Source organism: Gallinula chloropus (genome assembly GCF_964237585.1).
Source record: "Gallinula chloropus genome assembly, chromosome: 14".
NCBI lineage: Eukaryota > Metazoa > Chordata > Aves > Gruiformes > Rallidae > Gallinula > Gallinula chloropus.
In genome coordinates this window covers 13166589-13310767 of record NC_140099.1, presented here as the reverse complement: position 1 = coordinate 13310767, position 144179 = coordinate 13166589, and the positions used below count along the sequence as shown (strand labels likewise).

The following is a 144179-nucleotide window of genomic DNA, read 5'->3' as shown; positions in this document are numbered from 1 at the left end:
GCATCTTTTCTGGATCATCTGAATACACACTACAGCACAGAGACTTCACTTTTTAGGCTGATGAACTATCGTTTACCAAGCTCAAGATTTACATTTTTAATTCAGGTTCCATTAAAAAAATATTTTTCACAAATTATTCACGTATAAAAGATCATGAGTCGGGTTTTCTATGTGGATCATTATTGGCTCTGCTTTCAAATTTGGAATGGATTCCTTAGATATCTAAGCATAATGCTTCTTCAAAAGATTACTCTGCATGTGACAGAGTCCATGGTCACATTTTTTAGAGATACTGCCTGACTGCATCTCCCGTTGCTGCTTTATTTTGGTCTTCAATTCAAACAGTCCCTCTAACATAGACCAAGTAGGAATCAAAGAGTAAAATATCACTTAAGAAAGACTTGAAAGTGGTCAAAAGAAAGCCAGCATGAATGAACTCCAAATCATTTCTAAATAGAAAAAAGTAAATTACAGCACATACAAAAGCCCAACAGGGACAAAGCAAAAATAGACTGAGAAAGACACATAAAATACATTAAAATAAATAATATATCTTTCCTCAGACAAATGTGAATGCATGCACAGCTTGCCAGAGAATATGTACGATGAGTCAGGCTATAGAAGAGATACTCAAAGACAGTGAGAAGATCAGTGATTTTTTTTTTTGCATCTTCGTTGACAGTGGGGAAAAAAAGAGAAAATATCCAGAAAATGGAACAAGATAATTAGTTTTACAGACTCAGTTGCTGATGAAATAATAAGTTGCGCTTTTTTTTCTTTTTTTTTTTTTTTTGAAAGATCGTGTAGACTAGAGTGGGGTATTTGACAGAGGTCTACAAAATGATTAGGATGATGGAGAGGTTTGCTAGAAATCAATTATTCACAGTCTCAGTCAATAAAGCAGATAAAAAAAATAAAAATCTCAGAAGAGGTCAGTAAGAGCCCTGCTCAGAACAAACATGAGAATATAGTTCTTCATGGATTAGCAACCAACCTGTGCAACTTCTTGCCAATGCACCCTCTGAATGATAAAAGGTTTACAATGGTTCAAGAGAACATTCAACTACTACAGGGAAAAGAAAACCTTTATGGGTTACTGAAATTACATACTAAGCATAGTCAACTCAGGAAATCCCTTAATGGAAAACAGAAAAGTACTAGAGGTAAGTATTGCATACATTTTCTCTGTTCTGTATTTTTCCTTAGGCATCCACTCATGACCACTGTGGAATACCTGTAGTCTGCTCCAGTATTTCCCATTGTTAAATTACATTTGGGAAGATAAGAGAGAGAACACAGAAAAATTCTGCTCCGTGTAACACCATGAATTCAAGTGATCTGAATTGATGGACTGCGATTTGAACAAAGTTTTTGGCATGATTTATCATCAGTTACTTTAAAAGCATCTCCAACCCTAAAACTGTTGAGTAACTCACTGTTGTGGGAATGACAATAGAAAGCAAGCAACTTCAACTCAAGTAAACTCTTTGTTCTGGGACTTCTGGGAGCTTGTTATTTTTGGGTTAAAAAAAAGGGAAAAAACCCAATCACCACTTTGTATACGAGAAACACTCAGGATCTTCAAGTACGATTTGTTCCATTGTATCAACTTCTCTCTTCCACATGCTGACCCTTTCATTTTATACTGGGTTTAGTCTCTAGTCTCATTGTCTCTATTGGGAGTACTCTTCCCATCAACTGGAATATTTCCCATTCCCTCCAGCACCAGGCTTCTCATTTAAATACAGATTTTCACACGCACATTAAAACCTAATACTGATCACTAATATTACAAGCTTGAATTCTACCTGTAATAAAGGTGCATCAAGCCACTCTGCGAACAGCAATGAAATTATATCCGTTTAATAACTTCCAGCTATAGCACAGACCTGTTACTCCAATGAACTTCCATAGTCACTCATCTTTTTTCACTTTAAATTTGCTGTCATTATACAGAGCAAGTTTGTGCTTCTGTCAGCCAGCAAAATGAGAAACAGACATACTCCCTAGCTAAAGCACCAACATCCATAACAATATGTATTTTTAAAAATGCAGAGTAACAATCCTTCTAAAAAAATGAGTCTCCATGTATCTTTTACAAAATGTTAACTTACATAAAAAAAGATGAAAGGAAACATGGCTTGTTGGAGTGACGGGGTAGCGTGGGATTAGAAGCAGAGATCATGCCATTCATAGGCTACTAAATACATCTAGCTTTGGGTAAGAATTCATTACTGTTCATTATGTTTTAGTGGTTATGACCATGTTTATATTCTTACATAAGTACCATAGAGTTTCCTATAATACTGCTTTTACTAAAATTCTGTGTGGTGATAACGTCAACTTTCAAATTACACCTACTGCTATAGAAAAAAAGTTAAGCTGCAGTAAAAGTCTTTCAAACATTAAAACACAGTTATCACAGCCACTTAATATAATCATACCCAAATAACATCACAGCTAAGTTCTTCAGCTTGAATTACAACAACTATCTAATCAATAAAAAACACAGATTCCATTTAGAAAGTATTTTTAATTTCTTTTTTTCAAATATATGTTGCACTTTCAATTTACTCCACATGAGAGGGAGATTCTGATCCAAATTTTGGCAGCAGACATGCAGTTTCTTATTATTTTTTCTAAAACTGGAGTAATTTCAGAAAACAGACTGATACTACTATGAGTCCACAGAAACCCATAATTTTTTGCTAACTCTTTTCTACCAACAGCATTGTCAAAAATACCCTCAGCTCCTTGTAGTGGTTCAGCCCCAAGCAGCAGCTGAGCACCACACACTTGCTCACTCCCAAAAGAGAAACAGAGGGAGCCTCCATGGGTTGGGATAGGGACAGTTTACTGACAGAAGCACAGTCAAAGGTGAACAATAACAGCCAATGGCAAATTACACTCACACTCAGTGGTAACACAAAGTACCTTACTTAACACAGAGTACTGCACAATGTGAGGACTGACCCAATACCACACTCAGACTGCCCTGGAGATACTCAGGAGCAACCCTCCCCAACCAGCCCCTTTTATGTGGTGTGGGAAACAGCCCAGGCTAACTCAGTTCCCCTGTGCCGACTGCTTGGAGAGGTTAACTGGCCTGTCCAGAACCAGGACACTCCTGTAAACTTCAGAGCAGCCTGCCAGAGGATTTCACCCATTCATTCTCTGAATAACCCAAAGTCTGCTCCCCTCAAGTCTAGCATCCCTATTGTGCTTCTCACTTTCCTCACTCCCTTGGCCTTAACCCACTGTCTCAGCATCACTGCAGCCAAGGCCACCATCATCCTTCACGTGTGCAACCACTTCCTCATTGTTCCTGAGTAATGGGTCCAGTAGTGCACTACCCCAAATACATTCATCTAGAACATCAAAAACTTGTCCTTAATATTCCAGACTCATGATGAACTGGACAAAGGAATGTTTAATACTAACTCTTTCAGAAAAGTTTGGTTTTAAGCTGGCTCAGTTCCCTGATCTAAGTCACTGTAGCAATACAAATCCCTCAATCAGGGGACAGGGTAGAATTGCTTTGGAGGCAGCAGTGCTAGTTTAAAGTACACAAAGTAAAGCATAGCTCGCACTTGCTTAGCTGAACATTACTACTTTTGGTAAGTTGTTTTTATCCTCTCCAGCACAGCTAAAAATCCTTGCTTTAATCAATGCACTCTAATGTTTTGTTTTGTCACAGGGATAGAAGTTATGCCAAAATACTGTTACGTCAATTACTTGGAACCATCTTAACAACAAGAAAAACTTCTGGAATCTGCAAAACAATTTTAGTTTAAAGATACACTAAAAACATATGGGCTTAGTCCTCTGTTAAATCATAAATCACATCATAATCAGGTCTCTTTTTAATTTATTTTATTTTTAAATGCCTCACCCACACATTGATTTTTGTTAATAGGTCTAAGCACTGCCTAGCCAGTAGAGAGTCACGTACGCACAGAGCTGAGCTAGTAGAACTTCAAAGCATGATGTTATTTAATAGTGGCAATCATGGGTGGATGGATGATGGATGACTTCCACACATTGCTCAGGTGGAAAGAGCAAATCTGTCTTATTTGTTAGCTCATACATTATTTCATCATACTGATGCCAAAGAAGTCATGCCAAGTGCATCCATGCCAACCCTAAAGAGACAACTCCATTACCTCTGCTGTTATGTTACCATGTCACACAGCTTCAATATGAATGAAAAACATACTATAGCTGACTTAAAGATATTGATTAGACAGGGGATGAGTATTCCTCCCTGTATCTGGCTTCAGAGAAGGCCTGGAAATGCCTCTAATCATTACAATCAATTAATTCTATAGCTTGGATGCAGAGAACCAAAACATGTAATACACACCTCTTAACCTCAAGGCTATGTTTCTCTTAATAAGGCTGGTCCAGGCATCCAGGGTCAGATTTTTAGCAATGAAAAGTCACAGAATGCATTTGAACTCACTGATAGTCATGTACAGCAGTTTGAATACAAAGTTGCTATCTATGGCAGCGGCAAAGCCTACAACAGCAATTTTTATGTAGGCGACAGGACAAAGATTTTAGGCTGCTAAAGGTCTGAGCATGAAGAGAAGGAAGAGTATAGACAGCCACCAGAACTGTGATTTTCATATCTCATTTAGTTTACTTCAGGAAACTTTCAACATCATGTTTAATTTCGGAAAGAAAAAAAAAAAGATAAATCTCTCTCACAGTCACAATCGCTGTCACACAACTGGGAAGACATAGGGCTGTCCTTGCAGAAACAAATTACAATGGAAAACTGATTAAAAAAGGAACAAGAAGTCCTATAATTCCATTGCCTCTTCATAGGATATTTGCACCTCTTAACATCCTTTTCACATTTCTAAATGGCTTTTGTTGGATATACCTCAACATAACTTCATAAGGAATCTCTGAATGTTAGCTAAATTCTAATCTTTGCTACCTTTCCCACAGAAAACACAGCAGAAAGGAAAATCCTGATTACATGCCATACCATGCAGGCTTTTTTGTTGAATTCTTACCACTGGATTAAGACACACTACCACCCCCCCACCACCACCCCCAAATTACATTCAACTCGTATACACATAGTTGTAGTCTGGCACTCCCTGCATACAAGAAGGAATGATACAAAGCTTTCTGTGTGGTTTGCTACAGAAATGATCACACACTTTTGCTGATACAGAACTTCCTCTCCCAAGAGGAGTAGGCTTTTACCACATTATTAAATATTTAAAACCATACAAGACCCTATAGCGCAGGGGAAGAAAAACCAAGGTAGAGCTACACTTTTTAATTCACTTATTGGTCATTATGTTGTCAATTCTGACAAAAGGACAACCTGTCCCTGGAAGCTTGTTGAGCTGAAGCACATGGTGATGGGCACAGCAAAAGAAGAGAGTCAGGTCTCAAGTAAAATTTGAAGTGTTGAGAGCTGCAGTACTGAAGTGTAAAAAGTGGTTTTCATTTGCCTCAGTACAGTAGCTTTGCTTCAGCCTGGTAGCTAGTAAAATGCATTCAATGCTAACAATTGTTCAGGAAAAACTTTACAGCTGAGAAGTCAAAAAAGGATGTACAAGGCTTACATCTTACATTTAAGAAAAAAAAAAAGAAAAAGGTATCTACTGACAGACCAATAATCATAATTCCAAAAAAGTAGCTTAATCAACTAACTAGAGATCACTTTTCTACGTGTATGAAATAAAATTGCATGCATATTTATATTATTTATCTATTATGTGCTGTTTAAATATACACTATTACATATGTTATGAGAATATAGAGTTAGGTAATTATATCAATGAAGAGTCATGTCTTTAACCATAACTACTTAAATAAAATAGCAATAAATTTGGAAATGTAGCTACATATGAATACAAATTAATTTCCTAATGCTTATTGAACGGGATAAGGTATTTGTAAAAGTGAATTACTAAAATAAGGGGGGTTATGTTTAATAATAATTAAAAATGCTGCTATCAATAATCATCTTTGAAGGATGTGAGAGAGAAAAGAGTGGTGTGGGGAAGACAACAGACCACAGGAATTATTGGCATATGGAGGAAAAAAATGGAACTAATACCTGTAATAAGATGGAAGTGTTTATAGATATGCTGTTCTTGAGGTTCCTCTTTGGGGGGTGTTTTATATGGTTCTGAAGCCAGAATGGAGATGACAAAACTGGCATTTGTGAAACCTTTTAAGCTACAGGCAAACTAATGTTTTTGCCCATTATACACTGTCTGACTGTGATGCACAACAATTGCTCAAGTTTCACTTTATTGTGAACTTTAGACAAGCGCTTGGAAAAAACTTATCTCTTGCTCAAGGATAGTATAGTTATATCTGGTGCCATTTTCATGACAAGAAACTGGCTTCTGATGAGGCATGACAGGGGCTGTTCGAAAGCCAGAAGCTGCAGTTCTGGAAAACTTTCCTTCACAGGAGTTTGCTTCAGGCACAGGCATAAAAATTCTCTGTGTGAGCCCAGGATATAACGATGACTGAAAACGAGATGCTCCAGTCAGTGGCAGCGGCCTGTTTGGCATCTCCTTGCCAGTGGCTCCCCGGGCCAGGGCACCGAGGCTGGCTGACAGTGGCAGGCAGCCCGGGCCGGGTCAGCACCCTGGCCAGCTCAGCGGCGCGGCACCGGGGAAAGCCAGGCCATCCCCTCAGGGGGGCAACGGGGGACCCGTCACTGAGAACCGTCAGGGACAGGTGTCATCAGGTCTTAGTCAGATGCTAGGAAGGTGGGTTGAGAAGAATGCCTATGAATGACCTGTGCTTTAACACGGGTTTTCAAGACGGTGTCTGATGTACCACTGCAGAGTCGAACAGGTTCCTGATACACCAGACGCTTCAGAAGACAGTTAACGTCACCGGTTGGAAAGGGTACAGCAAATTACTTCGGTAACTATGGGCCACCAGCTTGACATCAATTCCAGGCACAGTAGAGGACTTGACTATTAAAGAGTTAAAGGAAGCTGCATGGTGGTGGTTCCATTGTCTAAGTCCCCCTTCTTGTGACACTAACTTTTTACGATGACATTACAAGTTTGACCTATAAAGATAACAGTTCTAGAAAATACTTACACTTCTGTAAGACATCTGCATTTGTACCACACAACACAAACTGGTTTTTAAGAAACTAAACCAACAGAAAATCAATAGACCACACATTCAATAATTGGTCCTAAAGTATAAGTGTCAGTTAAATGAACTAGTATTTCTCTAGTTGGCCCCATAAGAATCAATTGCTGACTTGATACTGAAACATTTTTTACTAGGGAAAAGGGGAAAAAAAGGCCCATAAAGCTTGTTGCTGATACAGAGATCTGGAAGTGGTAGAGAACAAGCTACATCAATTGTTCAATGGACTGCGATCAAACTACACATGATACAACTCAGACAAAAGACATTTATGCATCAAGCAGCAAAGAATAAATGGAAACATCACCTAACATGATACAGATAATCAGTCACTTTTGATAAATGCATCTGCTGCAGTGTTAAGGCCACAGATGAGTAAGCAAATAAATACTAAGGGAGATCATAATACCTCTCTATCTGCACATTATAGGATTGCTGCCTGAGTATTACATCCTGTTCTGGTGTTCACATTTCAAGAACGTTTATTATTAAAAAAACCCCACACCCAGAAATATGCAGAAAGTCATGTCCAAATTATAAATTTCAACTCCTTCATATTCCCTAATAAAAAGTGCTTTTGTCTAAGAAAATACAAGAGATCTTCATTCTGACATGCTCAAATGAGTAAAAGGTTGAACCATCAAATTATTTACAGGCATAAACAGATCTCCAAGGCCTTTAATGTTAGTCAATATAGATATTCTACACTAGAATATTTCATTAATTGTTTCGGTGGATTCCTCATTACTGATGATTCTTAAAAGATAACAGAATTTATTTTCTAAATTATAAGCTCTTATTCAATTACTGTTGGCACAAATAATTCAGAGAAGTCCTAAGGAAGCTAGTGTTATGCACAAAGTGAGCCTCAATAACCACAGCAGTTCCCAGTCCAGCTGAGATAAGCAAGGAGATTTTCATCTTTGCAAATTAACTGTACAAGTTTATTTCATTATGAAAATATAATTATCCTGGGCAAATTTAGTATGCTGAAACTGTCCTAAGTCCACAAAAGTACTTCTCAACAGTCCAGAGAGCAGTTGAAAAAATAAAACATGGCATAATAATGAGGCATTAGAAATCAGCAAGTTCACATATTATAAACATGGGGATCAAGAGACACTCAAAAGTTACATGAATTTCTTACACATCAGAAGAGCTGATAGTTAAAATCCGAGCTTGCACTATCTACCAAACACAAAACTATTCCCAAGAACATAACAGCAAAGTTTCCCAAAAAACATTACAGCCTTTAATTTCACCCTTACTTAAGCAATAAGAAAGTATTACATATTAGTATCAAATGTTTTAAGAAATACTGACTGCGTGTAAAGAAAAATATTCAATACCAAAACTCTCACAATTAATGCTTTGGTTTTAAAAATAATCTTGGTTGTACTGTTGACCTATAACCTCCCCTATTTGTATATTTTGAATCTTTAAACACTTGATCTATACAAATAAAATGTCTAAAACTAGAAGTTCTCTTTCAGATTGAGTGTAGATTTAATTCTGTAGATGTGGAAAGAGTAACACATGACACCATAATGACAAAAGTGTAATAACCCTAAAATAATAACAGTATTCTATAGTTTCTTGCATTTGCTTAGAAGAAATTGAATTGTATCAACACTAGTTATAAGAGTTTTTTTGGGAGGTAGGAGCTTGGTTTTGTTTTTTTAATAACAGTCATTAAACTTGTTTTAAGAATACTCAATTCTATAGCATGGTGAGATAATAATTTGAAAATAAAGTAGTATTCCAGCAAAAATTAATTTATACTCTCCAAGAGAGCCTGGCAGATATACAATCGTATGGCAAGCAAGGTTATGAGATGTCTATGGAGAAACAGTAAACATGCAATGATATGGGTGAAATCTGTGTACATTCAGACATTTTTAATACTAGGAACCAGAATAGTAGTAATAAAGGTAATAAATAAGAACATAGTTATTACTGCTTTTAAAGCCAGTATTACAGCTTTTACCTCTTTCAGAGCAAGGAATATAAGAGCACATTATAATATGTCGACACCAAATATGAACAATACCTACTGCTGGGCTATTCGTACCGTAGGCTCTAGTCCCAATTCGGACAATAAACAATTCTGTCCAAACCTTTAGTCCAGGAAAAAAAAAATTCAAAAATCAGGGAGCCATTACATGTCAATGCAGGTACTCACAGTAGAACTGATATATTACCTACCAATTCCAACAAGCCAGCTAGAGTACAGTTGCTCCCTGACTGTATAAGGTGGTCAAGGGAAAATTGACTCATGAAGAAAAGGTTAGCCCAATCTTTCGAGACACATAGAGAAGCAAGGCCACGTGACTGAGGTATCCCATCCTCAAAACTAATGAGATGCATAACAACAATATTCACACCAGGCAGAAACATCCAGCCTGAATTTAGCACCTAGATTAAATTTCCTTCTAATCAGAAAGAAGGGAGTGCAAGGCAGCCTTTCAGATAAAATGTTCCTCTTCTGCTTGCTTTCTCCCTGAGCTGACAACAAGCAGAAAGACTTACCAGCCAAGCACCCAGGCTACAGAAAGGACCTGGTTATGACTACTGTATCAGCTAGACATTCAGGGTGAAGCTTTGCCAAGTTAGCAAGTTGAATCAGCGCAGCTCAGAGATCAATGTCCGCTAAAAAGGCACAGGACATAATCTTCCCTTACAAACAGCAGCCAGCTGTTTAGACTGGTTCAACAATAATGTGCAATTTCATCCACAGGAGATATAATCATATTTTTCATGTGTTATCTACAAACAAATGACAACCACCACCAGTGAGTCAATAATGAAGCTTCTTTTCCTGCATGCACTTGCTTTACTGTGGGAGGCTCATGGCTTGCTCCGCAGCTTCAGACTCGATTTCTTAGCTCTTGCTTAGTCAAGGCAAGAACTGTCTGGGTTAGCCAGCACACTTCTCCCACTCCACCAATACTTCCTTCACACTCACCTATCCTGTGATGCTTTCATTACTTTTCTCTATCCAGAAGGATTGTTCAGCAGGTTCCCCAACTGGAAATACCACCTTGCTCAAAACGGTAAAATTATAATTTCACCCAAATCATCATGATTATCACAATAATCACTTAATCTTGACAAAACAGCAGATAAATTTTTTTGCAGCAGAAGAATTGTGATACAATATCAATTCCCTTTTTCAGCCTGCAGAGTCTGCACACCAATTTTTTGTAGCCAGACTCAACCTGGGGAACTCTACTTTGATTTTATAGACTACTGGAAATGGGAAATCAAAGTGTCACATACAAAGGTGGGGCATTCAATGAAACTCAAGGAGTAGCACAGTCATGCTTCATCTAATGCAATTTGAACCAGTTGATAATGCCCATTCTGGATCTGTTTAACTCAGAATGCTGACATTGGCAAAGACAGGATGTTGCAGTTTATACACAGGCAGCAACTAAGCACCATGCGTTCACTCACTCACTCCTTCCTGCCCCGGTGGGATGGGGATGAGAATCAGAAGGAAAAGGTAACACTCGCTGGCAGGAGAGCAAAGAAAAGAACACCAGTACTTATAAAAGAATATATGAAACAGGTGATCCACAAAACCCCAGGGGCTAGCCTCAAATCTCCCCTGATGTTTTCTGCCAGAGACTCCAAGTAGGGCCATTCTCCCTGGCTGTGGTGTAGAGTACATTTCTAACATCTGGTCCTGCCCAGACTGGCCCAAAGGCCACTGTATGAGCAATTTCTTACTTAATTTGTTCTAAGACTTGTCCCATTCGAAATCCTTCTTCCAGGTCACCTGATAGAGAGGGCTTGCAATCAGACTATCTGGAATACGCATCCACCAAAAACCCACAACACCTAAGAATGCTTGTGTTTCCTTTTTGCTACTTGATGAAGACACAGCTGCTATTTCTGTCTTCCCCATAGACTGGGCATGATTATTAATATATGCTGAGAGATGTTGTCTGAGGCACAGCCATCACAGCAATGACATAAAAATACCAGTTCAACCTCGCGACCAGTGAAGTAATAATATCATAAGCTGATATTACACAGTGCAGCAGAATGAGAACCCTGATCCCTCTCCCAGAGGTGATAGAGTGTGCTGCAGGGAATACCTACAGCCACACATACAGCAAGTAAGAATCTACACAACACAACCACGTGACCAAAGAACACCACCACTGTGACCAGCAATTATTTAACTAATATAATAAATGCATATGATAAGTTTGTTTTAACACCCTGTGGTTGGAGCTGTCATTATCTCAACCCTTTGAGCTCCAGGTTGGGCACCAAAAAGAACTGTCCTGGTTTAGTCCCAGGCAGCAGCCAAGCATCACGCAGATATTTGCTCACCTCTCTTCCCTGCTGGGACAGAGAAGAGAATCTGAAGAAAAAGGTTAAACTCATGGGTTGGGATAAGGACTGCTAACTGGGATAGCAAAAGGAGAGGAAAATAATAACACTTACAAAAGTTCCAAATTTCTGTGAAAATTAACTATTCCAGCTGAAAATCAAGACATGGGGAAATAATTATGTCAGTAAATGACTGTATTTAAAACAAAATACCAATTAAAATATGGTGTAAAAAGTCACCAGTTTGATGCTGAAAAGAAGCTTGCTCTATTTATAGATCACGCTTTTTTTTAAATACATCAACACTGTGAAACTAAATAGACACACTTTGTTTGCTCAGAAGCCATGCTGCCCACGAAGAGTGGTGTTTGAAGTGTTACTATTGCAATAAATAGCTGCAAAAAAGACACATTCTGCTAATACACCACACAACAAAGCAATCTCACTCTTATTGCATTGCTGAAGAAGATTGTATCAACTAAGCATTGCTAAAACCCTCAGAAGAATGTAATACCCTGAGAGACTGCATGACTGAAGCAACAAGCTTTACCTGAGAATTATCTGGGAAGCAACAGCAAAATGAACCCCCTCTTTCAGAAGCAAGAAGCTGACTGGAGACCATTCCCAACTACTGAAAAGACAAACTCTCAAAGGCAAAATCTGTCCTAACTGTGAATGAGTCCAGTGGAAAAACCCAGGAACAGAGGATGCAATTTTTGTGTACCTTTCCATTTCAATAGACCAGGAGAACACCAACCTTGACCTATTCATTTTTTCCCCATGGTAGTTCCAGATAGCAACTTGTCCCTGCAACAAGTAACAAATCCCATTGTAATGTCCAGATCAAAAAAATGGGCTTGTATTAAAACCTTCACAACTTTTACAAGCTATCAAAGCAAGTTCAGCATATTTTACCTTTTTTCAAAAAACCCAAAAAACAACAAATCAAACCAAGAAACATGTCAGATAGCTTTGTGTTGGAAAAGATTATTTTCCTCACCAATACCACCAGTAAGGTAGTTAACTTCATCCATGAAAATCCAGCCAGGCTTCAACTCTTCCAACTACTCAGAAACTACTCCTAGACTCGGATGTCAGGCTAAGCAACATACACACACTCCTCTGAAAGGAAGAATTAACGGATGGAGTTCCTCATCAGTGCAAGTAACCTAATTCTCAGTAACTGATTAATCTCTTCAGAGATAGAGCAAAAGCATGAAATAGCATTTGAGCAAAGTTTTTCACCACAGAACCGCTCTCGACCACATAGTACAAGAATCACAGAAAAACACGTCTGAACTTAACAATGTACACATTTTAGAATTCTTAACACAACACAGTTTTAAAAATACCAGACTTCGGTTTCCCAGCTGGCCTTCTTTTCCCTCCCTCCTCTCAGTTTCAAGCTTTCTCTTCTCCTTTCTAAAAAAATCAAACCAAAACAAAGGTTTTAAAAAATGTAACTCCATTAATTAGAAAACAAGTTTGAATAAGTTCTTGAAAGATATCACTCATACAATGTCTCAAAAATGGCAGAAAGATACTCAACTGGCCCAAGAGGTGATGCATCAAAAGGTCAGATTTTATTAGTTGAATTTTCCACTACTTAGGTTTCAAGATTGGTGACCTATAGCCTAATAGAGGAAAAAGTAGACTATAAATTTAAACTGCCAAGAACAGCACCCTCAATTTTAGAAGCAGCTTTAAAAAAAAAAAATTAAAAAAACAATAAATCTGAGTTACCAGAGTCCCTCAAAAGCACACTACTGCACATCTAGCACTGGGGGGGTGGGGGAGAGTGACACACACACACAAAACCCCCAATTCTAGAAGTTTAATAAATATAATAATGTTGTAAGGTATAAGAAAAACTTAAGGAGTAATTTGAAAGAACATGCAAGATACAGTTACAAAAAGACCTGCTACATAGTAGTCATTGTTTCCAACAGGGAGAGGATTTAACTTTTCTCCTACCCCTGTGTGACACAGAGCACAGTACAACCCACAACAAGCTCTATCAGTGCATGGAAAGCAGAAGAATGAAACTGTTCCCTTTAGTTGTACTCCGTCACCCAACCCAGTATCTTAGGAGCAGACATAAAAAGTAACACATTTAGTTTCAATTTAAGTAGCCTAGATACTGAGCTGTTAAACAGAAGGAAAACACATAAAAGATTTGAACAAGTTTGTTTCACCCCAACGAGGAACAAGAAGTCACAGTCAATACTAAGTAATTTTTGAACACAACATGACCCACGGCTCTGGGATTCCTCAACAGGCATCTTGCAGTCAGGCAAATCAACGTGTTTTAATTCGTGCCCATCACGCTGCTCTGCCAGCTCCACAGCACACTGCCCTGCCCTGTGAGGCTGATCAAACAAAGCTCGGGTCTCTCTGCGGCAGGGAGAGTGCTTTAACGGAACCAGGGAGGAAGGACAGTGGCTGGTCCACGTACGACGACGCATCCCTGTGAGACCACTACAGATCCTTGTGCCTTGTACTGAAAAGGCAGCTGTTTTCTCCTCCCTGCTAGCCACACACAAAGGCTTTGTGCAGTGCTTTCCCAGAGCAGGAGAAAGAGACAAGGCAACATGCAGGAATACACAGAAACCGTCAGTCTCCTGTTGTAGAGCACCAATTCATTCCCCTAGATAAACAAGCTTTAGCTAACCCAGAAAACACAGTAGTATATTAATACACCCTATAGTGCAACTTCACACGCCAGGCAAATGTTTAACCTCCTGTACATGTGTATCTGGAACTGGTAGAAGCTGATCAGTTCAAAATCAGTTTAGAAATTGTTTAGGAATCAGTTGGAGAACACCACTCACCTCTCTCCCATCATTTTCAAAAGCCTTTCTTGATTTCATCAGTGGCACTGGAAAAGCCTCTCCAGAATTTGTGCTGTTGGAGGTAACAGCCTGCAGCAGCAGCAGCAGCACAGCGACTGCACTAGATCTAGCCAGCAGCATGATATTCCAGTCACTCAGTTGGCTTGCCTCATTCCAACCCCATCATTTCCAAAACAGGAAGTCAAAAAAGATGCTGAACTTCAAGAGCATAATGGTACATCAGATATAGATCAGAGTAGTTGTCAGAGATAATTGATTCCAACTTCACGTTTTTAAACTATGATATCTCAATGTGCTATTTTCATAATAACTTCTGACCGAAGAATATACACACTATCATAGTCAAACTTTTCTATACATAATTTTTGACAAGCTAAAATTTAAAAAATGCTAATAAGCATACTTCTGGTTTAACAGTTAAGAGAGTTTTAATACCTTGTTAAATGTAACTCACACTGTAAAACAAAGGAATCATCATCAACAAAGTATTCTGTGCCATTTAACACAAAATAAAAATATTGGGTATCTCTGTACCACGAGTACACATTACTGAGACCACAACAAAAACCTCCAAAACAAGAGCAGCAAAATAAGGCCTAATATTTTGGTTTTCTTCTACAAGCATAGTGTGCGCTCAACAGAAGCATGGCATTAACTTTGCAGAATATGTAAAAATCCTACTTGTTTTTTCCAGAACCACAACATAGAAACTAATTGTTCACTTTAAGATTAACATGATTTTAAAATAAATTGAGTATGTTCTATTTTAGGGCTCTCGACCTTCCTGCCAATATAGTGTACTAATTCTGAGCATTTAAGCTGAAATTCAACTGATTCTACACATGCCATCTAACTATGAAAGCCATCAAAACCTATTTTATAACTTATTTTCTATAGGCCTTTCCAGCTTGAGCATAAACACAGCAGACGGTTCTCAAAAGGCTGTGTTATAGGGGTCTATCCTTTGTGTCCACCTCCACCCCTTAGCCCCCCTCCCAGGATACTACCATTATTATTGTTGATATATTACTATATTATCGATACTTCAAAATCCACCCCCCGTTCACCCAGCAGTTCTTCCCAACCGCTCTGGCTCACAAGAGGTTAGAAACCTCGTACTGATCTTTGTCCTCTCACTGCTTTTGCTCTACAGTGACAACAGAAGTACAGGGACGCAGCTGCAGTTCCAGAGATCAGCTGTAGGCTTAGGGATAGGGTATTTCCCCACTCCCTTTTCTTTCTATTTAAAGCTAAAAGAATGCCTAAGAACGGGTTTGGCTTTTTGTTTTTAGATTTCCTCCATATGCAGTTCTTCTGTTTACTATTATCCCTGTGGCGAGCACAGCTGCGGCCTAGCCAGGCATATCTGTATTCATATATTGATGCAACTGCTGCTAATGGCTCCAGCACTTTAAGCGCTAGACGACAGGCAGCCCGATTCCCCATCCAGCCTTGCCCACACACGCATCCGTTACACACACACCCCCCACAATTCAGGAATGGAAATACAGGCGCAGCTATTTTAAAACGAGGGATGTTTCACCACCGGGGCACGTAAATATCTGCGCCGTTTGCCTTCTTGCAGCAAGTGGGAGGGACAACAACGGCAACAACAACAAAAAAACCTCCTCGTACCTATAAATCTGAAGGCTCCGTAGAGGCCGGGGCGGCGGTGACTGCTGCCGGCCCCGCTGACCTTAGCGCCAGGGGAAAGGATGGCCCCGTGCTGCCTGCACACCCCGCGCTGCAGTGAGCCCCTCTCGGGGCGGGACGCGGACCCCGCGGAGCTCCCGCACCGGGCAAACTCCCTCTCTCCCGCGGGAGAGAAACCGCGACGCGGCTCCCACGCAGCAACCGCTGCGGACGGGCCGGCGGCGGGGGCTCGGCCGCCCAAAGCTCGGCGGGCCGCGCCCCGCTGAGGCGGCCGGAGCGCCTCCCCAGGGACACCCTCGCCCGCCCGCCGGAGCCCGCGCCGCCGGGGCCGCAGGGGTAACGGCGACCGCCTCCGCGCAGCGCCGCGTCTCCTCACCTGGAACGGAGCCGAGGCGACGGCGGCAACTCCTCGGGGCGGCGCGCAGCACGGCGAGTCCCTGCAGAGCCCGGCACCCCCAGTCGCCGCGGGAGATGGTCTGGGCGGCGCGGGGCGGGAGCTAGAGCGGCGGCCCCCGACCCAACCTCCGGCCCAGCCTCCGCCCCATGGCGTGCGGCGCGGTCTCTATGGCGACTGCACTGCCGGGACGGCAGCGGCCCGCCCGCGGGGAGGGATAACGGCTGCGCGGAGCACGGGCGGATACTCAGGGGGTTACGGGGAGGCTCGCGGCCCTCCCAAAGGGCTTAAACCCGTCGCGGCCGCCGCCATCCCTGCGGCAGGTCCGGACCGGTGACCGACCGCGCTCACCCGCACCGCCTCCCCCGTTCTCGCCCTTCCTCAGGCGCGGCGCCACCAAGTCCGCTGTCCTCTGGAGCACCGCCCGCATCCCTTTTTCCGGAGCGATGATTGGTTCGCGGCGGAGATTCCTCTCGGGCGATTGGTTATCAGCGCCATCAATTAGGATGCCGGAGGCGGGCACACCTGGACACGGCGCTGGTGCGGGGTTGGTTGAGAGGCGGTGAGCCCCGCTCCAGCCAAAGCCGCCCCCGCGCAGCCGAGGTGCGTGCTGGGCTCTGTAGTCTCCCGTCAGGGCCGGCGCGAGCTGTTTCTCGGCGAGGCTCTGAGCGGGCAGCAGGCAGCGCCCGTGACGGGGATCGGGGTTGGGCTGCCGCGCTCTCCGCCGCAGGGCCGCTCTGCACTGCAGCGCCCGCTCTGCTCCGGGGAGCACACACACCCCTCCCCTCCCCGGAGCGGGAAGCTGCGTCCTCTCTGCGGTACCGGCCTCCGCTTCAGCAGCCCGGGCGCGGCCATTCTCAAGCCTCATCGGCGAAGCTGCCGGGATCTAGGAACCTCCTGCCTGGGTCCAGGCCGCTGCCCTGCCTCCGCCGTGCTGCGAGGGGGCGAGAGGGCTGAGGAGAGAGGGGCTTGCAGGGGGAGAAGGGCGACCCCTCGCGTCTCCTCAGGGACTTCTGTCCTCTGGGGGCCAGTGCTGCCCTGACACAGCCCGGCTGTCATTCGCGGTCTATCCCGCACATAGGCCAGTGCGCCCTTCTGAGGGAAGGCTTCGGCTCTCATAAGTGACTCTCTGTTGCGGGCAAGACTCCAGCCTCGTGAGGCGAGGGGTTGGGTGCTCCTGGGTGGGTGCTGGGTGCCATCGCACAACAGCTGACAGCACCCATTTGTAGGTCGCGGTGTCAGCCCAGAGGCTGGATCCATCTGGCAGACTGGCAGCCAGGAGAGACCTGTTCAGTGGGACGGGGAAAGGAGAGATTCGCTGCGCCCAAAGCAGCTTATATGAAGTGAGTAAATAAACTGCAGGCTTCCCTTTGGGTGAAGTTTCCTTTAGAAAAAAAAAAACAAACCCACAAACCAAAAAACTTCACTTCTGTCTGTCCAGTTAGATAATGTCAGTAATTTACACTCTTCATTTGTCACACAGCAATCACAGTCAGAGTGAGGTTAGACAAGAATATCTCCTACTGCTGCTTTATGAGTAGGAAGATTTTAGTTCTTGTCGTTTACAAATGAGTTACCAAGCAGTGGGATAAATTTGAACCCAACCTCTCAGTGAGCCCAAACAGTTGTGACTTGCTCAGGCTCAGTTTGAGCCAGATACAGCTTCGTTCACAAAGTGAACTACCTGCAGCAGCAGCCCACCAGTTGTGGCGGTGTGGATATGCACTGGTGCTAAGCATACATTCCTCTGTATGGAGAGAACATGAAGATAATGTGTCCTCACTGACAACTGAAGCAGTTAAAAATAAAGCTGATTATTATGAATGGACATGAACCAACTTCAAATATGCAGGGAGAGTTGGGGACCTTTTTGGGCTTCGTCTATGAGTTTTTCTCACCTTTGATAAACATTTACAATACCTCACATGGAAAATATTCTACTGGAGCTACATATTCTTCTAAACCTGCCTTAAAGTTATTGCAAAGGTGATAGTTAATAGACTCCTAACCCTATACCTGCTCTTCTTATGTGCTAAACAAATAGCTTTTCCATTTCCTGTAAAGGAGACGGTACTTTTCCTCCCAAATTATAATTGAGGGTAGATGAATGTCCTAACCACCTCTTATTTTAAGTAGTGCCAACAAAACTTGTCATGTGCTAGGTGTAATATGAATATGAATCCACCTGTGAAGATTACTTTATTGTTCCCCAAGTAATTGTTGTATTGCCTGAGGTGTACAGTTCTTAAGGAAAATATTCTGATTTGATTAAAAAGAATGGGAAGGCCTTAGCAAACTTGTTTATCTGGTTTATCTGTTTACCTGTTTATCATTGCTAAACCAGGGGGCATGGTTTCTCTCATCACTTTGAAATTTTCCAAGTTAATTCATTATCTAATACAACCACATTGTCATGCACAATACCATGGAAATCACAATGTGAGTACATGTCATCTCTAGCATGATGCAAGTCAGCAAACTTTGAAAGACCAAACAGCCTTTCCCTTTGTCATCAATTAAGTTTAAAGTTATAGCAATTGTTTAGTTTTCAACCTACAGTGGACTCCTTGTAAGTAGAAAAAACCTGAATGGTTCAAATGAAAGTGAAGCAGAGGGAAAAACACCCCCCAAAAGACAACTAAAACTGAGTCTTCTTAAAAGGGGAAAAAAAAGTAAGTTAAAACTTAGTCTTCTCAAAAGAAAAATCTGTTTCCACTTAAGTGCAGGAGGTCTTTACAGAAAAGATCTAATCTTTTTTAATTCACTGCTCCAGAAATATACCAAGAGGTTCTTCAAGGCTTTCCATCCTACTATTTTTGGTTCAAAGATGATGATAAATGAAACAGATACCAGCGTTTCCTCTGTCAGTGCAAGCTTGCAGAATGTCTTCAACACAAAAAAAAACCCAAACCCAAAACCAACAAACAAAAAACCCAGAGCCAAAACACATTAATATCTTTTAAAAAAATCAACATGTCTATGTAAATATGGACTCAAGCTACTCTAGCCTTTTCGCTGTAGTACAGGTAGTTAAGCTTAGATGGATAGTGTTGATTGGGCCTGGAAAAATTACCCTTGAGACAAAAACAGTCCTATGCTCTTTATTTAGGCTTTAAACTGTTACATCTAATTGGCTATCTCAATGTAAAAATGTGCCCCTACGTGCAGTGTAACTATAATCTTGTTCTTACCTTTAACCAATTGTGCTTTGTTGCTGTATCCGGCTTTGTGTGGTAATTACCTGAAATTCCATAGCATCTCATTAACAACAGTCCTGCGTGCAGGGGCAGAGAAAGGGGAATTATCAGTTAAAAGGGCCTCTAAATAGTATCTGCTCTTGCTACTGTTAGAGACAGACTAGAGGGACAGGTGGATAACTGCTCTGACCCTGCAGGGTATTTCATAAGTTCTGATGGAACTATTTTTGGTAAGGGAGTTTATCATGCATCTTTAGAATCAATATCTCAAACATACGTGAGTGAAACGTCACCTGTGAATCCACATGGAATCATAATGAGCATCCTAGGTCCTTCTGTAAAGAAAGAAACCTCTTGCAAGCATATTCGAGTGTGGTAGCCCAGCACAATTAACTCTAAGCTGGCTGTGAACTGATCTAGTCATTTTAGTTTACAAGTAGAAAGAAAGGGGACAAGAAGAGGAGCTTCTAATTCCCACCCTGTTGCATGTCTCCCACCCTGTTGCATGTCTCTCAGGCTGTTCCTACTACCAGTAGTCTTTGGAAGGGGAATTCTTGCATGTACATTTTACTTATCTGTGCACATGAACAGTATACCTATTTCTTCTTCTAACTATTACATCACATTCATTATTCCTGAAGAAATACTTATACTGAAATTAAGCTAACATTTTAATCATAAACTCTACCAAAATATTACTTTTATAAATAAATTATTAGACTGACAAGAAGGGAAAAATCATTATTTGCATCAACAAAGGTTCAGATCTTGCCAAGAGATTAATTTCACCTTTGGATGGAGAAGAACAAGTACTGGAAGCAACTGCCTGCTGGTTTAACTTTTCTGAAGTTAGAATGATTAGATCAGCAGAAACTTTAGCTTGGTATTTCCAAAATAGAGGGAAAATGAAGTTACTCTAGCAAAGCTGGTCAACAGCTGTAAACGAATGCCTCTGTCTTTGTTCTAAAGAACTTTTATATCTCAGGTGGTGCAAAGTAAAGCAGTAAAGCAGGCTGTCTTGACTTAAATGTATGACTTCTCTGTACTCCACAAGGAGACAAAAGTATTGTAGAGCAGAACTCTGAAGTTGGAGAGCAGGAGTATTACTGTCAGAAATGACTCCAAATTCCAAAAGCTTACCTGACCAAACTTTATTGTGACCAAGTAGTTCCTATGGAAAGCTTTGAGAGAAAAATGAGAGAGAGAGAGAAAAATTCAGTTGGGCTGGTATGTGCATGGCATATGCATGGCAACACAATTTGTATGAAAAATAACTCACAGTCCTGTAAATATGTTCTTACGTGTCTAATATGGCTTCAGTATTCAATAAGAAGAATTAAATCACCTACTGAGGCAACAGAAGTGGTCTGAATTTAAAAAAATGGAGAAACAAGGTTGTAAAGACTAAGGAACAGCAAACTATTTTTGGACACAAGTGGGCACAGCTCTTGCATTTATGATCTTATTATTTAAAAAAGAATGGAGTATGAGAATATACCCAGGTGTAAACTCCCAGTATCTTTCATGCATGAAGAACTAGAACATAACTTCCAGTATTGTCTATAGGTGGAACACCAACTTCTGTCTTCTCGGGCTTCATCATGTATAATCATGGAAAATTAAGCTTGCTTACCTGGAAATCTTTTTCCTTGTGGGATAAGGGAGATCACAGAATCACAGGGCTTGGAAGGAACCTTCAGAGATCATGGGGTCCAACCTCCCTGCCAAAGCAGTGTCCCTAGGACAGGTCGCACAGGGAGGTGTCCAGACAGGTCTTGAATCTCTCCAGAGATGGAGACTCCACAACCCCCCTGGGCAGCCTGTCCCAGGGCTCCCTCACCCTCACTGGGTAAAAGTGTTTCTGTTCTTCTGCATATTGGTGCGGAACTTCCTGTGCTCCAACTTACAGCCATTCCCCTTGTCCTGTCCCCACAGACCACTGAAAAGGGGCTGGCCATTTCCTCCTTGTCCTGATTTCATCCCTTCCCTTCTCATTAATAGAGAAATATGAAGAGCTGAAAAAGTCCTTGACTGCTTGACCACAACTAAAACCATCAGGGTGTTATCAGCACTGCTCCCATTTTAACTCTCAAACACAACATTCCAGCCACTGCTACAAAAGAAGTTAACTCCATCCTGACCGAAACCAGGACACTCCTGCATCCCATACTTAAGATATTTATAAACATTAATAAGGTCCCCCCTTAGTCTGAAAACAGTCATGCAAGTGTTTTCATCAGTGCTCCTTGTCTGAAAGGGATGATCTAATGTTTCATACAAAGCATCTTTAAAAATTAAAAACCACACCAATGCATAAACATATACACTTACCTACTGATGAAGGGTGACATGATTTAAGGCCTTCTGAACTCCGCTGTTATTTTCTTCAGACAAATGGGAGATGATTCATCCTATGAAGTACAGATGACTTGTTTTCAAATACTTTCAGTGGAACTCCTTTGCCTAGACATCAGGGTATTGGGGTTATTTTTTTTATTTCTGCATGAATCAGAAGTCCTGAATAACGTTTCTGCTTAGCTGACCACAGAAGTGGGAGACAAAGCTCCAGAAGATTTGTTTCAGAGTCAGAAATCAAGTGATTGTCAGAAAAGAGAAGGGAGAGAAAGAAAAAAAAAACTAAAAGAGGAGGCTAGGTAGCAAGCTCCACAGACTTCATAACTATTCATTCCCAAGAGACGGAAAATGAATAGGTTTGGTTTGTCAGTAAATGAATGTTCACCAAATCCTAGAATTTGTTGAAAATTGTACCTAAAAATGAATATATAAGTGGAGGTGGAAACAACGCTCTCACTGAAGAGAGAAAGGTAAACACATTTTATAAGCTCACATTTCAGGGAAAAGTCAATGAGGAAAAGAAGCCTTGAACAAAGACAGGATAGCACCATAGCACCGTGGTTTTGTATACCTGTGAACAGGTATCCGGTGCACAGCAACTGAAAAATCACAGGCTTTGAGACACCTTGTTCAGCCCTTTTACCAAGGAAGGACCAACCGCCCATACAACATTCCTGGTCACTATTTGTCAATCTCTTCTGAAAGTACTCTGCTGATGGGAATCAAGCTTTCTCATGGGCTGTGTTACTATCTCACTAGAAGAAAGATTTCATCCATCATTTCTTCTATCACCAAAGGAATGTATTCCCTTCCTCTGTGCAGCCACCTTTCAAGTACTTGAATCTTACTTTCACCTCTCACCATCAGTCTTCTCTACAGTAAGAAAACCAAGTTCCTTCAGCCTTTTTTCATAGCTCAGGATTTGTAGACAGGGTGTCAATAAGAATGATGTCATTGCTGAAGGGACAGAGAGATCTGGGATCTTTTTCAGAAGAGCTCTAAGAGCATTGTCTCTAGGTGCTGGGTTTTGTCTATATGATAGTTTAAGAGATTTTATTTTTTTAAAATGATTGCTTTTCTTTCTGAAAGAATCTCAAATTCCCTACAAGATGTCTTGAGTAATATTGTTCAGTTCAAGTGGCGTCTGGAGAGTGAAAACCAACATCAACATGAGGTTTATATAACAAGATAAGAACAGGGAGACTTCCTGATCAGTATAGGAGGTCTCTTTGAGGAGAGATGTGAGAGTGTACGTCTTGCTACTTTGCTAGGAGAAGAAGGGTCGATTGGCAGTATAGCATGCCAGAGTATCGATGCTATGAGATATGGGATAGGAAAAGGAGATTTTACCTTATTATGTGGGAGAAATTTTGATGGGAACCCTCATAATATGTGTGTAATTGCGTTCTGCAAAAAGCTTCCTGACAACTTGGTATGAGTCACAGTGAACAAAATATGAGGGTGGAAAGCAAGAGTGCTGCATAGGCTAGTCATAAACATGGATTCTAGTCTTAAGAAAAAGCTTACAACCAGGGTGGAAGTTCTTATTTTCCAACCAATTTAAAACCAGGTTCATTTTCCAGCTTTACCACAGACTGCTGGTCTGATTTTAAGGTGACTGTGCTATTTCTGGGTTTAGTTTTCCCTTTGTAATGACACACTATGAGTCAGGGGGGGATGACTCAGTGATAATGGACAGTACAGCTCCTATGGATTGAAATCCGAGCCAGTTTGATAGGTACCTGCATGGCATTTCCCAGAATATACAGGAGCCCAGCAGATGAGCAGTATACGTGCAGCTCAGTTTATGCAAGGCTGCTGTAGTTTACTTTGTGCCTGAGAGTGGTTCCAGAATCCATATTGTTATAATACAACACTTCTTTTTCTGATTTGTTTCATCTCTGACGTTCTTCAGGCAATTGAATGAGCTACAGTTACAGTATTTGTAATTTGCAAGGAATGTAGTACAGCGGGTCTTCCGGTACAACTGTAGTGAATTAATACAGCTGTACTCATAAAAATATATAAGTCTGCAATAAGCTATTTGCATTCTAATGTACAAACTGGGTTCTTTTCGATTACTGCCTTTCCCCATTACATTTTGCCTTTGAGTTTTGACATTCCCTCTGCCAACTGCAATTCTGTAAGAATTTCAAATGGGATTGTTAAATCCCATTAGGTATCTTCATTGAACTAAAACAACCATAATAATCTAGACACCAGGGTCAGAGGTGCTGGTTCTGGGCTCCATGGGGAGGTTTCAGGCCAGGTATGTCTTTCAGTCCTGGCTCTTTCGGTTTGGGAGCTATTGCTGGACGTTTGGCATGTTTTGAAGTGAGTGCTGCTGCGGCCTAGAAAAGCATCTAGGGAGCTAGTTGGAGTATATTTCTATATAATCAATAATTTCCCTTGCTTTCCCTCTCCTACCAAAATGCTTCAAAGGATTTCAACTAAAACTGTGTGTGTAATTTTTGTTTCCTTATTCTTTTCTTTAGGCCACTCTAAGTCCCTTTTCCATAAGAAAATCAAATATTTGGGGTCACTGTAGTCTTTGTTTCTGTGTTAGGGCTATGAAGGCAGAATGGTGCCCACACTGGACTTGGTTGCTCTGGCATAAATCAAAAGCCCTGACAATTACATGGACAAATCCTCAGAAATGTCTCATTCCTTCTCTTTGCACCTTTGTTCAGCCTGTGCAGAGTGTAAAAGGCAACCAAACTGCACTGGCCCCAAGCAGCTCTGGGCACAGGGCAGTGTCAAGCAAGTGCTGCTATTCCTCACCTGTCGTTCCTCATCATCTTCTTCCAGCTCATCTTTGCCCACAGCATGGACAGGCCCTTAATCATAGACCATCTCACCTGTACTGCAGAGGGATGATCAGACTCCCAGCCTTCTGCTCCCCTTCCCCACCAGGCATGCCCCAGCAGGAGAGGTGGTTCTGAAGCTCATACCCACCATGCCAAACTGCTCCCCCCACCAAAAATAAAAAAAGGGATACACAGCATGTGCATTTGCCACTGGAGCAATTCAAATGAGATTCAGTAGAACTGAAAAGAAGACCCACTACCTGATCCATCACTGGTCACAGTCAGCTTAGAACCACAGTTTTTTCCAGCATCTTCATCTCCAGGACTGAACAGACACAAATCAACATGAGTGTGAAAGTACAAAAGGGATGCAAAATACTGAGGATATAAGTGAGGCTGAAGTATAGCCTCTTCTTCTGACTGCTTTGTGTTCCTGGTTGCTGAGATAAATGAGTTACCAAAGCCAGAGTAAGTTTGGGCAAGTGAAAGGGGCAATGAAAATATCCAACACTAATAATTTCACCCACAAAGAGGAACACTTACAGATATATAAAGTTAGCCTGTGACACCTCTTGCTGAGGCTAAGCAGAGCGTATTGAAACGATGGTTCATACCGTAGTCGCAGTTCCTTATGTTTCCCAGCCAGGTGCTTTCCTTGCAGTGTGGACCCTGGAGAGGGGAGGATGCAGGAGGCTCGGCTCAGCCCAGCCCCGCCTTCCTCTTGCTTTGCAAGTGCGTCTGTGCCATCTAGCGTCTGTTCTGCCTCCCTACCAAAATGTCCCACGTGGTGACAAAGGCATTCTGGAAAGTAATTCGTTGGGTAATAACTTTAATAATCGCCAGTAACTCTAGCGGGGTAAAGATATATCTGAGATGGAAGACGCACAAACTCCATAGCCACACAATCTTCCACACCAGGGAGAGATGAACACGGGTGAGTTGTGCTTTCTGCCCCTCTCTTTTCCTGTTGCCTGTGAAAAAGAAAGTGCTGTGGTTTTGCCCTCTGGGAACTAAGCAATGAAATTCAACTCAGAAGGCATTGAAAACTCCCTCAATGTCTTTTTAAGTGCTTCAAAGCACTTGGATGTTCCCCTCTGGAGAGAAAACACAAAGATCCATTACAACGGATGTTAGAGTTGTTATTCCAGAGGTAAATCAGGCATGAAGTGCCTTGGTATTGTTTACCTTTTCTCTAATTAATATGCTCCTACTTAATCACAGCTTTTGTAAGCCTCTATTCAGACAGGTCTGAGGGAGCAAGATGGTCTCTGCTGACCATGAAACCTTTATTCACCTGTTGGCAGAAAACTGAGTATTTTCAGCACAAGATGCTAAAACTATCTGTGACTGGGAGAGAGAGAAGCAAAAAACCGTAACTTCAATGTTGGTGGTTCCAACTGTAGCAGAGAAATTTGTAAGGATCATCTCCATGATTTAATCTAAAAAGTCATTGGAGTCCACAACAAAGGAAGTAAAACCAAAACAAAAACCCACAGCAACTCCAAACCACCTCCCAAGTCCCCCCAAATTCTTCAGTTAGCCTGAATTTTACTGTAACTGTTTAAGCTGGTCATCTGATTCTTGAATAGAAGCAACAGAGTGTTTTTTCTGATATTGCAGCTGTACAGACTTCAGAAGACACATAAAACTTGAGGATTATGTATCTTGAGAAGTCCTTCTCTGATGTTTGCAGGAGAAATATGTGGCCTGCTGCCTCCTGCAAGAGACAGGATGCTGGCCTAGACAGGCCTTTGATCTGGACAGACAAGCTTGAGCCCTGCCTAGCTTATGCAGAACAGGAGAGTCGCTTGCTAAGTAAAACTCCTGCCAAGAGAACCGACACACTGAAGGTACACTAAAAAGCCTACCAAAGTTGCTACATGCAACAGCCTGAAACATCTTTACTGCCATGTGATGCTTTTAGTATGGCTGAAAGAACCACCAGAGAGCACAGCCAGGCTGCTGTCTTTAAGGAAGGAGCAGCTGAACACATCTTTGGCATGGTGAGGGAAGTGCAGCAGAGGTGCTGGAGATGAGCACTCCCACCTGACCTGCCTCCAGGTGATGCTGCAGGCGGTTTAGGAGCAGCCAGAGGGACTTGCTCCTTGACCAGAAATTCTGCCTAGGGAAGTGAGATGGCAAAGTGGGATGGCAACTACACCCAGTGCTGAGTGATACAAAATGCTGAGGCAGAATTGAGAGGAGAACAAGGCTCTTTCTTTCATCCTACTGTATTTTGGAGGCGGTAGGATTGCACAGGGAGAATAACCACTGTTCCTGCAGCAGCATCACTCCAGTGAAGTTTTGTATGTGGGACAACACACTATCTCCATCAGAGACCTCTGCACAAAACTAGTACTGGAGTTAATCACTGTACTAGCTTATCCCTCCGCTCCAATGTGCTGTGCACTTTATAATCCAACAGCAAAGGGGATTTGTTTACTTAAAATTCAGTGCTGGCTAGGGAAAAATGTACTACCAGATTTGCCAGGATGAAAAAAGCCACTGGCTAAGGCAGAGAGAAGATCAACATACTTCTCACAGCAGCCTGCGGAATGCGATGGTTTCTTCCCAGAACATGAGAACAGGTTTTGAACGATCGTGGCATTTTTGTGCAAGGAGCAAACACAATGCCTGATAGTCACCATTCGCCGGATAAAGCCAGAATCTTTTCATGTTTTAATTGGGAAAGATGCCTGTCTATCCCACAGACACAATGCAGCCTGCTGAACTCCTGGGGTTTTAAAGTGACAAGATGATTTGACAACTGAACAGGCTCGGGCTTGCAGGACTTGGACAGTCTTTTGCTCGATGCTTGTTAAGCAACCAGCACGCAGGAACCCAGTCTGCACCTGGCAGTTCTGGCTATATTAACACTACTGGAGCAGTAGCTAATGAGAGCTGTCAGGAGCTGGCAAGCACTGCTCCTGAAGCCGTCACTCGAATCCAGTTTCTACCCCCCCAACCACTCTAAGGTATTTAATCAATATTTCTAAATGAGTGTTTACTTTTCACATTAACTCATCTGAAAAGTTATGCTGATATCTTAGAAACAAAGCAGAGAAGGAGAACATGTCGTTCTAGCAATTCCAAGGTCACAGAAATTGCTTTTCTTGAATTCCCTCCTGCTTAACTCCTCTGCTTTGGCCGTTTGGTAGAGCAAAGCACATTTACCCGTCCCGTGAGTACCTGACCATACATTTTTCTTATATATGTAGTTGTATTAGCTAAAAGCTAGGTTACATTGTGTAAATGTATATACACATACACACTTGAATGATGTACTAGAAAATAAAGAAATATAGTGAGAAATATTTCTGCTAACTTAATTCTCACTAATTTTTTTAACTTCACAAGAAAAGCGAGGTCATCTCAGCACTCAGAGGATGGAAATCTTAAGCCAGCTTGAAACAGTCTGAAATGAGCGCATCTCGTACCTTACAGCACTTTTATTATGAGTACCGGTACAGAAGCCTAATAGGGTTATATTCCTGTGTTATAGAAGAAATTCGATTAACCATTCTTCTCCCCAGATAGACAGGCTCATTTAGCATTGTGGCTTAGCACCAGCAGCTGAAGCAGTGGAAGCCCCAGGCCACAAGAGCTGGCTGAGAGTAAATCTCTTGATAAAACTAATGCTAAAAAAAAAAAAAAATAAATCGATGGCACCAAAGGAATACAGAAAAAGTGATTAGTAGATTTATGCCCAGAGGCCTGGCCACTCCTTACACAAGAGGGCAATCCAAATGAAAGGTGGCCACCTCAAAAAAACTTTGACCAACAGGAATTGATCTTCCTGTGTCAACATTTGGAAGACACATTCCCTGGACAAATGGATTATTGGTATGTTTGGGATAGTAGGGTATTTGCTGGGTGAAAAGTCTAGAAAGAAATTCCTTTAGAAATACCATGATCATATAATCTCCTAAAATGCCTGTGGAATCTGCTCCACCCTGTGCTCTATTGTGACTCCTCTATTCCCACCCCTCTCATCTACTCATATTTTCTGGACCCCTCACAGGTGGTACTAGCACCAGGAACAGCTATGTCTGGCACAGGTGGGGCGCCCCAGGTAGTCAATTCAAGGCTCTATCAACCTTGGTCTCCTGGTTATGTGATTACTTGGAGTCAACAGACACCAAACTTAGAGAGGACCTAGAAAAAGCATTACAAATTATGAAAGGAATAGTACAGGTGTATGACCTTACCTGGGGAGATGTGTAGATGCTCCTTGAAGTCCTATTCACCCCAGACAAAAAGCACACAATTCTTGATGTGGACCGTTGCTGGGCAGAACAAGGGGGAGATGCAGCTGCCTGGGCAGCCTGGCCAACTGTGGATCCTAGATGGAATCATAATATAGATGCAGACTACAGGCAATTACAATTAGCCAGACAAGGCTTTGAAGGGGCTCTATGTTTGGCAGGACAAAAACCTGCCAATAGAAGCCTGAAGAACAATTCTCAGCTTTTTCTTTGGGTTATTTAAACAAGTCTGAATGTTTAGAGGAGGAAGAGACCCAGAAGCAGAAGCTAATAGATGTCTAATGAATATACAATGGTCAAGATGAGGAAAGGGTGAAAGAAAAATGACAGAGGAAAGTGTTTGTGGCTGTGCTGAGGGAATGATTTAGAGGAAGTAGAGGGAGAGGCCAGGGAAGAGTCAGAGACAGTGGATGGAATCTGAGTGAACATAATTTCCATCAGGGAGCTAGTAACTGTTGCACTTTTTGTGGGGAACAGGGGCACTGGAAATGGAAATGTCCTGTGAGGCCAGGAGGGCCCTGGGGACCTGAATTTCAAAGCAATCAGATGAATATTGCCAAACAGCAACAACAGGAGGAGGGAGACAGAGACATCTTGGGGTATATACTGAGTCATAATGGTCACATTGTGGGGAAAAAATGGAAAACAAGGAAATACCATTCCCAGTGGACACAGGAGCCACCATATCACTTTTAAATTTCGAGCCTAAGGGTTAAAATATACTCGAAGTGGTAAGAGTATTGGTTCAAGGAGTCGTGGCAAAAAGGAACACTTCCTTTGCCAGCCAGTGTTGCTACAGATAGGTGGCCAGGGGGTGTGGGAAGAGTTGTGATTGCAGAAGAATCATCTATGTTTGTTGGGTTGAGATTTTTGGTAATCCCTAATGGCCACATCTGTCTGTGTCAACAGGTAGTAAAAAAATTATATCAAAAGAAGAACAAAGATCAGTAGACCCAGAACAGGTCCAGACTATTCTAGAAATCCCTTGACCAGTAACAAGCAAACTGTTTAAGTGCAGTCGGCTACTGCTGACCCTGGATACTGGGGCTAGGCCAGTTCGGTAACCCAGTGGCGGAAACTACCTAGTGGAGTCTGTACGTTGGGGTCCAGAGAGAGAAAAGACTTTCCAAGCTATGAAAGGCCCTTTAGCTTCAGCACTGGGATTGTGGGATTACTGCAATCCCTTAGAACCATTTGTGGGTGAGAACAGAGGAGTAGCCAGCAGTCATTACTGAAAGGCTGGGTCTGTGCTGCTGCCTTGTGGCTCAGTACTCAACAACCACGTACATCCCACATGGAGTAGAACTGAATCTTAAGCAGCATGCTACACAAGCACTGTCCCCACAAAGAACGCATTGCTACCAATTAACAACTTTAAATGGAGATAATATTACATTTAAAAGGTGTGACGTTTTGAATCCAGTAACTTTACTGCCTATTCCTTCCACTGGTGAGCTGCATCACCATCGTCTTAAAGCGGTCCAGCTGTCTACAGGAAGATCTGCAGGATCAACCTCTGGAGAACTCTCATGTATCCCTTTTCACTGATGGATCTTCATACTCTGTAAATGGAAATGGACATGCAGGCTGTGCAGTGGTGAGAAACTTAAAAGTACTTGAAGCAGAATGTCTGCAGCTCGTGGTGAGGGCCCAAGGGGCTGAATTAACTGCATTAGCAAGACCGATCTGCCAGCCCAGTGACAGTGAAAATCAGTAAGAAATCAAGAGGCTGCTGACCAGAATTAAGTGATTGGACTTGGGGGTCGGGTGGTAGGCTGCACAGGTATAACTGAGGGGTGTGATCTGGGGTACAGGCCCCTCTCTGGAGGCACCAGCTCAAGCTATAGCCTGAGAACTGATAAAAGAGGAATTGGAAACCTTCACTCAGGCTTTACATTAATCAGTAGGATCCTAGGGCCATACCTGGTAAGGCTGCCTGGTGTGTGTAAAACCTGTCAGTACTAAAATCGCTTATACTGCTGCAGGTTTTCCCATGAAAAAAGGAAAATAAATTCTACTCCTACAAAAGCATCCACACACTGATGTACTTGACTGATATAACCACATCAATTACAAAAGAACAACAGACCTCGAATTATCCCAGTGGTAGCAACGGCCATGTGTAGTTTGCAGTGCTCCTTTTCTTTTTCCAACACAGGATTTGGGTGTTTTCTCTAACTACAGCCCTCACCTACAGAAATTTGGCTATTTGTACCATATAAGTTGGTTGCTCTGGAAACAGGCTACAATTTCTTCCATCTTCACAGCAAGAGCTGCTGAACCCCAAGACAAACAAGCATAGCAGCTCTGTTCACTTTCACGATGTCACGATGAACGTGACTCCAGAGTCACGGGTTATTTTCCTCTTTCTTACCCACTCTGGGGGCTAACCTCATGGGGAGCCTTTGACTGACTTAGGAAGGCAGTGAAACTCTTAAGCACCTTTCACAAAAGGAAGCTGAAGTAGGAAATCTCGCATGGGATAAAGTATCAGACAACATCTGCACGGGTAACAGAAGGGGGGAGTTGAAGGAATCTGTTATGGAGGGTTACAGATCAGGACCATTTCCTACTTTTCCAGGAACACATCCTACTTTTCTGCAGGGACTATTGGATATTACTAACACGCTGCTTCCTACGTTATCAGTCTGTTTCCAGTCACTCAACTCTTTGTCTTCTGAGCTCCTTCCTTCACCAAGCCATTCATCAAACAATCTGGATTCGCTCAGGCACCCAGAATGCACCTCACTAGCATAGGACACAGCAGTGGGCGGTGTAACACCCAGAGAAGCACAGTGTTTCTCACCAGTTTTTCCTCCTGGTGTCAGGCTGTTCAAGGTGAAATAATCACATCCCCTTTCCTTTTCCTATCTTCTTTCCCCTTTAGGGACCTGGATGTACAGACGGGGTGAGTGTGTGGTACCTGTCCCTTTCTCAGGTACAAATTACCCCCCCTATGCCCCAGGGCCAGCAGTGTGCTGGGGCTGCTGGCATATGCCAAGGCAGCACTCCACCTGTTTTATTAACAACACAGGGGAGGAGAGAAAGGAAACGCTGGGGCAAAGTCAGGAACCTTTGCTGTCCGATGCATGAGATCCTGTCCAGACTATCTCCTCAGCAGATGTCTTCAACTACAGGGACACTTCCTTCTCCTGACAGGCACATGACAGACCAGGAGCTCTGTGGCAAGGATGAAGTCAACTGGCTCCATGCATCCACAAAGTGAAGGCTCAGAAGCTGTTTCAGTTTTCTGTGATGGCTTGGCCCCTACCAACATTCTGCTGAACCCATGCTTTTATTAATCGAACGGTAAATTGCTGTGACAGCCTAGACTTAATTAGTCATTTCATTAATGGCTATTTTAGGAGACATAAGCTGCCACAAAACACAAGATTACTTGTTTGAGGCCTTAGTGTAACTGCTGCACCAGTAGAGCATTACAGAAACCATTCAACACTACATATTTCGTTAAATACTAAAATTAAATTGCCCATATGTACTTGACTTTAAAACTCTTCATGTCCACCTTGCACCAGTGATACACATGCAAATGATAGACAGCTGGAGAAAACATTCTCTTTTGCCTTCCTCTCTTCCTCCAGTAACCTAGTTCACCTTGGAGGAGGGCAGATAATTGGTAATATTCTCCAGTTACTGTTTAAAAATTTGTTTAAATTAGCTAAAGTAAGTACAAGGTTTGTCCTCTAGGTAGAGCACTCAGGGTATCCTGGTAAGATGAGGACAAAGCGAAGCAGGCAACCACAGAAGAGCTTTCAGAGTGCTAGACAAGTTTTCTTTTTAAGACACAAAGATATTTTTAGGGTCCAGACTCAGCTTGAGCTCCTGTGGGGGTGCAGCATCAGTAGATTCAGCCTTGAGAGCTCATGCTGAGCACATCTGAGGCTGCAGGAGAAAACCACCAGCAAAGCATGCCACAGGCAAGCATAAAGGCAAGGAGGAGGGCAGAAGTGTCATGCTCCATCTTGGGGAGACTTAGCAAAACAGTGGGCTGAGGGCCAGACAGAGGGGTGGGAGTGTGAGAGCTAAGTTATTAAACACAGTACAACACAAGCAGCTGAAAAACTCGACTGCAACCATGGAGAGGAAATAACAATACCCTCAGTTCTCTAATTCAGTTCTCCTCATGATTGTGTGGAATTACAATTGTCAAAACTGTCCTACCTCATGCAGATTTTTAGACAAGGGAGGAGACTGCAGAGCTCTTGTGATTTTGGTGATTAATCGCAAATATGAATACGTTACAAGATGCATCAGCCCCTTCAGGGATGCTAAACCAATGCAAGATTCCTCTCCATAAATTGAGAATGTGATTAAAACGGCACAGAAAGGGAATGAGGGTATACTTGCCTTTGGTCTGCTCCTTTTGTGCAGCTTTTCTTATGAGGAACTTCTTTTAAATTCTTGGGTTTATTTTCTAGATGTTGCATTACCTCCAAAGATGTGTTGTCTTTGCACATGGGTGAAGAAACAGAACTTTGTCATCTCTTCCCTCATACAAAACTCCCCCCCTCTAATCCAGAGGGCATGAGACAGAGTGTTGCAAGGGAAGCTTTATACATAACTGGTAAGCTTCTTACTGTCACAGGTCTTCTTCAGTAATGCAAGGAAGCAAGAGAAAGGCCCTCCAGAGATGGAGGAGGAATAATAATTATTTACATAGGTAAGAGAGCAAAGACTTGGCTGCCACATAACTTGCAAGTGGTCGAATGGGGCACTCAACTCTACAAATTTCTGACTAGTCAAGCAAACTGATGCCTCCTATCACAGCAGCGACACTGGTTCTATACTGTATGGGGCACAAAACCTCATCCTGATCTAGAGGTGGCAGGTGAATGTTCCCTGTGCTCCCACCAACAGAGATCCCACTGCTATGTCTTATCTTTTGGATGGAAGTCCACCTACAAGGAACTTAGAAATCTCAAATGATTGAAAATAAACACAAGCTTTGCATTTCATAGCAGATATAATTTAACAAAAAAATCAAAATATATTTTTCTGACATATTTTTAAGAATAGTTTTAAAAATTATTTGCTCAGGTCAGGTTAAAATTATTTAAAAGCATAATTATCAGGAAGCACTCTTCAAAAGTGACATTTCATAACATCATCATCTTTTCCATTAAAGCAAAGGTCATGACTCTAACATGCTTTCAAATACAGACCTAACTCCAAATACTAATTAAACAAAACCCCAAACCCACCTCCCCACTGCGCAGCAGTATTTATTCCTCAAAACTCTACACATCTCCCAAGGTCAGTCCTGGCCCACTGCCACCTTGAGTTTTTCTGCACATTCTAAAACACATTAACCCAGGACTAAGGGAATTAGACCCAGTGGAGAACAGAGAAACATTATCGGAGAGATTTCCATCACCAGAATTGCAGACCTGCTGGTAACACTACCTGTGATTGCTGCCTCTCTCACTGAATTGGATGCAGTAAAAGCCAAACCTGCCATTACCACCAGCTCAGATTGTACTCAGACTGCATACAGCCTACCTTCCCTTCTCCATTAACAACCCTAAAATTCAAATCAAGTTTTATCATTAGGGCATGCCTGCAGTGAATTTTACCCAGGAACTTTACTTATCTCACAGAAAGGAGTAACAAACAAAACTATTCCAGAACTAATTAACATCCATTAACACAGAGTAAAAAAAAAAAAATAAGAAAGAAAGAAAAAAATCCAAAAAAGATTCAACAGCAACTAACCACATGTTAACAGAGCCCTTTAAAACAACATTTTGCTTTGTGCCTGCATGACCAAGACACAGGCAACATCCTCTGGTATTACGTGTCTTCTAGCTGAGTTCCTCCATAAGCACTGACAGCCTTGAGACAAGGCTTGTTCTTGCTTCTGTTGCACTGAGTGATCTTGCTCAGTTAATCTAATTTAATTTCATTGATTTCTTCTTCTTGGCTTGCTGTTTGGACACAGTGCTCAAAGCAGATTCTGAAATACCCACTGATGTCTGAGGCAGTTTTCCAGACTGCGTTGGGTACTTGGTTTTCATAAGGACTTTAAACAGTGGCTGGGACAACATATGTTTTAGTTGTTTTTTCATCCCCTTCAGCATCTTTTGCTTCTGGCTTTCTTCTTGCTCACTAGCTTTTCTTCCTTGGGGCAGAAATCAAAGACAGACAATGTTACAACAGAACTTGCATTGGCCTCTTTTCACCAGACTTCTGCAGTGCTAGGGGCAAATATCAATCTCATCTTTCTCTCTCTAACAAGTTCACTCAACTCCCATACAGTCTTCCAGTCATCTGCAACACTTTCAGATCACCCAGGCTGTCCACAAGATAATAAGATCAGGAAAAATCCCAACTACTGAGTAACTGTAGCACAGGTATCTGCTAAATCACTCAGTTGGTCCTCAACCCAGAACACACTCAGGAACACAAGGAATGGGGACTCAGAAGATAAGGCATTAAACCCACGGCTTCTACCTCAGGCAGAAGCTTTCTTCTGGGTATTTTGTTACTTTCTGCATGCCTCATGTCAGCACCTGTAGAACAGGAAGCCCTTTCCTCCTTACACATAAAAAACAATGAGGTGCTCAGATTTAATAACACAGGAGACGGGCACAGACCAGACAATTAATATGGTCATAGGGCTGAACTGGAGAAAAATCAATGAAATCAGAGTAATGTAAATGTAATGATGTAAATGAAAGGACATTACTAAATCCTTTTCAGCAGTGTACAAAGCATTTCATTTATGGGAATGACTGATATTTTAATTGGTCTCCAACAAGCTATGGAAGAACCAGAGAGTGGATACATTTTAAAGCATCAATCTGGCAAGATTCCGGGTGGAAATTACAAAGTACTCCACTCAAGAGCCACAACTTACTTGGACTGGATGTGCTGTTTTGAAACTCATTTCAAAGCACAGCACACTCAGACTATGTCAAAACAAGACAGCAGAGTGCTAATTATCTGAGAATGCTCCTGAACAGTTTGGACAGAGACGATTAGTGCTCGCTCGCCAAGTGGCTGAGAACAGGCTAGTCCAGCCGTGAATAAAGGAGAGGAAAAAAAATCATCTGAAAATGCTTCAAAATTAAGGCATCTACATATTTAGCAAACAGGCTGGAGACAGCTCAAGCTGGAGTGAAGCAGACAGCAGCCCTATACGGCATGCCTTCAAGGAACCTGTAGGAAATGACACCCTCACACCACTAAACACAACATGGCATTGTACAGTGCAACGCGGTGCAAAGCTTCATGGCACTGAACAGGTATGTGCAGTGGCACAGCCCTACACACTCTCTCAGGCATAGCCTGCAGAACATTCAATTTCAAAAAGATAAGAAATTATTTCTAACACACCACCAAAAGCCTCAGCAACTTGGATATAAGTACTGGCCGTTTAGCCCACAGAAGTCAACCTACGTAAGGATCACATCATTTTTGGTGTTTGCCAGTGTTTCCTGGGTGTTCCCACACAGAGCTGCCAGGCTCCTGCCCTGCTCTCTGACTACAGGGGAGTGGGAAAGATAGGTGGAGAAACAGCTGCATCTTTGACATGGAGGGACCAAGACCCAAGCAGGACATACTAGGCTATAAGATTACCCTAAAACATTTGCTAGAAGCTAAAACAGTCCTTGTTATGACATGTGGACTTGCAAGCAGCTTGTCAGAACTGTCATACCTCACGCCCTTGGCTCCAGTGCTATCTACAGCACAAGTATTGTGAAAACACCAGCAAGACCATGTAGTAAGCAATTATACTCCTTTCCTCCCCCTTCTGCCCTGCAGGTTTTAAGAGTTCTTCTGCCATGGTGGGGCTTCTGAACACCAGTGACCAGTGGAGACCACTACAGGTAGGTCCAAGTGAGCCTGCCCATAAACAAGCATTTCTACTTGCCCATAAACATGTCATCATCAAGATCAACTTCCAGAGCCTCTGCAGCTTGCTGGAGCCAGGAGTCGTGTTGCTTTGCCCGACTGTTGAAAAACTCTGCCTTCTCAATCTGCCGCGCCAGATTCACCCGTTCCTGCAAGACAAGCACACTGCAGTCATCATGAACACGTTCAAGTGTGGGGCACTTCAGCACAGACCAGTTTTTGAATGCATGCATTACAATGCAACTGAGGTGCAGACACTTTTGCTCCCTACAGTTCCACCAGCTGCCCCACATAATGAAGACGTATGAACACTTGTAAAGTGTTTTCTTTCTTCAGATCCATGATAGAATCTGACTTCTGAAACACCTCAACTACTAAATACACCTGAATGCTAGTTCCTTATTCTTCAGAAAAATCTTCACACACACTTCAGAGACATCAAGGACAAATCCTGATCATTTCCAAGTTTACATATTTGCACTGTACAGATGGATCTGAAAGTTACTAGTCTCAGCAATAAGGGGAGGCTGCTAGCTTCAGCCCACTCTGAAGTAGTGAGCTCCTGCAGACCACATGGACACAATGCCCAGTCCTTCTCCCCAGCTGCACGCAGGTGGAACAACAGTGTCCAGCAAACCTAACTGTACCTGCAGCCTTCCAGCTGGGCCAAGCTGTATTAAAGACCTAATTCATTATGGAAAGAAAATCTGCACCAACAGTAATAACAGCCCAGCAGCAAATTCTGAAGAAGGAAACAAAAAATACATCAAAACCTCTTCATTACTACCAAGAGGACAAAATTGAGTCTGTGGAAGCTTTTCCTTGATTTTCTTCCTCTCTCAGAAAGCTGCATCTCCTCCTGAAAGATTCATGCTAAACACCCCATCTGCAGCAAGCCTGGGCTTTGAAACTTGCTGATGTTATTCGCAAGGTGAGGATACTGTTGTTGCCACTGAGGTAGACCCTGGCCTTAACGGCAGCCAACTGGAAAAGCAAGAACCAAAATACCTTAAGGAAGTTAACTGTTGCATTATCTGACTGCTTGCATTTTTCTCCTGTTCTCAATAACCGCAATATTCAGACACCCCAACCCCTGCTGGATTCCCCTCAAATGCAGTATTTAAATATTTACAGATAGGAGATGGCTGATGTCACCCAAATTGTTAAGAGAATGCTGAGACATGAAATGGCCTCTTATTCCAGAAGTAGAAAATCTGTGATGACCAAATGCTTTCTAAGACGCGCTATTTTGCAAATTCTAACCACTGTTTCTCTTGTGAGTCAGCGAATGACCAAATTTTCCTTAAAATGTACAATAACCTAGGAAAAGGGCCACGAAGATCATCAAGGGGCTAGACCATCTCTCCTATGAAGACAGGCTGCGAGAGTTGGGCTTGTTCAGCCTGGAGAAGAGAAGGCTCCGGGATGACCTAATTGCGGCATACCAATACTTAAAGGGGTCCCACAGGAAAGTGGGAGAGGGACTGTTCACCAGGGAGTGCAGTAATAGGACAAGGGGCAATGGCTTTAAGCTAAAAGAGGGGAGATTTAGGTTAGACATTAGGAAGAAATTCTTTACTATGAGGGTGGTGAGGTGCTGTAACAGGTTGCCCAGAAAGGTTGTGGAAGCCACATCCCTGGAGGAATTTAAGGTCAGGTTAGATGGGGCTTTGGACAAGTTTCTTGGCTCACTTATTGAGAAGTCACCAATACTTCTTAAAAAAAGATAAAAGTGTTATTAACTTCAGTTTAAATCCACATCCTGAAAAGTAGATTTCATCTGAAATACAGAAAGAACATGATAGGTAATGCAGTAATATAAGTAAGTGAGCAAGTGATCAGGCTGCAAAGAGTCTGTTAGGTTTTTTACCTTAATAGAAGTCATGCACTTGGTTTCAACTGGGAAAAACGGCAACTCTTCACTCTTCTCCAATGTTTTATAAATTTTCCTAAAGTTGATCAAGTCATCAGGCCCAACCAGCAGCAGACTAAGGCCTTCGTTTGCAGCTCGCGCTGTTCTGCCGCTTCTGTGTACGTAGAGCTCAGAAGTACGAGGGACCTGCAAACATTCAGAAAACCCATGAGGCTGCCCATGGAAAGCCACCAGCAACCTGTCAGGCATGGGCCAAGGAGTGGCCAGAGAACACTGCTTTTTATATACACACAGTACTTTGCACGAAGCACATCTGAAGGCAAAAGGTGTCTGGAGACAGTTTTTGGCCTCTGGTCCTGTATTCTTCCTTGCATAGCTTTCCTCAGAGAAATGTTAGAGCCGAGTCATGTGACAACTTAAGTTGTCAAGTTGACAAGTTAAGCAAAAAGCAAGCAGACTCTTATCTGTAACATCATGAATTGTATATAATCACACATTCATGAAGTGAACTGAGGACAGTCAATCACTGCAGCAATGAGATTTTTAAGTACAAAGCACTACAGTACAGTTAAATTAACAACGATTAAATCTCTACACCCTGGACTATACTACACACAGGACCAAGAATCACAGCTTTATAGTCTTCAGGGTTTGGACTGTCAAAACCTTATTTCAAAAACAAAACCATAAGAACAAAAACATTAAAAATATTTAACCTGGTAGTGGATGACATGCTGCACGTTGGGAACATCAAGACCACGAGCTGCAACATCTGTTGTCAGGAGGACACAGCTGAGAAAGTGATAACATTTAATGAACATAAAAATCAAAGAGTAAACCATCTGCCAAGGAACATAATACAGCGAGCTAGAGTTCTACCCCAGCAATTTAAGGAACAGATTTGTACTGTATCATCTGCTGGAAATATGCTATTTGTTTGCCCTTACAGAAAATGATACCCAATATTACATCAGAGGCAGCCTTGAAACAGCAATTAATGCAAATGTTACCTTCATCAGGTCTATTCTGTTTCCAATAAAGGAATGCACTACCTTGCTGGATCCTGTTTTCCTATGCTTTTATTCTCTCCCAATTCACAGGAATGCTAACACAATTTGCTGTTCAATGACCTAATCCAACCACTTGGCAGGGGAGTCTGCTCTCCTTCATTACATTTCTCAGTGGTCTGCCCAGCCTGGGTGTAAAAATATCTTTACCTTGATATGAACATACCATTAGCAACACAGCTGATCTTTTGGCAGGAGAGAATGGTTATTACAAGCTTTAGCAGTTGAGGAAAAAAACCCAACACAACAAAGCCCACACATTATTAACATTATAGATTTAATTAACAGCTTTTTGTAGCTGAAGCATCTCCTACTGAGTTGTACTCAAGTTAAGTTCTCTCAGTAAATTAAAAGCTAGAGATACAAAGGGGAGGGAATCTGTTCTGACAATTTGTATTTCTCCTTAACCTTAGAAATGAAGAAGTACTCAAAAAAGACATGCTTTTATATTAAAGTCTACTACAGAGACTGAAGTCTCCCTAGGGTATGGAACAGTTAAGTTTTGAAAAAAGTCTCCCAGCAACTGAAACAAGTTACTTGTATATAATGGAAATTTATTAAGATTTCATGGCTTCTAGCTCCATACTCTACTGCTACAAGGTTCAAAGCTGAAATAAATAGAGAAAATTCTACAGTTTGCATTCTGCAGGCAGCCTCAGATTTCTTCTTGCCTTGAAAAGCTGCTGTCTCTGAAAATGCCCTGTCTGGCCTAGGCTAATGGTACTGACACTACATTTTGCCACGGGATACTGCAGATCTATCATGGCAATTCAGCCTCTGCCCCTTCTCCTGCATTACTCTAGCAAACCTTGAGCCTCAGGAAGTTAATTCCCTTAACTAAACCCACAAACCCTAACCCAGCAAAAAGCACTGTTAGTTTTCTGATGGCTTAGTGAGATGAACCAACTTACAGAAGGATCACATGAACTGCAGAGCCAAGACACAGGGGCAGAGGGGTGTGCAGAATGGTTATAAAAGCATATGGCTGAAAATGGGGCAAGTGACAGCTCCTTCTGCAGCAATGAACTGCCAGACCACAGGATAATTCAGGCTCCAAGGAGGTCTCTAGACCAGCCTTGTCCTCAATGCAGGATTACCTACAAGGTTGGACCAAGTTTCTCAGGGCTTTACCAAGTGAGCCTTGAACATGTCCAAGAACGAGCAGCTTGTCCTCACAGAAGAGCTTTCTTATACAGCATCACAGAATCACAGGGGCTGGAAGGGACCTCGAGAGATCATCAGATCCAACCCCCTGCCAAAGCAGCTCCCCAGCTCATATCTAGCCTGAATTTCTCATTTCAACTTGCACCTGTTACCCTTTACCCACCTATGACACACCACTGTCAAGAGCCTGGCTCCACTTATTGATATCCTTCTTTGAGATACTGGAGGGCTGCCATTAGCTCTCCACAAAGTCTTTCTCCCAGGTGATATAAACCCAGTGCCCTCAGCCTCCCCACTGGCAAAGCAAGTGCTTCATGATCATCTTGGTTGCCTTCCAGTGAAGTTGTTCCAGTTTACCTCAACCATCCTGTGAAACCTCATTCTTACTTGTCAATAGTCTGGGCACACGAATGGGGACTTGCAGCTAGCTCCTCCAACCTGCTCCTTCTCTAACAGAGCTGTTTCCTCTCCCCACTACCCTTTACACCATTTCTTCTCTACCAGGAAGTAGAAAATCAACTCACCTCTCTCGCTCAGCAAACCTTTCCAGGTTTTTCAGCCTTTGTTTTTGGTGCATGTTGGCATGCAAAGGAAGAGGATCACAATTTAAGATTGTGAGGAGAGAACTGAGACGTTTTACACAGTCTATGCTGTTTGCAAAGACCATGGTTCTTCCTGGGTACTGGAGAAGGAAGTAGTAGAGATAATAGTCCTTCTCATCTGTATTACAGTGGATTCTGGTTTCTGTCAGAGTCTCAACAGTAGCCTCTTTCCTTGTTAAGTCTATCACTTTGGGTTTGCCCTTTATTCCTACTTTTTCCATTAACAATTCTAGCTTGGTCTTCTTGTCCATCTTTTTAGCATTCTTTTTCTGTAAAACCCTTGTGGGAGTCTGATGGACTAAAGTCAGAGTTGCAGAAAAAACAAAAGTCTGTCGTTGAGGGTTATACTGTGAATCGTTCAAGATTTCCAGCAGCTGAGACAGCTCCAAGAAGTGACCTTTCTCAACCATCCTGTCTGCTTCGTCAATCACAAGGCACCTGTCAAACAGAAAACACACCGTAAAAAATGCACTGGCACAGATAAATACAGATCTGTTATAGTTCAAAAGAACTTTTCCTGCTAAACACATAATGGAAGTTCTGTGTGTAAACCTCAAAGGAACACCAGGTATGCCAGGGTAGCTACTGCAGCCCTCCACATTTCTTTTTGAAAAAAGTCAGGTTTCTGAAGGAAAAATTAGGAGTTTGCTACTGGCTATACTTGACATTTCCTTCCATCAACATAACCACTGTGCATTTCAATAACACACTCTGGCAAAGAAGTGATCTTACATAGCTGAAATGACTTAATCAGTGAGTAAACATAATCAGTATGCAGTGACACCCAATTCAGTATTCATCAGTAACATCTAAAAAGTACCCTTACCTGAGCTGCCGAAGATTTGAGAGATGTGGGTGTCTCTCTTTAACTAACTCCCACAGACGGCCTGGAGTTGCAATTACAATTTCTGGCTTTCGATTCAGGACACGTTCTTGCTTCTGTGCAGCCATGCCTCCAACCAGAATTGCAGTCTTAATGCCTAGAACACATAAATAATAGTTTTCATCTCACTCATTTACCAGTGAATGTCTACATCCATCCATCCACTCAAACAAGTGTTTTTTAAAAATCCATACTGTAACTTTCAGCAAGCATTTTGTCCAGGAAACTTCAGGGGGTTTTATGTAACACTGAAGATGCAGCAGTGCCCTCAGTTTTACAGAAAAATCCTCATTATCAGTAGATGCCAAAAATAGTCTTTCTTTTCATGCGCTTGTCTTCCAACAGAATTCTGTATGTCCTCTGTAGCTGTTAGCTTTGTTCACCCCTACTTCAGAATCGCATTTGGTCAATTCTCTCTGCATGAATAAGCACGTTCCTGTTATGAAAAACCAGTAAGCCCCTCCAACAAAAAGGCTGAGAAATGCTTGTCTTGCTAATAACTGCTCATTTGCTATGGAATAATCCTAACAACAATGCTCCCTCCCAGTTAATGATTCTCTGGACTTCACAGTAGCACTGAGACCCTAAACTGGCTTTAAGCAATTTGCTCAGGTACTAAAAGAAGTTTGGCTTTGGAAGCACAGACTTGACACATGTTCCTCAGAGAACATACTGGCCCCCGCAAAACTGAGTGCTACTGTGCAAGGCTCTTCCAGCATCCAAACTATTGTAGAGCTCTTTTCCCTACTACTTGTGAAATCACAGAATCATAGAATGGTCTGGGTTGGAAGGGACCCCAATGATTATACAGTTCTAACCCCCCTGCCACAAGCATGATTTAGACAAGCCTGTCCAGGGCCCCATCCAACCTGGCCTTGAACACCCCCAGGGACGGGGCGTCCACCACTTCTCTGGGCAGCCTGTTCCAGCACCTCACCACTCTCCATGTAAAGAACTTCCCCCTCATATCTAATCTAAACCTTCCCTCCTTTGGCATCAATCCATCTCCCTTGTACTGTCATTGTCTACCCTTTTAACAAGTTGATTCCCCTCCTGTTTCTCTGCTCCCTTCAGGGACTGGAAGGCTGCAATGAGGTCCCCCCGCAGCCTTCTCTTCTCTACGCTGAACCAGCCCAGCTGCCTCAGCCTCTTTTCATAGGGGAGGTGCTTCAGCCCTCTGACCATCTTCGTGGCTCCTCTGAATCCTCTCCAACAGTTCTACATCTTTCTTGTATTGGGAGCCCCAGATCGGGACACAGGACTCCAGCTGGGGCCTCACAAATCCCATGCTTCCATGTAGGGATTTTTTTCAAAGTAAATTTGAGGCCACAAAGCAAGCCCCTATCAAAACCTATTTCCCTCTCCTGTTACAGCAACTATCCATCACTTGGCCAGCACATTTTTACACACAAATAGCACTGCTCCTAACAGAACTGTACTTACATAAATTGATTATTTCAGGCTAGGAGTTAAAATTAGCCTGTAATCAGCTGCAGACTGATGAGCACAGCAGGATGTATAGACACCAAAGGAAGATGTGCTTAAAAGCAGCTCACTGCACTACATATCCTCTTCAGTAAGTAAACAATTAGTATTACTGGAGAAGTGGGGAGTTGTTTCTCAGTTCTCTCCATCTTGAACACATCCTCACTCATTCACTTAAGAAATACGCTGACCTCTTATTTGGAAGAGAAAGGAATGGGACTGAATTACTTTTATCAGATGCATTACCCAGCAATATGCTGTGGCCTGATTGCTGCAGGAGGTAAGTCAAACAATCCAGCAGTACCTTCTACCCTTACATTTATGGCCATAATTCTTATTTCAATAGACAGAAATATATAGCTCTATCTATAATCTATACATGTTGACATACCTGTCAAAAATTAAGTAATTAAATATATATGTATTTTATATACATAATGAAATTATTTTTCATCTACAACCTATATCATGCAAAATCAGGACAAACTCAGCTGTGGCTGAGTATCTAGTACTGATTCTGTGTTGCTAAAGCATGAGTCAACACCTATTTGGAGGAAGAGACATTTTAAAGCAAAAGATCTCACATTAACTGTTTACTTCCACATGCATCTCACTGGAGAATTTTAAAGAACTTCTCAAGTAGCAGTGACTACAAACCCTAACCCTTCAAAAGCTACCCCAATTTTATGATGAGGAAGAAACTGTGGCACACATTCTGGCTCAACACCAATGTCACGATCCAAACCCAGCATAACTTGGGACACCACCTGTGGGGGGTCTCCTTACCTGTAAACTTTGCAACTGCATCAATGTGGTGTTTTACTTGTACAGCTAATTCTCTTGTGGGAGTAAGGACCAGTCCTAAAAGAGGTCTTTTTTTATGGGAGCCAACAGTATGTGTCTCATCACCACAATCAAATTCAAAGTTTTCCAGCCCCTTCACACAGCCTGTTGTGAAAGATGCATCATCTTCATCTCCACTGTCTTCAACCTGCTGATGGATTAGTTTTTCTGCTTCATCCTCATCTTCCCATCTTGTTTCATCACGATGCTGATGGGACTCTTCAGAAACACTGTTGTTTGTGGTTGTTGAGCTATTTGATTTTTGCCACTGCAGCACAGAGTGAATCATTGGAATTGCAAACGCAAGCGTTTTGCCGCTCCCTAAAAACCAAAGAAGAGCAACACAGACTGACAAGTCATTTATCTGAACAGATGAGAAAAGCAACAGCCAATCAGACTGTTCTGAAAACACACAGTTGTAACAGACACAAACTCTTTATCTTTAGAAGACCAGAACCTTGCAGCAATAGCATCTTTTCTGCTGTTCTTTTTAACCATCTCCTAGAGGTCACCAAAGGCGTCCTGCCTGGGGAACGGGTATTTTTCCAACCTCCAGCAGGTCAGGCACACTCATTTGTTCTGAAAGTGTTTTTTTTAAAAGCTGCAGTTGCAGCCAAGATATTTTTAAAGAACTGCATGCCTGTAAGGAGAATACCATGCCCTAATTGACAGTTCTGACCAATGTTCTCCAAATAAAGGAATAGCAAATGAGGCCAAGGACAAACTGGAATGTACCTGAGGATTCACTTCCACATTCCATGTACAGTCCTGTGTTCCTGACTTTCTAAGAAACTGTATTTTGACATAGTCCATCATCTAATTTACTAATCTATCAGCAGTTCACGTTTTTATAATCAAATCACATAAATCTAATTTAAAACAGATAATTCACTCTGAAAAGGGGTCTGTCAAATACAAAAGCGCTCACCTAACTTCAATTTCAAGGTTTCACTGTACCAAACCACAAGTCACATGCTTGCCACACATCCCCTTCTGAACTGTCACTATTGGGAGAAGTCTGGGAGCACACCCACCCCAGCTAAGGTTCTCATAAACATCAGTTCCTTGATCACAAAAGCAGCACCCAAAGCACAAGACACTAACCAGGCCACTGCTGGGAAGCAGCCCTCTGGAAATCTCATCTCAACTCCCTAAGCACTGCTTGTCTGTATTGCAAAACACAGAATGGTTTGCCAAATTCAGCAGTGCAGAATTGCCTATTTAGAGGAGATCCTTAATTTCAGTTAATAAACAGCCAAGCCCAATATCCTGACCAATTCTGCTGCAAAGTCTCCTTGTATCCACTTCCCCACCTTTCTGCATGTCTGGGAGGCCTCTTCCAACATCTGCACTCGAAGCAGAAAAATGTTTACAATCTGCATTTGCAGCAAGATTCTGCCTCACCAGAGCATCTGTTCTTACAGTGAAGTACACTGCTGATCTTGACTTACATGTAATGCAATTTGGCTGGTGCAAATGTCAGTCCTGCAACCAGCCAGGTTATGGCTGTAATGATAAGGAGCATTCTGCAGGCACTAGATTCACCCACAAATTATACAAATAATGACCTCACAGGGCACATTATCTTCACAACACACAGGTAACACAACATAGCCAGGCCTGTAAAAGCATTAGAAAATTATATCTTGGCACCCCCAGATAGCACAGCTCAAGCTAACTCATGATCTTTTAAACAGTTTTAGCCTGTAAGATTTAACAGAGATAAAATCTGGTTTCTCAACCAAAAGCTTCACTAGTTCTACGTGGTGATGAACAGAACTGGTTAGATCCACAGCAAAAACAACAAGCCTTGACATGTCTGCATCTGATCTCCACTGCCACATCAAAATCTTGCTATTGTCCCCTGTGTTAATACAAAAAAAAGTGAAGACAAATAGTTCTTTCACCTGCCACTTTCCTCCCTCAAGCCCAATGCTGGGGCAAGATGTAGGATGTGGAAAAAAAAAACCTGGAGAGTTTCAGTCGCTCCCAGCCACAGCACTTCCTGACAGACCATTGTCTACACCTCCTCTCAAGTTTCTACAGGAACACCAGTGACCCACTGGGCTCCCAGGAGAGAGCCTGGCTTTCCTTCATGAAAGATGAAACTAAATGAGCAAAACAGGGTTATGCAAAAGTGGGCAGCAACAACACAACCTGCCACCAAATGTGCTTTCCATTCTGCAGCTAAAGGGATTTGCTTCTCAGAGCTGCCAAAATGGCACTTTTTTGCAGCACAAAAACACTTTAAATTTTCAGTTCCATTTTCAAAAACACTCCCTGCAGGGTTTTCTAATCTTATTAAAGCTAATAGCACCATCCTAGCTTCTAATTAAAATAAAAATGCAAATGACTGCTTATCTTATTAGCTGCTATACCTTCATGTTTAGGCATAGTAAATGGCTTTACAAGACAAGCAGTGAGATAAGGCAACTGGAACAGATGAAAAGAATGCCAAGGAAGCCTTTAAACCAAACACAGCTTCCAATTGTGCTTCCTATTTTGAGCTTTTATGGGGAAAAAACATTGCACTGTTAAAGAAGACAAAACTTCAAAGGTATGAGCAGCAAAAAAAATAGAAAGTGATGCTCTGAGACTTCACAGCATTGTTTAAGTAAAAAAAGAAACTAACAAATTTCAGTAAGGCTGCTAGCAATGCTCAAAGACAAAGGCAGGAGCTGATCCAAAGCTGGACAAGGGGCAGTATCTCTCCAGTGAATGAATCAACGTAAGATCCAAGGATAAGCAGTGACAAGGGTTGGTGGCAACATACAAGCCAAGCCCAGAGACAGGGTGCAGGGTGGGCCTGTTTTGCCAAAATAAAGGCTTAGCCCATATTCCCAGTGCTTAACACTGTGCCCAGTGTGTATTTACTGCTCTAAGGCAGTACTTAGATCACCTTCAAGAGGAATCATAGAGTCACAGAATCGTAGGGGTTGGAAGGGACCTCCAGAGATCATCGGGTCCAACCCCCTGCCAAAGCAGCTCCCCAGCTCATAATGCACAGGGAGGCATCCAGACGGGTCTGGAATCTCTCCAGAGAAGGAGACTCCACACCCCCTGGGCAGCCTATTCCAAGAGGAACCTAGGTCTCTGCTCTGCCTCAGCATGCAACAGCCACAGAAGTTAGGCTGTTGGAAAAGTGACCCTGTTTGATGCATGAACTCCACTCTTTACAGTGTATCGACAACACAGCAAAGAACTGGAGAAACAACAGAAAAGAAGCCTGTCAAAAGCATAGAAACCTAGAGAGACTTCAGGGCTTTGCACAGTGCACTTGGTGCAGGTGGCATGTCCAAGGTTCCCAAGTTACAAAGCTTTAACACTTCAGAATGAATCATTACTAATATACTGGATACACAGAAGATACAAGCTCATCCTACGTGTGAAGGCTTCTGCTTCACATAAAACCAAGCTACACTTTAGGAGGGCAGATGGGAAGCACCCAGCATATACACCCAGTTTAGCAGATCTGTACCTGTTTCTGCAGCACCAAGAACATCCATGCTGTCCCGGATGGCAGAAGGCAAGGCCAAGGCTTGAATAGGAGTTGGAGCACTAAATCCCAGGTAGCTCAAGGCTCGCAACACTGGCTCAGGTACAAACAGGTTTTTCCATGCAGACACATCAGCTTTGTGGTCAGTTGAGGCAGAAAGAACTTCTGTTGTCCAGTTTTTACCTTTTTTAGTAGACACAGACTGAAGAGCTTCCTGAGCCTGAGAAGCCTTGTTTTTTGCTGCCTTCTTTTTCTTTGGAGCATCTTTTGTGCTTGAAGTGCTCCCAGCCACGTGTCCATGGTCCTTGGAATTTACCACTTCGACTATTTTGTTACACTTTGCCTCTTTATCAACTGACACATCATTTTCTGCTGCGAGAGGATCATTGTTTTTATCTGCTTTGCTTCTCAAATCTTTCTTTTTCTTTTTCTTTTTGGGAGGGGCAACAGGTGCTTCCTCCTCATCACCGACTTCTTCTGAAAGGCTCTCAGCCTTTCTCTTCTTCTCTTTCACTTTCCCAACTTTGGAAGAACTTACCAGCTTGTAGTCTGTAAGTTCCTCCAAGCATATTATATCTTTAAAGTCCTCATCAGCAAATAGATTGGGGTCGATATCCACGGTCTTCCATTCTCCAACTACTTGAATGCCTTTTTTCTTTGGTTTAAAGGCAGGCTTAAACCTCCTTCCTTTTTTTTCCTTCATTTTTACTTAAAAGGAAGCTGGGGGATAAAAACAGAAAGCAGGGCACCGGGTGGGAACGGGGGTTACACTGATAGTGTTCGAGCACAGGGGAACGCCAGGCCTACGCCTTTTCCTGCGGGGGAACCATGAGTAGCCTCAAACACAGGCAGGCAGGGCAGGGCAGGCCAGGCCAGGCCTCGCTCCCGGAACAGCTCCGCGGGTAAAGGTGAAGCCTCCAGAACAACCCCCGGCAGGCCGCGACGCGCTCCCGTCCTTGCCCGGCCCGGGCACCTCCCGCCAAAGGCCCAGCTCCGGGCACCTCCCGGACCCGCGAGAGGCCCAGGAGGCCTCACCAGCCCACAGCCCCGGCGCGAGGGGCTCTCCCCACCCCTCGCCGCGCTCCGCAGCCCCGAGACAGCCCGGCCGCAGGACTCAGCCCGGCCGCAGGACTCCCCCCCGGCCCCGACAGCCGCTAACGCCACCACCTACCGCGTGCTCTGGTGGGCGCCACCATTGGAGAGTGACGTCACAGCAACGGCGCCCGCGGCGCCTGCGAGTGCGTCTCGAGAAGGCAGCCCCGGATTGGTGGGAGACGGGGGCGGGGCGGAGCTTTGTTCTGCCCGCGATAGGGGGGCGGAGCCTCGGGGCGCAGCTCGGCTCGGCGCGCGGCGTTGCCCTGCTCTTCGTTGCCCGCGCGGGCGCGCCCTGCCGGCGGGTCTTGCGGCTCGGGCCGGTCCCGGGGCGCTCCTTCGCGGGGCGGGTGGCCCAGTCTGCGGAGCGAAGGGCTCGCGGGCCGGCTTTGCCGTAGCCGCCGGTTTCCGGGCCGCCCGTCGGTGCGCCTCGGCTGCGAGGGGAGGGTGGAGCCTGCGGGGCGGGGGGCGCCTTGGCGGCTCCGCTTGGCGCTCGCTGAGGGCTGGCTGGGGACGGGCGGGCTGGCGGTGCCGTGCTGGGAGGCGTTGTGCCGGTGCCTGCCGTATCTCCCTCGCTGAAGCATGCGGGCTGGCCAGGGGACGGGCTGTCCTCGCAAGGCCTCGATTTTAGGGCCCCTAACGTGGCGCCTAACCGGCGCTGGGCCGCCCGGTGCGGATGAGGAGCGGAGCTTGCTGGTAGGCAGGCAGCTCGCGGGAAGGCGTGAGGATACGCCGTTCCCGGTTGGGTTACTGGGGAGTAGCCTCTGCCCCCCGGCATTGCCACAGCGTGGCTTGGTACCGCACCCGCGGCGCCTGGCCTGGCAGCGCAGATGGACGGCGGCAGCTGCTTCACCGGCGTGGGCGAGGACGTGGCTTCACTTCCTCGCCCGGCGCTGCCTTTACCTTCCCGAAGAGCGTTGGTAGCTATGGTGCTGTTCGCATAAATCACACCTTGCTGCGGCGCGGGCAAAGGAGAGGACAGTGTGTTTACCTTTTCTTACGAAACACAATCAACACCTCGTTTGTGTATTGTTAGGGGCATAATGCATCTCACTCAAGAAAGGTTGTATAAAGGGGCCTCTTAAATTTCAGCTCTGAAATGAGGAGCTTTGGTTGAACGGCCTCAGCGTTGCTCACTCAATCAAAAGCTCGCTATTCATGCTGGCTTATGTGTTAACGTTGTGCTAACGTGTTCTTTATTCTTCCCTGTTTAGAAGAATGTTGGGGGTAAAGTAATGCAATTTGGAGAAAAGTTGCAAATAACTATAGACCGAGGGTACCGCTGAGGTCACAGCACGGTTTGTTCCTCCTGTGCTATTAAGTGCTCTTTGCAGCCTGGCCTTGGGGTAGGAAGAGGACATCGTAAGTTATGTACTATGGTAATGGAAGGTTTTTACTTCTGCCAAAAGATTGATAGTGGCCCTGAATAGCATCTTTTCCTGCGAGACATGGGAAGAGAGGCAGAACCAGGAGGTTTCTAGGTGATAGGGACTAGCACAGCAGATGAAGATGCAACTACAGCAACAATTACAATTATTATTCTCTGGTATCTGCAGGTGCTTCTTGGTTCTGTAAGAAGATGGGAATACAGGGGGCTGTTCTCTTTGAGCAGTCTTTTTCGCTTTGGTTGTTTTTTTTTCCCTTTTTTAATGTCTTATGGCCAAGGGCAGCAATGGGCATATGAAATGTTTTCAAGGACAGTTTCCATTCCAGGAAATCATCATTAATGAACTGCCAATGCAGAACTGAGGAGTTGCTTCCAGTTCATATCCTCTCGTGAGCATTGAATGCTTTGTCCTCATGCTCTGGAAGAAATAACTGAGAGTCTCAAAGTGAGTTCAGGGACCAGGATTTGATATGGTGGCTTTAACAGTTCAGCCAGAAAATCATATTTATGTAGTAGGGAAGTGCTGAAGGGTAGTGCTAGTTCACTGATAGGAGCTGTGACTGCTCTTCATGGTTAAGTTAATGAGGGGGTCTCAGCAGTCTTATGCCTTCCCTCATTAAACGTATCTTTCCTTCCAGGTTGTGTGGAAGGAAATTTACAAGTGATGGTTTTGCCAGTTGATAGTTTCTCAGCTTTATCCCTTTTTATTTCACCAGATATTAGCAAAAGCAAATTTGCAGAAGCTAAAGAAACTGATTACTCTCAAATTCTGGTGTGTCTGACTTAAGGCTGGTCCTGAATAAAGAATTTTTAAAAATGTGGACAGTAGAGCTCTTAGCCATTATTCTGTCCTTACATGGTTTTGGTTTGCAGCTCTGTTTTGAAAAAACGATTTAACAGGGAAATGACTTGCCAAATTATGTTGAATTATGCTTTTTAATGTAATTACAGACATACTTTTACAGGGCACAAAATTATTCTGTTTTATTCTTCAAGAATTCATTTGTGGATTCAGCTGACTTTTCTTCTTGATAAGTATTGAGCTCTATATACTATTTATAGACTAAAGGACTGAATTAGAGTCCCTGAATCTTAATTGAAAGAAGGCACATGCCTACTGGTAATCCCTGTGGAGGTTCAGAATGGTTTTACCTGCATAGAGGTGGCAGCTCTTCTTACTGCCATGGTGTGAACCAGTTGTGCTAGAGAAATTAATTTTTTGAGTTGAAAAGGGATAACCAGGGGAACATTTGATTGACATGGCTTTTCTGTGCTGTGGCAAGGCTTTGTCAACAAGAAGTGCCCATTTGTTTCCTACCAGAGAGTAGGTACGTACACTCTTGGTAAGTGCAACTCCATTATTGACAGTGCAAAGCGACCTTTTAGTTAAAATGCCAACAGCAAACAAAACAGAAGCGTGCTTTATCCCCATCCTGAAAAGACTTCTTTAGATCAGCAGTTACTTAAATACCAGGAAACAGTGAACTGAAGATAATGACAGGTGTTAATGATTATTAACAAGTCATGCTTGCATAACTCATGCCAGTACATACATATTTGATTACTTTATAAATAATTTCCAAACAATTTAAGCAAATATTTCTGAGGGCCCAAAAGAAATTGAGGGGTTTGATGTCTTTATTCAGAACTTTTGCTGACAACAGATCCTTCTGTCCTTCCCAGCTGTAAACTTAAACCCAGAGATGGTGGTTTGGTCTATACTGTGCAGTATTAGATACTAGATATTATATGTTTTGTCAGTATATTTTAAAAAACATAAAAAGAAAAGATTTCTCCTAAGGTAGGTCAAGCCAGAAATCTTTTTGAACAAATACATTTATTTGGGATTCAGGTAGCTGAATTTGGCTGTAGGAACAGTTGAATCTCTATGTGAGCAACTGATGTTGGTAATCAAATCTTGATTATCAGTATCTGCTTACCTACTGATTTTTAATAGCAATGTCTGCTAGTGTGTTACTATACCATGATTTATATTGATACTCATTGTGCATTTGCACAGGAAAAAGATGCTGCATTGGTTTGTGGGTACTTGAGCCTCCTGTGCTTTGCAGGCTCTAGAATTTTCTCTTTGGTCTTCTCTAGTGTGACAGGTGAGGCCCGTCAGAGTGGGGAGGTAAAATCCTGGTTCTCTCAGAAGTTCTGGAATATCATTTGAGGACTGACAAGATATTGAGACATAGCACCGTAGAAGTAATAACTGGAGGAAAACTCTAGGTTGGATTCTTCTTTCTGCCTTCTGCAGCATTCTGGAACCTTTTTCCTGTATTTCTCCAATATATTAGCTCTCTATTGTTAAACCTCATTTGAAAACATATATCCCTTTGCCTGCACTGCTTTTTTTTTTTTCCTTTTAATTTTCTCTCTTTGTTCTTTCTTCTGACTTTGTGGATGAGCTGCTTGCTTATCTCCATGAAGCATTTGTGGTATATAGCATGCTTTGTCAAAGGCTTAGTGCTGCTTCTCCAGCTACTGCCAGGAGAACAAGATATTCTCCAGGCATGAGATTTAAGAGCGCTGGGACATTTAACTCTAGTTACAGTAGCACAACTTTTTCAAGTGCAGAGAGATCAAGGTGAAGATTTTTCTGTGTGACTGAAGAACAGGGAAGACACCTTCCTTTAAGATGAAGGAAGCATCTGCAATGGTTGCAAACGCAGTCAGAAGCAACAGAAACCTCAGGATGTGTTTTGAGGGGAAGAATGATAAAAGAAGTTGAAAGATAACGGGGAATGATATAAAAGACTGCATTTGTTAACCAAGGGGAAATGGGAAATCAAGCCATGTCACTTGAAGAACTGGTCTTCTGGGTAGAAAAATAAAATTAATCTAATTTATCTGGACATCCTCAAAATATATTCTGTCTGTGAAATGATCACTAACAAGGAATAAGAACTTTGAAGTGAGAGGAGCTGGCTAAAGAGAGAGGGAAATGCATGTTTCATTAGGGGAGCACACTGGTGTGCATTATCTGTAGATTAATCTTTCAGGTATGCAGAGTTTACTCAAGGACTTTCTTAAAGTTTTGTGGACTAATTTATTTCATTAATAATTGTGATACAATATTAAATTGGCTGATGACACAGTTACTAATACAGAAGGGAATTATGACGTCAGGCAGATCGAAAGGACCTCGAGGACCAGAATAATGGGATGAATTTACTCATACAAAGCACAGCATCATTCAGCTCAGGCTAATACTGAGAATTTACACTATTAAGATGGGACTTAATTAGTTTTAGATTACTGTGGATCAGAATGATCTCATGTGTTAATTGATCACAAGATAACGATGAGCTGCCAGTGTATTTAGTAAACTCACTCCTGTACAGGCGTTATTCTTCACGGGTGGCATTGCTTCCCTGAAACTTTTACTTGCAACTCTCTATTCTGGTTGCTTTAATTCAAGAGAGGTGAGTGATGCTGAGAGGACCGTGAGGCTGATCATGGGATTGAAGAGCCTGTTTTAGGAGTGAAAACTAAATGCTGAGCTTAGCTTGGTTAACCCAGAATTAGAGCAGATACAACTGCAGTCTTTTAAATAGCAGAAAAATAAGAATAATTTAAAGGACAACACTGGCACAAGAAGAAACTCAATAAACTGGCCAACAGTAATTTTAGGTAGGAAAACTGAAGTTTCTATGGCAACCAATGAGTAAAGAATACTTGAAGGCAAAAAGTTGTTAGTTTTAAATATAAAGTTTGTCATATGTAAGACAGACAGTGTCCATCGTTGCCATAGCAAGGAACTGGCCTCACTGGCTGCCTCTGTATTATGAATGTAACAGTGCCACTCTGACTCTGGGGCAGACTGATGCGGCTTGACCGTGTCGGTGCTGGGGAACTCGTCTTCTAGTGCTGAATTAGGGTGCTTACATCCTAACTACCAACTGGGAAGTGTCTGGGATGGGGCTAGCCCATGGAACCACTGGCAGTTTCACTGGGTGAAAGATAGAGCTCCTGTGCCGTGCCCAGTATCATTTAATCTGTTACTGGTTACAGAGGCTTTTCCCTTCCTTGCTAGCTGTAAAACGTTGAGAAAATTCCTTGGTAGAATACTGTATAGACCTCCCTACTGGAATACTGATGGCATTGACGTTTTGCCATTATTGGTCCTCTTTATAAAATGTAAATAAATTCTACTTTATGTGGATATTGGGGAGGGGGTGGGGGCGGGGGTGGGGAGTAAACCTGGGCAAAACAGAGGGGGGTTGTTTTTTACTATAGAAAATAATTCACTCAAACTTCATAAAGTAGCTCACTATTAGAGCCTACTATCAGGTCAAAAATCCTACAAATAGCTGTAACATAGGAGGAAAAATGGCACTTCCTATTTGCTCTGTTGCTATTGTGATTGTGCAAGTGTTACTAACTAGTTTTGGATAGCGGGTAGCAGATTAGACACTGTAGCAGGAGAACATTACTAGTTCTTACAGAAAGACATGAAGAACAGAGTGACTGCAATCTTACAAATCTATATATTTTACATAAAACCAAATGTAAGGATCTTTTCTGTGTTCATGTAAAATAATGTTTTTTTGGCTTTTAGATGTTATTGAAGGGTACTAAGAGAATATGGGAGACCAGTTTACAGCCAATGAAAACAGAGTGAGTATATTCCTGGGTTTTTTCCCCTTATGCCCCATTTAATTACATAGCTGTTATGACGAGATGACCAAAGTGGCAAAAGAACAATCAGAAATTTTCTGCAAATGAAGCAACAGTTTCTTAGCAACAAACTGGAAAATATGTTAAATAATAGTGGGGGTTTTTTTCTGCTGAGATTTATGTATGCTGCATTCCAAGCATTGTTCTCAAGCAGGCCCAGATTTTTGTGTGGGGATCTTTTAGGTTAATCATAGAATCACAGAGGTTGGAAGGGACCTTGAGAGATCATCGTATCCAACCCCCCTGCCAAAGCAGCTCCCCAGCTCATATGGCACAGGTCAGCGTCCAGGCGGGTCTGGAATCTCCAGAGAAGGAGACTCCACACCCCCTGGGCAGCCTGTCCCAGGGCTCCCTCACCCTCACTGGGTAAAAGTTCTTCCCCATATTGGTGCGGAACTTCATGTGCTCCAACTTGCATCCATTGCCCCTTGTCCTGTCCCCACAGACACTGAAAAGGGGCTGGCCATTCCCCCCTGCATCCCACACTTCAGATATTTATAAACATTAATAAGGCCCCCCCTTAGCCTTCTTTTCTCCAGGCTGAACAGTCCCAGCTCACTCAGCCTTTCCTCACAGGGGAGATGCTCCAGGCCCTTCATCATCTTTGTAGCCTCCTCTGGACTCTCTCCAGGAGATCCCTGTCTTTTTTTATCCCAGGGAGCCCAGAACTGGACACAATACTCCAGGTGGAGCCTGACCAGGTCAGAGCAGAGGAGGAGGATCCCCTCCTTTGACCTGCTGGCCACACTCTCTTGATGCCCCCCAGGATCCCATTGGCTCTCTTAGCCCCCAGGGCACACTGCTGGCTCATGGCCAACCTGCCACCCACCAGGACCCCCAGGTCCTTCTCCGCAGAGCTCCTCTCCCGCAGGTCATCCCCCAGCCTGTACTGATTCAAGTGGTTATGTAATGTTCTTACAGATCTGTCTCAACACGGAGTTTTACAGAAAGAAAATATTCATGGATACATTCTTTCTTGGAGTACAAATGGAATAATAAAAAAAATCTGGCTTTGTAGGTCTGAGGCATTAGGTAGAACATGAAAGCTGCATTTTTAAGGGTTTGATGAACTGTAAAAAAAACCAAAACCCAAAACACCAAGAAACTCAAAACCCATTCCAGTCAGAAGCTGCTCATTTGGAAATGGTGAGTGACAGATGATGCAGCTCTTGCTCTCTCTTGGTGGTGGTAAGCAGACTCAATTGAGCTTCTGCACAGTTTGAGTGCTGAGTCCTGAGCAGAACTGTGATGACAAGGCCAGGTTGGTTGGGGCCCTGGGCAACCTTGTGTAGATCCAGGCCTGGAGGTTGGTGGCCTTTCCTGTTGCAGGGGGGTTTGGAGCTCTGTGATCCTTGAGGTCCCTTCCAACCCATGCCAGTCTATGATTCTGTGATTCCATGACACAGTGCTTACTCAATGTGGTATACATTATAAACGGTTATTTATTTTTTGTGGAATATTAAATTATCAGGAAAAAGGGAAAATGAAGAAGAAAATGTTTTGACCTTCACAGAAATTTTTTGCTAGCCTAAATTTAAAAAAAAAAAAAAAGGAGGCAAAAGAAACCCTGAAAGAAAGCATTGCTTTCAACTTGACCCAAAAGGTATTGCCCTCAACCCACCCCCCAACATAATCCAAAAATATTCTGCTGGAATTTTCCTCCTTTTTTTGGCTTGGCCACTGCGTAAGAAATCCTGGCTTTTAATCTGGAGTACACACGTTTTGCTTGAAAGAATTTCATGCCATGTCTTTCTATATCACCCAAACCAGTTCCTTCATCTTTCAGGCACTGCGATACATTCTGGGATTTCTTGAGCCTTCAATTTCTCTGTGAATAATTTGTTTTATGGGTTAGTCTTTGGGAATGTGTAACAGGTATGGTAAGAACTGCAACCTTTTTAGAGCAGTTTCCAGAAGACAGCTGCCTAATTGCTGAGTAGCAAATGAGAACTGTGCATCTGTGCAACATGACAAATCCTGTCACCCAGGACTCTCTTAGGTTGAGTCAGTGTACCTGAAGGATCCTTCTGGCACAAAGTCCTCCTCTGCATGTTATCTTTTTTTTTTTCCCCTGATCTTAGCCTGTATTGCATTTAGACTTTATTGCTTTAGAAGGCATGAATAACACTATTTCTCTTCTTCCAATAGGGATGAGTGTTGTTTTCGCAGGTGCTCTGCCTTTGGCACTATCAATGAAGAATTATTTAAAATCAGTCCTGTTTTGCTTTCAGAAGCTTACACAGTGCCTGTGGTAAAATGGAGGTTCCCATTCACTCTGAATTTCACAAAAGCCGCATGAAATAGCTCTTCATTCTATTACAATAGCTATGACAAGGTTAGAATGGCGCTGAAAGTAGAGCTTTATTTAGGAGAGTAGTGGAATAGGGAGGAGCTGAAAGCAGCAGCAGTGGAAGGGAAGTCATGCGTGACTTTCATCACAGATGAGCATGACAGACCACTTGAGCCGAATATGCCAGAAAATTTACTATCAGAGGGGATTAATTTTTATATGTGTGGTTTTGGAACAAAATATGTGAGCTCCCCACCCCCCATGTCTATCTGGGAATCTGTGGGTCAAAAGGAGGCATGTTTATGTTGAATCTGGGCAAACTAATTCCTTCCCTGATCTTTATTCTGGTCCAGTATTCAATTTACAGAAGAAAAAAAACATTGCTTTTCACATTTCTGGAGTATTCGTAGATCTCTTTGACATATATACTGATCTTAAAATGAATGGAAGTCATGCCTGCACAGTGTTTCCTGGACTGAGTTATAAGGAGATTTTTAAAGCCATTAAGGGAGTTGTTTACATGTTTATAAAACCACCTCTTCTTTAGTGGCTTACAAAATTTATGTAAAACGTGATATGATAAATCAGCCTAACTGTATATCTAAACCCCACATTGTTTGTCTTTGAAACTGAGTTATGAAATACCTGGTTTGAAAACTGCAATGGGTTCCTAATTCAAGGCACACAAAGGTCTTGTAAGATCTTTAAGATTAACCAGAACTACTCGCAAGATGAAATAACCACAAATTGACTGTGAAAGAACTTGCAAAATGATTTTCAGAACTACTTGAGATTGGGATTTTAGCATGTTTTCCTGATACTTATCATTGGACAAAACCTGCATGTCAGGATTCTGAATTTATGAACATTTTCTGAATATTTTTTGGTTTCTTCTTCATAGAGCTACTTAATTAACTACTCTGAGAGGATTTAAATTCAGTTATAGCTATTATATTTGCTGTTTGATGATAATGCAAAGGATATGTTCAAAATAGTGTTTATCATTTTAATTCGTCATCATGCCTTGAAAACCCCAAATGGTTTTGGCTTTCTATTGCATAACAATTTAATTATTTATATGTGCTTTGGATTATATCTTTCTGTTAGTAATTCTGTTGTACATCTGAAATTAATGGAGATGCTTTAATTTTTTTACTGTTTTACTTTTTAACTGAGCACAGGATTTGGCCTAACTAATACACAGACAAGTAACACACAAAGGACTGCATTTTTTTTTTGATAAATAAAGCTGAGGTACTTAGCAATCATAAGTCAATCAAATTCTGGATGATGTACTACAGGGTATTATCTAATCCTCGCTATTTCTAGAATTACTTTTGTATATTATCAACAAAATTTACTGGTCATGCGGGCATTTCACAGTGAAAGTGAAATGTAGCACTCGCTCAAATAAGCCCATGTGAAATATTTACAGGGTGTTTCTAGCTCTGGGTGTGTGATCATTGCCTTCCATATCATCATTGCAAAGGCCGCTGTTTTGAGGCCTGGAGAATTACTTGGCTCAGCATGTGCCAAACACAACTGTCTATGTTGCTAAACACAATGTGTACGTTGATTCTTGTCCTGCGTGCATTTTGTGTCACTAACTCACCCTAGAAGGCTGCTTTTTTTTTCTTAAGATAGCATTTTGTTCATTGGCTTATTTCAAAGTTTAATACTCTCCCTTGTACCCCCAGCATACTCTGTGAGTCAGAATGATCAATCCTGCAGCATCCAAGGCCAAACTGCGTGTAGCAGGAAGAAATTACCTGCATGGAAACCTGTCCTGTGCCGAGTGTGAGTGGTGTGTAACCCCAGGCGGGGGGGACAGGACTGCACAGGCAAAGAAGTTATGATGCCCCTTGGTGTCAGCTTGAACTGCACTGCCAGGGTGTCGGGGTTTTTTTGGGGGGGAGCATTCCTTGGCGGTGGGTATTTGCTTTGGACTCTCCATTAAAATCAGCATGCTTATAGGTTTCTTTGTGTAATTCCGCTTTGAAGTAGCAGTGGTAGCGGGCAGGACACTGGCGGGGGGCGCTGGGAAGGGACGCTGCCGGAGCTGGGGGAAGGCAGCAGTGGAGGGGGAGGCCGCGGCACTGGAAGCGGAGCTTTGGGGCGGCCGTAGCTGCGAGAGGAAGAGCCCACGGCAGCGACAGAGGTGGAAGAGGAGCCCGGCGGGCGGCCGCAGCAGGCCGGGGAGGGGGGCCCGGCGGGACCGTGGGAGGCGGCTAACGGTGGAGAGAAGACCTCCGGGCGGGGGCGAGGGTCAGCGCGCCAGTAACGCCCGCTGAGGGGGCGTCAATGTCCCCCGCGCGTTCGGGTCTTGCCGCGCTCGGAGCTGTTTTGCCCCGCGGAGGCCGCTGTAGTGCCGCGTTGCCCCGGCGACCGGTTCGGCGGTGCTGGGGCGGCCCCACCGTGGGGGCCGGTATCGTGCGGACCGCGGGGTTGTCGCGGCCCCGGTTCGGGTGCCGTGGTGCTCGACCCCGCCCTGCCGGGGAGGGCGCCGGGGGGCTGCGCCGCGGGAACGGGACGGGGGCGGGGAGCGTCACTGCACCACGGCGACCGTCCCTCCTCCCGGGGTGGGAGGGCAGAGGCGGCACCCGGGCACGGCGGCGGGGGGCTGCTCCGCTCCGCGCCCTGCCCCGTCGGTGAGGAGCAATCGCTGAAGCTCGGGGCATCGTGCGGAGAAGCCGCGCCGTCCCTTCCCCGCACCCAGAGGCAGCGCGGCCACCTCGCCTCTCCAACTGCGGAGGGGACGCCCCGCGAAGAGGGGAAACTTGGCTCGAAACAGCCCCCTCTCTCCCGCTTCCCCTACCGCGGTACCGGCGGCTGCACCGCGCTCCCGGCGCTGGGGACTGCAGGCGCCGGTACCGCTCCCTGCCCGCCCGCCCGGGCCAAGCGGAGCAGCACGGCCGGATAAAGTTTCCCGGCAGGAGGCTCGGCGGGGGCGGGCGGCCGCTGCCGCAGTGTGCGCGCCGAGGCTCGGCGGTGGCGGCGGCGGCGGCAGGCAGGCGGCAGGCGCGGCTGGCGCGCTCGGAGGGGGTGTTGCGCCGTGTCGGTCCTGCCTCCTTCGGAGCGATGTGAGACTCGGGGAGAGCATCGCTCGCCACAGGCGTTAGTTGTTACATGCATCCAATAATCTTCTTCTCCAAAATGGATTTTAGTCAGAGCAATTTGTTTGGATACATAGAAGACCTGCAGGAACTAACTATTATAGAGAGGCCCGTGCGCAGGAGCCTGAAGGTACATGCTCGGGAATAGAACCGTGTTTTAAAATCCGCTTGTAATTGTGTCTGTTTCATCTCTGCACAGCTGACTGAACAGGCAGATTGTTTTTTACAGCGCCAGGGTACTAAAAATTGTTTTCAGTCGTCTTGGAATAAACCGGATTCTGTGTGGCAGGGACTGTTTTCAGTTTAATACTATTAAACTGGAAAAAAATAGACTAACTTAGGTCATTAATTTACCTGTGACTTGCTTCTACTTAGAGTGATTAATAGGGATAGTGCCTGCCATGGAACTGTACTTCTCTTACATCCCCTCTCTTCCTGGGGAAAGGTTTATTTGATTGAATGTGAAACGTTGGCTGGAGATTTCAGGGATTTAATTCCAGTTGCTCGTGGAACTATCCCTGCATGTGGGGAGGAACGGGTTGCTCTAAAAAGATTAAAATTAGGAAATAGTAAGGCTTTGTAAACTCATATCTCTATTTCATGCTTGACAGACACCAGAAGAAATAGAAAGATTGACAGTTGATGAAGAACTCAGTGATATTGAAAGGGCTGTTTATCTACTCAGGTACTTCCTAATATGTTACTGTGAAACATTGCTGACCATCGTGCTTACATACAGCTTTTTCAGTGCTTTACTCTCCACTCCTTTTATTTGCTGTCTTTTGGTGGTAGGTCTGTTTGTTGGGCTTTTTTTTTTTTTAAATTGCTGCTACCTTAAATGTACAGGCAAGACAAAAATAAGCACTGCATTTTGTTTTTTTTAAATATGCCTATAACAGGATGCCTGTGTGCACCTATAAACATTTCTGAGTTTCTAATATGGCCCTTGCCAACACTGAGTAGTACTTCATCTTCTGTTCCCCTGCAGTTGATTTTGCAAGATTCCCTGAGTGCTAACATTAATAACAGCAATCATTCAGTGGCTTCATATTCACTCTAAAGCATAAGCAGTTACCACAGACTGATAGCAGAGCTGTTCAAGCATACTGTATGTGTCTAGGCTTTCAGAAGAGAAAACTTGAGAGATTAGTTTTATAGTCCTTAGAAGATACTTTATTAATACTTGCCTGTACTCTGGCTTCTCATTTTCCCTCCTTCTCTGAAATATTTATTTGCAGCTACTTCAATAATTTAAATTTTGATAGTTTAAAATCCGGATCTTTCAACTCATGTCTAAGTAATCTTTGAGAGTAGAAATGTTCTCAGGGATTTTGTTTTGAATATGCATTTTTAAACAATGCCTAGTAATTGGAGAACCAGCTGCAGCTCCCTCTCAGTTTGCTTATTCTGCTATTTTAAGTGCTCTTTTAGTCTATGCCTGTCCTCAGTGTTTAGAGTACGTCTTTTCAGTGTCATAGTTTTCCCTTCTTGGGGCGTGTGGTAGCATTTTTGTCCACTTATACTACTTTTGAGTCTGAATTTTGTTTATTTATTTAATGCTGAACCTTATTGAATAGTGGATTTTAAAACTTGCTTTACTAATAGCTCCTGTAATCCAAAGCAGTCTGTTGACTCTGAGGAAATTTAGAGGAAACTGTTTGCATGTGGTGCATGTCATTGCAAAGGATGCATATCAATTTTGGTTTCTACCTCAGCAAGCAGCATAGTTGACTTTTTATTCCCCCCCCCTCCACTTACCCTCTATGGCAGTAAATTTCTTTGTTCTTTTCCCAATTAAAGATCATGTTTCTGGCAATACTTTACTGAAATCATTGCCTTGGTAAAGGGTAAAAGGTTACACTTTGTATCTTTCATCTTACTAATTGCTTTTCAACCTGGTCTTGAACTTCTGTTGACATCTTCATCTGCTTTGTCTCTACTTGAGCAGCTGTTCTGGGGACATTATATTCTTTTCCTTGGGATGAAGTTTTCATTTTTGCCTCTGCATTGTCCTCACTGCTGAAAGGTAGCTTCATCTCTGCTTGATAAGCTTTGTGTAAGGCAATCACTTGCTGTGATTGTCTGGGTATGTTAATACTATAATCCGGTGGAAGCTTTTTCTGTTCAATAATATATTGCAATCCCTGTATTGAGCGTGTAAGCAGAGTTGAAAAGCTGGCTGTAACACAGGTAGTATCCTTTGTGTAATGTACAAAGGTATGTAATTTTGGCTTCTCTGGCATTCTTTAATCTATCATAATAGAATACCCCTGCCTGTCCCTGTTTGACAGCAATGTCAGTCTGGTCTTTTCAAGCCTCATTTTCTCACACAGATGCATTATTTTTCTGTCCTTCAGGTTGTCCCTTATGTGGGACTCTCCTTGATGTTATTCAAAAAGACACTGCCTTTTCTGAAAATCCCACTATAAAATTGCTTTGGTGAGATTCAAAATGAACTGTTAGTGATGTCTGTGTCATGCTCCATTTGGAAACAATGATGCTGTCTCCGTATACATTCCAAAATACTCAAGGACAGTAATAGAAAGCAAATCTCCTAGTTTAAATATCTATAAGTAGTATCAAAATATTTAATGTTGTGTCATATTGTCTTTTGTAGTGTCATTTATTTATGTAACCTAATCTGCAAGTTGGAGATTTTTAATTTACTGAGGAGGACATCTTTAGTGTTGCTTGGTTTAGTGCAATGGAGCTGACAGAGTGAATCATTTGTACCATACAGAAAAGCTCATGTTTAGTAAATATTTTCTGTGAAAGTCCAAAAAGAGTCCTCACATTTTTATGGCTTTCATTCTGAACAAAATAGCCCAACAACTTTCTTCTCTTGTTGCATTCTCTTTTCCCTCCAAAACCTCTCCTCAACTTTTCCCTACCCTTGAACCTAGATATTCTGCTCAGTTTATATGGGGAGTTGTATGTTTAGTAGATGCTCATTTTTTCTAGATTTCTGCATCTGAAGTCTTTTACTACTGTAATGTGTATACAGGTATATTGACTTTCTAGTTGGAGAAAATAGTACAGCCTTTTGAGTATCTGAGATTTTTGGTGTCTGAATAGTGGTTTTTGATGGTGGTTTTTGTTTTTTTTTCTGACTGATCCTTGTTATACTGTGTATATGAAGATTTATCAATTTTCCATCTCTCATCAGTTTATTGTTTTTTCAGCTATTACTTTTAATTTCTCAGTAATACTATAGAGTTTCTGACATACTCTTTCTTTGAATTGTCTTGTAAGTATGACATAAATATACATCTACAAATGTTCTAGCACATGGTGAGTGTATTGGCACAGTAACTGTGTCTGAAACCTCATTTTCACAGGAATGCGGCTTCATTTTAATTGATTTTCTATTTTTACCTGACATGGTGGAGTTTCATTCTAAAGTACTAATTGTAATTCTGATATTCATAAGAGGTTTTTATATATATGTACACACACACATATGTATAGTCTTATTTTTAGGGGATGACTTTGCTTTCAGTCTCCCCTTTTCTGCCACTACTGTTACTCAGATAACTATGTGATGTGGTAGATTGGTAAGATGATCTAGCTAAAGCTCATAATTTCTAGTCAGATTAGTTTTCACCTAAAACGGCTCCTTGATTTGGCTCATCATGTGGATACAGCAACAGTTGTGCAAGCAAAAGGGAAGGACTGGGTAGCTCTCCTGGCCAGAATCACTTCAGTATAAGCATAGTTGAACTTCAGCTTTAGATCATTGTGGCCCAGAGTACTCAGTTTTAATTAGGTAACATTCTGCAATTAAACTGATCAAGTTCTAATTTAATAAGAATGCACTAGCAAATTGGACTGTCATTTGTTGTAATCTTAGTTAACCTTGATTATATTTGAGGAACTTGCTTTCCTTAGACCAGGTTGTCAGGGATGTTTATGAACTTGCCGTGGAAATCAAATGGATTTAGGTGCCTGAAGAAGGAGAGGTCTAGGAATTATGCTGTGGAGCTTCGGCCTTCAGCTTCAGGAGGGTCTAGCAGGAATCAATGAATAGTTGTAGTCTGACTGCATTATGGATGTTGCTGGCCCAACAGAAGAACAAGGAGAGTGAAACAGCTATGTGCATCTCAGCTGTGTGGGTGTCAAGTTTGGTGACTTATCATGGAGCCATCAGTGGATGCAGACAAGCCACCAGACTGCACGGAAGAGACTGGATAGTTTGCATTCCACTTAAGGGCATCATGACCTCTGCCTGGACAATGGCAGTAAGCAGCTCAGGGACAGTAATTTTTATTCCTGCTATGAGCTCCTGCCTGTAGTTCTAGTTTCCATGTTTGCTGATGTTTGATTGAAGTTATTATTTATTTTTATTTGTCTTACTGTAGCTCACCCTTTTATGGCATATGGCCAACAGCAAAATATGTGCTCTCTGCCTGATGTGAGTCTGGTTTGGGTATGAGGACGCTTCCTGGCATGCAAACTGTAGCATGGTTTGTTTTCTGAGGACTTTGAGAGATTTCCCTAGGGGTTTTACATTGTTTTGTGTAATGTATTATTTTGAATTCAGGTACTTTTTGTTTCTTTGTGTGTTAAAGATTCTAGGCCTTGGCATTTCTGTCATAATCAAAACAACAGGGTAATAATGAGTTATCAAGGTGGAAGATTGAATTATTCACCCTTTTGGGAACATACTGTACTTGGGTTTTGGAGTGATCCTATCTCTCAGTTCAGCAAACAACACAACACTCCTCCAAAACATTTAACACACTTTTTGTAGGCACAATAGATACTTTATCTAGATTGGAAAGAATTCAATGTCTATAAAATTAGTATGTCTTTTAAAAAGTTCTACTCTATTGTAGCCATCTTTGATTAGCTAATCTCAAAATCTTAAGATCTTTTTATACAGTATGTGTTGTTAATTGTGAGTGTCAAAACCACTACTACTTAAAAGATTTTTTTTTATGTTCCTTTTAGTTTTTAGTCCAAGATGTTCATTTTGAGGATTTTCTTTTCTCTCTAAGTGAAGGCAACTCATATTTACTTTTAAATGAAACCTTTAATTTAAATATAACTTTAGGAGCTTTTCTAATATGAACATTGTGTAATTTTTCTTGTTTTGTTTGTTACATAACCTGAGAACTGGCTATTCTATTCAGACTACACACCTGAATTTATGATTCTGCTACATACAGAGTGTACTAATTCAGCTGTCATGCTAAGCACACTGGAAAATAATTTTTCCAAGTATACTGCCAAGCTGAAAATACTAATATGAAAGTAATTTCTTCAGTATTTTTTTTCTCTTCTGAGCTAAATTTAATAATTTCTTTTATTTTGTAAATGACAAATTTTATAAAAGTTTCATTCCTGATTTGCTTAGTTGGATGGATAAATTAGTTGCCTGATCTTAACTCAGTTATGCAAATGGATTAGAATACATGAGATGGATTCTTTCACTTTAAAGTAAAGAGGGTACCTCTAGTCTTCTGAAATGATGCAAAGTCACACTTTGTTAAAATTTACATTTGTGCAAATATTTCTCTTGATCACGTTTGCCTGGTTGAAACTACAGCTGAGGAAAGAGCTGTGCATTTCCAGAGCAGAGTTAATATACTGTTCAGAGGAACTAACCAAAAAAAAAAAGAAAAAGAAGAGAGAGAAAAAGAACATCTTCAGTCCAGTTTTCTTTCTCAGGCCACAGTCAGAGTGGGCAGATGGCAGTGCCAGTCCTCTCCTTGTCGTAGCATTTGTGCTGCGGTTGCCCTTGTGCCTGTGCAGCATGTTGCAGGGTTTATTTGAGGCAAACCCTGAAAATCATGGTCAGTTTTAAACCAGATGAACTGTGTGATCCAGGACTTTGTCCCTTAAAAAAGTCCTGTGCCAACACAAAGGAATCAGGCAGTGGCATGGGAGCAGTGCTTGGAAGTGGGTGAAATGGCTATGAGAGTTATTAGGGTGACTTCTGGTACTCCTGAAGCGATGGTTTCATGTTGTTACAGTCTCACAGTCAACCTGAATAAAATTCCTCCTGTCAGGAAGAACATCTCTTACCATCTTCCCTATGGGGTACTGATAAACTTTGTGTGCCAGCACTAATGCTGTTGCAGCCATGCAACCTCAGCCACATTAGGGGACTAATTCTGGCAGTTTTTCCAGGTACTTGCTCACCACAGAATGTGCCAGTGCATGGCTGCTCGTGCTCATCTAAGCGGGAGCATGAGCAGAGAAGCTGTAGTGGGTAGATGACTTGTCTCCCATAGAGATTTATTTCAGTTGCTCTAATCTATGAATCTAAGTCAAGTACTGGTTGAAATGATCAGAGAGTATAAAGTATCAGCTGTAGTGTATTCAGTGAGTCCTTTGACATGAAATGTTTTTCTCTATGTGAGAGCTGAGATGAGTGAGATCAGACATAGCTCTTCCTTATGCACTGCAAATTCTCCTCTGAAGATGTTAATTATATTTATGTTTCAGAGCCTCTTGGTGAGTGACATAGTAAGGAGACGCTAGGTACCTGTGTGGGTATCTTTTTCAGTGGTAAACACAGTTGAAAGAACTGTGGATTTCCTTAACTTCAGTAAATTGTTCTGTTGCCCTGGGAAAACCTTACTGTGGATCCTAGAGAAGATCTACATAGGAATACCCAGCTCATTATTTACAATGTTTCTTTCTTTTTTACATGACAGATCCCATACAGGCATTGCCTGTTGCCCAGCAGGAGACCAAGTTTGTTTTGTTTTTGTTTAGATGAGCACTGGCATTTAATAAATCACTTTAACAGCTGCACAGTTCATTTTGGGATCACACATAATTAACGTCTAAGTATAATAATTCTCCTTTATATTACCTTCCCTTGAAAAGCTCCAAGTGTCTGTAACAACATTTTGTTGTAAGGAACTTTTATCCTCATGCTTGCTCAATATTGCTGATTTATGTTTGCATTCTCTGCCTGATTTGGCAAGAGATAATAGTATTACAGTAGTTTATGTCAGGACCTGGAGATGCATCCAATAGAAACTGAGGATGTAGATGGGAAAAGTGTTTTATGTTAGGATATATCAAAGGTACAAATATATAAAGGTACAGGATATATCAAAGGTACAAACTCCACAAAGCTCTTCATTCATGGTAAGTCTGAGAATGCTTTCACACGATGTTGCCCTGTTGGATGTCCTGGCTGTTGGATGCTAGTGACTGAAACAGGTATCTAGTGGGTTTTCTTATAAACCTCTGGTGTTGTGAAGATTGCTTTGTTGTAGGAATAGGGAGCTTTCACGTGTCATGGTGTGATCCTCCCATGGCCCTGCACCCTACTTCATTTGTTGCTGAGAGAGAAGCAGTTGGCTCTGGTCCTGCTACTCTTCTTCTAAAAGCAGTAGCAGACACTTCAGCTTTCTGGGTATCAGGAAAGTAGCATGCTCCGTTACCTGTCCCAAAAATCTGAGTACTTTGAGAATCTTCTGAGTAATGATTCTTAGTGTTGCTACACCACATATTTTTACATTCAGAGCTTTTAGATACTCCTCTGAATCTCTGCAAGGCAGATAACACTCCATTATGTATTGGTTCCCATTGCTGCACTTCGCAAGCTTTGTGTGAAGGGACGTTATTTTACTGAAGTGAAACTGTGATTATAATTTAATGACTTCAGAATCAGGACTACAGGCTTGGGCCCATGTCTGTGCCTCAGCTGATATGCTATGACAGGAATAATTTGGAACAAGACAAGAAATAGTTTCACTGAGATTTAAAATTAATCCTGTTCTCTGGGGTGTACTTGTAGAACTGTTTTATTTTAGCTATTTTTAGAGTTAACTCTAGTAATATTAATGGGTTTGCCTTTGTTCCACCAGCTGGTAGTCTAAATGCCAGTTCTGTGGTAAAGTTACACTGGAGCTTTGTCAAGCCTCAGAGCCCAAAGCTTTATGGCATAGAAAAGAAAACAGGATTATTTCATTGCTTTAACAGAAATTTTTACACAGAATAGGATGGGAATGCACAGTTCTTGAGGCTAAGGAATTCAAGAAGTTCTCCATTTTTCTCTTTTGACGTTCTCCTGCTTTGGTAGGAGCAACTTATTTAGTCTTTAAGGGGCAGCTTTTTGTATGAGAAAAGTGTTCTTCTGGTCTGAAGACAAACTGAAAAGGAAATTGGAAGATTCCTGTAGTGAGGATTTCTATGTACATAGTCTGGTAAAAGCTGTATTACAGCTGAAGAACCAACTATTTAAATAATCCACAATTATAGGACACAGTGCCTGAAAAAGAAAGTTTGCATCAGATATGAAAACTGATGCCTCAAGTGGCTTCTCTAGCTAATGATGGAGTTACGTACTCAGGAAAGGAGTTTTTTAAAGACAGGCTAGTGGTGCAAAAGTAGCAAGAGTCTTTTCACTGGAATCTGACAGTGATGCAAATGCTGTGTGACCAAGTTGTTCTCGAAACTAACAGTTTGAGAAATAACATGTTGCTGGCATTCTTACATCTTGATTCCTCTGCCTCCCCCAATGTTTAATTACCTTCCTCCATCACGTTGTATATGGATCTTCCCAGTCTGAACAGTAAGAGCATCCTTTGCAGGCTCTGAAGTCAGGGTTCTCTATCTAACTCCTATGCTTCAGTCTGTTAAAACCAGTTTTACATGTTTATCGCATTCACTGCAGTTCTTGAAGTTGCTCCTCTCTTCATGAATAACCTTGCTGGTCTCATGGAGACACTTTTTGACAAGATGGAGTCTTTCCAATTGAATGTTAATTCCCTCTAGCTTATCAGATGTACACTCCTGTCTACGGAAGAAAAATGTCTTTCTGCTTTATGAGTCATAATGAAACAGAATGAGAAAAGAGACAGCCACTTGGAAACTTCTGCTAGATCTGTTAGATACATCTGTCTGAGACATGCTTTATTGCCTCTGGCTGATACTTTTCTACAAGCAGGAAAATGTACCAGATATGAAATCTCTATGTTATTATTTGAATGGACTCTGGATAATGCAGGTATTATTTAAATAATTCTACCTTCTAGCTTCCTTTGCATTCAGATAAATGTTTCTGCATGTTTCTGTTCTGCAAAGTGTTTTCCTGCAAGGGGTTAATGTTAAAGAATAAAAATACCAGGCTCTGGATATATTCCTCCATCTCTTGGTAGCAGTTGTTTCAGGAGTAGTTTTCTTCATTCCGTGTTGTGTGGCTGTGGGTTCTGGGCATGTGTACAACTCTCACGTGCAGATGAGCTGAGTCATTCCTTGTCAGGCCCATCAGTTCATGCCAGGACTGAGGGGAATTGCTATAGTTTCTTGAACTTGTTTCCAACATTAGTAAACATCGTTCCCATTTTCCCCTTACCTACCCTTCCCATACCTACCCATTCCTAACAGACTCCATGGATAGACAATACTCCTTAGTTACTGTATAACTCCAAAATTACACACTCTTTCTTTGCAGAAACATGCTACACTGTGATTTTTAGTTGCAGTGTTTCTGTGTAATTCTTCTGTCTCTTGTTCTTGTATTTACTATAGCATAAGAAAGTCGGATTCAGGCTGTGTGCAAGGAGAAATAGACAAACTGACATGTATGGAATTGCATCATTTTCACTGTGTGTGAATCCAAGTTGAGTATAGTAACTATGAGTCTTGGGGTTGGTTTTTTTTTTTTTAATTTTTATCTACCTAGAGTAGCCAGGAAGGAATTTCTAGGTTTTCAGATTTTGGGTTTTTTTAAAATTACATTTTCTGTAAGTTTATATAAAGATGACCAGCATCACCAAGTCAAAATAATGTATAATGGTTGAGAAAGACCAAAACATGAAAGACCATAATCCTATATTCTTTCCAGTGGAAAAAAATATAATAAATTTTCTGTTCTTCCTGTCCTTATCCATTTTTCAGTAGTCATGCAGTTTAAGAATTCTTCTGGCTTTGCAAATAGATCAATACAGACATTTTTTCCTAAAGCATTTTTCTCATAGATTTTTAAAGTTAAATCTTCCACTTGATTGTGGGGAAAAAAAGGAATTTCTTTTTCTTTTCCCAGTGTATCTTAAAGCAGAATGATGTAATTTGGTTTTATTTTTTGAAATGGCAATGCACTGTAACTTTGAATAAAATTGCAGTAGTTGCCACAGAGTTTTCTGTGGCATTCCAGAAGTATGAAGAAGGGTATAAGGGGAAAGTCTTAGACCCCCATGTTTTTTGCTTACGAGAACAGCATTGTGTACAAATTGCCAGTTATATCACTGCTTTTTTGCTTCTGAGAATAGCTTAGTGTATGAGTTGTCAATTATGCCCTGAGGAACAAGCTTGTAGTCCACCTTTCTTGAAGTAAAAACAGTAAATTAATTTGGGTATCAATTAACTCCTTCCCCCTCTCCCCCCAGTTGTTGAACAACAAACAACATTAAGTACTGGAGCATCATTTTATGCCAAAATTGATTAGAAACTGTTCAAAGGTTCCTGTATAACTCCCAACACATTTCCCTTTATCAGTTGGCCAAGAGCAGGAAAGTTGGATTCAAGCTGGGTCGAAACATTGATAGCTCAATTGATATAAACAGAGCTGCACAGTAGGAGAAGTGCTGTTGCACTCAGTAGTACCAATACATTTTGCTTGCAAGGAGTTATGTCTGCAAAATGGGATGATTTACTGTTGGCCTGTGCTGCATGAGAAGTGCAGCTGACCAGCTTGTGGTCTGACTTTCCAAAGTAGTATATAGTCTCCCTTCTGGTTTCCCCCTCACCCCTCCTTTTTTCTTCCCCCCCCCCCCCCCCCCCCCCACCCAGTGAAGTTGCCTGGTAACTTCTGTTACCAGGAGTATGTATTGAGAAGGCTAGACTAGGGACAGTAAGGAGATGCTTTAAAAATGCTAACTATGGTTTTTGTTGTAAATATGAACTGACTGAATTGTTTGTGATAGAATAAACATATGTAAAAGAGAAATGTGAAGGGCATCTGCTTTAATATACACATTTACATGGTAATATTACTTACTTTGTTGTGCAGGTCTGGACATAAAAATGCTGGCTTGAAAGGGAGAAACAGCAGAGATGCCATTTTCACTGCTGAAATTGTAACTGAGCTTTTTGAGGAGGAGGATTTATGTCCATATTAAATAGCAAAACATGAGTCACTGCCTCATTGCTGCTTGCACCAAAATTCTTCTGTTATAAACAGTTAATCTCCTTTATGTAATTTCATTTAAAAGTTGAGAATTAGGATACCTATTTCTCTGCCATTTTGGGAGCTGGAAGTCATTTGGGGTATAGTCTTCAGGGCAAGATTTATTTTTATTTTTACTTTTTACAGCTGCATCAGGTGCTAACCACTAAATCAACGGAGAAAACAATAATGACTACTTAAAATTAACTTGCTTCTTCAGTACAGGTTTTAACCCAAGATTATTTTATCACCACATAGGGCCAACTGTAGGTGCATTTTAAGGGTTACTTGTAACTTCTGAACCTTGCATACATTTTGTATACCACACGAAGAAAATGCTTGCACTATGAGTTTGTAATAAATGACTAGGTGCATATTAATATGGAAAAATCAGTCTTAAGGGCAAATAAACTCACTTGAACTTTGATCACTTAAACTGTCCCACCTGTTTGGAAGCGATGTGTTGTAGAGTATATAGATCAATAAAATTAATATCCAGATCTTTATACCATATTTCGTGCCAAATCTGGAGGCTGTAAGTACTTCTACAGTGCCTTGTCTGACTTCCTATTTAAATAAATACTATTTTTTTTTTTTTTGAAAGGAACAGTTGGAAAATGGCAGCTTTTGGGTCAATCGTATATAACCCCCCACACCTATAAAACTCAAAAAATTATGAAGATTCTAAGTACATTTTAGTACTTGTTAGGTCATTCAAGGTGTTCATGACTAACTGTTTGTGCTTTTTAGTGAAGGATGCAAGTACTAGGTATTTTTCTTCCTCTGTTGCTCCCCCTTTTTGAGTCCAACATGCAGAAGACTTGATTGTATTTTTCTGCAAATGTTATTCCTTCCCTTGCAAGTGCATACATCTTATTTTCCTTTTCTTTGCCATCATCCCTGTGACTAGAGGTTTGCCTTATGCTCATTCTCCTCAGGACACTGCACACTGAATACTAGTGGGGAATGGTTTCGGTGGCACCTGTAAAGACTGCGTTGACCTTGTGATACTCATAAAAAAACTTAGGAGTTTTGGGTGCACTGAAATAGCATTGATACTCCCAGCATTGTGTGTGGTTTTTAAGGCAAATTCCACCTGTAGATACCCAATTGCATGGATGCCATATCCTAATAAAACGATAATTCATTAAAATAATACATTGTGCTAATATTCCACAGTGATTTTCAACTTAAAATTTACTGCCTCACACCTCTTAGTGATCAGTTAAATTTGTTCATTTTCAGTATTAAACAAACCAAAGGTGGGAGGGGGAAGTGATGCGCAAGTGGTATTGTATTAGTGGTTTCCTCTTACTGTGTTTTTTCTTTTGCCATGTTTCTTTTGGCTTCTATAGAAGGATACTGATACTAACATAGTAAATAGACAAGCCAGATATTCTGCTGGTTAACACTGGTGTGCTATGCAGGATCTACACTGTTGAGCATTTGACACGCATTCAAAAGAGAGAGAGATTCTTTTCTTCCAGAGATGATTCTGCACTAATTTTAGTAAATGTGGGTGGAATTACTGGTAAATGCTTTATTTATTCTTTCGATTGCAGAATGTCAGACTCTTTTTGGGATAATTGTACTGTTAGAAATAATTTAAAATATGAGCATGTCAGGGAAAAAATAGTCTAACAAAAGGCTGTTTAAGATCGTTGTAGTAATTCTGAAGGTAGGGAATGTTATTGGGATTATAATTACCAAAACCTTGTTGGGTAGGCAGGGTGATTCTGGTGGTGTGCTCATAATGATTTTAACAGGAATGTAAATACAGAGGAATTATCTGTATATATAATACTCATTTTTATCTGCTGTTTGAAATTTTGCCAGAGAGCTGCAAATTTGCAAGAGTTGTGTCATCACTTCAATTTGTTTATTATGTTAATTGTATTATTTGGTTTGACTATCTGTCCACTCCAAGCTGTATGCCATCAATGGAACAAATCTCATGTATTTTTGAGAGACATAACTCCTGACTCTTTTTTCATTTTAATTAAGTAGCTGAATTTCATTCTACTTTCCAAAGTGAACATGAATCAAGTAAAGCGCTCTTTTGTTTGACAGAATGTGAATCAGCAACAGCCTGGAATTGAAGTAATTTTTAGTTATTTGCATGTTAACCTCAGAAGGCTGCCTTTGATCTATGGTTGCTTCTGATAGATGAGGAAACAACACTAGAGTTGGCTGTTTGACATTGTATTCCTGATGCACGTAGCTGCTTTGGTCTGAAGTAGATGTTCAGTGCTACTTGAAAATATTGGAAAACTGAGTGGAAGGCAAACAACCAAGGTTTTCCACTTTTGAGCTGTCAAAAAGCGAGCTTATATGAGGAATAAATTCACAGTTCTGTGTTCAATCTCTGTTTTTTCCTTTGAGTCACCAGGCCCTTTGAGTATGACAACAATAATTTGGTAGAAATTCAGCGTTAACAAGTTATTCTGAGGTCACAGTCAGATTTCCTTGGTTGGGCAAAAAAGAACTGCTTGTACAGATAATGCTTCAGAAGAGTTTCTAAAATTTCTGATATATTTTTCAGTGCTTATAATTTTACTTCCATATTTTTCAAATTGAAACATGAGTTCAGCTGCTTATTGTTTATCATATCTATCTACTTACAGTTGCTCTGTAAATATATAGATATATTGCTCTTGCATATGGGGGAAAGTGCTGTGAACAATAGCTTCAAGCCCTTGGTGTCAGTCTCTGCCTGTTTTTATTTTTCTTGTGGCTTTTCATTTATTCTCTGTACTCTTACACTGGACTTTCATTTATTCTGTACTCGGTGTTCTTTCAGTGTTGTTACTGGTCTTTTACATTGGTCTTTTCTTTTGATCCAGTTTGTGTGATTTTGAAAATGGATGGTAACTCGTGCAAAATATGCTTTATGTAACATCTGTCTATGTTATAGTAGTTGATGCAGAAACTTTGATTTGGCTGTTCCAGATCTTTTTTTGCCTATTCTAGAAAGTCTGGATTTTTTGGGAGATGGCTCTAAAGTCCTACTTGTGCTTTAAGTCTTAGAAGATTATGGTTATATCGGGCTTCTACCATTGTCTTCAATATAAAACAAACTCTTGCTTATGCAGAAAAGGCAGATATAGACAAATAGACCAGGAATATTTGCTTTTGTAACCTTTGATGTGCTTTTCTTCGTGGTATGCAGAGGAATTCCTAATGGAATTAGTCAGGTTTAAGTGATTGAGGAGGTTCATAGCAAGGGTTGAGGTGAAGTGGTATCAGAGCAGTCAAAATTCTTGGAAAAGAATACTCTTCTTTTTGTTTGTTTGATTTTGGAACTGTGAGCCCATTTTCTAAAGCAGAAGTTGAAATGTACAGATAATTCTTTCTGAATCAAGAACTTTCACATGTTTTTGAGAACATTCTCATCAGCTTCCACAACTATTAAAGTTGCCTTGGAATTGATAGAAGATGGAATATGTTATAGTCAGAAAGGATGAGAATACATGATAAAAAGATACAGAGTATGTAATAGTGTGAGCTTTTGAATCTATTGTGTATAATGCCCCACACTTGTAAGACCCATGGGTTGAGGAAGATTAAGTAGATTTCAGTGTAGATTAAGTGTTCATCTCTTTCATGCCACAAATAGCTAACTTTGTGGATGAAATAGGCTAATGCATAAAGTAAGACTGGAGAATGAAAAGCCATCCTCTCTAATTTAGACTATAAGATCAATTTAGGTCAGCAGAAGTAATTTAACCTTCTAGAATTTTCAGCAGAAGTAATTTTTTTACCTTCTAGAATTTAGTTAGCATCTGTGATTTCTGCCCCCTCTCCCCTTTCTGTGTAGAAAAAATACAGACCTTGTACTTTTTCAGAAGACTTCATATATAATGCATGCTGTGAAATGACAAATCTTGTTGAAAGTGAAAATTACAAATTCTGAGTCAGTGAATGAGGACTGGGCAGAGGGGAAAATAATATCTGCTGCTGGCTCATTTGTGTCATATCACCTGGGAACTGGAAATCACGTTATCTTAATTTGGGAGCGAAAAGGCAGGTTTTACTTTTCGAATTAGACTGAAAGTAAAACCCACCAAGAATTCTAGCCAGAGACCACACAAAATGCAACATGTGTTATAAGTCATCTAAGGAAGAAGAAGCACTTTTCTTCTAGGAGATAGTATTGTTGATACTTGGGTAATATTTGGAAGGAAAAATGTGTTCCTTTGAGGCACTTCATATATTCTTGAAACTTAGAATTCAAGGGAGAGAAGCTTAATGTTTCCTCATGGCAATTAGTGTCTAAAATCACAGAAACTTACGATGTTAGGAAGAATGAACTTAGTGTCATTATAGTACGTTTGTTTTGGCTGAGGAACAGAAAGGTTTATTGGTATGAATTAGAAATCCTTTCTCTCTTTGGCAGTTGTTCAGCAAGCAAACAGAAATTAGAAACTTTATTTACCCAAACTGATACTGGTAAACAAGGTTACTATGAGTACAAAAGTACCATGCAGCTAAACCTGAGAGGTTTTGCACTGTTACTGTAACTGCAGTAGAAGTTTCACATGTAGTGGTGCATGTTCAGTTATGTACTAAGATCAGATTAATTTCTTATTTTTTAATATAAAAAAAGTATATTTTGTTCAGATGTGCTGTAAAATTACCACAGGCACATGTATCTGAAGTAGAAGATCAGGATGGGAAAGTGGTTTTGAAAATGAGATTGTAATAGATAAGAGTTACCACGTCAACTGCAAGGAGATACTGTGAAATACTGTGAAATTATCACGACTTCTGACTTCTTGAAAATGAATTAATCAGGTGTTACATTTTCAGATTAATTTTCTTCTATCTTATTTTCAGCAAAATTATAGAAGCCTGCAGACAGAAATGTCTTCTCTTTATTTGCTCTGGCTAGACAGGTAACAGAGGGAGGGAAGTGTTGAAGGTCAAAGCCACTTAATGCCTCTTGGGCCCCATCACAGTCTTGAACTTAGTTCCAGCCTGTTTTATATCTCTATTCTAGAATCTCGTGTGTTATAAACTTCATATATATGAAGGCTTCCTTATATAAATGTTAAAGCATATTAGTATATACAGAAAAAGGCCATTGGCTTCTAGGACAATTTAGTTTTGAAGTTGCTACAAATGATGCCCAGCTAACTGTGCTCTTCAGAAGGACTTAGGAGCCCAAATATTGTATTTTAATGTATAAGATTGGGTTATAATATATAAAATATATAATATGATATGTAGATCTGTAATTATGTATATATGTGTGACTACATGAGGAATGTTTTTAAAATTCTTGTACTAGCTTTTTTTGAGAAGGAAGCCTCTTTTTATAGCAGTTACTGTACAGTGCCAGAAATGTAAGCAGTTTGATACCTCAGATATCTGATTTTAAAAATATGCCCCAAATATCTTATGTATCCTTGCAGTTTTCAAATCCTAGAGCAAATTATCAGATAAAAGATCATTTTGATTCCAGATACTTTTTTTTTATTTGCAATGTGGTAGAGGATAATACACAATTTTGTACAGTGTTTATATAGTCCATAAAATCTCCTGTGTAATATATAGTTTCTAGATCATGTTAATATTTGTACAGCTCATGCTTCTCAGTCTTTGTTCAACTGAGGCTCTTAAAGGAAGTTACTTTAATGAAATGACCGGTCCTTCCATGGGACTGAGTCTGTTTATAATATACTTACTACAGTATCTGTCAAATAGGTGTTGAGACACTCCTGGTATGTAACTTATGCTTACAGAAGTATACTTAAAATTAAGCATTACATGACATGAAATAAGAGGAAAGTCACTGCTTTACACCAATGTTAAGAAAGGATTGTACTTTTACAGAAATACCAGATTATCTTTTATCAAAATAGTATTCACCTTGAAATAAAATGAAAGCTAGTGTTAAAATCGCTCATCAATATTTGTGATTTCAAGACATTTTTAACTTTCTAGATAGTTTCCCCTTTCTATTATGAAAAACCTGAAATCCTACAAACACACACACACACACACAAAATCCAGTGTTTAAAAGTGTTATCAAAAGTAGCATGTAGAAAGGAGTTTAGTAAGTATTAAGTCTTTATCTTCCTGTCTGCATAGAAAAGATTGCTATGTAAAAATCTTCACAATAAAAGTAAAGAAGTACTCTAAGGAAGTTTTATGGACCAAGCACCTTTATGCTATTGAGAGAAATATTTCTCTGGATTTCTAGTTTGCCTTGGCAACCAGCATATTGTATAGGAAAACAGAAATCCTGGAAGGGAATTGATATTGAGGCATTCTGATCAGGCTAAATCCTGTCCAATACTGAGTCTTATATAAATAGGAAATTCAGGTTTGGATTTATGAATCGCAGTCACATAGTTTATTTAGGTGGTTGGGGACCTCTGGAGGTCATTTCGTCCTATGTCCTGCTCAAAGCAGAGGCAATTTCCAAGTCTAATGTAATTTGGTGTTAGGTTGCTCAAGACATTGTTCAGATGTGTTTTGAGTATCTCTAAGGATCCCCCAACCTCCAGGAACCGTTTTTTCAATGTTTGACAATGTTCTTTGTGAATTTCTTTTTCCTCTAATCCCTCCCTTACTGATTTTGGTACATTTTTACTTATGTATTCAACAAATGCAGATTTAAAACAGCACCGAATTTTGGAATCTTGCACTGAAAATAATGACCCTTATGAGGCTTTGAGTTAGCACTGTAATCCCCTGCATCCATCCATCCATCCATCCATCCATCCATCCATCCATCCATCCATCCATCCATCCATCAGAACTGCTAGGTTTGTAAAACTAAGTTAGGCAAAGCTGGGACTTCAGTGGTTGTTTTGATGGTGGATATTTAGCAAATAATTTTTGCTGAACTGATACAGTTATCCACAGTCTGAAAGTCAGTTTAAAAAACAGAGCTTGGGTAAACATTGTACCTCAGTTGTCTTTACAATGCTGTGTTTAGCTTATGTCATGGTGTTTTGCAGGCTAGTGCAAATGAAGGAGGAGGAGATGTAAATCTGCCTTCTTTTCACACTCCTTTGTGGCAATATTCTCTTGGGGAACATTCTGTGAGTAATCTTTCTTCATGCTGTAGAAGGAGCTGTAGTCCTTCATTCCTGTTATAGATACAAATTTTCCTAATTGAGTACCCAGGGACTTTTTAAACTTCTTTGGTCTTGTTTTGAAGAATCTATTTTAAAAAAATGCTTTTAAAATTAAACCAACTTTGAATTTTTAAGCATCAAATTTAAGTAGTTAGGGTTTTTTAATATAAGAAATCTTATTGTCTGCCCTGAGCTTGTTGAAAATCTGCCAACCTGGAAACACCTGTACTGAATATGAGAATCATAGTACAGTTGTGGTGGGAAGGGACTTCGAGAGATCCATCTAGTTCACTTCCCTGCTCAAAGCAGTGTCAGGTAGAACAGGGTATTTCCTGAACTCAGATTTTGAATCATAAGGATGGAGAACCCACCACCTATCCCAGCAATTAATTCCAAAAATTGAGCAGTCTGACTCAAATAACTTTATTTTTTAAGGTTTATGAGGATTTTCCTATGTATTTATTTTGTGCCCATTGCCTTTTGTCCTGTAACTGGGTGCCACTGAGTAGGATCTGCCTCCATCTTCTTCACTAACTCCCAAAAGATTTTATACATACTAAATAGAATGTGTAAGGTTGGAAGGGACCTTTAGAGGTTGTCTAGTCCAACCCCCCTGCAGTAAGCAGGGACATCTTTACTGGATCAGGTTGCTCAGAGCCCCATCAAGCCTGACCTTGAATATCTCCAGGGATGGGACCTCCACTACCTCTGGGCAACCTGTTCCAGTGGTGCACCATGCTCTTAATAAGTCTCCAAGCCTTCTCTTTTTGATAGTAAAAATCCCTGTTATCTAAGCTTCTGCTCAAATGCTGGATGCTGTAATCACTTCATTGTTTTATTGGCCATTCGATGGGTGCACTCTTGTCTGTCTATGAGTTTCTTGTGCTGAATAGAGAAGAGTAATTCTCTGCCTTGAACTTCTGGTGGTGCTTTTCTTGGTGCAGCCCAAGATGCTGTCAGCTGCCTTTGCCTGAAAGACACATTGCCAGCTCCTGGGCAGCTTGGTGTCCATTGGAAGCTCCATGTCCTTTCCTGCCAAGCTCCTTTTCATCTGGCTGCCCTGAGCCTGTTCTGGTGCTTGGGGTTAGTGCTCTGCAGCTGTAGGACTTGCATTTCCCACCATTGAACTTCATAAGATCCCTGTTAGTTTGTTTCTACTGCGTATTGATGCAGCATAATCGTGAGGTCTGTCAACCTCCTGGCTTTGTTTCATCTGCATATGTGCAGAGGTTGCACTCTGTCCCATCATCCAGGTCATCAACGAAAGTGTTAAACAGTATTGACCTCTCTGTAGATCCCCGAGGTAAAGCTCTAGTGGCTGGCTGCCTTTACCATTGATCACAGCCCTTTAAGCTCAGTTGTTCAGCCAGTTTTTACTGCACACAGCTTTCCATTTATCTACCTGATACTTCATCAATTTATCTATATTAAGGAAAATGATGTTAAAAGTCTTGCTAAAGTACATTAAAATATTTCTACCATTCAGAGCAGTCATCACATTGCAGAAGGCTGCCAGGTTGGTTGGTTGGATGTGATTTCCCCTTCACAAATCCAGGCTGACTGCTCCTGGTCACTTCTTGTCCTTTGTATGGTTGTAAGTGATTTGCTCCTGAATATAATCTACACCTCATTTTATGAGACTAGAAAAAAGTGAAACCAAATGCAGGGGCTAGAGGGAGAGTTTTAGTGCTGTGCTTGTGCCTGAGAAGTACCAGCTCTTCAAGGAGCCTTGTAGCTAGACCAGCCCTGGTGTTGCAGTGAGCAATTGGTGTTGCAGAGGCAGTAAGCACTAGGACAGCAGTGTTCAGGTGTGAGAGCTTTCCTCCCTGGTTAAGGATTCCCTGCATTGTAAAGTCACTGGGATCTCCTGTAGGATGAACTCGGAAGATGAGTCCTGAAGTTTTACATTTAAGTGATATTATCCATGTAGATTTTGCTAGCATAAAAGAGGTTGATCTAAATTGCTTCTAAGTATAGGGCTCTGTTGAGTTGTTCTATAGTTAGCACTGTTAATAAAGGAACAGCACCTTCATTACACTCTGCTTACTGTGACTAAAGAAAAGATATAGCATATATGTTAATATATTTATTAGTGCAAAAAATAACTAAATCTGAGCATTTAGCTATAATTCACTATAATCCTGAAGTTTTATTATTTAAAGAAAATCTATGGTGCAGCTTCCTTGGTACAAATAGAAGAAAAATCTTCTGCAGTTGGAAAATTACAGGCTGTGTAGGTGTTGAAATGCCTCCTGCTTCACATTCTTAATTGGCAGCAAGCCAGATACTAAGCCTTTCTGGTTTAAAGGGAAATGCTCCCCGTTCCTTTCCATTTCTGACTGGTAAAATCAGTTGCAGTTTTTTAACAGTTAGGATTTCTTCCATCCTGATACAAAATGAATACATTTTTCAATATAATAGCTTCTCCTAGCTACCCTGACCTTTTGCATTATTGCTGGATAATTCATAGGTGCACATCTCTTTTCTTGCAAGTCGTGTTGTTAGAAGTTGTGGGCTTCATCCACCCTGTGACTCTTTTCCACTCTGGGGGCTCTGGATTTCTCAGTTCTGCTTTAAAGTTTTTTTTTTCAATTATTATGCAATACTCAGAGAAATCTGCCATAAACATGAAAGCTTTTAATATTAATAGCTTTAAATCAGATAATAAAATGGTTTTGAATAATGCAAAAATATTGCAAGCTGTAAATAGATCAGTAATTAATCATTAATTTAAGTCCATTTTCAGTAGTTGACAGAATACCATCCTTTCACTGAGTTTAGATGTTACTGGGAGACCTGTTTTTATTGAGAGCTAGTAAGCATTTGCCAAGTAAGATTGCAGGATGCTAATATTAAAGTCAGTCTAAAATCTGTGCTCTAATCCATTCTTGCTGGTTTTGACTGGCATTAAAAAGGGCTTTGGTGTAGCTTTGCCCTGTCAAAACTTGTCAACATTCTTGTGTTTACAGACAACAGTTAAAAATATAGAGTGGTGTATATGGTAACTAGTCAGAAAATTGGTTCCTATTACTTTCTAAGAAAATCACATTAGCTTAATGTTACATCAGTAGCAGTCCTAACAGATGATGAAAAAATCTGCAAAAATATCAATATATTTTCTCAGTTGGAATGCACAGCATATTTTTTTTAAAAAAGCAGTATTGGATTAGTAATTTTCTATTACTAAAGTCAGGTAGATACCAAGAGAAAAAGATAACCTGTATTTTAAAAATACAGGAAATTGTCATTGTTTTTGTGCTTCTTTAAGTCTTTTTCTCTTGACCTTGAAATGAATGATGTATCTTAAATTTGTCTTGTTTTCAGCCTGTTGAGGGTTTTTTTAATTAATACACTCTGATGCTGTGAATTTCAGCATATTTTTCTTATATCTGTGTTGATCCCCATCTCTTGCTGCAATTTCTGTTCACTCTTTGTTTTTGTAAACATAGAGGTACAATAAAGGTGAAGTCCCTGGTCTGATTTCCAAATTTAGCTCAGCAGGTCAAAATGTTACAGCCCTGATGACAGAAATGTGTGATGACCTTAGTACAGTGTTAACAGCTTTCTGCTCAGTTTTTGCTTGTCTTAAAATTTATGGTAACTCTTTTGTTTGGGTTCTTAATTTTCTCATGATTCAGGTGTATGTGGTCGATCAAAAAAAAAACCCCACCCCAAAATACTTGTTCCAGGCATCTATGGGGTGTATGTAGCACCTGTTTAGAGCCATTATTGCTATGAGTCAGTTTATGCTGGATCCTTCTTGATTGCTCTGGAACTCAGGGAATTAGGAATGTTTCATTTTGTCCCAAATTAGTTATATTAGGTATTATAATGACACAAACGTTTCTAAAGATGTTAAGTTCAGATTGCACCTTAGGAAAAGGTTCTTCCCTGAGAGGGTGATTGGTCACAGGAGTCGGGAGTTGGACTCGATCCCTATGAGATATTGTATGATTCTAACGTATTACTACATGAGAAATCAATGGGACTACATGCAGTGGCAAAGTTAAGCATTAACATGAATTCTCTAGGACCAAGGCTGGTAATTTGCTTCTGTGGGCAGGAGCCATCATGTACCTACAATGCAGCTAGATAGAAGCCAGAGAGCTGTTCTTTATGTCCACTTTCGTAAAGGCAAACAGGAACTTCAAGGGCACCACCCAGTTCATCTCTTTAGGCTGAGATAAATTGCTCTTTGTTGAGTCCTGTTTCTCTTTATTGATTTTAAAGGAAAATTATCTTAGAGGCAGACACTCTGTATCAAAGAGTAGGTTAATTCCATCATAAATGCTTTAGATGCACGTTTGCAGATTGCAGGCACTGAGGTGTTTTCTGTACAGAGATGAACCATACCTGCCACAGCAAGATTTACTCTCTCTGGAGGGGGAAGGTTTTGTTGTGGCACAGGTTTTCCCATGTTAAGACCCTTACACAGAGTGGTAGTTTGTAGTTGGCGAGTTAGGTCATTAGACCTGTGTGCGGAAAGGAGACCTAATACAGAAGTGAACTAAGAGGGTGTGTGTGACTCTGCCTTGCAAAGAGGATTTATATTCCTGAATTCCTGCCTTCCAGCCTGTACTTAATCTTCCAGAACATACTGCCTTCTAACAGGGAAAATGGTATTTGCGAAGACAGCGAAGAACACTTTCTTTCAAAAATACACTGAAGTTGCAGTTTGCTAAACACAATTAAGTTAATGTTGGTGATACCTGGTTGGTTTATTTTTTTTTTCATTGAAAAATTATAGAGTGCAAAGAAAAAAAAAGTCTTTCCAGTAGGATATTAAAATACTTCTGTTGGGGTGTTTTAGTCTCTATTGATTTTAAACCAAAGATTTTACTTTTCCTTCTTGCCTATTATACAAACATATCCTCATTTTTAAAAGCACATTTGTATGCATTTAGCAAAATAGATCTAAATTGGCCTGCTTGACTGTACCTATAATTTGATTTGATCTTCTGAAAGACATGAATGTTGAGGATGATGCATTAATGGAATGTGTAAAGATCTTTTCAGCTCTAAATGCTGCAGAAATTCTTTGCATCTTAACTGTGAGTTCCTTAATATGCCTCAGAGGCAGAGCAAAACTGGAAGGTGGTTGTGCAAATCCACTGTCCTGTGACCATTTATATGTACCTAGTCTCCTTCCTGAGCTCATACATTTCGCTAAGAAAATGTGGAATGTTGATGGGATAGGGAATGGTATATGGAAGTATATAAAGTCATTTTAGTATGAATTTCTTTTAAAATTATGCATATAATCATGTTGTACATATAATTGTAATGTCATGCTAAGAAAATTGCATGTGTACAGCTGAGCTTTGTGTGCTTATTTAAAAATGTAGTTGCTTAGCTGTTGGAACAAACTGTAATTTGCTTAGCAAAATGGTTTATATGCATTCAGACAGGAAAAAGGATCTGTTGATGTTCAGTTTTATTTTAAATTTTAACATTCAGAACCCTTATCTTTCTGATTCTCTTCTGGAAGTTTATCCACTTGGGTGGTTTTTGTTTTCATCTCATGCCTTTTCTACATTGCTGCCTATCCTTTCCCATCCTGCCTTTTTTCTTTTGCTTCCCCTCTTTGAACGGCAGGATACCATTGAGAGACACAAGATGATGAAAAACCTACAAGACCTATAATCTAACCAAATTTTTTGCATCCTTTTAACATATTTGTCAACACACATCTTACAACACATCTGAAAAAAACAGTAGATTTCTGTTAAAAAGCTGTATGCTTAGTGTAGCTTTCCTCTGTATCTTCTGTTTGTCCCCATTCTATGATTTATTGCTTGTATTTCTGTAATATTAAAGCTTCCACAAACCACTGCCTTGATCATCCAGTTTGAAAAGATTTTACTTTTTTTTTTTTCCAAAGCTACACTAAAAATGACAACGTTCCCTATTAGGAATGATATGTAACAGCTTTTATGGTTGATATTTTAATGTTGTAATGTTTACTACATATTATATAAAAGAGTAATATCTTTCTTGACTTAATACATGAACTATCTGGGTCATTTGGGTGTGTTGGAGGGTTTTGTGGTTTTTTTTTTATTGCAACAGGCATAGAGAATAATGTATTTTATATATTTATTTTTTTAAGTTCTGGCCAGGATATCCAAGGAACGAGTGTGGTGGCAAATCTTCCAGTCCTGATGCGACAGAATCCTGCAGAAACACTTCGTCGGGTTTTACCAAAAATCAGAGTAAGTTTTCTATAATGAGGTCTGGATGTATATTTTTCTGGCAGTACAAGTATTATAACAAAGGCAAAAACCAGCCTACATTTATTGCAAACTCCCTGTCTAGAAGAGGTATGTCCAGTAGATCTTCCATATGAATTCACTGAATTTACAAAATATTGCAGGTATTAGTGAAAAAAAATTACAACAGGAAAAGAAAGTAGAATTAATACTATTTACATATGATAAAGTTTTACCAGTGTTTTGACAGCTTTTTGAGAAATCTTTTTGAGGACCAACCAGTCATAATGGTTTATTTTGGCATTCCCAGTCTCCTTCCATCCAAACATTAAGATTCTCATGTTGCTCTCCAGAAATGTATTCTTTGCTTTTAACTGTCTGAAGTTTCACATGGTGCCCTCCACATTTTTAAAAAGCCACTACTAGCTGTGGTAGATACATGCTGGCCATGTAATGTTACACAGTAATTTTATATACAGATATGTTTGCATAAAGGATACTTGGATGATTGTTTAACCTGGAGAAGAGCAGGCTCCAGAGAGACCTTCTGGTCTTTCAGGACTCAAAAGAGGCTTGTAAGAATGGTGGGGGCAGACTTTTTTAGAATGGTCTGTACCAATAGGACAAGGGGTATTGGTTTTAAACTAAAAGAGGATAGTTTCAGAATAGATCCAAGGAAGAAAATTTCTACAGTTGGGGTGTTAGAGTGGCTTTCAGTGATTTTAAGGCTACCAGCTGAGTGTAAAGATTCATTGGTTTTGGCTATCAAAATATGTGAAAGTTTATCTTGGTAACAGCAAATTTCTGAGGTTTTTATTTTTCTATTGGATCAGTGTATTGTCAGTCTTCTACTGATTCCAGAGGCAATTTTTATATGATTACATCAAAATTTTGATTTAGCACCTCGTCTCCTGCAGTTGGTCAAAGCCTGATTCTAATTTATACACATTGTCAGCTAAAGGGACATTGTGTTTGTTAGTAGCTGTTTGGCTGTAGTAGCTGCTCTCTATGGAAGTATGTGCTCTCTATGGAAGAAGAGGTGAAACTCACAAGGGTTCCACATAGAAATTTTATATTGAAAGCATACTCTTGTGTTCATAATTTTATGGACAGACTCAGTTTCCCCATACATTTTCAGAGATATGTTTGACATTTTCAGTAGTATGATTTAGTGATGTTTTTTTTCCAGGTCACTTTGTAGAATTTAGGGTTTTTTTCCCACTCCCTCATATAGTTTAAAATTATTTCCCTTTTTAACAGAATTTGCCAACAGAAATGTTATTTTCCTGTTTCAAACCACTAATGCTCAAGGAGACTATTTCAGTCACTAAGTGGAGTTTAACTAGTTACTGATTCAGGATAAATATGAATTTGATAATCTAAAATACATTGAACTGAAAGTTTGAGTTATGTTAAGAATCTCCTCGGATACATTGTCCAGTATCTCAGGCACTTTATGGATGAGAAGAAATCATCTTCTGGAGTGGCTGCTGTGAGCTTTCTTGGTATGTCTGTATCAGTTTCTCATTGCCAGCTATAAGAAAGTTAAATAGGTACATTAGTAACAAAGGTGAGATGGCCAAGTTACATCATTCCATCATTATACAGTGTTCTGTCTACCAAGGAGATGATTACTAAATGCACCAATGATATTTGCTTGTTCCAGTGAAGTCTCATATAGATTTGTTTTCTTTGCTGAAGTTTTGAAGAAATGAAAAATTACTTGGTGAATTTCTTACAAGCTGTGGAATTGGTCTTAAAGTGAACTTTCCCTCTGTCTCCTAATATTTAGAAAGAGGCTGCTCAAGGGACATTTCAGTATTTATGAAAAAATAATGAGTTATTTTCTGTTCATTTGTTATTGATTGAATGAAAGTGGAGGAGCAAATACACATGTAGTTCTCAAGATTATTGCTTAGCAGATACTCTTCTGTGGACACCAAGTTGAACATGAGCCAGCAGTGTGCTCCTGCCACAAAGCATCCTGGGCTGCATCAGCCAAAACCATTGCCAGCACTTTGAGGAGCACTTTCCCCTCTTCTTCACCTTCTGCTCTGCTACACCTGGAGCACTGTGTCCAGTTCTGGACATGGACATACTGAAGAGAGTACAGTGAAGGGCTACGAAGGAGATTAACTGACTGAAGCATCTCTTCTGTGAGGAAAGGCTGAGAGGGCACAGGATGTTCAGCCTGCAGAAGAGAAGGCTTGGAGGATGATCTTATCCGTGTATATAAATACCTGAAGGGAGGATGCAAAGAGAAGGAATGGAGCCAGGCTCTTTTCAGTGGTGCCCAGTGATGGGACCAGAAGCAATGGGCACAAACTGAAACACTGGAGATTCCCTCTGACCATGGGAAAAAACATTTTCACTGTGAGGGTGTCTGAGGACTGGCACAAGTTGCCCAGAGATGTTGTTGTCTCTCTTAGAGGTATTCAAAAGCTGTCTGAACATGTTCTGGCTCTAGGTGGCCCTGCTTGAGCAGGGGAATTGGACAAACTGACCTCCAGAGGTCCCTTCCAGCATCAAACCATTCTGTGAATATCAGACATCACCTTTCAACTTCATACTATCTCCTGAGACTTCTGTGATCCTATGAGACTCCTGTTTCCTAAGAGGAGCTGCTCCAACTTGTGCCTGATTATGTAAATTTAGCAAACAGCCAAGACACAGCTGTCCTTAGAACTCAGGACTAGTAGAGACTAACAGGTTGGGTAGAAAACATTATAGTACTTGTTACCATGTTTTGTGCTATTAAATGGAGGTCAATAGGCATTTTGTTTATATATGTTACCAAGTTATAAATGTATTAAAAAAATGTTATAATGTATTAAAAAAATGTTATAATGTATTAAAAATGCTTTGAGGAAAAGAATTGAGATCCCTTTAACTTGCACCATTTCTCTACTTAATACTACACATTATTTTGGCATTCATAATACATTCATTCCTAAACCAACCTACTATATTCAAGAACAAGGGTTTAAAAAATTATTTTCTGTTTAACCTACCAAATGCATTTTTGTCTTTGGTGTTTCTGGCTTGAGAGCACAGTTCTTTCTGAAATGAAAGAGCAATAAGAAACTCTGGGTTTGGGTTTTTTTACCCTTATTTGTCAGGGTGTGGAGCAGCATTGTCATTGTCTCTCTGTCTGCAATAAAAACTATAATATTGGAATACAGTTTTTGATTTTAGTCTTAATTTTTCTTTATATAGGGATGGGAAAGAAATTTTAAAGGATGCTCATTAACACAATCAGGACCTGGGGCCTGGAAAATATTTGTATGATGTGAGTTTGAACTTAATGTGTTTAGATCAGGTGGTACTTAATTACTTTGTAAAAGTGTCTCCCTGCATAATATTAGAGGCCATTCAACTGAAAGCAGTGTATGAATAAACAAGAGTTGGGGGTTGAAAACACAAAAATTATAAATTAAGCAGACAATTTTAAAAATAATTTTGATCAATCTTTGAGCAAATAAGTGAGAAAAGTAGTGTGGTTTTCATCTTGCAGGGTTGTTTAAATCCAAACTGAGTAACTTTGTAGATGGTAAATTAAATTAAACTGAAGTTAATTGGCAGAAGAAGGAGGTAAAAGAGTAAATATAATGACAACAGTCTAAATCTAAGTGTTCTTTTCAGGTTTAAGCTTTACAAATGAAAACTTTGTGGAATATATATAACTAAACATTTCTGTGGCTATACTTTCATAAGGCAGGTTCTTCGATGGTGCTCTGTCATCTAATGCTTATTTGATCTGTAATAGAAGAATGGTTCTGTTGCACCCATGTTCTCTGCACTTTTAACTGCAAACCAGTGTTTGTCATCATTAACCACTCGATTTTTTTTTTTTAATTTATTTTTTATTTCTTATCCTTGTTTTGGCAGAATAGGCCTGACCATTAAATGGAAGTTGTCTGTAAAGGTGTAATCCAACCAAACTGTGATTAGACCTTTGTAAGTAGAGTCTAGTATTGAGGGGAAATAAGATGGCTTTAATTACTGTGTTTGGTTTCACTTCTGTAGTTTGAGAAAGATCACTTGTGAATTCAAATTTGCACACGAAAAATGAGCTGTATGGTAGTTTCAGGGTGCTATTTTTCTGAAACTTTTGTCATCATTTAACTGGGCATGGAAATGAGTGTATATATATAGTGTACTTGCAGGAACCCAAAGGCATAAATAAATAATGTGTTTATTAAAGTCAAGGGTAAACAGATACAGGAAGAAATAGACCAAGAAATGTTCTGGCTGGATGCATTACAAAGTTTTGTTTCACTTATGAGAAATTAACAAACCTGGTCGCTTTTTATAAGTATAGAAATGTTTATATGCAAATTACTTAGTGCTAAAACCTAAATAAAAATATATCAAATAACCTTTGTACTCTATCGTAAGTGTTCTAGGTCTGACATAAGCACAGAACTAAGTAATCAATTTTACTGTCAGTATCTTTGTTATGCTAATAAAGAGTAAGTTGTGTATCGTTTAGATGTTAACATAGGAGTGAGATTATGAATTTTTTTTTTTAATTCTACAGTTTAAAATTAAGTGGAAAATTTGTATGGTTTCTTTTCCATAGAGATGCCCACTCTGGACTGCTGCATGCATCTCCTCATGAACCTTGGAAATCATTGAAATGCAGATTTAGGGATAGCTTAGGCATATTTCTCAGCATTTCTTCTTGTGCACCAAATTTCTGCTTTTGAATAATGTTAGCTGTATTTTCCCTGTTTTCTATCCTTGGGCACTGCCACCAGCAGCAGTGGAAGAGATCGCAGGTGTCTATCTGATTGACTAAGGAGATTTTTCCAAATGCTGTGATTGCAGAAAACTATGGCTACTCAAGCTTTCTTCAGTGCTGATTAGTTCCCAACTCATTTTCACAGTTACTTATTTTTCTAACATTTCAGTCTCCCCTTGAAAGATGTTCTTGTTTCTTAGTTGATTTTATAGTTTAAGATTTTCTCGCTGTCCTATTCCTAACATTGATTTTAAGGTCCATTATTTCTGTGTGTCTTTCTAATCCTAAATGAGGAGCTCTGTCATATTGGTGCAGTTACGAAAACGATAGAATTGGTTTCTGCTTTCAGCATTCTTTCAAGAGAGTTGTGCTGCTGCAGGACATAAATTACATTGTACTAGAGGTGAATTTTGTGTTTTCCAGCTACTGGAATAAGCCAGGCTTTCTAAATTTGGCAAGTTTTGATGCCTGTGTTTAACTTGTAGACGTTAGGATAGTTCAAGAACGTGCTAATACTCATAAATTCTGTTAAATATGCTTGTCTGAATAAGACAGGAAAAGCTTTTTTCCTCTTGAGTGAGAATCTGTGGAGGATCCATGTATAGAGAAATACGTGACACTCCAAATAAATAATTAATTATATTTAAGTCAGTTGAGTTCAGTGAAATTGGAATGAGAAGGGGAAATCCATACATCTTCATATGTGGACCTGTACAGTTCTGAGTGGCAGTAGCAATGCTGGCAGGCGTGTAAGCTATCGAGGAATTCACATTTCAGTGTCTCCCGAGGTCCATGAGAAAGCACATCCAGAGAGTGTGTTCTCACACATGATTATCCAGAGTGGTGTGGATCGGGGGAGGAGACTATTTGTTTGATAGTAAGTAGTCCTGTTTGTGTTGTGTACAAAGTGAATGGATACATAAAATTGAGTTCAGCTCCATTATGTTCTGGTCTGCAGTGGTGTCAGCATCTACAGTGTATAGGCATTTCTTCTGATCATGTTTTGGGATATATTTTTCTTAAACAAGTCTAAGCCAAAATCCCAGAACAGTATGCATAGGTATTCTGATACCAGAAACGTTCACATTACAAAATTGGTAGGTGTTCTTATTCTTTACTGTGGCAGTTGTAATAACAATGGAGGAACAAGGACAGAGGAAAGCTGTGGACATAACAAGAGGGTGGTTTCCATGGCTATTGAATGCAGATATATTAACACACTGCAATTGGTAAACTGTGCAATGCTGTTTGGGTTTTTTCATTTGGAGGAGTAGGGACACAGAGAATACTTTGACAAATATAAGTGGCTGTAGATTGAGTCAGCTCAAAGTAATGGTCCTCTTTCAAATCAGATAAACTAAAATATTACACATTTGTATACATAAAGTGTTTAATACTTGTTTAATGAAACCTTGGTTTATTTTGAAGCAAACAAAGTCTGCTAAATAATCTCTCACATGTTCTCTGCAAACTCTATTTTCTCTGCTATGTAATACTTAGGGGCATAATGGGTATTTTCTTAATCTTTAAAATTAAATATCAGCTTGTTGTGATTTAACCTGACAGGCAGCTAAAACAATGACACAGCCATTTGCTCACTCCCCTTCCAGCAGCGGGATGGGGGAGAAGACTGGTGGGGGGGGCAGGAAGTAAAACTTGTGGGTTGACATAAAGGCAGTTTAATATCATAGAAAACACAATAATGATACAGAACAAGTGATGCACAGCGCACTTGTTCACCACCAACAGCCCACCGATGCCCAGCTAGTTCCTGAGCTGTGGTTCCAACCCCTGGCCAGCTTTCCCCAGGTTATACACTGAGCATGACACCATACAGTATGGAATAGCCCTTTGCCAGTTTGGGACAGCTGTCCTGGCTGTGTTCCTTCCCAGCTTCTTGTGCATCTCTGGCTCCCTTTTTGGCAGGGCAGTGTGAGAAGCCAAAGAGTCCTTGACTTGGTTGTAAACATTGCCTAGCAACAATCAAAACATCAGTGTGTTATCAACATTATTCTCATCCCAAATCCAAAACACAACACTATACCTGCTACTGGGAAGAAAATTAACTCTATCTCAGCTGAAACCAGGACAGTTTATCACTGATTTTTGATACGTGATCAGAGAAAACACTGTTCATCTCAAGCACTTTTAAAAAAAGAAAAAAAGCCACATGTATGAATTGTTAAACAGGACGTACTTACTGAGGTAAATAGGAACTCTTACTGAGTTTGAAATCACTTGTAAATGAGTATAATGCCTTAGTAGTAGAGTAATGCACTTTATTTTTTTCATGAGAGAGATGCATTTAGAGAAGTGAACATATGGAATGTCCACCTGGTTGATATATACACATACAATGAATGCCATGTCATAGATTGGGTCCTGCAAGCTCTTTGGCATGTGCATAATCTGAAATTTAAAATTCCTTTTTTTATTTAATTCAAAAAACATACTATTTCATTCATATATTATCTTTGTTTAACTATTGAATTGATGCTTTTAAAGACAGCCTAATTAATTATATGTTAAAGCAAAGTACTAGTAAATGCTGAATTACCTAGATCAATATTCTGGCAGATCTTGCTTTATTCTTAAGATTATATGTACACACACACATTTGTATTCCATGTCAGCTGGCAAGGGATGAAATTTAAATTGCCTTCTGCTATTTTAGTATCTTTCACTAGATGAATGAAATATTTCTTTTTAATTCATATGCATAAGCAGCAGAAGTGCAATTGTTGGCTGGTCTGTATTTATCTCTCATTTTGTACAACCTGACCATATGTATTGATGAAACAGAAAGTCATAAAAAATATTACAATTAACATCATTTTCCTTAAAGGGCACATGCCATAGGAGATTTTAGTATCTTAAGTAATTGCTGATAAGAGAAAGTAATATTACAGCCGCTTTTCTAGTTTACCCAGGTTCTTTGCTATTCTCTCTTTAAAAATGAATGTAAAAATTGGAACGTTCTTTCACAACGTTTCTGTCTCATGCTCTAAACTGATACAATTTGTAATTCTACAGGAGGTGCTGCATGTTGCAGGAGTGGAAATGCAGTTAACAGCTGCTGTTTCATTTCTGACTGTTCTGCAAGAGGAGTCAGTGTCCATTCATACATACTCCCACTCCTTCCTACACATCATTCTCCAGAACCTGGAACACAGAGATGCAGGTCAGGGCTGTTCAACTCTACTGATGACTGATTAATGTATTTTGTTTCCTTAGTGACTGTACAGTGCTGCGTAAAGCAGTGAGTGCAATCACTGAGACTTTCTTTCCAGGCTTGCATGAATGAAAAGATTTTTGCATACTGACATTTAAATGAAAATCTGGTTGAAATAAACAAAATCACTTTGAAGGACAAAGTTACTGAGTCTGAGCTTTTATTGAAGCACCAGAATTTTGTGGATGAGGAAGTGGAAGGAAGGAGGCTGTTAGTTCTGTGATGATTAGTATTTCTTGATTTTTTTTTGACACTATTTTAATACACAAAGAAAATGAGATGGCCTCCTGTAAAACCAAAAGGTTTCAGTAGGCATAAAAAAGAACATGCTTCTAAATGAAGGAAAAGATAATTTCAAAACAAACGGGAACATTATTATTATTTTTGTACAGCAATTGAAAATGTACAAGAAATAGGGACCAAATTTGCTTTTCACCTTCCCTATTTCTTTAGTTTGAAGTCTCTAGTGTTAATTTTGTGGCTTTTAGATACACAGCCCTTTGAAAAGGTGTGTGTAAAAAGTGAGAACTGATTCTGTAAAACTGGTATGTGTTTTGCTATGCCCATTATATCTACAACATAACATATAACCCATTTCTTTTTGACAGGTGTCAGCAATGCATGGCTAGAAACTCTTCTTGCTGTAATAGAAGCTTTACCAAAAGAGACTATCAGACATGAGGTAATAATATTCTCCTACTAACAAGGAGTTAGTTTGTAAGATTGTGTTTCACTGCAAGTCTCATTCATTTCAGTAAGATTTGTGACCTTCTATGCCTGTGAAAACAGTAATGCTTGTGGACCATACTGTAGAGAGGACTGTACTACATGGTGAGATGGGGAGGTGACCTTAAAAACATGTAGTGTTCTTCAGCAAATAAAGGGAAAAAAAAGAGGAGGAGAAAAATGCTATTAGAAGACTATTAGACTTTCCTGCCTTGTATATTATCCTTATGGAGCTCTGCAGAAGAGGTTGAGTGAGGAAATGTGGAGGACTAGAGGAGATTTGTGTAATGTTCCTCTTCACCTGGCACCTGGATCTCTTCCTGACAAATCCCCAAAGTATGCATGGTCAAGAGCAATCATTGCCTCAAAGCTCTACAGTGAAAGAAATGTTTCCTGGGAAAACCTTTGAGAAAGAACCTGAGAGAGGCTTTATCTTCCTTTCTCTGCAGTTTGCTTTTATCTTGTGCAGGAACATATTTAACACCTTCTGTGAAAATGGCCATCTAATAGATATAAATATTCATATACAACTTAATTTAAAGAAAAGACCCAAATAGATAGATGTAAAACTGTGGCTGTGATGTGAATCATAAACTGCTGGCTCGGACAAGGTATGGGTTTAATATGCAATAATTAGCACTGGATATTAAATGCAGGTTTCAAATAGACTCTTAATGTACATAGGCATCATTACTGTTAGTACTGATTAATTCCATGGAAGGTTTAGGTGACATTTGGGATGTGTTTTTCTAGATATTGTTTTACAAAGAGTAATACATTATTTACTGCTCCCATTTCTTCTGTTCGTTTTTTCCTTTGTAATATAGATCCTGAACCCGCTTGTTTCCAAAGCACAGCTTTCCCAGACGCTCCAGTCACGATTAGTTAGCTGTAAAATCATGGGGAAATTAGCTAACAAATTTGAAGCTCATATGTAAGTAGACTGTACACATTCCACAGTATATACCAGTACAAAAAATAGGCGTTATTGCAAAAATAAAATGCTTTCTTTCCCTTTATCTGATTATTAATAATAATTAAAAAATCATTATGTAACTAGAGTATGCAGATTTGCTGATGTTCATCAGTTTATCACCTCGGTTTGTATGCTCTTCCACAGGTTCAAATGGGTACCATTTTCATGCCATTCTTCCATATTGTTTCTCTTACCAGCAAATAATCCAAACAGTAGATTTCTCTGCAATATATATATAGGCAAAACACAACTTCATCACCTTAGAGCTCCTTGTCATAGAGAGAAGAATGCTGTTTGTTTCTACCATTTTATTTGTCTAACCAAATTTAACATGCAGATACATTTTTTTCTATCCCTAATTAGATGGAGATGTATCAGGAGCCACTGTTGTTGCCTGGTATTATCCAGCTCTTGGACTCAATGTCTGTGAGTTTGGATAGTTGTGCAGAAGAGGGAAGCAGTAATGAAAATAAATCTGAATAACTTGTCTGCCCAAAGCAGTTGGTATGGCACATTCCTTGGTGTGTTTATCCAGCCTTATGGTAGAAGGACCATGTCACCAAATGTGTTTTGGGTCCAGGCAATTTTCCACATGTGATTTTACATTACAAAATAAATCCACTGACAGCTACAGGAACTGTATCTAGCAGAGGAAGTCTGCTCTAATAATGATTTTGATCTGCCCCAAAATGCTAGAATTTGGCATAGCAGAAAATATGAACAGGACCATACGCCAAGACATTTAGGAATATTTTTTTTTCAAATTATATATTTTTTTCTTAGTTAAAAAGAACTAGAAGCCATCAAAAGGAATGTATCTACACCTTCATTTGTTATGTAGGCTATACATATTGGACATGCAAAACTTAATGAGCAGGGAAAGTATTCTGAGAAAGTTCCCAAAGCCTTCAAATCTTCATCGCCAGCGTTTGTAGAATTCTGGCAGAATCACAATTACTCTTCTGGATTTGATGTTACATTCTCATGAAAATAAAGTGACTTTCCAGAGTACTTGGAATTTTATGAGAAACAGTGTTAACCATAGTAAGTTCAAATAATCATGTATTCTTTTGTTAGGATTCTTTAATAGGCTTTCTTTGTGTTCAGAAGTAGGAAACCCTTAATTTTGGTGAACAGATAACAGCACCATTTCTGTACAGAAGCTACACGTTAGTGAAGATGGCTGAGAATTTTCTGGGTCATGGTAATCTTCTGGTAGAGGGTTCTGAGTGCAGTTTAGAGAGCTGAAGAGAGACCTGGTTCCACTGGTGGAATTTGGCGAGCTGAATAAGATTCATGACACACCCTCATTCCCCTTGTAGGAGGGCACTTTGTATGGGCTCAGGACACATATTTGCCTTAGGCAATACATAAGCATATGTTCACATTCTTCTTCAGAATGGCACCATTTTCCCTCATAAAACAGAATGCTAGTTTTTCTGTCCTCTGTTACAACAGTGAGTTTAAACAAGTCTTTTTTGGAAGTAGTCCCTACTTCAGAGTATTCTAAAATGCCAACCTCTCAAGACTTTGTACAGTTTTTGAAACTTGAGGCCAAATTTTGCTGTAAGAAGCAAATTATTTTTCAGTGGAATGAGAGGAGGCTGTGCAAGCTGGCTTGGAAATCTACTTGTCTGTGTCTTCGTATTATTTCTCTTGAGTTTCGCAACAACATAAGGATTTGGATAGAGATATGAGTACTCATGACAGCATCTTGGGCAGTGAAAGGCAACACAATGGCTGATTCTGCCAAGTTGTAGTATGTATTTTTACTTAAATAGAATTCAAAACACTTATTTTGTATCTTCCATTGATTTAAAATGAATACTTGAGTCTACTTGCCTAAAGTCATTGCAGTACTGAAGCTTTTGACCTTAAATTCTTTTTCTGCTTTCTTCCTAAATATCTCTTTGGTGATACATGTGTACCAAAGGTATTAGAGAAAATGTATATGTATCTGCACTTCCGTTTATATAATTCTTTGTATTCTTACAGTGGCGGTTCAAAAATTGTACTGGAGATGGTTATTAAATGAGAACAGTATCTCTAAGCCTACCTACTATTTTTGTAGTTCAAGAAAATAATGGGTGAAATAAGAGCAAATTATAATGATTGTAAATCATCCTTTTTCTTTATAGCACATATGTGTGTGTCTAATGTGCAGTGTTCTTTCATAATTGCAAATTCTCAGAAAAATTATTTACAATGTGTGTTAATTTTGTTTTAAAAATTGCAATGAGAAGTAATGTATGAGCAAAATTTAAGTACTGTGGAGTGGATTTTAGTATCTTCTTTTTCTGTATATCGATAAAAAAAATGTTAATCTTTGTAGTGTTAAAAGAGAGATTCTCCCATTGGTAAAAACACTGTGCCAGGATGTGGAATATGAAGTTAGAACTTGCATGTGTCGGCAACTGGAACATATAGCTCAAGGAGTAGGGTGAGTACAATCTCCATAACTGCTGCTAATCTTTCTCTAAGATATTTAATGGTAACCTAAAAACGCCTTTTATGATTTCTAGTTTAATTCATGCATACTCAGTAATAAATCTGGAGTGTACAGATGTGTTCTTAGGAATGAGCTGTTGGCAGTTGGCTCTCATCCATTTTCAGATTTGTAAATCTGGTAGTGAAATTGCTGAACTGTACAATGTTTTTTGTAAATAATGAGTTCATCTATAGTGTCTTTGAAATTATCCCAATTATCCATTGATGTCATTGAGCTTATTTAAAAGTGGGAGGGGATTTAGCAGTTTCTGATAATCACTGTGCATTTTTTTTGCAAGAGGATGCTAAATGTGTTGTAAGCAAATTTCAGTGAGCATCAACTTCCAGCTTGAAGAACTTCAATATTGGAGACATAAGAAAAGAAAAAGTCTGGAACTTTTATTTTAATAAATAGAACATGTTAACTACCCACACAGGATTGGTGAACAAGTTTTAAAATTCCAGATCTGTGCACCTGTTATTGTGTCAGCAAGAACAAAAACCCTAATAACTTATCTTACAGACTTGACTGCCCTATGCTACTTATTGGGGATAGATTAGATCTATCCCCAATCAGTCCCTCTGGCTTTTAGAATTGTGAATTTATGAGCAAATTCTAGGAAGAGGCTGAAAGTGAAATGTCACTTGAAAGATAATGGTAAATATGTGCCTCATCTTTTTTGTACTGATGTGTGTAGAAAAGATGCCATTCCTGAAGTGATATGATTTACCTCTCACACATGGACTATAGGAAAAGTGTATGTTCAGGCAGTGTTTCAGGTTACTCAGATAGAGGGTATCTGCAACAAGTATTCACAGCAAGAACTAAGTAAATTCCTGCCATAATTTGATTTTGTTTTGGTAAGGTCATGCAGTACAGTAATTTCTTGATCCCTAGCTAAACAAGTCGATACAAAATTATGTTACATATGTGATTTAGGCACGTTTTCTGTGAGGTCCTCGTCCCACAGAAGTTCTGATCCAAATCTACCCTCCTTCAGTTTAAAGCCATTACCCCTTGTGCTATACATGGCTTTGTAGGGGTTGGACTTGATGATCTCTTGGGGTTCCTTCCAACCCCTTCAATTCCGTGATTCTGTGGTTCTTTACCAACCAAATTACATATACAGCTGAAAGTCAAATTAGGTGGTATGTGCAGTGGCAAATGACAGCATTACTGGCCATTTACCCAGCTGTAGAATAGTGGTTTGATAGTGCTAAATTCATTGTTATCAGTTAATTGTGTCTTCTGTATATTTTCCTTTAATTCTTTCCTCCCCAGCTTTTAATCCTAGCAGTAACGTACCATACACACTGTTCTGTCTCTGAGGTTTTTGCCTAGTCCCTTCCGAATGATTTAGATGCTTCAATCTCATAAGAAATGGCAAACTGTTGGTTTCAGTATGTAAACTATTGCAGTGTTTCATGTTGAGGATGAATAGGTTGTAGGAAAAAACCAGACAAACAGTAATAATCACGTTTTTTAGGTGAATGTCGAAGGTATTATGTGACAACAGCCCTTATGCTTATTTTTACTATTTAGTGATGATAGCACTAAGTGATATCATAATTTTATATCAATGTTTAATTATCTGTTTGGAAGAATACCATTAAGCTACATCTTGATTTGACTGTAGCAAGGATAAACTGTAAGGTGCAAATCACTTTGATGCTGATTGTAAACATTTGAAAGTATTTGTATTGATTTACAAAAAGGACAGCTGTTGCTTGTTTAGTCTTATTATAAGGGATATTTTGGGCATTTTATTTCAATAAAAATCTGGTATCTCTGATGTTGTGATCAGTTCTGCATTAATGACTGGGATTGAAATGACAGTCTAAATTCTTCATACACAGCCGTTCAAAGTGTCAAACATGATTTTGATTTTGTCACCTTGGTTAATGCTCACATGGAGTCATTTCATTGGAGTGTTTCCCAGAAGTTTTGTTTCATCATTATAAACATTGAGGGCTAGATACCCTGTTGAGGTCCCCTTCTTGAGATGTGGTGTTTGCAACAGCTTTCACTATTTGATGAGCAGACTAAGAGCTCATATGTGATAATAGGACAAAGTGGGCTTCTTAACTCAAATGCAAACACTATAAATCTTGACTACTATAAGAAGAAAAAAAAGAGCATGACAGAAAAGAAAAGAAGTGCAAATACTGGATATGTCATCCCAGTTCTTGTTGATAGTAGAGCTGCAGAAAGATCTTTCTAATCTCTGAAAGCAATCAAGAATGACTGGGACATGGGAAATTATGCAGGTTGGTAGCTTATACAGAAGCTATACTTCTCTGGATCTCCTTTTATCTTACTTATGCCAATCACTTTACTGTGCAGATGTTTCTGTGTCAAGAGTATTTCACTCCTCAGTCATCTGTCAGATTAAACTCTGATTTCTAAGTTAGAGTTCAAGGCAATAGATTCAAATTGTCAGGACCATCACACACAGAGACAGCATTAGTACCTACTAAGGCAAAAAGAGACAAGCACAACCCATTCTTTACTACTTTAAAACAAGCCTAAAAGCTAGTGTTTGGACTAGTTGAGAAACTGTTTATACTCTAAGCAGTAGTTGCTTATTCTGTAGAAGAAAAGCATAAGATTTCCAGACGCTTTTGTCCAGCATGACTCATATTTAATCATTTTTGCCTTTGGGGCATCTCAGGAGCAAGTTCTGAATATTTGATCAGAAAAGTTTTCTTAGTGACACGGTGAAGTAGCTGGACACCTTTGAGTTTTATCAGAATGCATTTTTTTTCTGATTTGAGATATTTTGTCAGCTTTTTTTAGTGATGAAGTTTCATGTTTTAAATTTACATGTTTCTTTGGCTGACAAAAAAGTCCCAAGATTTACTAGAGATTTTTATTTAATTTTCATTTCCTTACAAAACTGTCAGATTTTGCTTCTGGACTACTCAAAAAATACCTAAATTAGTATGTGATGGAAGAATTCTATTTTACTGTGACAGTATTGTTTCATTGTAAGTTTTCTCTCGACTGTTTGCCTCGCTTTGCAGGACAGAACTAACAAAAACTGTGGTGCTTCCTGAGTTAGTAGAACTGGCAAGAGATGAGGGCAGCAGTGTTCGCCTTGCAGCTTTTGAGACGTTAGTGAATCTGATTGATATGTTTGATGCAGGTAAGAATTTAATTCATGCTTACTAGCCCAGTTCTTAATGCTCAGTATATCTTTCCTCTGATGTGCATGCGTATTTCATGCTTCTCCAGGAGTAGGGATGAGAGTCTGTGTTCATGTGAGGAAGGCAATATTCTCTGTTGTTCTTGTGACATAGTGCTGGTGTGTTACCTAGAGGCGTGGCTCTTCGGTTCTCATCACACTTTCAGTTCATCAGTTCTTGGGGCAGACTTCAAGGAGAGCTCCTGTGACTGCTCCAGTGGAGGGGAATATTCTGGGAAGCTGTTGTCCCTTGTCCTCCAATCAGCTGCTCTGTCTCAGTTTGTGATCAGGGGGATGCAGAAGGCAGTTAACAGCCAGCTTTTCTGGCTCTGTATCACTTGTGCTCCCTGGTTTGGTTTTTCTTTAGAACTGGAAGTGTACAAAGCAGCAATGTAGATGATGGATGACTGCCACAGTGTGTATGAAAAAATATTTTATATTGTTGGTCACTGCTCATGATTTGCCACTTTATACTGTCTTTTCCCAAACTCTTCAGTTGTTTATCTTCGTTATCAACTTTGTATTTTGCATCACATTTCCCACTCCCATCTTACTGACTCTACTACTCCTTCCCGATACGTGAGGAGCAAATAGGTACTGTACAGGAACTTGGTGATGAAATACTAAAATACCTGACTGCATATAAGCCATAAGGAGAAGTGCTTAAAGAAGTAAGTTTTGGGGGGAATCCTGTAAATGGACTTTTAGCAGTGAGCACTTACATCAGTATGGTAGTAGGTTAATTATCAAATTATTGAGCCATTACATTGATGCTATCAAGTTTGTGCTTCTCTTTGTATGTCCCAGTCTTCACTCCTCCCCCCCCCAATTGCTGTAACTATTGCTTTTAGCTATTTAAAAAGAATACTTAGAGAAAGTTTCTAGAAATTTGATTTATGTAGATTTTGATTTTATGTCTGAACTAGAAAATGAACATTTTGAAGGTAGAAGATCTGAAATTACATCCTAGGGTTCCTCTCCCACAGTATCAAAACAAATTTTCTTTGGATCAAACTAAATATTTGTTCAGCCATAATTATTTGCTGAATTTTGGTGTTGATATACTATTAAAAAAAACTCATCCCTTTAAAACTTGGAACATTTTAGAATGATATGGTTTTATTTAAAACAACTCCTAACACATGCATTTCTTTGAACATTTATTCCTTTATTTTATAAGGAGGCAGGGTGCTTGGACTTGACTTACATTTCTACGTGATTTAATTTCTTTCCTCTGCCCTCAATTATGTTGTTTCTCTATTAATTTATTGCTTACCCAAAGATTTTAAACCTCTTTTTCTCAGTAGGCTGAAAAGATTCACTTATATCCACATTTTTCTTTTTACTATGATGATCACGTTCAATCTTGATGTCCCTGTATTCCTGCTATTGTAGCACATCTTGCTGTGGGAGTAAACTGCAGTATTCTTTCTTTCTCTATATATATTCTTGGTGAATGGAGATAGTGACTGTTCATTGATTCTGTCTCATCCTTTCCTGGGAGATGCATTTTCCCTAAAAATAGATATACAAAACTGGTAAGGTATTAAAATTTAGGACTTGTATTATGCTACTATGTTCATTGCTCCCTATACCTCTTGTTTTCTACCTCCAGCGAGTGCCTGCCAAAAATAATCCCTATCATGCTAAAAAGATATTTATCATAATTTATATGGAAGCTAACTCTCTGTATCTCTCTGATAAACGGCTAACTTTAAAAATTTCTTTTGTTTTTCAGATGATAGGAGTCAAACTGTGCTCCCCTTAGTGAAGTCATTCTGTGAAAAATCCTTCAAAGCAGATGAATCTATCCTAGTTTCTTTATCTTTCCATTTAGGAAAACTGTGTAATGGATTGTATGGTATGTATTAATGTTCTTGAAAAAATTTATGTTACAAATGAGAGAAGATTGCAGAATTTGAAACCCTTGGAAAATATGCACATTTTAATGTATCAAATGAAATGACAAGAAAGGAAATATCAAAGTAAAAATCTGATAGAATCTATTGCAGAAATATTGGATGTGAATTTCCTCTCTAGATGTCTGTTTATTGGGTTTTTTGTGTTTAAACAGGAACAGAGTTTTTTGTTTAGACAGGGTCAGAGATGAAAACGTGGTGATTGTGTATGTTGGTTTGATTTATTTTGATTCCCTCTTGGATATTCTGCAGCTTGTGAGTTGTACGACTGAATTTTTGAAACTAGAAACGTTTGAAAACAGTATGATGTTAACTGTGTACGTTCACTTCTGTGCTTGATATCCTTTTTGAAGCACAGTATGGAGTGTGGCCCATGAGGAAGTAGAGGGGAGAAAGGAGACCTGGTGGCATGTGGGTTCCCAGCTGCAGCTGAGACCAAATCTGTACCCAGAAAATTTGTGGTTTCTACTTAAACACAGCAGATCTTTCCTTGGGTTATTCTGCCCAGTATGTAACACCTACACAGAGCTTACCTGGAGAGGGACAGCCCAGAATCATGGTTTTACTTTATAGAGAATTTCCTCCTAGACTCTTAAACCCTTTGATCTTTCTTGCAAATCTTTAAAATGATTCTTTATGATTATATCAGGGACTATCAGAGTAACCGTTGCTTCACTGCAAATAATCCAAAAGGGCTGTTTAAGAGTGTCAAACTGTTAATTGCAGAAACTCAGAGTCCATCCTGCTTTTATCATGTCTTCCCTGTCAATTTTTCTCTAGGCTGAATGACTTTAATTGCTGATCTCCCTTCACCTCTGAACTTGTGTCTGGCAAGCTCATATTTTTCTTGAAGTGTTACGCCTTAAGAGGGCTAAACAAAGCGACAGGGCTGTTCCATGTGTCTTGCCAGCTGTATTGCTCTTTACCTTTTATTTTCTTTTTTTTTTGGCAACAGCTTACCACAGTTTGACATTATGTGTTCAAGTGCAGCCTGTATGAATCTTTTGGTTGTTTGTTTTTTTTTTTAGTACATCTGACAGCCAGTTACTCTTGCTCTTTCTTGGCCTCATGCAAATGATGTAGATCTGGCTACACGTGGTACCTTACCTCTGTCCTAAGGGAATAATAGTCTCATAGTCTAAAGTTTTAAGAGCCTATGTCCAGGTTCTGAAGATCTTTTTAAACTCTTATCTTCTGAAGAGTCTTCATCGAAGGATCATGTCATCAGAATATTCAATAAGCCTAGTCTCTAATCCAACATCGAAAGCCCAAAAATACTGAATATTGCCAGAACTAGCATATCAGTCATGTCAGTGTGTCCTGGGTAACTTTTTCTTAAATGTTTTTCCAAGCAGTTTTGAAGTATTTTTATAGTTTTCCACCTCTGTTTCCTGATCCCTTCTTTTCTTGTGAAAAGCATGTCCTTTGCTGCATCTTTTGTATTCACAGGCTCTGAGCTCCAGTACTGGAAGGAAAGGGAATCAGTGTGACAAGTTTTGCTTTTGCCATGTTAGGTGCAACTCATTTTCTTGTCTTCTTTTCAGTATCTACAAGCAGAAGTTTTTGTTCCAATTTTTTTCAAAAAACATGAATCTGGCTGTTCTGCAACTATATGGCTTGTCCATCCCCTCTCCAACTATTAAATATCAGCATCACTTCAGCCCTTTTCTATTCTGATATCTCACTTATTTAGGATTTCAGCAGCTAGTACTTTAAGCACTTTTAAATACTAAAATGAAGCACATCTGACTGCACATTTTTAAAACCTCTCTTGTTTAGGTATTCACTGACCTGTTTCTTTACTACTTAAAACTTGAATCTATGTCATTGTTACTAGCTGTATTAAGCCTGGTGATACTAGTGGAATTTGAGGAAGAAAATTAAAGCATTAGGCATTTCAACCTTCTTGGTACCAATCATCATAGCTTTCCTCTCTCTACTGAGTGGAAAACTGAGTGTTTCCTTGATTTTTTTCTCTTGTTACTAACATACTTATAAAATGACTTGTATTATTTTCAGTAATCTTGCTAGTTACATTCCAGTTTGTTCTTGGTTTTTTAATTTTATTCTTATATTTCTTTATTATCTGTAGCAACATGGCCTAACTATTCAACTTTCTTGAGGCATGCATTCTTCATGTGACTGAGTTCCATATAGATCTAAAAATTTAATCCAGAAGAAGCCACTATTAGTGGAACAAACAAATATTTTCACAATCCTGCAGTTAAAGATGTGAATATTTCAAGATTTATGTAAACAGAAATTAAGATTCACTCAGTTATAGTTAACTGTCACTTTCCTGCAATTGTTTTTTCTCTATAATGTGTGGTGATGATACTTTGCTAGAGCTAAGGTGGGGGAGGAGGGATGAAAAATCAGCTTATCTGCTAGATTTATTAATTAGATATGTTTTAAGACACTGTTAATGGCATTTGTAATGAGGAAAGTAACCTTTTTTTTTTGGAGGCATTTTTACTCCTGAACAACACTTACGGTTTTTGGAATTTTACAAGAAGCTTTCCACGCTGGGTTTACAACAGGAAAATGGACACAATGATAATCAACTACAGCTTCAAACTCTGGAGCAGGAAAAGAAGTATATTTCAGTGAGGAAGAACTGTGCTTACAATTTTCCAGTACGTAACATACGGTCAAGGTTAAAAAATGTGTCATGCATATAGTTCACTAAATGGGACTGTTTGAGTGATAGAGAAGTTATTGCCAAATTACTCATTGTTAGCAATAATGTAACTCTCTCTTGGAAATTTCAGGTTAACAGTTTAAAGTAGAGGTTGTCCATAAGGAATCCTCTTTGCAAAGCCTTAGAAAATCATTGGCAAGTTTTGCCTGAACAAGTGCTGTTCTAAAACATTACTGGTCTCATTCTTTCCTATGCATTTTCTCCCAACCCTTAGCACAAAGGCTTTGGGAAAATGGCTGTGAAACAGAGCCCCAGGTTTCAAACCACTCAAAGCTAGATTTTCAAATTTGCTGTGTTGTGACATTACAGGGAGGTGAAGATTGAATCTGAATGGTTAGATTCATGTTTTAGTCATGCTCCAGCCTGAATACAGAGTAACTTTTTGAGTTTATGTGAGGTCTTTAAATTCAGCACTCATGTTTCTCTAAATCAACTTTGTATTTTGACATCCTGCATTTATATTTAAAGAAAATATGTTTGTACGGAGAGGTAGTAGACAGTTATTTTTATTCTACCTTTTAAAGACAAGCTCCGTGTATGTAGGTAGACATCTGTTGGTTTATTTTAGCAAAACCAAGGTATGCACACACATAATTATGTTGAAATTCAGATGTTTGCTTTGCTACTTGCTAAAATGTTCTTTGTTTCTGAAGTCTCCAGTTGCAGCTTCCACTAGTATATTGAAACATTAACAATATTTATTAAAGTAAAAATTTAATATCTTGTGGTTTTAATCTATGACTTCAGAAAAAAGTCTACAGCATGTCTGGAAGATATGTAAATCCAGTTTAGTTCTTAACTTCAGCATTTGTCTGGTGCCTGTGTTTTAACACAGCCATCAAAAAATGCCACACCACTTCTTTAAAATCACTACCTGTTATCTCCCAATTGTCTTACTGCTTGTAACTCAGTGCTTTCATCTGATGATGTCTGATAGTATGGTCCTTTAGCTACACTGTTAATAAAATACTTTATCTTTCCACAGGCCATGATTGTTTTTGTGGATCCAAAGAACTTCCATTTAGAACTATATTCTATATTCTTCTGCCTTTGTCACGACCCTGAAGTTCCTGTCAGATATACTATGGCCATAAGCTTTTATGAAGTAAGTTTACAAATTACGAAGATGAGAAAGCTTGTTGAAATGATTCAGTTTGTCAATGATTCTAACCTGTATAAGTAGCCCATATACACACAGTAGTCTGTTTAATTGTGTGACTTTGGCTACAAGTGAGGTAAATTTGATAGGTGAACTTTTAAGGACCAAAAGCTAGAAGAAACTTAAAATGGTCTAGTACCACAAACATAAGCAGTTGTAGTAAGTACAGTATTTGAAGATTTTCAGTCGCTGTAGAAAATAACAAGACAAGAAGGAGAAAGCGACTTGCCATTTCTGGTCCTGAAAACCTTCTTTAGAACTGTACAGTTTGCAACTATTCTGGTGTTTTGTGGAGAATATTTATAGGTATTAAAACTAAGTTAAGTGCTCAATTTAATATGAAGCTACTTTGAAATTTATGCTGATGTAAAAGTGTATGTGTTCATGTTGTTCCATTCAGCTTACATAAGTTCTACTGAATTCCATATGGTAGGAACCCATATAGGGAGATCTTCAAGGTTTTCATACTGAGAATCCTTGTGTTTCAGTCCATGAGTTAAGTCTTTTATCCCCTTCTGTTGCTAGGGAAGTTGGTAAGTTAAGCAGCTCGCTGAAAGCATTTCTTTAAATTACTAGTAGGGTTATAAATGAAGTTAAGGTGACTTTATTTCTACCTGTATAAGAAAGAGGTATGGATTTCCAGTTTTTGTAACCTATTGATGCCTTGTATTAATGAATGATAATATAAAGTAATTGTTGAATTTGTTAAAATTAGCATCTAATTCTACGTAATACTGGTTAGATGTGAAACACTTTTGAGGTACTGCCTGAATGTAAGCAAAGTATTTTAGCTCATTTAAAAAAACCTGTAAAGTTATGCCTTGGTCTGAATGTACATTTTAGTGGTCGGTTTTTTTTCATTTTACCATAGTGAGGCAACCATGTAACAGCCAAATGTGAGTCATGTATAGCTTCCAGTGCTAGGTGGATTTCTTTTTCTTATTTAATGCCCTGTAGTCATTCCCCTAAAGCTTCGTCTTGATTGGAAGTAAGTTTTAATTTCATTTGACAAGGAAAACCATTAAAACCCATCACCTAAATGTTCCGTATGGCAGAAACCTCATTCGTATTTGTTATAAGGTGTTTGTTATAAAAGATGGACTGCTGGGATTTTTATGAATTTATGAATCACAGTAAGAAACCCCAAAGAAGTGAGGAGTGAAAACTCCAGATGGAAAGGCTGGGGAAACTTAAAATCCAGCACAGGCTAAACTAGTGTTTATATTTTATCTTTTGTAAATTACATAGTAGATGGACTGTTAACTCTCCTAAGGTGCATGAAGGTCAGTCAGTATTTGCATATTTCTAGCCTTGCAATGCAATCTTAACGTTTTTGTGTAAATATGAAGAAGAGTTGATTCTAAAAGCAGGTTTCATGGTTAGGTAGTAGGCCTGTTTCTTGACTCATATTCTTCATGTAAGCATAATTGTAATGTGATCAGTGGGAAAGTACTCAACTTTAGAAGGCTGATTAAACAATTGGTCTGCATCCCTTCTTCGTGTTTGCTGTAAAGTAAACCCCTATACTATAGTTGTTGGAGTGCCATGGAGCTAAAGAATGCTTCACCTTGCTAATCTATCCCACTGTCATTTTTCAGGTTGCTAAGCTTTTAAATTCTGGTGTGTATACGATACATAAAGAACTGGTTACACTATTGCAAGACGAGTCACTGGAGGTAATATACTTTTATTGGAACTTTCTTTTGCTTGTTACATTGAGGCAGATTACATTGATGTTTAATAACTCTGCAATAAGACAGTACAGTCATTTAAAATGATCAACAGCTGTTCCTTCTGTTTCACAGATGCTTCGTAAAGATGTCAGCCTTCTGTGAATAAAAAGGGGAAAAATAGGAAGGTGTTTGGATTTATTAAACCCACTTGGAACTTATTAGCTTTTAAAAATATCAGTCTAAATTTTAATTTTATTTACTAAGAAATTATATGGAAAGATTTGGATTTGATGCTGTATTAAAATTGCTAGCATTCAAGGTTTTTGCTTTGGTTTATTTTAATTTCTCCAATTCAAGAGGAGATAAAGAAGTTCTCTGAGATTTATACAGAGTTTCAGTCCAAGATCTGGTACAGAATCTGTGAGTGTTTGAGGCAGTTTAGCTTACCTGTTTCAACCTGTGTAAAACATGAATCAGCTAGCTATATTACAGACAATATAGTGAGACTTTTTTGGATTGGAAAAAAAGACAATTATTTAGGTTTCAGATAAAAATCACCATTTCCTCTGATACCAGTTACTCCAGTGGTTAATCTTTTTTATCCTTTTCTATGTAGGATCTTTCAATATGGCATGGAAAAAATGAATTTTACTTTCAACTGCTCTTTTTCTTGTGGTACCCTCTGTTAGACATTTTCTAGGAAATTCAGTGTTCATAGAACATCCACTTACTGTTTATGAAATTCTGACTCATCCTAAAAAATTTCTCAAGTTAAATGCCTGGAAGTTGAGACTCAGAAGTTGGTGCTTATGAAAAATTCCTTGGTTTGATCCCTGTACAGTTATCTAACTAACAAAAAAAATTTGGTGCTCTATTGTATATACCACCTCAATCAGAATTGGTGGTCAAAATATTTTTTATGTACTTTTCTAGTCTATTCTGTCAAATATTATAACATTTGAAAGTAGGTTTATTCTATTAAGGCAGGGTATATGTTCTATTTTGCCAACTGCAGTTTTTCTTGAAGCAGGAAAAATTGCTTGTAAGATTCAGTTCACAAATACTAAAATAGTATCTTTGTGTTTGTTGACACTCTTGCTTTAACTGTCTATGAAATATATATCTTTCTCAAGAATGAATGTTAATTTCAAAATATTTTGGGCTATGAACAGTTTAGAAAGCATTGACTGTCGTATACACATAAATCAAAACTATAGCTTGCTTTCCTGAACTGAAACCTATAATACTTATGTTACTTACTGTATTCAAACATCAATTTAAATCCCAGTCCCCATCAATGCAAATATATTGTCTCCTTTATATTTTTTAAATTTTTTTTTCTTCAAGCATGCATGTGAAAGAACAGTAACATAGAAAATGTCAGCATGGATATGTAGTTGAGAGATAAAAATTAAGCCTAGTTAATTTACAGACCTCATTCATGCAGCCTTTCTTTAAATAGGTATTAGATGCTCTGGTAGGTCACCTTCCTGAAATCCTTGAACTAATGACTAATGGAGGAGAGAACAGTGGATCAGAAAGCAAGGTGGGTATGGGTTTTTTTTTTAGTTTGATTTCTAAATGAAAATAGTAGCAAAATTGTTCAGACATATATTGTATAAAAAGTCTTTCATGATTAGTTTCTGCTTTGGAGAGGTATAAAGTTTCTGTGGATTTTTGATTGTTGACTTTGTAAATTTGAAAAGGTTTTAAAGTTTAGACAATAAATAAATGTACAGCCTATCCATGTTTTTTTTTCTAATTAACCACAAATTTGCTGAAATAGATCAAATCTTGAAATGCAGTCATTAAGTTAAAGCTAAACTTGGTTTCATGCTAAGGGCATGATAGCTAATAGCTAATATTTCTCTTTTTGCATTAATGTGGCAACTGCTCATAGCTGCCATTTTCAGATGCAGTTGCTACTAGAAGGAATCTTACTCCCTGAAGTAAAGGCACTGCATTAGGTTGTAGGAGAGCTGTATCCATCTCCCAAATCTACTAATTTAATTGTATGTGGCTCTGAATGATAGTTAATTCAGTGGGTCCTCACCTGCGAAGTGGAACATGAAAAATCATCTGCTTCACAATGCTGTTTTGAGCATTCGTCCCAAATCTATAGAGAAATTGAGAAATTCTAACAATATAAGAACTTAATAATTTTATTTTCTTGTATAGACAGAAGCTGAGTGTGTAATTTAAACATCTGACAAATTCACATTTTACAGCTGTAAATCTATATAATGTATAACAAGTGCCATGTCAAGTGTGGCAGTCTGTTTCTTTTTGCTTAGCACTAAGGAGCATTTAACTTGGCTAACTATGAAGTCTTTCCCTCCTACTGAGAAAAGGTGTATAATTCCTACTAAATTTAATTAGGGAGTTGAGAAGAATAGCTGTAAAGATTAAGAGGCTAGAAGGAAAATGGGATTTATTTGGTCTGAGAAAGAAAACGGAAGAGGGTTTTCGTAATGGTATTCATATCTGCAAAAGGGTATTACAGAGAGAACAGTGATTAGTTTTTCTTCATTAGGAGGGGGGTTGGAAATGAAATTTATTTAGTTAGGTGCTGGAATAGCTTTTTGACTAGTTAAGTGGCATTTACTGCTTAAGGGAGATTGTTTAAACCCTATCATTATTTTTTTAAGAGCAAGTTAGGCTAATATCCACTAGAAATGGGCACAGTGTAGCTAATCCTGTCTGATGAGAGGAATTAATTCCCTTTTTGCAGTGTTTTCATGTGCTTTTTAAGCATAGTAATGTCGTACAACTAGAAGATGTAAAAATCCTTTAATGTTTATATTTTTATTTCTAGTTATTGTCTATTCCTGATTTGATTCCTGCATTAACAACAGCAGAACAGAGAGCAGCAACTTCTTTAAAATGGAGAACTCATGAGAAGTTACTACAAAAATATGCCTGTCTTCCTCATATCATTTCAAGTGATCAGATTTATTACCGTTTTCTTCACAGAATGTTGACGATCATTTTGACAAATGTGAGCCAGCCTCTTTCCCTTTTTTTATTTTTTCATGCTATTTAGAACAATAACCACCAGATACTTGCTATGTGTAGTACTTTATGTATTAGACTAATTTTAAAGTACTATTTTTCGTTAAATATGGTATATCAGGCTGTGGTTTTTTACATAAGACTGAGAAATTGCTCTGATAAATTCTCCCTATGTGAGAAGCAAAATTTGGGTTGTACAGATTGTCAAGTTTTTCCTCCCATCCAAGCCTTATGTCCTTTCCTTGTGCTCATTATGAGTTTGTTTCTAGGTAAATCAGAACTTTTTTTTTTTCTATGAGATAAGCCTTCTCTTTCCATACAGTACTTTACATTGTGTTCCATTCTTTATGAAAGAACACTTTATTCTGAAAATGAATGATCATTTAGAGCTACTAGTCTGAATTAATCCAAGAGTAAAGTGGTCTGCTGCAAGAGAAGATACTGTAAATTTTAGTTTCTAACACCTACAGTATAGAAGGTGTATTGCAAATACTTTAAGGTGTTTATGAAATAGTTGAGTAAACAAGTTATGCAGAAGGAATAAAAAAGTAGGTGTCTCATGATTTGGGCAAACTTCCTTATTCTCGTTACATTATGCTATTTCAAAATTTTTAAAGTTAGGCTAATTTTTGGCTATTTTTTCTCCTTTTAGAATTTTTATACATTTTCAGTCATGCTCCCTCAGGTATGCTTATTTCTTCCCGTTTATTTCTTTCAAGAATGTCCTGCCAGTCCAAAAAGCAGCTGCTCGAACTCTCTGCATTTATTTACGTTACAATCGCAAACAAGAACAGAGACATGAGGTTATTCAGAAGCTGATTGAACGTAAGATAATTTTTCCTTGGTGACTTAGAGAGGCAAGTTAGTTTAGAGTGAAGATCTATTTATGGTTATATTTATTCAGTGTAACTTTCTGCCATCGTTGGTGATGTAACACTTAGAAGACATTCAGTTGCTCCTATTATGGCCAGGAAAAGCATATTGTACGTATGTGAGGAATATATCTGAGATTTATGCAAAGGAATTGGGAAAGAGGCAATGTGGGAATTTGTAACATGCCAAGACCCCTCGAGCCCTACTTCTTGGATCCAAAATTGTTTAGCTGTAGCTGCTGCAGTATAAAAAGAGAGCTCTATAAAAGTAAAATTCTCTAGGGGCTTCAGCTTAAGAAGCGCTGAATAAATCTCAGAAATTAATTTATGAATGTGTTGGTCACCTAAGTTGACTTTCTGGTCTATGCTACATGTTTTAAAGATAGGGTAGAAATTTGAATCGTTCCCAGTAGCGATCCTTAATATTTACACAGTAATTTTGATACACCCATGACATGGTTTGAAAGGCATACAGGGCTTTGTTCAACACAGTAGCTAGTTCACTTGTTATTTTTGCTTTTTCAGATGGCTAAAGAGATAGGTCAAATTTAAATAAAATGCTCACTGGCAGAAGTGGTCATTGAATTCAGAAGGTTAGATTTTTCACTGAAAGAAATAATTGAGATAGGCTAAGAAACTGTGCCTTGTGATGAATGTGATTATCAACTTTGAGTCAAAGGTTAACCTTTGAAATGTTTTCTAGCTGCCATGAATACAGACTATCTCTGGATTGTTATTTTTCAGAACTGGGCCAAGGAAAAAGCTATTGGAACAGACTTCGGTTTTTAGATACTTGTGAATTCATAATGGAACTGTTTTCAAAATCATTCTTCTGTAAATACTTCTTTCTACCTGTGCTTGAGCTTACACATGATCCAGTGGCAAATGTGAGGTACTGTATGAAGAGTATGTAGCAGTGTACAGGAAAAAAGCTTTAAATATTATATTAAGAAATATTGTTATGGGTTTCATGTTGTGTTTAAATGGGATTTTAGTAAAAAGGTATCAAGTTTTCAGGCTGACCAGTATTAAAGGTGTAGGGAACCATGGAAATGATGTTGTAAAACCACAGAAGCAGGTCAAACTGAGTGTTTGAGAGCTGAATGAAAGTGTCAGGTTTTGGGAGTAAGAAGGGATCACTGAGGCAAAGGAGCCAGCAATAAAGATGAAAGTTGTAGGAAGAGAAGAGTTGTATGAAGAGAAAGGTAACTTAACAGCCTCCATTAATTTCCATCCATTTCAGTGCATGGAAGTAAAGTAAATCACATAAGTAATTCTTTCAGTTGTGTGAGTTTAATAAGTTAGCATAGGTTTGACCTTATGTAAAAGTTTTCTACTTTACTGTTAAAGTAAATTGAAAAAGAATCGAAAAATATAAGGAAATTTGGTATGTTACTCATTTTTATACAGTGGGTTTTTTTCATTGTTTTTATAGTCAGGCTTTCTGTAAGTGAACAGATAGGGACCAGGCAGTTATAACTAATAAGAAAATAGTTGATTTTTTGTAATGTATTTTCTGTGATTTTATGCTTTTAATCTTAGATCTGAAGTGTGTACTACACTAACATGTCTGAACATCAAATACTACTGCTGCATGGAGATTTAAATAAGCATAATTTGCACATACATGCATGCATTCAGAGCTTCACAAAGTGTGGCTTATTACCAACTGAAACTGTTAAAAAAGACCTTATGTTTAGTCTAAGTCCCAACATCTCAATTCAGCAGGATCCCAAATGTAAAATCTGGGATATTTTGTGCATAAGGTTAACATTTATGTCCTATGTCCTTAAATTAAGGGATTATATTAAAACAATAAACTAAATTTGTATATAATATGAAGTAGATTATTGCTTTTAACATGCTTTTTAATTAAAAGCTTTATTGATACAATATTAAGATTTAATGGAAATCTGAAAAAACCTGCAATCCTTTAACTGGCATTAAAATGAATTCTGTCACAAATCTTTTCAGCATTGTTTCCTAATGCGTTTTACAAAAGGAATGCACTGCTTGTATGAGACCATTTCAGAAGTTTAGAAGTCAGACATGCTTAATAGCTCATTTTTTTAAAACAAATATAGGTAGATAATATCCAGACTTTCTAGAGAGTGTAATGAGAAGTTGGGAAGGTTTTGAAGGTATAGAAACAGTCAGATTAATTAGTATAAGATTTTTTTAAATGCTATTAATCACAAAGTGACCATCTCTGGCACAGAACTGTGTCTGATCACAGGTCAGTGGAATGTGAGAACAGCAGAGTTATCACCATGTATTGTTCTTGAGGAGTTTTTAAATTCTTATAACATAGATTAAAACTATTCCCTATCAAATGCTCTTACAGTCTGATACAATGCAGTGATTTTTATTTTCTCAAATGTATGAAATGATTTTTATTTAATGTGCAGAGTATTTTAGTGTTAATGATATAAAAAGCAATGAACCCATTTATTATATAACCAGCTTAGGAGCAATAGCTAAGAATCAAGGCGAATCAAGGCAAATCAATTATTATAGAATCATAGAATCATTTAGGTTGGAAAAGACCTTTAGGATCAAGTCCAACCATTAACCTAACCACTGCCAAGTCCACCACTAAACCATGTCCATACGTACTATATTCACAATGTTTTTTAAATACCTCTATGGATGGTGACTCCACCACTTCCCTGGGCAGCCTGTTCCAATGCTTGATAACCTTTTCCATGAATAAATTGTTCCTTATATACAATCTAAACCCCTGCTGCCACAACTTGAGGCTGTTTCCTTTCATCCTGTCACTTGTTACTTGAGAGAAGAGACCAACACCTACCTGGCTATAGTCTCCCTTCAGGCAGTTGTAGAGAATGATAAGGTCTCCCCTCAGCTTCAAGGTGATCTGCTTTCTAACCTTCCCTGGCATGAAGGTCAGACTGACAGGCCTGTAGTTCCCCAGATGGTCCTTCCAGCTCTTCTTGTAGATAGGCATCATGTTTGCTACCCTCCAGTCAACCATGACCTCCCCAGCTGGCCAGGACTGCTGATAAACAATAAAGTGGCTCGGTGAGCAGTTCTGCCAGCTCCCTCAGTACCCTTGGGTGGATTCTGTCCGGCCCTGTAGACTTGTGTGTGTCTAAGTGCTGCAGCAGGTTGCTAGCCATTTCCCCTTGGATTATTCTGCTCCCCATCTCTGCCTTCCAGATCAGTTGACTGGGTAACCCAAGAACAATTTCAGTCCTTAGTACAGAAAAGATGTGGCTAAATTCACCTCAGTACTGTATGCTGTTCAGTTGGAAAGCAGGCAAAGTTGAGTTTCACAGGGATGCTCTAGTAACAAATAAAAATGTATCCACACAATGTTTGAGCAGAAAGGCATTAAGTTTGAATTTTCTGTTCTTGTTTTCTTTATATGAATAATTTTTTCTCCCATTTTTTACTGCATTTAAATCTGCATCAGCCAAGCAGCTCACAGCTTCTGAAAGCATCATAGACTGTTACTACTTTTGTTTCACCTTGATTCCTAACCACACTGTACACCCCTTGTATTGCCCTGAGGACTCCTTATTGGACCTTTGGCTAGCCTGATTAAACTCACTAAGGCATCAGAAAGCTGTCCACTTTCTTCTGCCCTCCCCCTCTCAAGTAAGTTGGTTTTCTGCCATATTAGCAAGCGGAGTGTTGGGCTGGCTGAGCTGATCAAAAGGCCAGCAGCAGAGACAGCACAGGCAAGCGGAGCCTCCAGACAGAAGCAAGGAGAAAGGGTATGGGAAGGAAGGGCTTTTTTCTTCTAGGAGCCAGTAAATAGTTAAATCACTTTAGCCTGCCTGATAGAGCTTCAGCCTCGAAGTTGTACAGAACTGTAGTCACATGATTGGTGACACTTAGGCTCCTTTGTATGGATGACCCAGACTTCCAAAGTATTTAGGTACCTGATAGTGTTAGGTGTGTAGATAATTTTAGAAATCTAGAGGTCTGCTTATCTTCCTAGGTTAAAAAAAAATCCCTCAAAATACAAAGAAATACATGCTTTCAGATACAGGAATGTAGTCCCATTCTATGGAGAAACTTTTACAAGCATTGCAGTGTATCTGGCAGCAAGACATAAGGAACAATCATTTCTGAAAAATAAGACCTACTAAATTAATTACTTTATGTCAAATGCTGGTATGCAATACAAACACCCAATTTTCACTAAGCAGCTGCATCAAAAGGTGAATATTTACTTTTTTTTTTCTTGTAGAATGAAGCTGTGCTGTTTGTTGCCAAAAGTTAAATCTACTCTGAAGATTCCCACTGATAAACATTTACTTCAGCAGTTGGAATTATGTATTAGGAAACTTCTTTGTCAAGAGAAAGACAAAGATGTCCTGACTATTGTAAAAAGAGTAAGAACTTTTCTTTTCCAGCAGTATTTTGTCTTGGGGTTATCATTAAAAGTTAAAATCATCAAAGTTATGCTTTCTGTTGGTTCTGGTAATGTAAGAATTGGAGACTAAAGAATTCTGTTGTCTATTATGTAATTTTGAAAAATTAAGAAGGTGTAGTGTAGTGCATTCTGTCAAATTTAGGAGAGTTGGTGTTTCCTTGGTTACTTACATTGCAGTTATTTTCCGTGACTGGGATTCAGGGCTTTGGCTCAATGACCATTTGTGAAAACATAGCAGATGACTAAAGACAGGATTAAAGGTTGACTCTGGTAAAAAACATCAAGTCTCTGAGGTAGATATTTTAAATCTATTTATTTTATAATACACAGTAGATTTGCAAGGTTTTGAAATGTTAGAAATGTCTTTAATGTGGATATTCACAAAATAGTACACCTGTGAGGGATTGCCATGCTCAGCCTCAAAGAAACCGTGAAGTGAAGTAGCTGAAGTAAGTGGCTTCCCTATAGACCTAGTCTGCAGGAGTTTGGATGAACACCCACCTGAAGCATCCTGGTTTATTCACAGATTCCTGAGCTGTTTTTCAGCCTTGTTTCCTAGGCCATTGCTCCAGCTATTCATGCTTCTGTGCTTTCTTTGAGTGCATTTTGAGTTCCATATAGATAGTCTATTAGTCCTTCACTGTGAGTCTCAGAGGGACTCTGAGAATACTCTCTGACAGCTTTAACTGCATTTGTAGCACAAAAATACTAGCATAGGCTTCAAATATTTAGGAAGAGAAGTCATGCTTAATTTTCGATATCACTCTTCTAAGTGGCTTATCCAGACAGTTGTTTAGCTAAAAGTGTGACATGCTGTTGAGTAAGGAGAAATAATGTTTTAATTTTCTTTATAGACAGTGTTAGAATTGGACAGAATGGAGATCTCTGTAGATGCTGTAAGTACTTAGTAACTTTAATACTAACCAAGTACTTTTAATTCCCATTTTCATGTAGTGATTTTTTTTATTGATTTTATTTTGAAGTTTCAGAAAAGATTTTACGAAAATGATTTATTGGATCAAGAAAAAGAGAGACAAGAACATCTCCTTTTGGAAATGGTATATTTTATCAGTACAATCTGTCCTTTTTAATAGTTTATAGCTAAATCTACATGAGGCAATAATTGTAAGGTAGGGGAAGTGCCTATTATGGAAACACTTGGTCATAATCTGTATGTAGTTTCATTTTATACTTTACAGTAATGTTAAGACCTTTAAAGTGATAGATAATTTGCTTTTTGGTACTACCTAAATTTTGCTGTATCCATTAGTAAGGCAAAGTGAAGTTTCTAGAAAAATACTTTTGATGCATCTATAGTTCTAAAATTTTAAGCCCTTCAGCAAACTTTATGAAATCTTTTTTGAGGGAGCTTAGCAATTTGTCAGGCATGTATAACATTATTTAATTATGTTGTAACATCTTTTGTGCCAAGGAAGTCAAAGGAGGCTCTGTGTGCTACAGGCTTTCCTCTTAGCCAGAAAAGAACAGAAAAGAAGTAAGGCCACTGACATCTGCAGCCTGGCAGAAGGGAGACAGTTCAGGCTGTATTGAGGAAAAGGAGCTACAAGTTACTTAGGAACTGGAAGAGAAGTCTGCAGGATGCTTTTCCAATTTATAAAACTATTAATCTTCAATCATTGCTGTAAGCAAAAGCTGCAGCAGGTGTTCACGACATAAGCTACTACGTGTTCATAAAGTGCAGATTAGATCACTGCAGTCCTCTGTTCTACTGCCTCCTCTCCAATTTGAGGTGGGAGAAGCTAGGAACCTGATAGGCTTTAGAAGAGGCTGAATTTCAATAGTATGGTGCCTCTGACTTGTAGGAGTTGAAGTCCCCTGTAGAGACCCAGAACAGGTTTGAGATTGTCCACAAAATATCACTTCTACCTCTTGGGGATTGCTGCAGAGAATGTCTGTGGCCACTTTGGTGTAAGTAGGTGCTGCAGACCTTCTGTTGGACAGCTGATTTCTCAGTTCATGATACCTGTCTCATATTCCCTGACACCTCAAGTTAGCTGGAGTTAAAGGTTCAAGCTTTGTTCTCAGGACCTGTGTACACATTTTCAGACTTGAGCTTAGCTTTAGCAGTTTTTAGGTAGAGGTAATTAATGGTTTTATAGGGAAAGCATTTCGGGCTGTGGCAGATAACATCTGTTATCATCTATGATAATGTTAATATTTAGCCTATTTAGTCTACAGCTAGACTTTAGAAGAGCACCTATATTTTTATGATCTATCCCGCTGATAGAGATATACCTCCTGTATCTCAAAGGTCTCATTAAACATTGTCTGAGGCATATTTTTGCAGAGCTGGGGAGGTACACAGTAAATTGTGACCTGTTGCAGTCCCAAAGAGATGAGGAGCCATTGAACCCAGTTGAATGTGTCTGACTACCAAAGATTTTAATGCTGTGTTAATAAGTTTCCTTAATTTTAGTAAACGACTTAGTAGAAACTTTATTCCTGCAACCTTGACCTGAATTAATTACCTCTTTTTTGATTTTTTTCTTTTTTTTTAAACTTGGGTAGTAATTAGAGTGAAATAAAAAAACCTGAGTAGAACAATTATGAGCTGCTTGGCACTTTTAATTATGAAAGTAGTACAAAACAATTACTGACTTTTGAAATGATTGCTCTAAGAGGCATTGGATGTGCTCTTTAAAGGTATTCTAAGAGTAGATTATTTTACAGAAAGTCAAATAAATTCATTATACTTTAAGAATAGTAATGCTTGGGTTTGTGTTGCATAAAGGCTAATCAAATATAGGTGTTAATTTTAGACCTTTAAAAAATTTGAGCATGTGTGACCCCTTACCATTTGAGAAGAACATTTTTGTTGAGTTGTATGTTTTAATTAAAAGTATTGCCAGTTCTTTTATCAGAGTATTGGTACAGTGCAAACATTTTACGTTTTCAGCTATCAATTTTTGGATCTTTTTAACTGGGGGGGGGGGGAACCCTAAAACAAAAACCAGGCATAATTTTAATAGTAAGTTATAAATGTGAATGTCAACTCTGACGTTCCTTGGTAATTCAGGGCAACATTTTTTCATGTAATTTTTATATAGGATAAGTACCCTGATTTCATTTTGTACTATTTAATTGATTCTGGAGATGGTTACTAGGGGTTGTAGTAATAGTAGGAAATAGTAGAAATTAACTTATTTTGGTGATTTGGAAGCAATCCCTAATCTAAACATAGTTTGGGGTTTTTTTTTGATTAATTGCTAAGAAAATTATTAATTTTTTTTTTAGGAACAATTAGAAAAAGAAAAGCAGCAAAATGAAGGAAGATCTACAAGTATTAATGATAAAATGTTTGAAAAGAAGCGTAAGTTTGTTTATTTGTGTACATCTTGTTTGTGCATGCATTACTCTTCTACACAGGTAGAACAGAAGGGAGCAGAAAAGAGGCATTTCAGACCGTGAATAGCAGATTTTTAGAAAGGGGTGATAAAACTTTACATTTCTATATATTTCTAAAGACATTTATGAAAACAGGCCTCATTATACTGTAAGAAAGACTTTTGCCTTAATAAAATATGTGACAGTTTTATTTCTCTGGTATTTTTCATTTTGGGATGTAGTGTAAATACTTGTTTGTGGTATTTCTGAAGTGTTAGTAGCATTGGATTAGACATTCTTACTGTTTACCCCAGGACTGTAATAAGTTATATCCTCTTTTTCATTTAAAGTTAAGCTTTAAGAGAGAAGTATTTATACTAGACATTTTTTTAGGCAGAGACAGTAAAACATCATCAGTGTTGGCAAAAAGTATCACACTCTCTGTTCCTGGGAGCTCTTCTGGTACATCAGCAGGTAAGAACACTTTAATAGCCCTTCTAGAATGCTTTGATCTCACATCAGCAGGTTAAAAGTCAGGAAAACTGCTGTTGGCATTTGTGGGCCAGAGTTTCACCTACTGCACATAGGAAAAGTTTCCACTTCTAGAACTGAATGTGTTTTCTATGTTTTTTTAGTTTTACTTTTTTCTTCATTATATCAATAGGTGATGCAAGGTTTGTTTTTTGTTCATTGAAGTATTTAAATCAGTTCCTTCAGCTAGCATAGCTTGGAAAAAGAGATCTTAAAAAATGTAGTTAATTATTGAGGAAATGCAATGATATCCACGTTAAAATATTTTTCTACTTATAACTTTAGGCAAAGAAGACAAGAAATCCAAGTTGGTTCGAAGCCAGTCCTTCAGTACTCAAGCACTACATCCAAAATACAGCAACATAGACAAGTGTCCTAAGTATCTTTATCATCTTCATTGCTTACTTGACACCTGTTTACCTACTAGACAACTGTTATGAAATTATATGCACATGAATGTATGAAAGGAGTGATATGCTCTCTGAATTATGACCTAAATTTAAAGCTTTCTATTTAATTGATTAGGGTATGCAGTTTTAAACTGAGGGAAGAAATACTATTTTAAGGCATGCTGAGGCCTACAAACTGATTAATTCTTTTTAAGTTAAGGAATCATAAATTATCATCTATTAAAAATAGTTTTCAACATGAAATACTAAATCAAAAACCATACATTTCTTAATGAGATCTCAGCATTACTTTCTCATTTGATTTTTTCATATAAACTCAGAAATAACCTAAAATATTATTGAATTTCAGGATGATACAAATAAGAATAACACTTTTCTATAATAAACAATTTGGGTTTCTTTTGTTTTTTCAGTAAAAGCTCTGCTACAGGATATACATCTTCAGTATCAGGAATGGGAAAGAGTTGTATGTTATCCTTTAGTGGTAAGTAGGTTATTACATTATACTTGACGTTACTTTTTTGTGTTGGTGCTGAATATGTGGGCATATTCTTACAGGCATGCTGTAAGATACCATACTGCTAAAGAACACTGAATATAGATATTCAACATGTTTGAACAATTAAGTGCTAATCTCGTTAGTCATCTTTTTTGAGATTTTTTTTTTGTTTTCACATTTGTTTAAACCTTTAAAGTAGTAAAAGTAAAATGAGTTTGGCATTTTTTGATTGGCATTTTGAAGGTCATAGAAAAGTTCTGTTTGCAATTTTCCCTCCACCCATTTAATCTAAGGAAAGAGATATTAATGTGTAACTTCTGCTGATTTAGGAGAGAGAAACCCCTGTCTGCAAATGCCCTGTTCTCCATTTGCTGTTTGGATGCATAAAGATTACAGTGAGATGAATTGCTTCCTAGAGGAACCTGCCTTTTTCCATTTGCTGCCAAAAGACACAGATAATTAGCTTAGATGAAATAGTTACATTTTAGGCAGCTGACAATTGACCAACTAAATCCCCCTGTTTTAAAATATTAATGGTAATAATCTGTTTCAATTATTTTATTTAGCATTTTTTCATAAAATACTTGAAGAAAAGTTACGCTGAAACTTAACAGAAAGTTAAACTTTTGGATTATTGCCATAGGAAATATGCCACTATTGCCACAGGAAAGAGAGCTAATTCTGTTCACTCTCTGTGTGCTTTGCCTAAACTGCAGCTCTTTATTTCAGATGATTCGTTCCGGACTCATTCTACTGGTAATAGTGGGAACCCTGCCTTCCCTTCCAGTTCTTCTGCTCGCAACTTGTTTAACTCAACTGACCAAAAGAACAATGGAAATAAGGAGAGTCAGTCCCGAAAGATGAGCATGTAAGTGGTTGACAAGAGGTTAAGTCAAATTTATGGGTAACATTTTCAAAATAAACTCAAAAATAACCATGGAAAATTAAGCCTCTATGATAGCTCTGTGACCAGATTTTGAAGTACTAAACCAACAGATTAGAAATATGATGTGTGCAATTAGAAGTGTCTTTGAGGTTGTGTTGCATTCCCTTTTAATTAGTCTTTCACGTAGGTTCTCCTGCATGTTTGTGCTCATCTGGTATATGATGGGGAGGGAGAGTGAAGGTTAATGTGTTTGATATGTACTAATTGCTGTCACTGTGATTTAGCTGCCTGTAGCTAGAGATGTAGAATGTATGTATTGTTAGGTAATTTATTTTTTCCCTTTACCTCTTTTATGCGCTCAGATATATTTATGTATTCCTATGAAACAATTTTATGTTGAATTTTGAGAGTTATGACGAACTATGTCTGCTACATGTTATTAAGGCTGTCGTCTTTGCCTTACATTAGCCATTTAGATAGAAAAATGCAATGCTAGGCATATCCCTCAGGCTGTTCTTTAAACGTCAGCCTAAACTGTTCAGTGTTTTGCAAGAACAAAATGAAAAATGAATTTGTTTGCTCCTGTGGTAAAAGCATAAGCCTTTTCTTAGAAAATGGCTGTGATGTGTACTTATTCAGTCAAATCTCTGTAGGCTCTAGCAGCTAATTCTTGTAGTTTTAAATTACTGTCATTGCCCTAGCTGTAATTCTGGGTGCTCAAACTGAGATTTTTTTCTTTGCTATCAGAGATTTGCGTTTGTAGTCAAGGCAGAGTGGAGAAAGGAAAGGAGCCAGCTATAGAAAGAAAGGGAGGTTGGTTGGGAAAGTAGACTTGAGTGTAATAGGAACTAGAACTAGAAGCTGAAAAGGATGGGGAAAAGCAAGCTGGGCCTTGGAAGTCTGACTAGGTATGAGACCAAGAACAAAAGGAGAGTCCAGAAAGTGAGAGGTACATTCAGCTTCTTGTGTAGATTGTGTTATGATCCAGTCTCTTGCTGCATAGGTTTTTTTTCTGCTGGAATTTTGCCACCTTCACTGTACAAGATAAATTTGTTTTGGAACAAAATCAATCTTGCATAGTGACCTATTGTTTTTAAAACTGCATTTTCTCAGTATAAAGCTTTAAATAGAAGTAGTGAATGAAGGTAAGAGTGTGTTGAGTCAGTGGTTTCATAGCAGAAGTACTTTAGATGCCAGTCAAAGTGTACTCTATCCCAGTCTTTGCCGTTCTAATGCCTTCTCTTAAACACTACCCATGGTACTTACTTCAGACTTTATATAAGGGATCATTAGGTGTTCACTACTTTCAAAGTGCAGGATGTCAAACTCCACGGTTAGATTAGTAAACATGCTGACATGTTAAGCTATCTATAGTGTATCTTGAGTACATAAAAAAACATACAGTGCTACTTTGCAAACATTAGCTGTACTCAAAAATCCATGTGCGCTCAACCTAATCACTGCATAGACCTGTTCCCTGTCTTTAAAACCAGAAAATTAGTTCAAATATTGTAACTTTTTTTAAGCAATGATTGTAGAAATTCCAATTACTCATCTGTCTCATAAGGATTTCAGGAAAACAAATGGATTAATATTCACAAAGCTATTAGATACAAAGATTAGTTAGACATACTTTTTGCATCACATAAAACTTTTCCAAATATCAAAGGACAGAAAAAGACCCCCACAAAGTAGTTTGTACCTTTGTCCTAAGGCAGGAAAGTAGAATGTAGGAGACTTTGCTGCGAGTCTCAGTGAATAATTTGTTCCTAATGTCTGATCTAATCTACTATCCTTCAGTTTAAAGTCATTATCCCTTGTGCTATACATGGCTGCGTAAACAGTCCTTCTCCAGCTGTCCTGTAGCCCCTCCTTTAGGTGCTGGAAGGCTGTTCTAAGGTCTCCTCGGAGTATTCTTTTCTCCAGGCTGAACAAGCCCAATTCTCTCAACCTGTCTTCATAGGAGAATTGCTCCAGCCTTCTGATCATCTTTGTGGTCCTTTGTCATTTTTATGTTGGGGGCCCCAGAGCTGGACACAGTACTCCAGGTGGGGTCTCACAAGAGCAGAGTAGAGGGAAAGAATGGCATCCCTTGACCTGCTGGTCATGATTCCTTTGATTCAGCCCAGGATCCAGTTGGCTTTCTGGGCTGCAGGTGTACATTGCTGCTCATGTTGAGCTTCTTATCAACCAACACCCCCAATTCCTTCTCCTTAGGGCTGCTCCCCATCCATTCTCCACCCTGCCTATAGTTGTGCTTGTGATTGCACTGACCCATGTGCAGGAACTTGCACGTGGCCTTGTTGAACTTCATGAGGTTTGCATGGGCCCACCTTTCAAGCCAGTCAAGGTTCTCCTTGGGCATTGAGCCTTTCACTGCAGCTGTTTGAGTGTTACCCTTCAGCTAATTCCATGCCCACTGAGTGGTCCATCCATTAAATCCCCATGTCTCTAACTTAGAGCCAAGGATGTCATATGGGACAGCGTCAAATGCTTTGTACAAGTCCAGCTATATTATTTAGTAGCTTAAATGTAATGTTTTCCATAAAACTACTCTACTGAATGCTTGCAAATGTTCACTTTTGACAATATAGTGCAGTTAGCAGGGATGATGAATTTCTGACTTCATATATTCATGTGTTCCAGGAATTTTTCAAAACTCAAAGTTACTTTGGTGGACAGCTGAGTATTCTTTAGTTCAGACATTTTGTTTACCCCATTTCAGAGATGTGTGTGCCAATTAAAATATTCTCTTTTAGACAATCTCACTAAATCCCAATCCAGTGCTCAAAAGCAGGTGAGAAGAAAATGATCATTAGCTTTGATGTCATTTGCTATACCTTAGGTAATACTCAGGCAATAGAAAATGCAAGAATTAGGCTGAGGATGCACCCATACAACTTAATGGTGGAATCACTAAAGAATTGAATACCTGCTTTAAGCACCTTATGGAAGAGGAAGGAATCAGCACACTGCTTGACTCTTTCATCCCACAAGAGACCTTACTAAGTCAGTTTGCAGAGCAAACGTGCTGTTGTTTCTGTTGAAGAGTTGCTAGTTAGATCATGAATCATCCTAGTGCAGAAATTGACATGATTCATAAACACTGTGTTCCATCAAGTAGTGTGATCTTGTGTTATTATGCTATGTAGCTTTATTATCTTCTTTGAAATGTTTTCATTTTGACAAAATTAAGATATTGTCTTTTAAGATGAGGATAGCTGTTTTTCTTGAGTTTCTATTGCTGTAATATGACTGATTTCCATATGTAATTGATCAAAAGTATCTTCCAGAACTTTATAGATTCACCAATAAAAATATCGATCTTTAGAGACAGCATTTAAGAATTTTGCATCTTGTCTATAGACATACATTTAGTGCCTGATTTTATTTCATTTTCCATTAAAACTTACTTCAGGAGTGAGGGATACAGGTTTTATATCCTGTAAAAAGTGGGAGTAAATTTATTGCTGCATAGAAATCCATTTCTGAATAGTAAATTGATACCAGTATTTTATAAGACAATAAGGTCACAACTGACCTTTAAGGCATCCATGTTGGTATGTGACCATGTTGTAACAATTATGTGCATAAGTGTCTTAAAATAGTGCCTTTCATACAGTTGCTTAGGAAGTTGAATACACGACGAAATAGTTCTGTAGTAGATCAGTGGCAGTTTGAGTTGATTCCTTATGGCTTCTAATCATGTTTTCATCATGCCATCTAAGATATTTAGAGTTCTGAGGTCGAGTAGGACTGGCATGTGATTTGGATTCTATGTCTAAGATGAAACTAGTAGGTGTCCTGACACTGATATATAATTATGGTAGGTTCCATCAACTATTTAAAAGGGTGAAACAGAGCAATATATTATGTTGTGTCTAAATAGTACTGTAAAATATTGATGCAAATTAATATTTCCACAGAGTTCTAAAAGTTAAGCTCTGTTCCTTGAAGTCATTTCTGACCAATACAGATGTTAATTGACATAGCTACAACTGTGTGAAGATTTAAAGATTAAAAAAACTAAAGCTATGAAAAATGCAGGAATTGTCAAAATGCTGTTGTGGTCAACAGAAGACCTCCAAATAACACTGTAAAAAGTTTCTCTCTCCTTCCACATCTCCACTTTCCCCAGATTTCATCATGCCTTAAGATGGAGACCTCTGGCATTATTTGTAGCCATGAGCAGGCTGCTTGTACTTAACCATCTCACTACATTACATTTTGTAGAGAATTTAATACTGGAGAAATACACCTTTCTTAGGAAGAAGGAGTTCATTTGGCTTTCTCAGTGCACTGGAGCAGCTAGCAATTTTAAAAGTACTGCAGTTAAGATATTAAAATGTTGGATGCAATAGCAGTTTATTTTGTTATGTTACTTAATAATATAGCAAAAATATATTATGTGTGTTTCTTCTTTTGTATGAAGAAAAAACAGAAAATCAAACTCTTAGATCTTCTGACAGAAAAAGAAGGGAACCAGAGACCGGTGGAAGCAGCGTTCTGGTGCGATAAGGTTGGAGCAGCAGATGGGACTTTCTAATGCTTGGAATGAATAAAGTGCATCTTGCAATGTTAAAACCTTTTATCTTTTAAATAAAATCCCAAGCTGTAAAATATGTTCTGATAAGTAATGTAATGGTTGCAGAATTCTAACGTTGTAGTGAAATGTTATAAAATATAACTTCAGCTATGTGCTCTTAACTGCTGCAGCTAAAGAGAGGGTTTTGTTTTCTTCAGTTGCGCCTTTGTAGGTCAAATTCTTGGATTTAGAATGCATATATCCATTACTTAATTGGCTTATTTACAATTTCAGCAATTCTTAGCACCCATGTTTTATGCAAGAAATAGAAGGAATTGTCATGAATATGAAAAAGTAATCTCACGTTTCAAAGAATCTTCAAACCTTCTTTAAGACCAAAGTCCAGAGCCATTGATCAGTCTATAAAAAACCATAAAGTTTAGTAGCATTATGCTGTGAATATGGAGGTGATGTTTTTACAAGTAGTAAGTAAAGTTCGTAAAAATCCTGTGTAAGTTTCAAAGCAATCTAAAAGCAAATGTCTCCATATGGTATATAAAAGTTTTATTTCATAAATTTTATTTCATAAATTTTGTTGTACAAATACTTGTTTTAATTTTTAGTATTTCAGATTGTATTTTCACTTGAATAATTTATAATGATGAATCTAGTTTTTAATCAGCTGCTCTTGCAAGCCATCATGCTTCAGTGATGTCATCTGCATTTGTTTGTATTAATGCTGATGTTTCTATCAAAATTTGTCGGTGAGAAAACATGCGATTCTATTTTAAAAAAATTCTATTTATGCCAATACTTGAGAGAGAGCCTATGAAGCTATTGTCAGCTTCTCTATTTCAAAATGGAAGCAGAGTAAATATATTGATATCAGAAATACGTGTTTTTTAAAATTTATTGGTGTATGATAAAGATGATCTGATCTGTGAATGCATATGCGTGTGTGGTTACTTTTTATAATGTAAAAATATGAATGATGATTTACTCAAAATAAAACCTAGGACAATGCTGTACATGCATGTTCTTGAAAAAAAATTCTCAGGGCATCTTTTATAATTAAAATAAATAAAAGCATTTACCTATAGAAGGTATTTATTTTAAATAGTAATAATGCTGGATGTATGCTGTCTTGTGTGAAGTACAAAATGTGTCTTTACGTTTGAAGTCTTAAGCTTCTTACACTGCAGGTAGATGTAGGTATAGTCTCTGTCTTTAGTCACAGACATTGTTTGGATTCTGTGGAAACACTCAAGTTTTCAGTTTGTTCTGCAGCCTGGCCTAGGATACTGTAAATCACAGATTTCTTTAATAGCTTCTTCAAGTATTATGATATTTAACATGCAATATTGATACAGATATACAGATGACGTATACTGGCTACTCCTAGGTTCTGCTTTTGTCTCATTAATGACAACAGATATTCCCAGTTCCCCAGGGACAGCTAACTCAACGTGCCAGCCACAGCTGCTCACCCGTGGGCACAGAAGACTGCTCAATCTGTTCTCAGTCTGACTTCTGCCAGGGACCAAACTCTTATCAGCAGTACCCAGCTGCAGAACAGGACTCAAAACTGTGTTTGACCCTCCGATGCCTTTACTAGAGCAATGCAGAACAGCCAGTAAGTTCAGAAACTTGAATCCAAGCTATTTCTCCCCTTAGTAAGCATGTAATAAGTTCTGTATACAGCCTATCCTTTGTTTCTTATTGGCTGTCACTCGTCTGTCATTTTTAATTTTCAGTTAATGCTGGTAACACATGCTTCACACAGAAACTCTACTATGTAATCTTTAAATGCTCTATTTAGACATTTTTGGGGCGGTCTGCAAATCTTCCTTGTATAGTACTGCTGGTGTCTTGTGTATACTTTCATCAGTCCTTCACACTACAGATGTCCATCCAAGCAATCTTTTGTGGGGCTGCTTACTTCTAGGTTATTTCTACTGGAAAGCACCAGTACTTCGTTGCATTGTTTGTATTTGCCACTCAGAATAACAGCTGGAGGTCAACTCTAGTGGTTACTGGGTGAGTCTTGTATGGAGCAGCATTCCTCCTGTTAGTCTTTCAGAGGAAAGGAGGAGCGATTTTTCTTTCTGGACACATTCATACTGCAGTGGTGAGGTAGGTTAGATGCACCTTTGTAGTCTAGTCAGATGCCAGTCTGCTTGTGAAATCCTTTTGTGAGTGGCTCGCACTGGTGTCTGGGCTGATGTGAGTAGGCATCTAATGGTAACTGAGTTGACTTTTAGAGATGTTTACCAGCTTTACCCTGTCAAGTGTCTTTGTGTCTTCTCTTGCCTGCACATCTGTCTGAGTGTGTTTATTGATAGACACCTTTGAAGCTTCTATGCCAAATGATTTTGGAAAATCTTCTGCCCCCTTTTGGGCAGCTATTTTGTGAAGGCTGTATGAGCAAGTAGAGTAATGCTTAGATCTGTTACTTATATATAGTTAAGTAAAGCCTTTTGCATTGTTTCATACTTTATATATAAGACTGCTGCTAATTAAAATCTACTAAATGTTAAAGATCTTGCTGTTCTGTTGGAATCACTGCACTACTTGAATAAAGTGAATTGTATTTATATCATGAAAATATTTTTCTGAAAAATTTTGGCAACACCTGTTGGATTTTAGGATCAATGCCCTGACTAGTTTATTCCACCGTTATGGAGGTATGATTTTTCCTGCCAAATTCTGTCTTGGTTAAGGCCTCATATGTAGTTTAATGCAATATATAGATGATAACACACACAGAATTTCTGGGTTTAGGAGAGGCCCAGCTTGGTGTTATAAAGCAGTACAGATTCAAGCTTTCCAGGTTCAAAATACCAAAGTTATTTTTCAGAATTATTTTGTCTTTAGTAGGAGGACTATATTAAAAGCAGGCACAACATGTACCCAGAGAAAATGAGGTGATTTGATACTCTGAATAAACACTTTAAAAGAGGTCACACTCCCAGACGATGCAGACTTCATGATAGACTCAGCACAATTTCTGCAGTAATAAAATGAAGATCTGTAGACAGAGATCTCTTTTAGGGCTTGATCCCACTTCTTTTTTTGTAAGTGGTAAAATTCTGCTAACATTTGGGGTCAGTAGTCTCCCCAGTTTTATTGCAACAGAAGGATGCATCGAGGACTAACAAGCCTTCAGTTTTTGGGAGTGAACTTCCTCAATATTTGGCATATTAATCTCTGCTTTCTGTTCAGACTTATTACTTAAATATAAATAGGATGACCTACTGCTAGCTGGAGAGACAAAGGAGGTTTTCATGCTTTCATATTTCACTATCTTTTTATTTTAATGTAAATTAATAAAATAGAAATAAAGTCTTTTATCCCAGAATAGAAACTGTTACTTTATTCACATTTCTGTTGGATCAACCACCCTGCCAATGAACAATAATGTTTTAAAAGTTTCTTCAAAAATCATAAAAAGGAATGGTCGGTCCACTTTGATAACAGGAGGTATTGTGAATGCAGTTATTTCTGACCCACTAGCTGCTGTGGCCTCAGTTCCTTCTTCATCCACTTCAATTATTGCCTTTTGGACAACCTGAAATACAATGTAGAAATAGAATATGTGACAAATAGTAACATGAAGAATGTTTTTTCCAAGTGCAAGGCATTCAGCTGAAGTAAGCTTCTGTTAGGGATTAAAATGAGTAGGCCTGTGCAATCTAGCTCTATCTGTGAGACTAGTAGACCCATATGCTGTCTACTTCAGCAGCGGAGGAGTTGGTGCATTCCATAACCACGATGCTTAGAGGGAGGATGCTAGTTCAGGTGTTGCTGTGCTTTTCCACATTTCTGAGCACAGGCCTCACTTAGAGATTTTGTTCTTGCAGCTGGTAGCGTGAAGTAACTATTGAGTTTGTACAGTGCTCCGTGACACCCAACTGTACTAGGGGTAGTTATCAAGAGCTGGAAGTGTGTTTTCATCAGTCGCAAACACTGACTGCCTGGGTATGTCATTCACAATTGATTTGGTGAGAGTTTAGGCAAATGCACCAACCCTGGCTTTTTTTTTCCCTCTATATTGCACATTTGGTATCACAAAGTAAGTATGTATGGCAATGAGCTACAATCCTGAGTTGGTCTGAGGACCTTCTCTTCCCACTGAAACTGCAGCCTGGGAGTGATGTCCTATCTGTTCTTTGAGCCTGCAGGTACCTTGGAATACTTCCCCTATATTTGGGTCGGTATTGGTGAACTGCCTAGTCAGCTAGTGCATTCCCAACTCCTATACTCCTGATTCTGGGAATGACTCCTGTGAAGATGGTTGAAGGACTTCATCTGTGTTGAGCTCTCAGCTTAAACCTTCTTAAATAATGAAGCTGGCTATCATCATTCACAGGGACAGGATGCTCCTCTGGCACTACGTAGCTGATGCATAGATTGCTTCTAATACTGGTTAGCAGCTACTATTCAAGTGTTATTTTTTCTTAACACAATAGAGTTAACTGGCACGAATCAGCATGAAATGGTTATATGATCAAGAGGAAGAGAGAAAAATGCTGCAGTGTTCCATTGTATTTCCCAAAAGTGAAGTAATTTATGCTAGACTGAAACTCACTGCAATTCTATCCATTAAACATTTATTCTTAGGATGTTATATTTTCCCAAAAATTTTATTTTGTTAAGCCAGCACAATTTTGAAAAACTGTGGTTCAGGGTTTAGAGTTTCTGAAGCTTATGTAGAAGTGTTTCTCATACCACTTATTGACAATTTTTACAAATCACAAAGTCTCTTGTAAGGATTTGTTGTAGGGAGACTTGTAACAGCAGAGTCAGAGTTTAGAAGGATTATTTTTGATAGGTTACAAATATCTGAAGGATATTTGTAATAATATAATAATATAATAATCCTTCTAAACTTCGAAAGGATAGGAGCCTATCAAAAGGAGGGAGCCAGGCTCTTTTCAGTGGTGCCCAGTGACAGGACCAGAGGCAACGGGCACAAACTGAAACATAGGAGGTTCCCCCTGAGCATCAGGAAACACATTTTCACTGTAAGGGTGACCAAGCACTAGCAGAGGTTGCCCAGAAAGGTTGTGGAGTCTCCCTGAAAAGCCATCTGGACATGGTCCTCAGCAACTGGCTCTAGGTGGCCCTTTTAGAATAAGGGTTTTGGACTATGTAACCTCCAAAGGTCCCTTCCAACCTCAATCATTCTGTAGTTCTTTGAAATCTCTCTTGGAGTTATGGTCCAATGTTATTGATGTTATACAGCCCTGTACAGCCACAAGCAGTCGCATTATGTAAGTTCCTTACATAGGTTTGTAAAGCGATGTTTTTAAAGCTTGTGTCAGATTGACACCCTTGGACTCTTTTTTCCTCATGTGTTTAGGAAAGGAGGGACTGCTTTGGCATCTCTTTCTCACCGTTTCCTTTTTGACTTTTTCTTACTTGAACTTTATAAAGTTCTTTATTTGTTGAAAAGAATACATGTCTCTGGACCGTGTATGAGGGGTTGCCTTGGTGACTTTCCTCTGGTGTTTGCCATTTGACTGTCACAATGTCTTTCTTGTTGAAAGTCTTGTTAAATTTTACACCTTCCCTGCTATCCATATTCTTCTTGAGGCAGAGCTTTCCTCCTGTGATGGGTTAGCTTTGGAAGATGTTGAGCACATATGAAATGTAGCTGACCCTAAATTCTGCACACCTTACTCATACTTGAAGTGCGATCCATGGTGATTAAGGTCTGCAGACTGCATATGCTTGGCAGATGAGGTAATTTCCTAATAGTGTCCCTATAAGTATATATAACACAGTGTCTTGGCTGGGCCATTTATATACTATTATAATCCAAGCAGCAAATAATTTTAGAAAGCTTACCTGTGAGACTGTTACATGTCCTTGATCTGTGAGATGACTAAGATCTGCTGTACTTGTAAAGAGATTTTTCATTCCAAGAGCGTGAAGCAACTTCTTCATTTTGTATTTTTGCTCCAGTTTGAACTTTGGAAATGAAATATCTACTTTTCTGTTTGAAAAACATTTTAAAAATCCATGAAAACTTGGACTATATAGTAGATCACTTGACTACTGAGATGCATGCTACTCAGGAATTAAGCTTTACACAGAAAAAGAAGGGGCAAAACCTAAAAAGTCAGATGGAGTTCAGATTGGCAGAGTATCGTCTCTGACCTGTTGACTGCCAAAGAGACTAGAAATCATTTCCTTCTCTGTATAAAATACTTCTACCATCACTTACGGTGGCGTGATACCAGGGTGACACACTAATTTATTGACCAGTGAAAAGAATTGTCATGTCAGGAATTTTATTTCACAGGAATAATTTTGGTTTACATTTTCACATCCAAATTTGTCTATCAGTTTGGATTGCCACTGGTAGGAAACATTTAATAAATAGAGTGCCTGTCTAGATTTATTGTGCACTTTGCCTGACAGGGCTAAACTTAAGGAAAGAGAAGACTTAAGAAAGAATTTGTAAAGACTGCATTGACTACACCATCAGACAGACAGACAGGCATTTCTGAGACGAAGCACAGACTTGTCACCTCAGAGTGTAAGTTTTACATGCCACTTCTGCTGTGGGTAGGCCATTAAAGACCCTCTGCTCTGAAGATACCTAATTCCACAGAGGTGCTGGTGTGTGAAAAGGGTCAGGAAGACAATGGGTGTCAAAGCAATACCTGGTTTTCATGTTTCCAAGCCAGGATTCCACAAGCTCTGTAGTCAGATGGTCTTCAAGTGAAATGTAATCTCCTTCCTTTTCTGGTATGGCAATCAGCATGTGGGCTTTCCCTTTGTAGGGTAGCTTAATCACAGTGCATCTTAAGTTCTCATCAAAAGTTGAATTAATTTTATCTGACTTGAACATCATGGGTACCTGTACGCTTCTGTATTTGTTTATGTGGAAAGTCTCAATTTCTGTGAATTTGGAATTAAATGGGTAGACCCACTTGCCTGAGGAAAGCAAGAAATTAAGTAATTAAAAACAAGTTTAGGATATTTTCTCTATCTAGTTGAAGTGGATGTTAATGTAGTCTGGGATAAGTAGATGGCAATTGCACTCTATTAAGTGTATGTGCTTTAATTTTTTTTATAGCAGGGAAAGGAAGCAATCCCCAAAACAAACTTCATTTGCTGGAAAAGAAGGGAAATCTTTTTCTAAGGTTGTAAGATGCCAGTTGACTTCAGAACTGATATCCTTTTGTTTATTGAATGCCTTACAAGCACCTGTCTTGTATTAAGGAGTCGGCTTCTCTGAAATTCTCTACTGGTTCAACATTCTGGTTTTGAATTAATTATAGATTGTTTTGGGTGGGGATTCAGCAGTACACAAATTTGTAAGGTGTGCTGGAATGTGACCTCTTCTATACTAATGATTCTGATCTCTACCATTGCTTTCAAATGTAGCCGTAGCCACTTACATCTTTTCTCTCATTCTTTGCCAGGGAAACCAATCTTGGCATTGGACAAACTGCAGTTTTGCAGATATGAAAAGTTATAATTAGTCCATAGGGAGGTAGTATGGCATAATTTTCTTTGTTCTCATTTATTTTTGTGGAGTTTCAATGGATGGCCTCAGCTGAGTGCCTTGGACTGAAGTAGTGGCTGTGACTGTGTGTTCTCTGCACAGCATTCCTCTCATCCCCTATGTCACCCTAGCACTTTGTCTTTGCTTTTTACCTAACTGGGTGTCTCTGGCTTCCGTATGGCTGTTTCAGAGCAAAGGGTGGGCTATGGCTCCTTGTCATTGCCAGGATCTCCTTTTGGGGTACCTTATCTATCTTCTAAGCCAGCAGTCAGAAACACCCCAACAACAGGAAAAGGAACACGAGATGGTTGGCCATAGAGGACCTCTCCACAGAACAGTCCCTGCCCATCAGAGCTATTTTTTCCCCTCAACCTGAAGGGTAATAATGGGATACTTTGGTTCCTCTGGGAAAAAAATGTTCATGACTGAAACAGAGAAATATTTCTTGTTTTCATGATTTTATGTAAAGTCATTCAATGATTTTATGCCCAGCATCCAGCCTTCAAAAGACTATCACGATTAAGGCTTTTTCATTCTAATTGATGAATGAAAATTTAACATCCTTTTTCATCATAAAGAGGGATCATTCAGAGATGGGTTGAGATAGTCTGGTGCAGGGTTTTTTGTTCTATTTGACACTCTGTTGTATGGAAGAAAGTATAGAAGAATTGTGGTTCCTATTCTTTCATATTAAATAAACCTAATAAAATAAAGTAAATCTAGATAGAAACAGAGAGAAAATGGGACATCTAAATTAATTTAAACTTCCCTTATGTAGCTGAAGAAGTCCCAATTCTTCTAATAAATAATCATTTTACAAAATAAAAACAAAGTTACCTTTAAAGACAATGTAGTTCACAAGTAGCAGTCTATTATGGCGGTCAAGCTCTTCAAAAAGCTCTGGGATTTTTCCTTTGGTCCTTTTGTTAATATTTTGATTTATGACATGTTTTGCCTGTGTAAAGTTTTCAAAGTCCACTTTCTGGAATTCCATATCAAAGTACTCCTTAGATAAATTGAGGAAAGACTCCTTGAGTGTTAAGTCCTCTTGGATAAAAGAAAGAGTACCTTGCACTAGGAGAAGTTCTTCATTCCTTGTGATGTTATCTTTCAGTTGTTTAAACAAAGCTGGCAAATGATGGCGATCAGCTTTGCCTTTCCAAGTATGGAGGTTTAGACCCTTCACTATTTGTCGGTGCGTTTCCCCTTTGGCTGCCAGCATATATGCAGTCATGAGAGTTGATACAGACAGGGGAGAGATGATGACATTGTTATCGTGTGTCATCGCAATTTTTCTGTAGAGGTTAAATCCAAAATTTGCAGTCTTTTCAGTGAAGTTGTGAAGAGTGAACTCGTCGAGACTTAGGTCTTCAAAAGGCTTAGAGATATTTTTATGATGATGCCACTGTTCAGAAATACTGACATTTTTATTTCTTTCCAAGAAATTACTTTCTTTTTCATGCTTTGGAATTTTAGGTTTGATGCCAGCCTTGATGATTTCAATGCATATTTCATTTAAGAGAAGTAGGTAAATTCCTGGTTTCATGTTGACATCCAATAAGCTCTTTTTTTTTTTTTCCTAGTAAAGAAAATGGAGGGGGGAAAAAGGCAACACAATGATTTTTTCAGTTTGTTCTCCTATTTGCAATGCAAAAGGAGTAGATACAGCGAGGTGGTCTTTCTGCATCTTCAGTGTTTATATCCTAAACCTAAAGATCTGGCTCCTAATCTGAAAGGTCAAATTCAGTTCAGTGAAAGAGAATTTTCTAACATCGTCAAGTTAAACCAGAAGAAATATCATGATCTTCTGGTATTGGTGGTTTACATCAGAACTGATTTTTCCCTTGCTAACTTGTAATTCCTTTACAAAATGAAACCCAGATGCCAAGTACATTATGCAGCTCAAAGGTGAAAAATCAGCTTGTTGGACCTGTGTTGCAGCTTATGCTCCTGCAAAATTAATGTCATCTATAAGCACAGGAATTTTCAGGCAGCGTGTGGTGCCATTAAATTCTTGCCTTCCATCATTTCATTTCACTTTTCATCCTTCTGCTCTAGTTTGTTTATTACTCCATTCACATCATTCTCCTGAATATGTCCCATTGGATTCACAGTTCCTTTATACTTCACTGTCCAGAAAATGCTGAAGGAGGTTTGTCAGTGCGGTTCCCTCCCTGACAATACCATATTTCAATGTCAACACAAGGGTGAGATTTGCTCTGTGCTTAAAAATGCAGTATTTCATACCAATCCAGAACAAAGTGAATACAGGGTCCCTCACCTGTCCAACAAAATGTTTGGAGAGAACCAAACATTTTGACATCTTACAGAAGGCCTGGGGCAAACATTAACATCAGACATTGCTTGTGTAAATTTGCATGTGAAAATGTATTTTTCAAGCATAAAATGCAAATATGCTTATCATTCATTTTCCATCAAAGCAATATATGAACTTCTCTCCCATACAGCAGTGTTGAATTGCACCTTACAGAAAAATCTTGGATGGCTATGACCTTTGTCGATGCATTTTCCATTGTAAATTAAAGAGGATGTTCAAGACCACCAAGCCTGCACAAAATCCTTTTGTACAGCAGTGGCATACAACCGGATAAAGGAGATAAAAAGATGGATTGTATGGCCCGTCATTAAAGTAGTGATTCAACAATCTGGAAAACACATGGCAACTATTAGCTATTCCTTTTGAGTTAAGGATCTGTAACAGCAAATTACGGTGATGGTATGATTTGTGATTTGGCATATGGGAAAGCTGGCTTTATTTGATTGCCGTTTATTCAGAGTTCAGCTGAATTTCACAGTTGCCTGATTCAGGCTGTGGGAGTATAGTCCTGAAAAGGTATGTTGATGTGAGTACTGAGACATTTGGGTGCCAAGTCACAGGGTGCTTTTGGCAGTCAGGTGGTGTGCTATTTTCTTTCGAGATAATAGGTCACGTTCTGTACTTGGTGCAACACAGATGGGCTGTAATGACTTAATCGGGAGGCAGTGAAATCCCTCAACGTTATGCCTCCTCTCGAGTGCCTGGCAGCCAGGGAACAGAGTATAAAATATGCTGGGTACTGTGCTTGTGAATATTTTTTTCTTTATTTTTCTTTCCCATTAATTCTTGCTTTATTTTCAATGAGATTCCCAGTGTCTGGATTCTGCAGGACTGGGATAGGGAAGGGGATGACTGGACTTTGGCTGCTGCCTTGCTGGATGAATGCTGCAGGCTACTTCTGCAGGGTTGGGGTACTTCCTCTCCCCTGGGCGACTGGAAGCAGCACTGTCCAGAGCTATTGCCATAACCGCAAGGCATTTCTGCTCCTGATGTAGTGACCCACTTCTGTGGGCAGTAACACTGGCACCCAGGTACTGTTCCTGACACAGTGGTATGCGTGCCCTAGCAGCCAAGGTCCTTCCCCCAGAGTCATCCCTACTTCAGAGGGGTATCATCGGACACTGCAGAGTCAACTTTGGCAAAGAGGCAGGAGTTAGAATATTGGCTTTTGATGGTATTTGATCACAGAGAAAATGATTTCTGCAAGAGCAGCAATCCTGTGGAAACAGCATCAGGCCAAACTGCTCTCTAGACATTGCAGAACACCAGATCCTTCCTGTCTTTTCTGGGGATAGTGCAACTCCTGGGCAACATCTGATAGCATTGTGTTTGGCAGATGTCACTGTTGCATATCTATCTCCAAGAGGTCCAGGTCAGGACTTGGTGCAGGAGGGTCTGCAGATCCCTGCTGGGAGATGTGAAGCTACTGAATGGAGAAAGCAGTGAGCTGCTTTCCAGAGGGTTCTGCCTTCCTAACACCAAGAAGTTTCAGAGTGAAAGGATGGGGTGAACGCGGAAGCCCTTGTTTACAGGCACATCCCAGATCATTCAACACTCAAAAAGAGAGTCCTGGATCCTCAGGCATAACAAATACTACTGATCAGAATGTTAGGAACACTACAGGGGTAAGAAGCTTACAGCCACACTAGATATTCACTGCAAATTTGAAACTGGCAAAATTTAAAGCTAACATTACAGCAGCTTTATCATTCCACTATAGTAACAGTAAGAAATAAAGCATGTCCTCTAGGTCCAAGAAAGACAGTTCTGGAAACAATAAAATGATATATTTGCTCACTATCGGCTGGCATTTTTAGACCTGAGTGAGGCTTATTGCTAATTTTAGAGAATTCACTTTATGCATGAACAGTAATAAACACAGAAGTGTTAGAGCAAAGTTAACATTCGTCCCACTTTAAGAAATAATCTGTTTCAAATTGTCTCGGATATCAGGGAAAGTAGTTTCTTGCCCAAATGCATTTTTCTTCTGAAGAAATGAGAGCAAGAGAAAAATACATTAGACTGCTGGTTAAGAGCCATTAACATCACATCTAGAGAACAACTGATAAATGCGTAAAATTATGTGTATATATATACATATGAATGCAATAATCCTTCCCTTTACAATCTAAATGCTTCATATAAATCTTGTCTTACCTATTAGGTAGCTCCTCTGTTACTTTTCTCAATCAACTACGATTTAAAATGAAATGAAGATGTCTGTCCCATATACAAGTTTTTCAACAAATATTTGCTCTGGTTTTGTCTGTTATAAATTAACTGCTTTATCAACACCAGGTATTGTGTTTCCCATAAATGGCATAATGAGGGAGGGCTGTATTCCAGTGAATATGTTATATGTTTCACAAGAAACAAGAGAACAGTAAACTTTTTGCATCCAGCCCTTCGGCACCCCAGCGAGGTTTAGCCCCGCACAGCAAATCACCCATGAGAATTATTTTACCTGCATGCTCTGAGCTACTCAGTGGTGGAAGCAGTATCCAATCCTGCTTAAAACAGCCCTTTTGTAAAAAAAAAGGTCACTGTTCACCGAGGGGGGGTACAGAAGCAGAAGGTACTGGGCGGACAGATTCAGCCATTCTTTTAAGAGGAGAGCCGAGGGCTTCAGGCCCTCTTGCCAGAGTGTGCCAGGTATCCAGTAACATGTCAGTATTCCAGACTTAACCAATGGATTAGCACCGAGCGATGTTTCTCCTATAAAAGGCAAAATGGGGAAGCTGGTATTTCCTGCAAAAGTTGTGCAGAGCTATTGGAAGTAAGAATAATGTTTTGGATTTTCAGTTGGTCACGCTTGGATGGATTCGACAGGCCAGTTTAGGGTCTGAAGTGTTAGTAGTTGGGCAAGGCACATTCCTTAAGATAGATAAGTTTACTCAAAAGTTTCTGTACTGTGGGCATGATCTAAACTCTTCTCTATTTTGATCACTGGCCTAATTCCAAATAAAATATAAACATGGATCTCCCTCTCTTCCCCTCATGCTCCTTGAATTTTTTAATACTCCCAAATGAAGCAGAACATTTCATCCTGATTTGGATGGTAAAAGAAAGAGAATTTGGCCTTAAAACTTAAGATAAGGGGGCTAGTCTCTGTTTCTTAACTGAACTAAAAAAGAAAAAATAATCTATGCAGGCTAAGTGGAAGCAGTATCAGAGGAAAGCATGGCATCTTAGAAAGCCAATCCAGGACTTGAACATCCAGGACTCTGAACAAAAAGGCTTTTGTTTGTTGCTGATGCATGTTCCTTCTATAAAAGGGACAACAGTGTTTGTTTACAAAGTACAGGATTTGATTAAGAAGTGCTTAAGACCTGAGCGTAACACCTCCATGGTCTGAGCAGGCTTGTGTCCACATTGCAAGGACATGTTACTGGAGAGCACTGGTGGGTTTTATGCTCTTAAGCAGTTCAGCAGAGGGATTGTGAAGGGTTGCAGGCTCTAGGTACCTAAATTCTGCCTTGGTTTAAATTCTTATAAAATATTATTCTTTTTAGAAACAATCCTAGTTATAACAGCAAGCATGGGCATTGTATTAAAGAACACGGGCGCATAGGACAGGGTTGTAGTATGAAAACCCTGCCCTAACATCATGTCATCTAGTCCCTAGACATGAAAGCTCCACTGTGAATGCCCCACTGACTCCAGAACTTCATTCTCTGCCCAGATGACTCCATATTTCTCCCTACTTCCTAGTCTATATTTATTTGTAGTTAATTCAGTTGGATTGAAATTCAAATGTCTTCACATGGAAGAAATTTGCAACTGATACGGTCAAACAAAGCTGCATTAACTGCGATGTGCTTCTGAATCTCTGCATCTTCTGGAGATTGGGGTACTGTGGTTGTGGCCCAGGAAGACAATACAAGGAAAACCTGGTGCACAGAAATCCACACCCATCTTCTGTGCTCAGCCAAATTAGCAATAGTATTTGCAATGACAAGAGCATAGCAACCCCTGACACACACGGTCACCACTGGAAGCCCTCCTTGAATTAAGATGCTACAGTATTGACATCTAAGATTCAAAAGCTGAAGTTTTGTTTACACATGGTAGTGAAGAGGAGGGTTTGAAGACATCTTCCAGTCTTCAAATCTCTCGGTTAAATCTTTTCTGCACCACAAAACCCACATCAATCCTATTTTATCTGGAAGAAAAAGGAGGCTGCTATGAGATGTATTGGCTGTCTACAGAGATCTGAGGGAACTGCCTTCATCTCCAGTTACTCGAAAAGCCCGTGCTCGTTTTTCATGCTGGGTAACACCTTGCTGAGAGTATCCTCCACACACTATTGGGAGTAACATATTCCTCCCACTAACTACTATTTATATTGTCAGTCGCCCCTTGAATTCAAGAGAGCTTTCTGAGCAGTAAAACACCACACAGCATACGGGTAGTGCTCTGCCAAACTATACGTCTTTGCGGAGTGATTTACTGGGAGAGGATTGCCAGTGTTTCATGATGGCAAAATCGCACTTTTCTGCAGTTTAAGACAAAGCTGCTCCTGAGACTAGGACAAGTGAGGGCAGTACATGTGTGTTGCTGCCCAGTTGCGTCTGCTGGGAGCTTGTGCCAGCACAGTGCTGAGCCTGGGCAACAGACAACTGATATATCAGCAGCTGCGCTAGAGTGCCTGTTCTCTAATAGACAAGTGGGTATGGATGCATACACAACTCTCCAAACCTTGGCAGTGATTATCTAGTCCAGGTTCTCACCAATCTGTTTGTCAAAGGTCCTGTGACTTGAGTACCTGGAGGTGGATACTGCAGAGACAGGCTCAGCTGCTTGTTCTGAATGTTTAGGGGGTATTTCCAGGCCATTTGCCCTTTTTCAGTTCCTGTGGGGCTGGCAACACCTCTGCTTCCATGGCTGCTTTTCCTCTCACTACTTCCTGCAGTCTGGTTTAGGAAAACTTAAGTGACCACTGAGCAACGGGTCATCTTAACATTTGGTTTGTTTTGGGCTTAGGTCACTTGTCCTAACTATGTTCTTTTCCAATTACAAGCTCCTTGGTGCAGCAGAAGTGCTTACTTAAGTGATGTGTGTCTCACAGGCCATGTCCTGTTTCAGGGATGCTTGTAACTCAACCACAGCTGAGCTTCAAAGCGGGCTGTAAGGTGTGAGAGGCATGACTGTGGTACCAAGAGATCAGGTTCTAGGAAGGAAACCGATGGTTAAGCATGTCCATACCAGGTTCCCAGTGAGGTATTTTTGAAACTGAGCTTCTTGCCTTGCTCAGAGAAAGTAGTAACAAAATGGGTACTTTTGACTCAAGGTCCTGCAGATTTCTGTCCCCAGCTAGTGGCGACCCGTTAGGTTTCACTGATGGGCAGACACAGGATGTTTACACCTGTTTTGATGGAGCTTGTTGAGATCAGTGAGAAGTACTGTTGTCATGGTTTGGCCCCAGCCAGCAATTAAGCACCACGCAGTCGCTTGCTCACTCCCCCCGAGAGGGATGGGGGAGAGACTTGAAAGAGTGAAAGTGAGAGAACTCGTGGGTTGAGATAAAGACAGTTTAATAGGACACACAGAAAAGCAAAATAATAATAATAACAACCAAAACCAAGTGAAAAGCAGCACAGTTTCTCTCCACTCAAAGCTGATGCTGCATGTGACCCCTCCCAGCTGCCAAGGCCCCTTGCACTGCCCAGGCTCTCAGCCCAGAGGTGCAAGCAAAGCAAAGCCAGGAATTCATTCACCACTTCCCATTGGCAGGCAGGTGTTCAGCCATCACCCCAAAGTTGACCCTGCACAACACCCCCAGCCCACCTCCAGTTAGAACATGACATTGTATGGCATGGAATATCCCTTTGGCCAGTTTGGGTCACCTGTCCTGCATGTGTCCCCTCCCAGATTCTTGGGTACACACTTCTCATTTGTAGGGCAGCATGAGAAGCTGAAAAGTTCTTGGCCGCTTGGCAACAACTAAAACCATCAGTGTGTTATCAGCCACTGCTCTCATCCTAACTCCCAAACACAGCACTGCACCAGCTGCTAGGAAGAAAATTAACTCTATCCCTGCTGAACCCAGGACAAATGTCCAGGCTGGAGTCTGATGAGAAGAACTAAGGTTAAAAGTAGAAAATACTCTTCCACATTTTTTAGACTAAACAAATTACCAGTGTACCAGGAGTAGCACAGGAGATACACAGCTGATTTTCAAGGATCTATATTTCTTCTGAAGTCTCGCTGTGAAATTACTCATAACACACAAACTAACACGCTCTCACAGTTATAAACCATCTTTATACAGTTGCTTGAACAGACTTAGTTTGTTAACGAGATGATTCATCAAGGTAGCTGCTGCTTCTCCCACTCACAGAGTGCACATTGTAATTGAAATCAGCTGGATGCAAACACCCTGATGCTCCATACCTACACTTTTTATAAGTCCAACCCTTCTCTGAGAGAACTAGGCTTGTGCAGTTGTCTGTAAGGAAGGATTCCTGTAGTGAAAGCATCTCTGAAAGGTCTGTATTCCTGCATCTTAAGCTGGGGTGGGTCGGCTGCATTACTGTACCAGATAGACAAAGCAGTAAGGCTGTAGTATTTCATAAGGTGGGGCTGAAGTGTCTCCTTTGTGTTTTCAGTTTCACAGTCAAGCACTGTCTAATTGTCCTTGAACACACAAATAAAATTATAATTGTCTGTTAATGGGACATCTTAATATGGAAGCTTAATGCAAGTGATGAGACACTGTAACAGTGTGTAGAGAGAAGTACTATCAATTTTCAGTAACAGTTAAAACAATCGACCAGGAGGTCTGATGGAAGCAGCACAAATCCTGCTTTATTCCAGCGGATGGAGTAAACGACCTTTTAAAGACACTGACAGATTTGATTCCTGTGGTTGTCTGAATCACCCCAAAGGGACATTTTCATTCTCAGTAATTTCTTTGACCTGCGTTTTTACACCAGAGAACTCAAGAGCTGCAGCAGTGGGTGGTTGGTGTTTGCCTAGTCCCTGCGGAGCCAGCAGGTGTCATCAGAACCTTTATTTCCCCAATGGGAGGAAGGATAATTTTGTGAGTTAGGACATCGGCCCTTCTCTGTCACTTGCTGAGTTTGTACCGTGAAGCAGGACTAAAGCAGGCAGGAGACACAAACTTTGAAGATATTTCTTTTCTCGTTGGAGAACATCTCAAAGTTTCTCCAGTAAAGAGTTTCAAGTTCCTGGAAAGAAAAATCAACTTTAGGAAGTGTCTAAGAGATTGGAGTGTCTAAGGGGAAAATCACTTCTTATTGCATCTTCAGAGTGGCAGAAAATATTTCCATCCATGACTTCTGATCACCTGAACTTGGATGTATTTCCCACTATGATGTATTTTCCCACTATTCATTATCCAGGATTCATGTTTACAGGCACTCTGCATGCATCTCCTTGCTGCTGCGATAATCAGGTTGAGTTCCTGTGACTTGCACTCTGTCTGGCCTGAAGCAATTACCTGATGTAATGAAGAAATGTCTGCACTCTGGCCTCTGTAAAAGACAAGCAAAAGGTGCTCTCCTGCACTTGTGAAATGTGCTGAGGATTACAAAGCACCACATGCATGCCAGTCAGTGCTGTCCGTGTTGCCCAGAATGGCTGGCAAAGAGCTCTGCGTTGTGGGTTTGGGGTTTTTTGTAAGTCTGGTTGGTGTTTTTTTCCCTTTTAAACACGGATATCAATACAGTAACCTGCTACATGTCTGCTACTGATCCTCATGGCTTGGGTG

The 144179-nt window shown here is 39.7% G+C and overlaps 3 protein-coding genes across 3 annotated transcripts; 1 reads left to right on the top strand and 2 right to left on the bottom strand.

Moving 5' to 3' along the window:
• Nucleotides 1–33984: 33984 nt before the first annotated feature.
• DDX24 (DEAD-box helicase 24) lies at nucleotides 33985–49511 on the bottom strand. The gene is made up of 9 exons (XM_084270618.1): nucleotides 49479–49511; nucleotides 48290–49027; nucleotides 44755–45132; nucleotides 42427–42580; nucleotides 41523–42038; nucleotides 39484–39559; nucleotides 38765–38953; nucleotides 36910–37043; nucleotides 33985–35154 (listed from the first exon to the last, which is right to left on the bottom strand). The coding sequence occupies exons 2-9, from the start codon at nucleotides 49008–49010 to the stop codon at nucleotides 34929–34931; spliced, it is 2394 nt and encodes a 797-aa protein (XP_084126744.1). The 5' UTR covers nucleotides 49011–49027; nucleotides 49479–49511; the 3' UTR covers nucleotides 33985–34928.
• Nucleotides 49512–85240: 35729 nt separating this feature from the next.
• PPP4R4 (protein phosphatase 4 regulatory subunit 4) lies at nucleotides 85241–126522 on the top strand (the record flags this gene model as incomplete). The annotated part of the gene is made up of 23 exons (XM_084270378.1): nucleotides 85241–85306; nucleotides 93081–93228; nucleotides 93888–93961; nucleotides 94833–94939; nucleotides 97314–97421; nucleotides 100493–100614; nucleotides 102392–102514; nucleotides 105039–105208; nucleotides 106259–106378; nucleotides 108031–108108; nucleotides 109568–109651; nucleotides 110921–111103; nucleotides 111837–111942; nucleotides 112734–112881; nucleotides 116209–116353; nucleotides 117249–117290; nucleotides 117378–117452; nucleotides 119650–119725; nucleotides 120133–120213; nucleotides 120556–120649; nucleotides 121094–121164; nucleotides 121909–122047; nucleotides 126498–126522. Exons 1-23 carry the CDS (start codon nucleotides 85256–85258, stop codon nucleotides 126520–126522), a joined length of 2370 nt encoding a protein of 789 aa, XP_084126504.1. The 5' UTR covers nucleotides 85241–85255.
• A 3413-nt stretch (nucleotides 126523–129935) lies between these two features.
• On the bottom strand, nucleotides 129936–138641 carry SERPINA10 (serpin family A member 10). Its single transcript, XM_084270451.1, has 5 exons — nucleotides 138605–138641; nucleotides 134947–135688; nucleotides 133262–133535; nucleotides 132441–132588; nucleotides 129936–130158 (listed from the first exon to the last, which is right to left on the bottom strand). Exons 2-5 carry the CDS (start codon nucleotides 135653–135655, stop codon nucleotides 129967–129969), a joined length of 1323 nt encoding a protein of 440 aa, XP_084126577.1. The 5' UTR covers nucleotides 135656–135688; nucleotides 138605–138641; the 3' UTR covers nucleotides 129936–129966.
• Nucleotides 138642–144179: the final 5538 nt, after the last annotated feature.

Coding starts and splice junctions, on each gene's coding strand:
- DDX24 (XM_084270618.1), bottom strand. CDS start 49,010: ATGAAGGAAAAAAAAGGAAGGAGGTTTAAGCCTGCCTTTAAACCAAAG. Junction 39,560..41,522: donor AGGTTTGCTGAGCGAGAGAG/GTGAGTTGATTT, acceptor TCACTTTCTCAG/CTGTGTCCTCCTGACAACAG. Junction 38,954..39,483: donor AGCATGTCATCCACTACCAG/GTTAAATATTTT, acceptor GAATGTTTGCAG/GTCCCTCGTACTTCTGAGCT.
- SERPINA10 (XM_084270451.1), bottom strand. CDS start 135,655: ATGAAACCAGGAATTTACCTACTTCTCTTAAATGAAATATGCATTGAA. Junction 133,536..134,946: donor GAACTACATTGTCTTTAAAG/GTAACTTTGTTT, acceptor TGCTTTCCTCAG/GCAAGTGGGTCTACCCATTT. Junction 130,159..132,440: donor GACATGTAACAGTCTCACAG/GTAAGCTTTCTA, acceptor ATTGTATTTCAG/GTTGTCCAAAAGGCAATAAT.